General features: G+C 51.9%; 1 protein-coding gene and 2 long non-coding RNA genes across 10 annotated transcripts; 1 reads left to right on the forward strand and 2 right to left on the reverse strand.

Annotated features, from left to right (window-relative positions):
• The first annotated feature begins 14,731 nt into the window (after positions 1 to 14,731).
• MBP (myelin basic protein) lies at positions 14,732 to 119,792 on the forward strand. 4 transcript variants are annotated; one of them, XM_061399496.1, is made up of 10 exons: positions 15,031 to 15,227; positions 38,760 to 38,833; positions 58,355 to 58,442; positions 87,110 to 87,540; positions 93,910 to 93,987; positions 108,577 to 108,684; positions 109,626 to 109,661; positions 110,035 to 110,067; positions 113,767 to 113,886; positions 118,434 to 119,792. In XM_061399496.1, exons 2-10 carry the CDS (start codon positions 38,783 to 38,785, stop codon positions 118,476 to 118,478), a joined length of 990 nt encoding a protein of 329 aa, XP_061255480.1. In that variant the 5' UTR covers positions 15,031 to 15,227; positions 38,760 to 38,782; the 3' UTR covers positions 118,479 to 119,792. The 4 variants fall into 4 exon arrangements, with proteins under 4 accessions (XP_061255482.1, XP_061255480.1, XP_061255481.1 ...); XM_061399498.1 differs by lacking the exon at positions 93,910 to 93,987 and having other exon boundaries at positions 14,732 to 15,227; XM_061399497.1 differs by lacking the exon at positions 110,035 to 110,067.
• On the reverse strand, positions 25,602 to 29,376 carry LOC133237447 (uncharacterized). The gene is made up of 2 exons (XR_009733193.1): positions 28,869 to 29,376; positions 25,602 to 26,495 (listed from the first exon to the last, which is right to left on the reverse strand). It is a non-coding gene; the product is annotated as an uncharacterized LOC133237447 (long non-coding RNA).
• Positions 36,543 to 49,462, reverse strand: LOC133237444 (uncharacterized). 5 transcript variants are annotated; one of them, XR_009733188.1, is made up of 4 exons: positions 48,347 to 49,461; positions 41,612 to 45,422; positions 37,631 to 37,806; positions 36,543 to 36,633 (listed from the first exon to the last, which is right to left on the reverse strand). It is a non-coding gene; the product is annotated as an uncharacterized LOC133237444 (long non-coding RNA). The 5 variants fall into 5 exon arrangements; XR_009733185.1 differs by lacking the exon at positions 36,543 to 36,633 and having other exon boundaries at positions 36,640 to 37,806; positions 48,347 to 48,614; positions 49,026 to 49,462; XR_009733186.1 differs by lacking the exon at positions 36,543 to 36,633 and having other exon boundaries at positions 36,640 to 37,806; positions 41,612 to 41,750; positions 45,251 to 45,422; positions 48,347 to 49,456.
• Positions 119,793 to 125,124: the final 5,332 nt, after the last annotated feature.

Raw genomic sequence — 125,124 nt, forward strand, 5'->3', positions numbered from 1 at the left:
TGACACAGGCAGATGGATTCTGACACAGGCACCTTGGCAAGATTTATCAATATAATGTAGGTACTGATAGTCTGTGGGCTTCCCTTGTGGCTCAGCAGTAAAGAATCCACCTGCAGTGCAGGAGACGCAGGTTCGATCCCTGAGTAGGGAAGATTCCCCTGGAGGAGGGCATGGCAACCCACTCCAGTATTCTAGCCTGGAAAATCCCATACACAGAGGAGCCTGGCTCACTACAGTCCATGGGGTTGCAAAGAAGCAGACACAACTGAAGTGACTGAGCACACATACACACACGCACACACTGTTGGTCAGCAAACCGGCCTGGGACACAGAGATCAGGGAGAGCCCAGGAAGAGGCGGGTGACCCAGGCCGTGGCAGCAGGTGTAAAGAGCAAGCAACTTACAAGGCTGGTCTCTACGCCCGCCCTGTGGAGTCTCCAAGTTCATCCAGAGGCCTCAGGGGGTCCGGGCCTGGGCTCAGTGTGAGTGATCTCAACCCCACATCACTCTCCATGGCTGCCTCCCTGAATGTGGTCCCCTGGGTGGGCCCTGAGGCCAGAACCCGCTCCTGGGAGACAGGGGAAGGGTGAGGAGGCTGAGGAGCCTGGGATCGCCGGGGACGGCTGGCGGGTCGGCCTGCAGTCACAGCCTCTCTGTGACGTGATGACCTCTTCCGCACACGCCCCCGACCCGGCAGCCACCCCACGGACCCATTTCCACATGTGCTAGGGATCTGGGGGTAAGGTATTCTGGCACGACTTGTTATGAAAGATTGGAAATAACCTACATGCCTCTCACTCACTATGGGACTGATAAATAAATCATGCCACGTTGAAGGATATGGCAACCCACTCCAGTGTTCTTGCTGGGGAAATCCCACAGACAGAGGAGCCTGGCAGGCTACTGTCCAAGGGGTTGCAAAGAGTCAGATACCACTGAGGGACTAACACTTTCCCTTCTCTTTCCCAAAAGAAAATGTTATGCGGGTGTTGTGAAAGGAGCACTAATATATTGCTAAGTCTGTGGAGCAGCTTCTACACTTTATATTATGGAGACAAGCTTTGCATAAGGTGTTCAGGAGGGGCGAATGTATTTATATATGCTACCTATACACGGTGTCATGCATATAAACAGTGCACACAGAAGCACACACACAGTCACGGTGTATGTACTTCTGGAAGGATATGCCCCGGGGGACTCAAGGCTGAGAATGGACGATGAGAAACGGTGCTTCAGCATCTGCGCGCCCGTGAGCACCAGGCTCTGGGCAGCCACACACTTTGCTGACATCCTCTTCTGGGTCTTATATCCTACGACTCAGACCAGATTTCAGGCAGCCTTTCCAAATGATGAGTTGTCACAGAGTACTTTAAACAACGTCACAACTTTTTGAATATTATATACAATCTCCCTGAGTGACTACAAGGATCACATCTGTAACTTTTACATTAATTTTTTTCAATTGCTCGTGTTACTTTCATCTCCCCTCCGTATAAACACATAAATCATTGACACAGGGAAAGTCAGTTTTTTCACTGTTTGGCTTTCAATTGTCGATAGACTAAATGACCATGGTAATATCTTAGTTTATTTCTCATAATAATAGGGCAGAACCTCAAAAAGATTACAACCGCTAAACATGATCTCATGCGTTGTAAATTAAACTTAAAGATTCAGAACTCTTTTATGATCACTCAGTGTGAGTGATCTCAACCCCACGTCACTCTCCAAGGCTGCATTCCTGAACGTGGTCCCCTGGGTGGGCCCTGAGGCCAGAACCCACTTCCGGGGGACAGGGGAGGGGTGAGGAGGCTGAGGAGCCTGGGATCGCCTGGGGTGGCTAGGGGGTTGGCCTGCAGTCACAGCCTCTCCGTGATGTGATGACCTCTTCCACACACACCCCTGACCCGGCAGCCACCCCACGGACCCATTTCCACGTGTGCCAGGGACCCAGGGGTAGGGTATTCTGGCACTTGTTTCTGTGAAACAAGAAACCTGTTTCTTGTGAAAATCCAACTTTTCATGATTTTTCTGTATTACAGATTTAGTACTGTGGGCAACACATTCTCACAAATCACTTTCCAAATATAAATCTACTAAAATTTAACTCAAATATGTTGTATTATCTCATTCAAAAAACATTAACTGAGTGCTTGCAAAATGCTACATGAAATTAATATTCTTTATCTACTCTCTCAAAAGTGACAATGTAGAAAGAGAAATATCAATCAATAAATAAGACTAACAAAAAATTCCAAATAATAGTGCAACCTTATACTGGTCCTGGTAATGTAAATACTTTCCCACTCTTTGTTTTTTTATTTCCCTACTTCACATGCAATGGTTCTCCCGGCATTTTCTGACTACTTAAGGATTGCCGGGTGCAGAAAGCCATTCAAATCAGCTCAAGTAAAACAGGATTTTCTGAGCAAACATAAAATAATCACCTAGAAACAAAGTCTGTAATACAGCTGGACACTTGGGAGATGGACATGTCTTTTAAACAAATCTCTCTTTTCTTTCACTCTGCATCAGGCAGCCTGGGATGACCAAGGTGTCCAGAAGGGTTATTCCAGAAATTGATATTTATGTCAATTGTTCATATAAATATTTAAAAGGTACTACATATTTCCTATAAATATGAACTCATACTTCCTCACTTGTAACTTTTCAGTAGCCAGTGGTTATCCTCTGAGTGTGAACCTCAGAATCCTAAATTTTAATGACCTTCCTGTCTTCACCTACCTGTCTTTATTCCACGACATTCCCCGTCCCCCCACTCCATACCCTGCCCCTTGATTCCCAGAAATTTCTCATCCTGTAGTTATTCTTTGAACTGTTATCACTTTAACATCATATGAATTATACTGAAATACTTTTTCTTTCATATTTTTAAAAACACTTGCAGTCACGTCTGTGTGACGGGAAGGTCAGGAGAACGAGGCACCAGAAGCCTGCCTCCTGCCTCCACACGCACCAACTTTCTCCATCCTCGTGAAATCAGATCAGGGAAGATCTCACACCCAGTCATTTAAAATGAAAGTAGTTGATAAAGTTACCATTTCATTTACCTCTCCCAGCAGTATTTGCATTTGATCATGAATCAGAGCTTTAAAATAAAGTTAAAACGTTAGACTGTTAGCATTGCCATCATCAGCCAGGAGAAAATTGATATTATTGGAAAGGCAGGAGAGGACCCCTCAGTGCCTCCTAGTTCAGACCATATTCTGCCTTCATAAAAGGCTGACCTTGGCTGCACTCTGATTGTCAAGAAAGTATATATCACACAGATGAATAAACTGAATTTCTCATAAAGCTGGCTATTATTGCATCTGCCAAGACAGGACTTCAGAGCTACTTATCAATACACATTTCAAGTGAATTTCCACAGTAGGCCAGCGATGATTCAATAATTTTTGTTGAACAGCGTTTGAAATTTTGCTCTTATCTATATTTTTTATAATAGTCAACAGAGAACAAATTGCATGCCTCTGAGAAAAGAATAATCTGGCATTTTAAAGAAGTTCCGGGGTGCACATTAGAACAAAAACCCACCCTGCTCCAGTTTGTCAGGCACACACAGCTCTGAGGCAACCTCAAGTACTTTATCATCCAGCTTTTCCAAATGCTATATTTTAAAAGCATCCAGATGTCTATCCTAAAGGCAATTATTTCCTTAAAGTTCATAGAGCATCAGAGACAAAGGAAAAATACATTTTAACGTTTGCATATTTGTCCCCCGGCAATAGAAGTTAAACATTAAATTCAACTACGACTCTAAAAGCAGTAGGGAAAAAGGGACCGTGGGTAACTTTAGTCAAAAACTTCAGAAAATCTGCCACTCAAGAAAGCCTGGACAAATTCTCACATTTTCTTCTGAGACATAGTCAATGCCTCCCTAGGGATCAACAGATTGCTCCTTACCTAAGCTAGAGTGTCCAGGTTTTCCATCAAACCCTAACCTAGGTGTCTGCATGATTAATATCTTCAATCAGTTGACTTTACGGAGATTACCCTTGTTGATATGGGTGGACCTCATCCAGTCATTTAGGAGCCTTCAGATCAAAAACTGAGGTTTATTGGAGAAAAAGGAATTTTGTCTCCAGACCATCAGCTTTTGCCTGCTGGCCTGGAGACTTACCAGTGCCCACAGTCTTGTGACCCAGTCCTTGAAAGAAATCTCTTTATAGGTGACTGATCGATCCATCCACAGATAAATATCGCCATCTGTTATTGATTAGGTTTCTCTGGAGAACCCTGACTAATACACTTTCCCATGCTATTTTGTTGTTCAGTCGCTCATTAGTGTCTGACTCTTTGAGACCCCATGGACGGGAGCACACCAGACTTCCCTGTTCTTCACCATCTCCCAGAGTTTGCTCAAACTCCTATCCACTGAGTCGGTGATGCCATCCAACCATCTCATCCTCTGTCATCCCCTTCTCTTCCTGCCTTCAATCTTTCCCAGCATCAGGGTCTTTTTCAATGAGTCAGCTCTTCGCACCAGGTGGACAAAGTATTGCAGCTTCAGCTTCAACATCAGTCCTTCCAAAGAGTATTTGGGATTGATTTCCTTTAAGAGTGACTGGTTTGATCTCCTTACAATCCAAGGGACTCTCAAGAGTTTTCTCCAACACCACAGTTGAAAAGCATCAATTCTTCAGTACTTAGTCTTCTTTATAGTCCAACTCTCACATCCATACATGACTACCAGAAAGCATAGCTTTGACTATGCAGACATTTGCCAATAAAGTAATGTCTCTGCATTTTAATATGCTGTCTAGGTTGGTCATGGATTTTCTTCTAAGGAGCAAGGGTCTTTTAATTTTATGGCTGCAGTCACCATCTACAGTGATTTTGGAACCAAAGAAAATAAAGTTTGTCCATGTTTTCATTGTTTCCCCATCTATTTGCCATGAAGTGATGGAACCAGATGCCATGATCTTAGTTTTTTGAATGTTGAGTTTTAAGCCAACTTTTTCACTCTCCTCTTTGACTTTCATCAAGAGGCTCTTTAGTTCCTCTTCACTTTCTGCCATAAGAGTGGTGTCATCTGCATATCTGAGGTTTTTGATATTTCTGCCAGCAATCTTGATTCCAGCTTGTGTTTCATCCAGCCTGGCATTTCTCATGATGTACTCTGCATATAAGTTAAATAAGCAGGGTGACAGTATACAGCCTTGACATACTCCTTTCCCAACTTGGAACCAGTCCGTTGCTCCATGTCCGGTTCTAATTGTTGCTTCTTGACCTTGAAGTGAAAATATCTTCTGCCATATCAATAAACAAGAAATGTCACAGCCATAAGCTATTTCTCTCCTCCAAACATGACTGTGGGCTCCCAAAAATGCAATCCAGAGGATGCCGCTAACCCCCACAGTGATCGCTGAGGAGCTGGGGGAATGCAGATCACTACATCTGACAGTTCTCAAGCTGAGCAAGGAGATAGGATTGGTCCCAGATAGCTGCTGTCTACTGGGGTCGCACAGAGTCGGACATGACTGAAGTGACTTAGCAGCAGTAGCAGCTGAGGTGCATTTGAAAATAGCGAATTCAGTGAGCCCAGAGGCTTGCATCTTCCCATGCACAAAATGCTAAATTCCTTAATTTGGTATCCAATCTTTGATGTTCAGACTGCCTGCTCCCTTTGCTGCAAACTTGCATATAGCCTGACTCCCTCTCCTGCCTCCTTGGAGCAGTTTTCTCAGGGCTACTGAGACACTGTCTCCCGGGCTCAGAGTCCTAAATATTCCCACCAAATAAAGTAACTCTCCACTTTCAGGTTGTAACTATACTTTTTAGCAGACACCAACTAGCGTCACAAACTTTAAGAGGTGGCAGAGTTGAAAGCCAGAAGGAACCCTCATTCAGTAAATTCTCCTGGATTCCACTTATCTTGCACAACTGAGCCAGAAGCTCCAAATACAAAATCTTTTCCCCGTAACTGGTGGGGAGGCGCGTGTTTTACAAAACATGCCCAGAAGCAGTGGTTTTCCCTGGAGGCTGATGGGGTACCTAACGTGTCTCATAAGCCCTAGGCCCTAGTCACTTGGTCTCTGAAGACTGAGGTCGTAGGAACACTAGACCCTGGGTCCAGGGAGACTCATAAATGTGCGGAGGAGGAGGGACCAACAGGAGGGGTCGGGGCCTCGTTTTTCATCAGGGCTTTACCTGCCAGGACCCCAGAGCTGTCAGGGGCGGGTGCCCGGGAGTCATGGGGCCAAACTCCCTCCTGATCGCAGAGAGGCAGCTCTGAGTGGTGGGTGAGGTGAGATCTTCATTCCCTGCCCGGGAATTGAACCTGGGAAGCCTGGGTGAAAGCCAAGATTCTGACCTCCAGACCAGCAAGGGCTAGAGGCTAGCTTGCCCCCAGTGACAAATGCAAATTTCATGGAGGCAAAAGCTGTAAATGCAGGTACAGTTTATTGTTAGAGACCCAGCCTAACAACAAGCAGAAGCGCACACAGTTTGTTTAGATGAGACAGCAGCAAGGCTGAGATGACACTCGGAGAGGAAGGGCGTGGGCGTCCTCCCCAGCGCGGAGGAGAGCAGAGAAGAGGCGGTTATGTCATTTATATTCATCAGTTCTTCCAGGTCTTTGTTGACCTTTTGCCAATTATTTGGTTTCTTTTTCCACACCTGACCTAACCTGGAACCCTCCCCAACATGTGTGCACACCTTTTTTCAAAGATGGGTTCTAGCCCAGAGGCCTGTAGGATCAAGTATGGAGTGCTGTCCCTTCATTTTGACTCCTACGGAGCCTTCCTGTGCATGTGAAATGTCTCTGCTGCCCCAACGATGGGAGATACAGGACCTCCTGATCCTTTTCTCAAAGTTTAGCCTCTCTCTGTTCCTACCACATTGTTGTTCAGTCGCTCAGTCATGTCTGACTCTAACCCCGTGGACTGCAGCACGCCAGGCTTCCCTGTCCTTCACCATCTCCCAGAGCTTGCTCAAATTCATGTCCATTGAGTCGGTGATGCCATCCAGCATCTCATCCTCTGTCGTCCCCTTCTCCTCCTGCCTCCAATCCTTCCCAGCATCCTACCACTGTTATCTTCAAAGTGTCCTCAGGAGACAAAGTGTGGCTATTTACCCCGTTCCTGTTGTCACTTCCTTTTCAATGAGCAGACAGGAGGCTGGTTGTAAATACCTATCCTGGAGCTCACCTAGCCCAGGAAATGCAAACAGGAAACAGGAGGAAATGCAAACAGGAGGCTGGCTGTAACTGTCAAGCCTGAAGCCCATCTTTTCTTGCCCCAGGAGCTGTAAGCAGGAGGTCAGCTGTGAACACCTGGCCTGCGTCTGTCTCTGGCCTCACTCCTGCCTGCGCCTCACTGCACGTTCCTGGTCCGCTGCTCTATTTCTGAAAAACTGAAAGTTGCTCAGTCGTGTCTGACTCTCTGTGACCCCACGGACTATACAGCCATGGAATTTCCAGGACTGTGTTGCCTTTCCCTTCGCCAGGGGATCTTCCCAACCCAGGGATCGAACCCAGGTCTCCCACATTGCAGGCGGATTCTTTACCAGCTGAGCCACAGGGAAGCCCTTCTTAAAAAGGACTGCCAAATTTTATAGGCTTTGGGTCCCATCAAACTTGGGGACACCCTTGTGCCCATAAGCACAAAAGAAAGTTAAAGAGTAGATGTTAATTTTAAAAGTTTACTGTCTTTGGTTGGTGGTGGTTTAGTCGATCAGTCGTGTCCGACTCTGCGACCCTGTGAACTGTAGCCCACCAGGTTCCTCTGTCTATGGGATTTCCTGGGGAGCAATATTGGAATGGGTTGCCATTTCTTCCTCCAAAGGATCTTCCCAACCCAGAGATCAAATCTGCATCTCCTGCTTTGCAGGCAGTCTCCTGAATTACAAGCGGATCCTTTACCAATTGAATAACCAGGGAAGCCAAGAAACACTGTCAAATGTGAACATAGGTAACAAGGGATCCTTCTTTCTGGACGATTCCAACCAGTGTTCAAGTATGCTGTCCATTCTCTCATCCTAAAATATGACCCTTTCTTTCTTCCCCTTTACACAAACTCCCAGAGGGAGTGCCAGCCCCCACTGTGGGGGGCTCTCAGCACTGGGTTTGGGGAAGGTGCAGCGACCCTCTCCCTGCCCTAAAGGCCTATCCCCTGGGCAGCCCCCCGCCACCCCTTCTGCAGAGTCCCCTCCCAGACATCCTTCCCGCCCCTGGCCGATCCCTGCTCTGCCTGGTCTTCGTCCTGGTGGGATGAGTCCTCAGATCCTTTGTTCTCCAGCTTATTCCTACCCCAAGTGACCTCAGTCAGCCAGTCTCTAGATTCATGAGGCACCCACAGAAGAGACAACCCCCCCCAAACCATATGTCCCACCCTGACCACTGACTCAAACACAAGCACCTACATCTGCTTGGACACCTAAGAAGCACGACCAAAAGACAGTATCTGACCTCCCCCTAGTCAGGGCGACATCACCCTTCCAGCTGCTCAGACCAGTCATCCTGGCCCTCCTGTTACACAAGGCCACGTGCCCCCCACACACAGTGAGGCCAGACAAACCAAAACATTGGAGTTTGGAGTGGAGAGAGGTTTACTGCAGGGTCATGCATGGGTGCATGGCTGGCACAAGCCCTAAAGAGCCTACAGCTCCCCCAAAGGCTTTCAGCAAAGCATTTTTAAAAGCCAGTAAAGTGTGTGTGCGTGGAGGGGGGTGGTGGTGGTGTGGTCGCAGGGTTTGTGATCAGATGGGCGCAAACCTCTGCTTGGCTGATGGTGAGGGAGCAGGGTGGGGTCACAGGGGTTGAGCTCAGTCCTCAGGCTCCTGGAGGCCTGGGGCTGTGTGCTCACTGTCATTGAGCAGTTACAATCTCCCGTTTGGTGGGGGGTTTTCACGTCTGGGAAACCACTCAGGAGATGTGCATCAGATCAGATCAGATCAGTCGCTCAGTCGTGTCCGACTCTTTCCAACCCCGTGAATTGCAGCACGCCAGGCCTCCCTGTCCAACACCAACTCCCGGAGTTCACTGAGACTCACGTCCATTGAGTCAGTGATGCCATCCAGCCATCTCATCCTCTGTCGTCCCCTTCTCCTCTTGCCCCCAACCCCTCCCAGCATCACAGTCTTTTCCAATGAGTCAACTCTTCGCATGAGGTGGCCAGTGTACTGGAGTTTTAGCTTTAGCATCATTCCTTCCAAAGAAAGCCCAGGGCTGATCTCCTTCAGAATGGACTGGTTGGATCTCCTTGCAGTCCAAGGGACTCTCAAGAGTCTTCTCCAACACCACAGTTCAAAAGCATCAATTCTTTGGCGCTCAGCCTTCTTCACAGTCCAACTCTCACATCCATACATGACCACAGGAAAAACCATAGCCTTGACTAGATGGACCTTTGTTGGCAAAGTAATGTCTCTGCTTTTGAATATGCCATCTAGGTTGGTCATAACTTTCCTTCCAAGGAGTAAGCGTCTTTTAATTTCATGGCTGCAGTCACCATCTGCAGTGATTTTGGAGCCCAGAAAAATAAAGTCTGACACTGTTTCCACTGTTTCCCCATCTATTATCGTCCCTCGGAGAGGAGCTGAGCAGAGGCCGCGGGGGAGGGTCTGACCCCAGAAGGCCCACCGGGTCTTGCTCCTCCCTTGCCCTCATCCCACCGCCTCTCAGCCTGTCCCTGCTCTGCCTGAAGGAACACCCTGCACCCAGCATCTCTCAGTGCCGGCCAGTCTCCACCCCGGACCACTGCACTGGTTTCTAACTGGCTTCCTGCTTCTGCTTCTCCCCACTCCAGTCTCCCTCCAGACGTCATCTCCCAGAGTGGCCGCAGTAGATGGAAAGGCCCTTGTGTGCCTGCCCCCTACCCCCTGCCCGATTCGAATCTCTAACCTATTCTCACGGTCCCCCGATTCTCCTCCCTCCAGCACAGTGGCTCCAATGGTTCTCTGAACACGCAGGCGTCCGGCCACCCCAGGGCCTTTGCACTTGCCTCTGAGTGTCCTGAAAGGCACGACCCCTCCCCCGAGATGGGCACAGCGGCTCCTTTCCTTCCATGTTGAACTGCACGCCTTCCCCTCCAACACTTGCTGCCCTGGTCCCCGCCTCCCCACCCTGTCACCCCTTATCCCCACTTCCTGTGTCCTTCTCTGCCTGCTCCCACTGGCTGTTATTAACTGACACAGAGACAAGGCCTTATCTCCAGGCAGACCTCCCTCCTGCAGTCTTTCTATCTGGCTCCCCACCCATCCTGTCACGCACACAGCAGTGGACGACGGGCACCAAGGAGACGAGTCCTTGCAGGGGGATTGGGGTGGGGGGGAGGTGGCACTGTGCAGGGGATCCCAGAGCTTCACTGAGTCCCCACAGCCAGCAGCTGAAGCAGGGAGGGTGAGGGGGGAGGAGGCAGCCTGCGGAGGCTGTGCCCAGGAGCTGGAGAACGTGGCTGTTATCTGGGCCGCCCAGACCCCTGCGTGCAGCCTGACCTCCCTGCTGTCCCCATCAGATGTGCACATCATCTGCCGTCCCTCATCTTGGTCAGCATCCACAAGCCACCCTGCCAGAGGTCTGAGTGTCCCCGGGAGCCCTCCCTCTTCCTCAGTGCCCCTCCCTGCCTTACCCGTCCAATGGACTGCCTGCCCTCTGCGGTCAGCAAAGAGGGAAGCAGGTGGGGTCTGCAACTTCCGAATTCTGACTCCAGCCCTTTCGACAAAGGCAGCAAGTATTAATCAGGGGCCCACCAGCCGGGCACCCCTCCGAGTACTTGACGGGCAGGCAGTCATTCATCATAACAGGGGTGCAGGTCAGGTGCCCCGCTTCCTCCACTCCAGCTGGTGCCTCGGGCCGCCCCAGACCCTGGGGGCCGCGGGGATCGAGGTCTCATCTCAGAGCTGCCATGAGGACCGGGGCTAAGGCAGGAGTTCCCTGCGTGTCGCTCGGCTGCAGGCGAGGCGGGCACCAGGACAACGGCCTCGCCGCCCCGCCCCCAGCGCCGCCCCGCCCCCCAGCGCGGGCCCCGCTGGACCCGCCTCGGCTCCGGCGGCAGTCTGCATTGTCCCCTCGGGCTCTGGGCGGCTCTGTCCCTGCCACATGTGGCACACGTGCGTGCTCGGCACACGCTGCCCCATCCTGGCTCCTCCGTCTTCACCCCCTCTGTCAGGCCAAGCCCTACAGCCACCAGGCCGCTCCCTTCAGAAAGCCCCCCAGACCCCCACCGCCCGCCTCCTCTGGGGTGGCTGCCCTCCTCCGGCGCTCAGCCCCTCTGATCTCCTCCTTTGTCTGGCTTTAAGGACACAGTTGATTTAAGTGCATCGTAAATAGTCCTGAAAACGTAAAAGCAAATGAAGGGGTGAAATGCTCGATCCATAACTGTTGCTCAGTGAGACGCTGGCCTTCCTGGAGAAGGAGCCCGTGCTCATCTCCTAGGGGCGAAGTAAGCTGCAGGCTGCCCGGTGGCCCCCACCCCTCACCCCTCATCACCCCCAGCCCCGCCTTCTGTCATTCTGACCAGCCTTCCAGGCACCACCGAGGCACCCGACTTCCCGACCCAGGGGAGCAAGGCCACAGTGTCTCTGTGCTCCCCGATTCGGGGTCAGGAGTTTGGGGAGCACACGGGGAGGATGGCTGTTTCCTGCTTCATGAGGCCTGGGAGCTCGGCTAGGGGGACCCAGAGGCCAAGGGGACCCAGGCTGGTTCCCTGCTGAAGGCGCTGGCGTGTCCCTGGGCCGCGCTTGCAGGGCAGGGGCTGGGTTCCGAGAACGCTGGCCCGGGAGAGGGATGCACACGGGCTCAGCATTGCTGGGACCTCACCCCAGAGGTGCAGAGCCTGACGCCTAGGGCAGGACATCACAGGGGCGCACCAGGGTCAAGGGCAGGGACACGCATCCCTTCTTCTCCATGGCACTGGCAACAAAGTCACAATGGAAGGAGAACGTGGGTTTTGTGGGTTTGCAATGGCTGGGGGCCATCTGTGGAAAATACACCTGCCACTCACACAGCGGATGAAGCATCTCCCTGTCAGTGCGCATGCGCCCAAGAGCTCACCATGGTGTTGAAAACACGCCATTCAAGGTTGAGATCTCACCGGAGAACAGAAACTCCAGAAGCAATTAGAGTGGGAGGATGATACTTATTGTGTGTGTACACATTTCCTTCAAAAATACGCTGAATCCAGAATATCCTTCTGTAGTTCAAGAGTGACTGGGTCTTATGGAAAGCAGTTTGCTTTTATTTTTATTAATAAAATTGAGCTATACTTAAAGAAAAATGCTAGATACATATGTATATGTATATATATATATACACACACACTTTTTGTATAAATACAAAATCAACAAACTGATGGTAGAAAAAGGCATGAAAAAACATTTTTTGTTGTTTTTTTCCCACACAACCAAAGTTGTACAAATCTCCTTGCCTTTTTTTTCTTGGATAAAAAGAAGTGAAGTGACAGGTGGCTTGTGTGTGTTTGTGTTGTGTGTGTGCATGTAGTCAAGAGATCTCTCTCGAATGTTTTCCTTGTTTTTTTTTTTTATCTTGTGTTTCCCTGCCCCAATCAAGAATGTTTTCCTTGTTTACATAACTTTTTATGTTACACGTTGTGGAATTCATGCACCTAATTTTCTGGCACTCACAGCTACAGTGGAGTCTGTTCAGTTATTAACTGGAACTTACGGCAGAACCATCAAGCCTCAACAGTGTACAAGTAGATTATCTACTTTGTGGGTATCGTCAGCAACTATTCATTACAAACCAGAGATGAAAGTGATTCTAGGTCTAAGCAAAAATATAATTCCAAAGATGTATCTGTTGATGAAGGGATTTTTATTTTTTTTAAACTCATGCAGTCTGGTCTGCCGGACAGTATTTAATTTCCTGACTTCCTTCAGTTTGGGTAATTTGGAGATTTAACTGGACTGAATAAAAATGTACTGTGTGTACCATGCAGGAAACTTTGTGCTCCCTGCTCCAACATGAAGTGCAGAAGGCTCCTTCCTCTCATCATATGAAGAGCAGTGGGAGATAAGGGGAGCGGTCGTATAACTTGCTCAGAAATATCCGAGACAGTGAGGTTTGGATAGTTCATCTTTTACCTGTCAAAAGACCCATTTCAATTTTATTGAAACGAATAACATAAACCCCTGTCACTGTGCTCACAGACGCAAGACCATCTTCATGTGAAGTGTGACCCCACAGCCCCAAGGGGGAGCGCCCCCCTCTGCCTCCTTCACGCTGGTTCCTCCCACCAGCACAAGGGGCCCTCCAAACACCCATTCATCACTTTATGGTGTTCCTTGCTCCCTCACGTACACTGTCCTTGAAGTTCCCATGAATCAGGGGGCATTACATCCCCAAATACATGCATGGTGGGATTTTATAAACACTATAAGGACAGTTTTAACTGGAACTTGGCAGGTCTGCCATTTGCAGAGATGGCTGTTGGCATCTGTGAAGTTTCTACAAGCAGGAAGCAGGGCAAACATTGCTGTCTCCCTGTGGCCTGGGCTCCCCGGTATTCAGCCTTCACTGACCTCTGCAGGTCAGAAGGCTGTCCTCCTATTTCCTGGTCACCCCAGGAAGACATCTGGGGGAAGAAGATGAGATGTGGTTTATGATGCTAAAGTGAAAGTCACTCAGTCATGTCCAACTCTTTGCAACCCCATCGACTGTAGCCCAGCCAGGCTCCTCTGTCCGTGGGATTTCCCAGGCAAGAATAGTGGAGTGGGTGGCCATTCCCTTCTCCAGGGGATCTTCCAGACCCAGGGATTGAACCCGGGTCTCCTGCATTGCAGGTGGATTTTTCACTATCTGAGCCACCTAAAACTGTCTCCCACATGGAACCCAGTATATATGGGGGGGGGGGGCAGTTTAAGAGTGACTGGAGTCAGGGACCTGGGAATCAGGGAGCTTCTGGGGTCAGTCAGTGCCCTGAGCGTCCTTGGATTCCTCCGGCTCCCCTACCCGCACCCAGCCACCCTCTACTGCAAGGAGGGAAGGCCCCACGGAAAACCGGGAAACAGGCAAACTTCGCCTTCTGATCGGCCAGCGTTGCTGCTCAGCTGTCTTCCTGACCTCCCCTCTCCAACTCCAGAAACCCCCAGACGAATCTTTTTCGAGGAAAGAAGCAAACATTTCTGCGGTGGTGGACACAGTTCTGTTGGCATCACCAGCACTGGGACGTGGTTCCCAGATTCCCGGCTTGTGAGGGCTGGCTGGGACAAGGGGCCCTGAAGCCACACTGGGAGGTGGCTCTCCTGGCGCGCGGCCGGCCCAGGGGACCCGGGCTGAGCCTCGCCAGGGGTCAGACTTCCGCTCCCTGGGGTAAACAGGGAGGGTCCCCGCCGGCTCCCACAAAGCATCAGATCAGACCCCCGACCCGTAATCTAAGTCGTGAGGACTCCAGCATCTCCGCCAGCGTCTCCCCCCACGCCTCCTACTTTTCCACCATCAGGAGGTTGAGAATCCGGGTTGAGGGTGAGGGGAAGGGCCATCTGACTGTGTGCAGGTGACTGATGTCCAAAGGACAGTCTTCCTTCGGACCAAGAGCGTGACACTGACCACAAGCCAACAGATGCTCAGGCCGCAGACCCCAGGGCGCGCCCTCCCACTGTGGCGCCGCTCTCCAGCGGAGCACCATTCTGTACGCTGGATGCACGAGGACCCCCGGGAGCTCTCAAGGGGCCAGTCTTGCGGCGGCCCCGAACCCCGAGCCGGTGCAGCGGAGTCAGCCGGGCGGCCGCGCTTGGCCCCTCGCCGCCAGCGGAATGGGGCGTGGAGCAGATGCTATCGCAGGTCCCTCCCCGCGCTCGGGCGGGGTGGTTCGGCGGCTCAGCCGGGAGCGGAGGCTCTAGAGCCGCAGTTCAGCCCGGGCCGGAGTCCGCGCCGCACAGGGCAGCCCCACGCGGGGCCCGCGTGCGCCCGGAGCCCGCGAGGCGGAGCCGCGGGGAGGTGGTCGGCGCGCGGGCGGCAGGTGGGAGGCCCGGCTCCCGTCGGCAGTGTTTACCTGGCTCGCAGGAAGCCCGGGAGGCGGGGGAGGAGCGGCGGGCGCGCCCGGCCCTCGGAGCAGCAGCCAGACTGCGCCGCCGCGCCAGCAAGGACGAGTCTGCGGCCCCGGAGACCGCGGCCCCGACCCCGAAGGCGGCGCCGGAGCCCCGGGACCCCGCGCGCTTGGGGCCCGGGCGGCGGGAGGCGGCCCGGACCCCGCGGTGCCCTCAGCCTGGAGAGACGATCGCCGCGCGGTGGGTGACCTCGCCGAGGGCAGGTGGGTGCCTTTGTCTGCGCCCTCGGAGCGGGGACGCGGGGACGGGGCGCGGGGCTCCATCGGGCGGCAGCGCAGGTGGCGGCAGGTGGCACCCGGGTGGCCACTCTGCGAGGGGTGGGCGCGGGTGTAGACGCCGATCCGGAGCGGCGGGGCTGTCCCCGACGGGTGTCCAGGTGTGGGCAAGGCCGGGTCGGGGGCCGGGGTCGCGGGCAGAGCGTAGGAGGCGCTCGGGGTGGAGTTTTGGGTGGGAGGTGGCAAAGGTCAAGGAGGCCACCCTGGGCGGTGCGGGACCGCTGCCTGGGCAAGCTTTAGGGCAGGCCGGGGTCCCCGCCGCTTAACGTGCTCCGTAAGGATACGTCTGGAGCTTACCCCCGACTCCTGCCTGCCCCCTCCCCCAGCCCGAGCGAAAACCAGTTTCCCTTTGAGCGCCGAGGGCGGCGACAGGCAACGCTCCGGGCTTCCGCCTTCCGGAGGCCTGGCCTGGCTCCGCCGCGCCGCAGCGTCCACCTGCTCCCACCTGCGCGCCTGGCGCCCGGGTGTGAAGCCCCTCTGGGCCCGGGGACTGGCTGGCGTCCCGAGGGTACCGCGTGCTCTGCACGATTCCCGGGCACCCGGTGGCTCTGGCTCCTCTGGACTGCTGGGGGCACTGTCTCGTTTCTCCCAGGGTCTCCTTTCTCCTCTCCTTTCGGAAGGCAGAGGTGGGTTTGGAGAAGCCTTAGAGTTTCTCTGGGGATCTCAGTAGGACTCTGGCAGGAAACAAGCGCCTTTGGGTTCCTGGTTCTCTGTTTTCCAGTCGCGACAAGGTGAGGGAACCCATACCCTGACTTCACTTAACCTCTGCGGCACGGCTGGAGTGTGGGCAGTCGCAGACCCGGTTGGGGGCGCTGGCTGTTCTGACAGGGACTCCACACCTGGCCTGGAGAGATTCTCAGAGGGCGCTTTAGCGTGTGTCCTATTTAAGACCTGTGGCTTTTGGACAAGACCCCCAGCTCAGGGAAACGGTTTGCAGAGTGTGGCCCAGGGGTCTGGGACACCCCGTGTCGGGCTCCGTCCTGCCCCCGGCTCCCTGGCAGAGTCACACCGGAGTGCTGGGGGCCTTCATGGACGTGGGGAGCTGAGTGGGGTGCAGACCCAGCCGGAGCCAGGCCGGAGCAGCCCTTCAGGAAGGGATGGTCAGCACTGGGACGCAGTCTCACAGCTGTTTCTCCCAGTTGAGGGGAGGAGCCGTCAGTCAGTCCTCCTATTTTTTTTTTTTTTCCAAATGGGATAAACCAAAACCTGAAAGGAGGGAATCCAGTTAAATATTATGTAAAATGGTGGCTGATAGTAGCTCCCAATGGTTTAACTGTTCCGAAATGACTACCTTTACTAACTCAGGGTTAAACAAAAGCTCTTTGGTTCAAATTCACTTTAAAAACTTTCCAAAGTATCCCATTTCTGCCCAAAGACAAGAACACTTTGAGTCACTTGTGCTGTGATTTGGTGTTGAACCGCTCCAGCCTGGTTTGGGTCGGGAATGGCTCTGGCCACTTGCCCTGAGCAAAGGCATCTGTGAATGTGGAAAAGGGCAGAGACCAAGCTTTCTGGCAATTCTTCTTTTTCCTCCTGAATTTTTGAACATTAATGGGAGGTTATGTTGTTTGACTTTCAGTTTCTCTCTCGAGTCTTTAAAAATCTTACACTGGATCACAGCTGTCCCTGGGCCTTTTCTCCCCAGGTATCCAGGTAGCGTTTCTGACCACTTCCCAGTGGCCAGGCTGTCTTCTGAGAGCCGCATATCATTGCATTAACAGGTGTGATACCCTGGGATGCCCTCATTTGATGTAATTACCCTATTAGAACCCTCATTGTCACTGAGTAGGAAACCAAGGCACAGAGACACCCGGGGGTGCCCAGGGCTCAGTTCCAGAAATCTGCCACCAGCCCCTGTTGCTGCCCTGCAGGGTGAAGAGGGCAACTTGCAACACCCACCGAGCTGCCTTCCTCTTTTCTGGCTTCCCTGGTGGCTCAGAGGTTAAAGCATCTGCCTGCAATGCAGGAGACCTGGGTTCGATCCCTGGGTCGGGAAGATTCCCCTGGAGAAGGAAATGGCAACCCACTCCAGTATTCTTGCCTGGAGAATCCCATGGATGGAGGAGCCTGGTGGGCTGCAGTCCACAGGGTCGCAAAGAGTCAGACACGACTGAGTGACTTCACTTCACTTTACTTCTCTGTCTTTAAAGTTCCACCGCTAAAGGGTGGCTACACCCAGCAAAACGTGCTTCCTCTTCAGGGTGGTGGGACTGGAAGGCTGCTGTCACATCTCTGTTAGTCATCTTCTCCCTAACTTCCTCAGTAAAGTTGTCAATAAAGAGGGAAAGACAGTTCTCTAATGCCTCAGCACAGTTTTTAGTAAGTCGTCACTAAGCAGTGCATCGCTTCCACTGGTCCTTTAGAGCCACCGAAGGAAGCTTAAGTCAGCCTGAGCTTGGGGGCCCCAGGAGGTGGGTTTAATCAACAGTAAGTGTACAGTAATTTAACCAATAGTAATTATAATGATGCTGAAGCTCCAGTATTTTGGTCATCTGATGAGAAGAGGCGACTCACTGGAAAAGACCCTGATGCTGGGAAAGACTGAGGGTAGGAGGAGAAGGGGACAAGAGGATGAGATGGCTGGATGGAATCATTGACTTAATGGACAGGAGTTTGAGTAAGCTCCAGGAGATGGTGAAGGACAGGGAAGCCTGGCGTGCTGCAGTCCATGGGGTCGTGAAGAGTTGGACACAACTGAGCAGTTATACACGGGGAGACCCTGCTGGTCTCACGCCACAGAGATGCGCAGTGAGCGCAGTTCAAATGTCCTCCTAAACGTGTGGCCTCAGGCTTCAGCCAGAGAAACGGAACCAGCAGAGACACACACGTGTGACTTAACGTGAAGAACCGGGGCCAGAGAGGCCTGCAGGCTGCAGGCTGGAGCTCTCGGGCGCGAGCTGAGGCTGTCTCCGGAGAAAGAGCCGCCCTCACTTTACAGCCGGGAAGAGATAACCAGCAATGCATACTATGAAGCTTTTAGCAGTGTCTGAGAGTCAATAACTGTTAAAAATTCATAAATATGGATCGGAACTCTGTGAGCATCACTGAGTAAGTGTGAGGCTCTATTATAATAATAATAAAAAAGATGGATGCCTGGAGAGTGAGGATAGACAGACTCGGGTGAAGTATCTGGAATGTACCAAACATTCTAAGACTCAGCAACATAAAACAAACCACCCAAGAGGAGAAGTAACTGAGCAGGCTGGCCCAGAAGAGAAAGCCCAGGGAGGCTAGGAAAATGGGAAGGGATGTTTAACCCACCAGTTCTCAGAAGCAGAAATCACATCAATGGGATAACTTTTCATACCCATCTGTAAAGATCTTACCATCTATGCCAAGTATTGAGGAAGACAAGAAGAACTGAGAACTCCCATGGTGGTGAGGAGGAGTATAAACAAAAGCAGACACTTTAGACAAGAGCCCAGAAAAGCTGAAGACAGACGTTCCTGTGACCCGGTGCTTTTAGTTCTAAGTGCATCCTCTAGGGAGAACCTGGGCTCAGCCACAGGGCACACACAAAGGTTACTCCCAGAAGCAATTTTTTAAAATATATATTTATTTACTTTTATTTATTTGGCTGTGCTGTCTTAGTTGTGACCGGTGGGACTTTTAGCCGTGGCATGTGGGGTCTAGTTCCCTGATCAGGAATCGAACCTGGGCCTCCTGCGTTGGAAGTGCAGAGTCTCAGCCACTGGACTGCCAGCAAAGTCCCCTGGAAGCACTTTTAAAAACTTTGTATTTTGAGATTGTTGTAGATTCACATGCAACTGTGAGAAATAATAGAGCTCCACATATGCTTATAACATCTTGCAAAACTGTAGAAGATATTGTAACCAGGAAATTAACATCGGTACGACTGATCAGAGGGGTTGAGATGTCGGATTTCACCAGGTGACATGTTCCCATGCGTCTGTGTGTGGTTCTGTGTAATTCTATCACACGTGGATCATCGCGTGGCCACCCACGCAGGTGGGACCTCTCCATCACGAGGTCTGCAGGCTGCCCGCTGTGGCCACAGCCAACTTCCCCCTCCTGCAGCCTGTGTCCTTTGCAACCTCTGCTTTGTTCCCCATTTTCTGTAATTCGTCATTTTGACAATGCTGTTTAGGCAGAATCATACAATATGCCCCCTTCTTTTTCACTGGCTTTTTTCACTAAGCGCAGTTCTCTTGAGATGTCTCCAAGTCATTCAGTGTCTGGACAGCTCGTTCTTTTTTTATCACTGAGTAGCATTCTGTGGAATGGATGCCCCCCACCCCCTGCTCCTCTAGTTTTTTGGTTTTAACCGTCCACCCTTCGAGGGTTTCCAGCTTGTGACTATTTGAGGGCACCTGCTATGACGTACAGGTTTTTGTGAGAACACGGTTTTTGGTTTTTGCTTCTCTGGGATAAATGCCATTGCTGAGTCATACATCGAACGCATGTTCCAGTTCACAAGACCCTGCGCTCTCTTTTCCCAGAAAGTCTGCAGTGTTTACATCCCACCGGCCAGGTGACTGCAGTCTGCGTCTCCATCACAGACAGCAATGCCCGTCTTTCCACGAGCGTGTCTGCCATCTGCACATCCTCCCAGGGAGCAGCCTGGTCTTGCCTTTGCCCGCCTTCTGATTGGCTTGTTTGGTCTCGCTAGTTCCTTGTAGATACGCTCTGGAGACAGGGCTGGTGGTTTGCAGTTCCTCAGTCAGCGTAGCTTGTCTTCAGCCTAACCGCGGGTGCTTTTGCAAGGAGAAACTTTTTCATTTTGATGAGATCCATTCGTTGATTTTTTTTCTTTGTGTCTTGTGCAGAATTTCAGGCTACTGAGACCCACTGAATTGAAATCTGCATTGCTTATTTATTTAGTTTTGGCTGTGATGGTTCTTTGTTGCTGCAAGATCTTCCTCTAGCTATAGTGAGCGGGGCCTACTCTCTTAAACGCAGGGTGCAGGCTTCTCGCTTTGAGGGTTTCTCTTGTTGTGGAGCACCGGCTCTAGAGCACAGGCTCAGTAGCTGTGTTACACAGCTTAGTGTAAGCCTAAGTTACACAACTCAGGCTTATTCGCTCCGCATGTGGAATCTTCTTGGACCAGGGATCAAACACATGTCCCCTGCTTTGGCAGGCAGATTCTTAACCACTGGACCACCAGGGAAGTCTAATTTTTTTTCTTTTATGGATTGTGATTTGGGTGAACCTTTTGCCTAGATTTTCTCCTGGCTTCTTTTTGTCCTGCAAGTTTTATACTTACAGTTTGCACTGAAGTCAGTTGTCCATTTCCAGTTAGTTTTGTCTGATGAGTGAGGTTTAGGTGGAGGGTTTTGGTTTTGGTTGGTTTTTGTTCCTACATAGGAATGCCACCTTCCCCAATACTATTTGTTGAAAAGATGATCCTTCCTCCACAGACTTGGTTTTCCATCTTCGTCATAAATTGTGTCCACATTTTTGTGTGGGTCTATCTCTGGGCTCCCTGCTCTGTTCCCGTGATCGAGATGTCTGTCCGGCCACCCGGATCACACTGTATTGCTTACCAGGGCTGAAGGGTGACCCTGACCATCAGGTAGCCTGAGCCCTCTCACTTCCTTCTTATTTATCAGAATCCTGTTAGCTGGGCTGGCTCCTGTACCATTCTGCACATTTTAGAGTAAGCTTTATCGTGTCTACAAAACTCCTGCTGGAATATTTAGTGTCTGTGTGTGTGTGTGTGTGCCTAGTCGTATCAAACTCTTTGTTACCCTATGGACTATAGCCCGTCAGACTCCTCTGTTCATGGCATTTCCCAGGCAAGGATACTGGAGTGGGTTGCCATTTCCTTCTCCAGGGGATCTTCCCAACCCAGGGATCGAACCCACGTCTTCTGCATTGACGGGTGGATTCTTTACTATCTGAGCCATCAGGGAAGCCCCTGCTGTTTCATATGTGTGTGTGTGTGTGTATATATATGTGTGTGTGTATATATATACTTTTATGACGTATATAAAAACCACTGAGTGTTAATTGCTCAGTCGTGTCCGACTCTTTGCGACCCCATGAACTGTAATTCTGCAGTCTCCTCTGTCCCTGAGATTCTCCAGGCAAGAATACTGCAGTGGGTTGCCACGCCCTTCTCCAGGGGATCTTCCCGACCCAGAGGTTGAACCTGGGTCTCCTGCATGGCGGACAGATTCTTTACCGTCTGAGCCACCAGGGAAGCCCAAAAACCACTAAGAAGCCTAACTAATCTTCCCCGCCACCCAGACAGACTTACTATTTTTCTTTCTCTTTTTATAGTTTTCAGTCTTGTTTTTTTGTTTTAATTGAAGTATAGTTGATTTACAGTGTTCTGTTCATTTCCGGCGTACTGCAAAGCAATTTACCTATATTCTGTTCCATGTTCTTTTCCATTATAGTCTATCACAGAATATTGAATGTCGTTCCTGGTGCTACACAGTAGGACCTCTTTTATCTGTTTTATATACAGCAGTTTGTATCTGCTAATCCCAGGCTCCTAGTTTATTTCCCCACTCCCTTCCCCCTTGGGAACCGTGAGTTTGTTTTCTGTGTCTGTGAGTCTGTTCCTAGACAGACTTATTTTCTGAAAGGACACAGGAAAATGAAGTGATGGTGTCCAGACATGCTCCGTCAGCATCCTGGGGTCAGACCATCCCCCAGCAGGTGGGGGCCCTCCTGCCCCCTAGGCCCCCGATGGGGAGCTGGGTGTAGTCTGTGGCTTATCGCTGTCCCTCAGCGATGCTCTGAATGAGTGGGGTCGTCCTCTCATCACAGGCGAGGAGACACGAATTCTCGGGGGTCAGCAGACCCGGGAGGTCCTGTGACGCCCAGGGCATCCTCTGCTTTGTCTGGTGACCGTGTGACAGCCAGCGACACTGCGCTGTGCTCCTGAGGGCTTGGGAACACGTTCCCAAACCCAGGCGTCCCTACACCCGCGTCTGACCATGTAGACCCCAGTCACTGTCCCCAGGGTGGGAGGGACGGTGGGCCACCTCCTGGCCCCTGCCAGCCCCAGGCCCCAGCTCCATGCTGCTCATGAGAGCTGGGACCAACCAGAAACCAGGGGCTGCTGTTTTAAAAGGGCCCCACTTTTGAAGGAAAGAGTCGGTATGAAAACATGCAAGAGCAGCGTCTCTCTCAGCGGGGACGTGACGCCCACATCAGAACCGCTGCCGGTTTTGAAAAGGGATCAGTGGCTGAGAGCTGGCGACAAGGGGGTGCCACCCTCCAGGGTGCGAGGCGGCGTCTCTGAGGCCCGAAGCCACAGCCTTTCACAGGAAACGAGCTTCTGCTCAGAGCCCCAGCCGTTGTTCTTGGGGAGTGACGCTTCTCTGGGGTGCTGTGAATTTCAAGACCCAGGACACAGGAGCCGTTCAGCGTGTTCTAGCGAACACGCTGGATTTTAGCTGTGCTGATGCTAACTACGTGGTAACTGGGCTTGGATTTGGTTTATACCTCCAAGGTGTTAAAAATCTAGAAAACAGTGAGTGGTGGTGATGCTTCTTCTGAAAGCTGAGTTGATGTGGTGGCTTATTGCATCAGGTTTTGCTTTGATCGGTGGCCGACATTCATTGCGGACCACCCCGCAGGCAGCTCTGAGGGACACTCTGGGATGCCAGGTCCCGCCCCAGGCCCTGCAGATGATGGCTGGGCGCCGAGGTCCCAGCTGCTGGGAGCCCCTCGGCCAGCAGCCCCCCAGCTGGAATGAGAGTTCTTGTGTGTGGCGGTCAAAAAGGCAGGCAGAGCCGCTAGGTGACATGCCCCGCTGTCATGGGGTTTTCTGAAATGTTTATTTCAGAGCATGACTCCTGCAGTCAATTTCCTCTTGTTTCATGGGACGAGGGGGTTGGGAGGTGGAAGCTGTCAAGGGTTTGAGTTGTCAGAGTGTGAGGAGCCTGGTGGCCCCATCCTCGAGGTTTTCAGTCAAGAACGGGCTCCCGCTGGCCCCCCTCGCCACTAACAACTGCGCCCACAAGTGTGGGCCCTGCCTTTGGGGTGTGTCAGTGGCAGAGGGTCTCCCCCAGACACATCCGGCACCCTCTGCTGCAGTTTGCAGCCCCGCCCGGCAGGAGCAAAGAGCCAGGGGCAGAGACAGCTCCTCCAGCAAAGAAGCCAGAACCACAGCCTCCCCCCAGCAGCCGCCAGCCTCCCCAGAGACAGAGGACCTCCCCCCAGAGTCTGATCAGAAACCTGCCAGAGCCCGCGGAGATGGCGGGCGGGGGCTGAGAGCGCCCCAGCAGAGTACCTGCAGCGGCTGGAGTGGGACCCCAAGTCTCCTCGGGGGCTGTGGACAAGGATGATGCCCAACGACCACCCCCGACCTGGCAGCCACCTGCCTGCATGTCGGCCAGAGTGCTCATTAAATGCAGAGTCCTAGGCCCTGGTGCCTGGACACCACCTCAAGTCTTGGGGTCTCGGCCCAGGAACGTGTGTTTCTAGTGGTCATGAGGCCCACTGCTCAGTGAGAGGCAGAAACGGGTGAGGAGGGCCCCAGGTGCATCTCGGTGACACAGGCTCGCCTGAACACACCTGCACGAGGCCCCGCTCATCTACTTCGGCCCGATCGAGAAATTCTATTTCCTGGTAAATGACTTTCTGTTCAAAGAATGATTCATGGAAAATCACATCCTATACTGGCAGTGTGTTCTTGTGCATATCGTTTATTTTTGATACTCTCTCCATTCAGGGGGTGACTTTCTCTTCCGTGCCTCTGAGCGCTGGCGTATCTGACAAGGAATATTTATGGATATTCATCCTCTCCATCCGGTTTCTTGGAGAGTTGGAACCTAACATTTTTGCTAAACTTGCTCTGAGACAAAAGCTCCAGAGCTGCATTGCAGGCACCCAGATGAGGCAGCTGCACAGTTTAAATTCCCTGATTCTCCAGGACACTCAGAGGCCACACCATGCCTTTCCAGAGGCCCTGCATGAAAGAGACGTGGCTCTGGCCCTGAAGACTGAATTGTAGTGTGTCATCAGGGAGCTTGGGGTCCTCAGATAGGTTCCCCAAGGCACTACGTTTGCTGAGCACCTCGCAAGATTCCTGACGGGGGGCTGTGCCAGCAGAGGGCAGGGACTCAACGGCCGCTTCTGACCCTCCTAGCAGCCCTGCACCCCCCTGCCTGCAGCCTGGCTGGGGGTGAGTTAGGGTGAGGGCTGGGGTGAGGATCTGCGGCTTCTTCAGGGCTCTTTCCAGGATGCCCACCTGCCCTGGACGGCTGTTCACAGCAGCAGCTCCGTCCCCTGGTTCTGATTTCCCAGAAAGCACTTACTTTCTGGGAAAATTAGAAGAAGTTTTTCTCATCTCCCGTCGTCCGCATGGAGGTCAGGGTAGTGTCTGCTGCATCTCCGATTGGCTGGTTCCACTAACCCTGATCATCACCATCCAGCTGACACCCAGGAGAGTCTGAATTCTTCACAAGTCACCTGCAGTCCTTTGGCCACCTGATGCAGAGAGCTGACTCACTGGAAAAGGCCCTGATGCTGGGAAAGATTGAGGGCAGGAGGAGAAGGGGGCGAGAGAGGATGAGATGGTTCGATGGCATCACCAACTCGATAGACGAGCTTGAGCAAACTCCCGGAGACAGTGAAGGGCAGGAAGCCTTGCGTGCTGCAGTCTACAGGGTTGCAGGGAGTTGGACACAATTTAACGACTGAACAACAGCAGCAACAACCACTGTCCAAGTCTATTCTTTACCAGCCAGGATGCGGGGCATGGTTTATTCAGCTCACTGTGTTGCCTTAAAAGACCACATCAAGCAGGAACTTAGACACAAATGATTCTCGTGTTTTAACGGCTAGGTTTCTCTGAGTGTGGTGGGGGTCAGGGTGTGCTTCCGTTGTTTTTATTCGGATCCTTATGGATATCTGAAAACAAAATAACCCTGGGCTGACGAGCTAAGACCAGGGGTTTACAAGGTGGGTCCCATCTGGCACCGTCTTCCTGGAAACAGAGGATAAATTATATTTCAGACTCGAGCCCAAAGCATCACTGGTTTTGAAGGATCATTTATACGGCTGTAGGGAAGATGCTGTCTGTTTTAAGAGGCAGATGATGATTACTTTATTATGTCATTATCTCTGTATGTCAAGACTCATTTTTGAAGCGAGAAGGATTTGAACCAGGTATTAGAAGCTAGCCTTGTTGATTTCAGACGGTGTTTGGAAATTGTTATGTGAAAAGAAAAAGGACATAGCAGTACTGACTTGGAAGACAGCCTTTCTGAAAGGGCAGTGAAGTGTCATGTTAAAGCCACATTAAGTAACAGTCCTAGCAGTAAAATACGTGTATTTATATGGAAATTTTTACATAGGATTAGCAACACCAAAATAAAGTGTGTGATGGGAACTTCAAGCAGATTTTAATGTGAAGGTAGATGAAAACCCGTACAAATATTTATACTCGTTTTTAGTAAAACCTCATTCGTTCATGAAGACAGGAAAGGCCCCAGGTGCCGTTTTTGTGGGCTTATGTGGCAGAATCACCTCAGAGCCTGAAATCTCTGAGACTTGACTTCATTGCTTTCACAACATCTGGGCTTCCCAGGTGACTCAGTGGTAGAGCATCCACCTGCCAATGCAGGAGACGCAGGAGATGCAGGAGATGCAGGTTCGATCCTCCGGTCAGGAAGATCCCCTGGAGAAGGGAGTGGTAGCCCACTCCAGTATTCTTGCCTGGAGAATCCCATAGACAGGGGAGCATGGAGGGCTATAGTCTATGGGGTTGCAAAGAGTTGGACACGGGTTAGCATACATACGGGCTTCCCTGGTGGCTCAGCTGGTAAAGAATCCGCCTGCAATGCTGGAGACCTGGGTTTGATCCCGGGGTTGGGAGAGCCCTTGGAGAAAGGAAAGGCTGCCCACTCCAGTATTCTGGCTTGGAGAATTCCATGGACTGTATAGTTCATGGGGTTGCAAAGAGTCAGACACGACTGAGCACCTTTCACTTCACTAGCATACATACACACGCACACACAACATGTGTTGAAGAAGACTTTGACAAATGTACCCTGAACTCAATGCCACGTGTGTTCCTGGCTTTTTCTGCCTGGAGCCACCCTCGGTGACTGTGAGGTCTGTGATCTGTCGGAGCTCTGACGGGTGACGGTCCCAAACCCCGCTGCTTCACCATCCGTTTCTCAGGTTAGCCTGCCCATTATGGAGTTTTCTGCAGGCAGCTCATGTGGGTTTCACGACTAATTACAGACGTTCCGGGGTGCGTGATGCAGAACCTGGGAGACAGGTGTGAAAACACAGAGAGGAAGGAGACGGGGGGGGTGTCATTCACCCCTCACAGCAGGTGAACCCGGACCCAAATGGGTGCCGTGGGCTCCGTGAGAGAGAGACCACCAGGCTGAGGTCTCTGCACTGCGTAGGCCTGGCTGCCTGTTGAGACCCCGTGTGTGTAGCCTGTCTGCACAACTAACCAGGCTGGTAACCAGGTAACCAGGCTGGTAACCAGGTAACCAGGCTGGAAACCAGTAACTGAAAGGCCAGGCACTGCACCAGATGCAGTGTGGACTGCCCTGGGTTCAGCGGTTTCTAGTCCAGCCTTAAGTCACCACTCCCATTAGAGTGCGGTTCACAGTTAGCCCTTTGGAAAGGTGACTGGCGGCCAGGAGACACTCAGGTGACAGAGCTTGTCTTGTCTCGTTTGGACCCGGCCCCCAGCTTCGGGTCTGCGTGACCGACATGGTGCAGCAGCTTCGCTCAAACCGTGTCTGGAAAGGCTCAGTTTTCAAAGCTCCCGGGGTTACTGGCCAGACGTGTGGTGCCACCCCAGCGGAAGTCAGTGCAACCCCCGCCCCCCACCCCGCCCCCTCGCTTCCCCAGGACAGCAGAGCAGGTGACCTGTCCAGGGCTGCCCGCTGCTGGTGGTGGAGGGGACTGGACTCATGCTGCCTGCCCCGCACGCCCCACTTCAGTCACCCTCCTGAGCCTTTAGGTGAGTCCTGAACTGTCTTTGGACGTTACTCCCTTTTTACCCCCTCTCGGCATCAAAACCCATGCTTTGTGGGGAGTGTGAGTGATTAAGACCCTCTAGCACAGTGTCGGTGTGGCCACAGTTGGTCGGATAAACACAGTATTGTAAGTGCTCTCTGCCAAGATGTTTTCAGTTTTCATTTATTTTCTATAAAAGGCTTCTGAATAATCGTAATCGTGATGGAGAAATAAAACCATAAGGCCTCCACCTTGTGGTGATAAAACATCCTTCTTAAAAGAAATGGCAACCCACTCCAGTGTTCTTGCCTGGAAAATCCCATGGACAGAGGAGCCTGGTGGGCCACAGTCCATAGGACCGTAAAGAGTCGGACACGACTGAGCACACACACACACACACACACACACACACACTCTGAAAGGATACCGATCCTTTTAGGCCTTAAAGATGACACTTGGAAACTAAAAAGCAGGCAGAGCCAGTTGAAAATTTCAGGTTCAAACGACAAGCTTATTGGCAGCCTCATATTCGTCACGTCTGTTGTGCTCTGTAGATACTTGTTATTTATTCATTTACATAAGTCAATACAATTTTCCAATAACAGAATTTTTAAAAAAAGATTCACTTGTGGGCTTCCCTGGTGGCTCAGTGACTGAGAATCTGCCTGCCAGTGCGGGAGACACATCTTCCCTCGTCCGGGAAGATCCCACATGCAGCGGGGCAACCATGCCCGGCGCCACAGCTGCTGAGCCAAGCTCTCGAGCCCTGAGCACATGCTCTGCAGCCAGAGAGGCCGCTGCACCGAGAAGCCCGAGCTCCGCAGTGAAGAGCAGGCCCCCCTCGCCAAAACTAGAGCAAGCCCACACTCAGCGACAAAGGCCCAGTGCAACCGAAAATAAATAATTTTAAAAAAAGATTCACTTGTAGGATATATTCCTCTAATGCTCCACCGTTCACTGCTCTCTGCAGCGGGGAGTGACGTCGTGGGGAACAATGGTCAAGGCTCCACCCAGGTTGCTGTTAATGAGTTTTGAGCTGTCAGAACGTACATTAAAACATGAAATGAAAAAAAGGCTGCGCCTCTAACCCCCAGGCAGCTCTGATCCATAATAAACCCGAGACTGCGCGCATCGAGGGTCCTTTTCCTGCAGAAATTCAGCACCCTGCCCTAGTCACCGGGTCAGCCTTGAACCTGTGACTGTGAACCTGTGTCATCAGGACTTTCCAAACCTCGTGAGTCTCATCGTCTGTGAAAGGAGGAGTGTTGAAACAGCACCCACCTCCGCCTGGATGGGAGCAGGTTGGGAGGATGGACGTCTGGAGAGGTCCCTTCCACCCGGCATGCGGGCAGCACCATCACACTGGCCACCCTCTGGGCCTCCTGCCTTGGTCGAGCCCTGTCTGCTGAGTCCTGATCTCCTGGGATGACTTTCTCCTTTTGCTTTATCTGTACCAGCCGCCGGCTCATGTCCCTCACCCTCTGCAGTCCCGCACGCCCCAGTGACCACATGGAGCCCTGACATCAGCTCTGAGCCCTGTGCCTGTGGGGCTGTGATGGGGTGATGATCACACCTGCCTTCTTTTCCCCACTCAGCATCTGGAAGCTTGATGGGGTGATGATCACACCTGCCTTCTTTTCCCCACTCAGCATGTGGAAGCTCACCTGGGAAGAAGGTGCCAGGTGGGAGACTGACCCTCTCCCTGGAAGCGCCGTGGGGCTGCTGGTCTGAAGCTGGAGCGGTGAGATCGGCAGTCCAGGATTCACGTGTCCTCTGTGTTTTCAGGAAGATGAGGACTCGGGCTGTAGGTCTTTTGACTGCAGACCTCACGCCAACCTGGGCCTGAGCAACATGTTCCTTCCCCACACACAGTTATCAGGAGCCATCACGTCTGACGCCAGAGAACATGAGTTGTTCTGGAGGTGGATTAAATACACAAGTTCCTTCCCCATGCAGTTATTAGGAGCCGTCACGTTTGACGCCAGGGAACATGTGAGTTGTTCTGGAGGTGGATTAAATACACGAGTTCGACACGCCTCCTGCCCTTTGACCGCTGGCTCTGACCTTGTGTGAGGCCCATGAAGTCCATGTTTCCTCTGTCTCCAGTGCCCATGTCCTGGTTATGGGCACACCGGTACCTGGGAGAGCAGCACACATGTGACCCCCACTGCACTTGGCTAGTAAAATATTAACTGGTCATTTCACAACCCTCCTGGAGTAAACATGTGCACTCCAGGACCAAAGCCTCAGAGCAAGCGGCAGAGAGCCTACAAGAAGGGGTACCCCAGGGACTTGAGCTCTGGGACTGTTTTTCTGGAAGCCCCACCTGCTGGCCTCCAGGTGGGCCGCCTGAGCACAGCATGGGCAGGGGGGTCAGCGGGGCCCGGCCTGCATGCCACAGGACGGGGCTGTTTGTAGACGCCCCACCTGCTGCGAGAGGTGTGTGTCCTGATGTGTCTGAGTCCACTTCCCACCCATCAGAGAGCCTGTGACTGTGAGCTTGGCGGGCCGGGGACCCAGCAGCCCAGCTTCCTGGGAGGGGCTGTTTTCACACAGAATTTCCTGTCTTCCCATTGTTGTTGTTCAGTCACCAAGTCATGTCCAACTCTTTGTGACCCCATGGACTGCAGCACGCCAGGCTTCCCTGTCCTTCACCAACTCCTGGAGCTTGCTCAGAGTCATGTCCATTGAGTCAATGATGCCATCCAACCATGTCATCTTCGGTCGCCCCCTTCTTCTGCCCTCAGTCTTTCCCAGCATCAGGGTCTTTTCCAACAAGTTGGCTCTTCACATCATGTGGCCAAAGTATTGTCTCCCTGTGAGAACTATGAAAAGCTAAACATGTTGGCTAATCATATACGTGTGAATATATTTACAAGGCTTTCTAAAAGTCATCCTAACTTAAGCATTAATGAATTACTGTTTGGTTTGCTGCTTTTTTCCTTCAGGGAAATGCTTTGTTGTCACTGAGAAAGGTGATGTTATGGTAGCACCTGGAGCCGGGGACTCCAGGACATCACCTGCGTCCTGTTCTGGTGATGACTTTCCTGCAGAGTCAACTGATAACCCGGGACCAGGCAAAAGGAACCACAGTCAGACTCCACAGCTCTGCCCTTTTGTGGTTCTGTGATTCCTTTTTTTTTTAATGGTTTTTGAGAACTTTCAGGCATTGTTCGTCCCTGGTGTAAATCTCATAAGCCTGGAGAAGATAGAGAGTTAGTTGCTCAGTCATGGCCAACTCCTTGCAACACCATAGACTGTAGCCCACCAGGCTCCTCTGTCCATGGGATTTCCCAGGCAAGAATGCTGGAGTGGTTTGCCACTTCCTTCTCCAGGGGATCTTCCCGACCCAGGGATTGAACCTGGGTCTTCTGCATTGCAGGCAGATTCTTTACCATCTCTGGGACTGTGATCAGTAGTTGTGGATATTATGTGATAACCCAGCACAAAGTGTCCCATCCCGTCAAATCTAGAAGCTGGTTTCTTCTGACACTTCCTATGCGAGACCACAGGTGGTCTCATGCTGGAAGCTTGAGGGTGTGAGGGAGTTTGGGGGGAGCCCGAGGGTCTCAGAGTTCAGCATCATGCGTTCCTGGGCATCCCGCCCCGGTTCCCATCCTAAAATGGGCTTTCGTTTTGTCTCGTTCACAGGAGTGTGTGGGGGTTTACTTGGGATGGTTGTTCTGGTGATGGTGGTAACTGTTTACTGTGTTCTGAGCACAAGGTATTACAGGAATGTTTTTGACCTGGGAAATAAAAATGATTGTCTGCAGAAAGCAGGCATGAGCCCTGGAGTCCTGGTGGAGGGAGGAAGCAGAGGGATGCGGGTGGGAGGGCAGGAGGAGGACAGACCCCAGCGGGGTAGAAGTCCTCAGTTCATCTCACTCTTCTCTGTTAGGCCCTTTGATTTTCTATGTGAGCTCCGTGCTCTTTCACACTTGCTCTCTGGGTTTTCCTTTAAAGGTCAAAGGAGCAGGCCTACTGTCTGTTGTTCAGACTCTTTGCAGCCTCCGCCCACCTCTTAGGGGGTTGGGATCTGTGTGGTCTGTCAAGGTCCACACCCCAAGACAGGCTGTGCCCAGCACAGAAGGGCGGCTGGGAGCAAGCCAGCAGCTGCCGCCTGTGGGGTGCCAGGCGGGTGCAGGGGGTGTGGGAGGCAGAAGGCCCACCTTCAGCTCTGCAGCGCGTTCACCCCGCCTCGCATCAGCGGCTCCCAGAAAGGAAATGCAGTGCCCCTTGGGCACCTCGAAGCCCCTTCAGCGTGTAGTTCACAGGAACTAGGGGCTGCAAGTCATCTGGATCAGCTCAGAGGTTAGGCACACAGTGTGACAGTAGTGAGAGCAGTAAAGTTATCACTTTACATAAGCCTGAAAGCCTAATAAGGAGCTGAGGCTCTGATACTTTGGCCATCTGATGCGAAGAGCCAACTCACTGGGAAAGACCCTGATGCTGGGAAAGATTGAAAGTAAGGAGGAGAAGGGGGCGACACAGGATGAGATGGTTGGATGGCATCATTGACTCAGTGGACATGAATTTGAGCAAACTCCGGGAGATAGTGGAGGACAGAGAAGCCTGGCGTGCTACAGTCCACGTGGTCACAGAGAGTCAGACACAACTGAGCAACCGAACAGCAACAGCAAAAATGCTAGGACTCCATTAAGGGTTAATACCAAAGTATGTGGAATTTTGAAAACGTTGCTTTAATGATGTTGAAAAGCAGAGAGAGCAGAAGTTAGCCCCCTGGTGGGGTTTTAATCCTGCTGCCAAAGCCCATGTTAATCCTCTCCCGGCTGGGACAGCTGTATGCGGATTCCAGTGGGTAGATGTTAAAACCCTGACTGTGGATTCAGTGCTTCTGCGGTTTCACACCTGACCCATGTCTGTGATCCCAGGTGACCTCAGCCTCTGGGTCCTTTGCAGCCCCTCCCTGCAGACGACATCCTACTGTTGCTTATACCGTCAGTATTCACACGTATGCGAGTGCAAACAGGACAGAGAAAAGCTGTGAATACTCTGAGCTAGTGTACGTGAAAAATTGCACCCAAGTCAGAAAGACAAATGGCCTTTGGCTGTCTCCTGATTATGAGGCAATGTATTCATTGAACATCTTTATTACAAGGAAGTTGAACTTTGACAGTTAAAATATCTGCAGATGATTGGCCCTTCGGGGTCATAATTAACTCCTTATTTGTCTCATTCTGCTGTCGCCATCTTATGTAACATACAAGCCATTCTCTAAGGGAGGGGGAGGGGTGGTTATGTTGTCAATGGACTGTCAGGGGCCCAGGGAATTGGAGTCTGTTACCTTATTGAATCCTCTACAGATGCACTGCAGGTATTATGATCTGCTTTGACAGATGAGAAATCGGGAGCTCAGAGAACCAAATTTCTAAGTTCTGCAGTAAATAGGAATTGGCGGGCGTGGAATTAAAACCCAAATAATTCTTCGCACATACTTTTCACCAGCTGTTGTTGCAAGATATTAGGCAGGAAATTAGAAAGATGCTGTCATTTTCCTCATTAAGCTTGAGGATCCACGTACAGGCGTTCATGAGGACCGCGAACTGGTGTGTAATTCAGCCGTTTTCTCAAGGTGACTTATTAGGGCAAAGGCTTCTCTTTATCATGTTGATGAGCAATCTAGAAATGGATGAACACTTTGGACTGAGGCCTCGTCTCTCCCTCAGTGAAACTATGGAGACGATGATCTCATGACAATCCCATCACCTGTGAAAATGCACTCAGAGCTACTTTAGAAACAACCAGCTCAGCCTTTGGGTGTTCTGCAGCCTCCCCCGAGTTTCAGTCTCCCCTGCTTCTCTCTTCTTGCCGCCCCGCCCCATCACCCCCCAGTCTGGTCTGGACTGTGTCCCGTGCAGGGCTGTCTGTGATGGAGAAGGTCAGGGTTAGGACCGAGCAGGAGCATCGCTTCTGGGTTCCTGAGCTTCTAACCCCTTTCTCTCCCCTGACCTCAGAGTTTCAGCGTGGATATCCACACGTGCGAGAGCCCATGTCAAGTGCTCTGCAGAAGGTATGCGATCGTAGACAGCTAGACGGCTGGAAGATGTTTTCTCAACCGGTCAACACCCACCCTGGGGAGTCATGCCACCACTCCCACCACAACGACACAAGCATTCATGGTCATGAAAACATTATGGAAATTCTCAGTCATCCCAGTGGCTGCTTAGAAATCTCACGTGGGCCTGAATTTGCACCTAAGGAGTACGGGCAGCCGCTGTCACCTGGAGTCCGCCCTGCTCCCAGCACTGACCCTCCTCTTCCCCTCCCACCGTGTTCCTTTCATATTATTTCACAAAAAGCTTCCTAATAACCCAGTGATGCTTCCGGCCTGAGTTCCAAGGGCATTCTGCATGAATTTTCCTCTTTCTCTCTGTTTGATTAATTGCAAAAATGGAATGGAATAGAGATGACCTCACACGTCCAGCTCTTCCGCCTGCAGATGGCTCTTTGCAGCGCGTTACGGAGACCAGCTGTGGGGTGCCTCCATAAGCCCGCCTCCTTCTGTCCCCAGCAGGTGGGGCCCAGTCACCTGGAGTCAGGTCCACAAGCCGCCGTCGGGGCTGCGCCGCACGCCTCACGTCCCGATGGCCCCGCTGATGAGGGACCCTGAGCTAAGAATGGTCACATGGCTTTTCCTGTCTTTCTTTTCCTGCCAGTGTGAATTGTGCATTTAAGGCTAGAATCTGCCTATTGGAAATGATGCATAAATGCTCTTTCTGTTCATCTGAGACTGAGGGAGAAGTCTGTACACACTCAGAAGTCTGACCTGGAATGTTTGTTTCTTTCTATTCTGTGCCCAGTAGTCTTGAGTTTTAAAAGTACTGATTAATGTATTTCGCAGACAGTCCTCCCAAGGACAACCTAAAGTTATGCTCCAAGGGGTGATGAAGCTCTGGTCAGAACACACGGCCTGGAGGAAGCTTCCCGTCAGCAAGGGGCAGTACGGGCGTCTCATGCTTGGATCAGCTGTGCTTCAGAGCGTTTGGCCCAAAAACAGCTCCTCTGTGTCCACAGGCAATGCTTCCCCCCCGCCCCCGGATACTGACACGTCGCACAGTATCCTGTTAGGTTAAATCCTGAGGTTTGTGTTCTGGAAGGAGGGGACAGGGAGTCAGGATTTGCCTAAAGCTGCAGGGGAGGTGACTGAGGAGGCGAGGGAAAGACAGAGGCCGGAGGAGGTGCTGCCAGGGGAGAACGTGGATGCCAATGGGCGGTTCTCTGCGCCAGGGCGGGGAACCCCAAAGTCCAGGCTGCCAACTGGAGAAGAAGTTAACTATTTTGCCTGTGATTAGTTTCAAATACAACTCTGTTCTTTCTTTATTTTGGAAATAACTATTTGTATGTAATTGAAAAAGGTTTTATATTTATATTTTATCACTTTTATATTTGTAGAAATTGAATAGTTGCAAATATATAACAATTTAGATATAGTTAGATATAATTGAAGTATAGTTGTTTACACAATTTAGATATAGTTAGATATAATTGAAGTATAGTTGTTTACAATGTTTTAGTTTCAGGTATACAGCACAATGATTCAGATATATAGATATAGACAGATTCCTTTTCAGATTCTTTTTTCTTGTAGGTTATTACAGAATTTTGAGGGCACTCCCTGGCAGCCTCTGCACTTTCACTATTGAGGGCCCAGGCGCCACACCTGGTCGGGGAACAAAGATCCCACAAGCTGCATGATGTAGCCAAAAGATATATATTGAATAAAGTTATCCGTGCTATACAACAGGCCCTTGCCCTCTGTCTACTTTGTATGTGGCAGTGAGTATCTGTTAATGTCAGCCTCCTAACTTATCCATCTCCCATCAAATACACCAGCTGTTATTTGTTAAACAGAGAAATGGATGCGCAGATGTTCGATGCATGGTATTTTGTGTATTACATGTACCATGCTGGTTATCGATACTCACGACCCTGCGTGGCAGCACGAAGAGCTGGAAGTTCAGAATGACCCCAGCTCTACTCCTGGGGTTCAGACCGTCATCCTGCACACAGAACACACAGTCCTGCGCTCCAACTGCAGTTCAGGCCCCAAGGAGGCAAAGGCGAGTCCCCTCCTTCCTGCTTGTGCCCATCTCAGCAAGCAAACTACCGTGTGTGCCTCAGACCCCATTTCCCCAGTGAGACGACCCCCATAGTGGCTTTTTGGGGGTGATCCATGTAAGTGAATTGGGAAGGTGGACAATAGAATACTGAAATTATCTGCAAAGGTCAACTTGCATTTTTAAAAACATCCATTTTATTTATTTTTTAAAAGCATCATTTTTTAAACTTAAAAATACTTCATTGCTAAAAAATGCCAACCATCATCTGACAATGCAGAGTTTCCACAAACCTTCAATTTATAAAAAATGCAGCAGCCACAAAGAGCAATAAAGCAAAGCTCAATAAAGCGAGGTCCGCCTGTCTCCATTACAGTGCTCTTAACTGTAGCCACCAGGTAAACACACACATTTAAAGCACATTTCCACGCGTATGTTTTTATACGTGACGCATTCGTGTGGTTCCTCTAAGTCAGCAGTGTTTTTATCGCCACTAGAGCCCTGGCTTTGATTTACCAGAGCAGGCTGTCCCCACTTGGATCTACGTCATTTGAAGTTCAGCACTTAATCTGAAATTCAGATCTTGAAAGATCTGCCCTGGGTTCCACCTAAAAAATATGAAGACAGGAAGGGTTTCCACTCTGCAGGGACTTGGCTGCCTGTGCTGACCCCGGCGACCACCCACTGCTCCCCATACACAGGAGGCGACACTGTCAGACGCTGCTGCCCCCTTTCTCACCAGTCAACCTGGGGAAAAGCATCCAACAGCCTTCACAGTCACCGAGGAGACACCCAGTGATGCGGGAGGCTTTGGGGAAGTTCAGATACTGACACTGACACGCTTCTCTAAAGAGTGTCTTTGCAGGAACGAAACTTGCCTTTCATTGGGTGTATGAAATATTTTAGAAACCCTCCCCATGTTTAGAGGACAGTTCATTTTGTTGCTTTTCAAGGAGCACTGTTCCTTGTTCAGCTGGAAGCTGGTCCTCACGTGTTCTTTGAATCATCACACGATGAGGGTGACAGAGGATGAGATGGTTGGATGGCATCACTGACACAATGGACATGAGTTTGAGCAAACGCCTGCTCAAAAGTTTGAGATGGTGAGGGACAGGGAAGCCTGGTGGGCTGCAGTCCATGGGGTCCCAAAGGGTCAGACACAACTTAGCGACTGAACAAAGCAACATGATGATTGAACTTTGCAATGGTCAACACTGGTCACCTGAGCCAGGTGACAGGTCTAAGGTGATGGTGCAAGTGGTCCTCGTGGTTCCTGCAGGTCCAGGGATGCGAGCAGGATGAGGGACCTGTGTGGAATGAGTTTTGCTGAATTCTTCAGTTGAGTACCTTTCTGGGGGAGAAAAACAGTACATTTGCTGCAAAAGTCTGGGCAAGAAAATACAAATGAGGCACATGCGCTTTTTTTTTTTTTTTTAATACAACTTTATCTTCCAAGTTTCAAGGCAAGTGTTTGCTTTTGCAGCACAGGGATTGGTGGGTGAGGTCTGTGTGCGTTCTTTTCATGTTCCAAAGCTGTGACCTTCATTTCATGTTGTTTCTGGTTGATGTTGATTTGATGAATCGTGTCGCCTCTGAATGTGGACTGTTGGGTTTCAAGGTTGAAACTCAATGTCTTTGAGATCCTAGATGATTCAACCAAGCCCCCATCAATCAGATTTCTAAATGAAGAAGTCATTATTTGTAGAAAACCTAAGATTCCCTCTCCTTTCTGTACTTTGATGTATTTTAACCTCCACATTTTCTAAAGGAAAATTCAAGAACCAGACAAAGAAATATCATTGGAGTTTGATACCAAGAACTGCCTGAGCGAGCATCGAAGCTCATTCAGGTATCTAATTTGAGTACTAATTTTACCACTGGCCAGCTAGGGGGATATAGGAAAGCTACACTCTCCAGGGTTTTTTGTATACTTATTTCATTTTGGTTTTTGGTTAACTCAGGACCTTAGAAGGAAAACCAACCATAGCAGCTAACAACCTTTCAAGTCTCTTGCTGCTTATAAAGCATTCTCAGGAACAATAAGCAGAAACCCACCAGACTTGGAGAAGATATGATTTATCTGAAATTTTTACAATATATGTGTTAGGTGCTTTTGGTTTGGAATCTGTGGTGGCTCCATTTTAGGTGGTCTGTAGTGGTGAAGAGAAGTACATGGGGGGCAGACAGCTGTGGGGGTCCTGAACAAAGGGGGCTTTGCAAGGCTTGGATCAGGGGCTAGTGGAGATGCCCCTGTCTGGGTACCAAACAAGCACAGGAAATCAAGGAAAGGATGACCCAGGTTTTGCTGCTAGGCTTCATGACTGTCTCCATCAGCCTTCCTTGCTCACCTGCGTGTCCTGGCAGCCCTCTCACAGAGCCCCTGTACACAGGTTTGCAGAGACCCCTGTCAGATAGGGTAGAGCCAAGACTTTCTGGTCCAGGTATCCTTTCAGAGAAAACTCAGCTGCCTGCCAGCTCTTCCTGTGCTGTATTTTTGTGCTGCTTCATTTGAGGTTGCAAGTACCTGGAAAAGAAAAGCAGATGTTTTTCAAGAATGTTTATGAAACTTCTGTTTTTAAGGTGCACATTAACGGGACCCAAACTCTTGCATTTGCAGCTTGCTTCTTGAAATTATGTACATGTCCTCTAGAATTTGCTTGGGCAAATCTTTATCCATGGGCATTGGAAACCCCTTGGTTTCTGCACTGAAGCCGTTCCAGTTTTGTCAATGGCACCCCACTCCAGTACTCTTGCCTGGAAAATCCCATGGATGGAGGAGCCTGGTGGGCTGCAGTCCATAGGGTCGCTAGGAGTCGGACACGACTGAGCGACTTTACTTTCACTTTTCACTTTCATGCATTGGAGAAGGAAATGGCAACCCACTCCAGTGTTCTTGCCTGGAGAATCCCAGGGATAGGGGAGCCTGGTGGGCTGCCGTCTATGGGGTCGCACAGGGTCAGACACGACTGAAGCAACAGCAGCAGCAGTATCTTCCTGCAAATTCTGCAGATCCTTGGGGTGCTTGTCTGATAAGTGGCCCTTGGTCGGGTCTGCTGTTTCCAGGCTCGCAGGATTCTCAAAGCCGCAAGCATCCTATGGGTGTCTGTGGAGCGTCCGCAGCTCCTCCCCACGTCTGTCCGTCTCCTTACATCATCGGGCGTGAAGTGTGACTCTGTTGGTCTGGACTTGCACACGGTCTGTGAGCGCACTAGAGATGGGCTGATCTTCCTGGACAAGGAAACTTGCTGAACCGTGCGTTGTCCCTACACAGAATCTGGGTCTGGATTTTTGCCAGGGATTAGAAGACAGCAATGCTCTCTCGGAGACTTCAGGTGCCCCTTGAGTTTGGGGGCTTTCGTTTTCTCTCTTCAGAAACAGATGTCGCATTCGGAACGGGATTGTTGTTCTGATTGAAAAACCATGTTGGAAACTCTGAAAGTACCAGTTCCAAGGCTAACGGCCTCTCTTTTCTTTCAGCATCTGAAGACTCGAGGCTCAGGATGGGGAACCATGCAGGGAAGCGGGACTTCGGTGCCGAGAAGGGCAATAAGGTAAGGAGTGAGCCACTCCCAATCCTTCAGGTGCTCATACGCCCTGTGGCCGCCAGGGTTTTCCCCTAAAGCCACTGGCTTGTTACCCTCCTTCCCTGGAAACTTCTAGGTCTGAGAATGCTAGTCCTGCACACAGACCAAGACCCGAATTCCTGGGCCAGGACGCCAGGCCCACTGCGGTCTCACTGTGGCTGGTCGTCCGGTGGCACCTGCCCCCACGTCCCTTTCCACACTGTTGTTTAGGGTGTTTGGAAGATGCAGGAGAACAAACAGGAAAAAATGCAAGTAAAAACCGTTGGAATCCCTCCAGCGACTCAGAATGAATCCTCTGTGGATTTTTAGGCTCAGATTTCCCGTTCTCCACCTCATTCCACAGGCATTGGTTTCCCTGTGTGGTCCCCAGAGTGACTGAGCCCCTCAAACCGATGACCCATCACCAGGGCACCTCTATCCACTGAGGAACCATTTCAGAGTATGAGGAAATAGTCCTGATGTGTGTGTGCTTCCCCCTCCTTTGTAGGAGGGAAAGGTTAATTCTCCCATGTCTTTGGTCCTTTAACTCAAGACTAGGGACAGTTCACAGAACGCCATGATGCTGAGGATGGACCCGCATGCGCACAGAAGCGCTTCATAAACGTCCACTGGATTGAGTTACGTCATGCTGCAACCCCCAGCCCTCTTTGCCAAGGGTGTGTAGTCAGGTTTCACTTAAGAATAATGAACTTTCTGCCATGGTTGCTTCTCTGATCTATATTTGGACTCAAACATTTCTGTATCAGCCGAGTGGGTAATTTTCCATAATTTGCGTCCATGCCATGCCGTCTCTGGGGTCGCACAGAGTCGGACACGACTGAAGCGACTTAGCAGCAGTAGCAGCAGCATGCATGTAAATACGTGATTACATAACTATTTTTGTTCATATTTTATAAAGTGTTTCAAACACTTGAGAGAAAACATTGCTTTATCTAAAACAATGTCATGGTGTTTCTTTCTAATGATTTCAGGCCCAAGGCAACTAGAAGGGGTTTATGTTTCTACAGTGTTGTTGGTTTGGGATTCTCCCCTCCCTGCTGAAAGCAGGACCCGTGTTCTCAGTGTGTAAACGGTCGGAGTGGATACCGACTGGGGACTCCTGGTATTTCGTGTAACTCGCGCGAGAACTGCCTTACTGATGCTCTCCCTGTGAAGATGTGGTGACTCTGAATGTTCAGTTACTGTGAAGATGGGTCTGGGCGGTGTCTGCCCCAGGAGCACAGAGGCCCCGCTGAGAGTGAAAGTGGAAAAGCAGCTCTTCTCAAGAGAGCCCCATCCTGTTAACACCTGGTATTTTAAGGCTCAGAGCAACTGATTTGCAAGTCTGCTTCTAAAAACCTCTGTGGCTTGCAGTTCCTTTCCTGTTGTTGGACATTGTAAAACACCAAAACATCCTTCTCATTGGTTTAATTTTTACCAAAGTCAGATTTCTGACCAACAGGAGAGCCCAAACTTAGGCTTTTGTTATCTGAAAGCTAAATTTTAACATTCTGATAATTTAAAAAAAAAAAAAATTCAGTCGTTTTAGACCAATGGCTTCTATGGGACGCTGTTACATGGAACAGTCCTCTTCTTTGCTGTTGTTCAGTCGCTAAGTCAGGTTGGACTCTTTGCGACCCCACAGACTGCAGCACACCAGTCTTCCCTGTCCTTCACCATCTCCCAGAGCTTACTCAAACTCATGTCCATTGAGTCGGTGATGCCATCCAACCATTTCATCCTCTGTCGTCCCCTTCTCCTCCTGCCTTCACTCTTTCCCAGCATCGGGGTCTTTTCCAACGAATTGGCTCTTTGCATCAGGTGGCCAAAATGTTGGGAGCTTTAACATCATTCCTTCCAGTGAGTATTCAGGACTGATTTCCTTTGGAATGGACTGGTTGGATCTCCTTGCTGTCCAAGGGACTCTAAGAGTCTTCTCCGACACCACAGTTCGAAAACATCAATTCTTTGGTGCTCAGCTTTCTTTATGGTCCAGCTCTCACATCTGTACATGACTCTTCTTTTAATTTTTTGTAACTTGATAGAAAATGTCTGAAGCCTTTTAGGGAGTGGTCTGTGCTGTTACTTAGCATTTCAGCTTAGAACAGAAAAGATTACACGTGCTCATGCCCTGCTGTTTACCATCCTGCATGTTTCTGCAGTCATTCTGGGAGGCTTTCTTTTCACTTACAAGACAATGGACCGATGAGAGCTTGTCCTGGGAGCAGTTGTTGACCCGTTAGCAGGCAGGGGGCTGCAAGGAGAGTCAGCCCATGCATCCTCCCAGCTCTGGCTTCTTTGCCGCCCCCTCTCCCCACCGCGTCGCCTCCACCATCAGCCCCACGTCCACAGGCCCCCGCAGGCTGCCTTCGTGGCCTGCAGGCCTGTGCTGGGCACGGGAGGCAGGGGCTCCGTGTGGCGACCCCGTCCCATACCAGGCACCCACCGCCACCCCCGGGGGCTCCCTGCCAGGAGCACGCAACCTCTGCCCCCAGGCTCCTCCCCGTGGCACCCCACTCTTGGCTCACTGGCTCCTCTCTCCTGATGAAGCTGCACCAGGATGCAGGGAGGAGCTCATGAGGGAAGGGGCTCCGGCCTTTCTCTCCCTGTTCCAGCCTCACGTGTCCGCGTGTGGCAGGCTCCCCTCCAGCAGCGAGGTGGCTGTGAGCACCCTCCTGGCCCGTCAGGAGCAGAGTGAGGCTGGCGGGGGGAGACCCGTCCTCCAGGGGGACCAGAGGCCTTCAGGCAGGAAGGCCACCTACTCACCTTGGGGTCCTTGTTTTCCTGCATGTCCTGCGGGACTTGGTTTCCAGAAAGCCCCCTTCGCTAACTCATCGGCTCTTTCTCGGGCGGAGCGTATTTACAAGGTCGTTTGGCAGAACTGGGGAAGTACTCAGCCGGTGACCTGTCCCCGGGGACACACAGTTCTCAGCGGCCCTGCCTGCAGAGACTCCAGGAGGAAAAACCAGTTCCTCAAGCTAAAAATAGCACCATCTACCCCTTGGGAAGGCTGGGCCGGGCAGCCCGGGGCCCCTCTGGGCCCTGGGGAACGGGCGCAATCAGAGCCAGCCCGCTTGACCCTCTGCAGAGCCCACTGGTGCTCAGGTCCGGGCTAGTCCCTGAGGCTGCTCTGCCATCCCATCCAGGGTTGCTCTGACCGCAGGCAGTCTCTCCCCCGTGGGTCTTAAGCTTTGTTTAACTTTCTTTTTGGAATTAACCCCAGTCCACGTGGGGATCAACTTGAAGAAGGAGCTCTAAGATCTCATTATGTCTTTTTCTCATATGAAGCTAGTGAGGCTGTTCTCTAGTTTACGAGCATTGTTGTTCTTCAGTTGCTAAGTCGTGTCCAGCTCTTGTGACCCCATGGAATGCAGCCTGCCAGGTTCCTCTGTTCATGGGATTTCCCAGGCAAGAATACTGCAGTGGGTTGCCATTTCCTCCTCCAGGGGATCTTCCCAACCCAGGGATCAAACCTGAGTCTCCTGAGTTGGCAGGTGGATTCTTTACCCCTGAGCCACCAGGGAGGCCCAGTTAGAAGCATTATAACCAGGAAATGTGAGAAATAAAGAGCACTTTATCTGGCATTCCCACACATTTTCCAAAATGATGAAATCAATTGTTGATCCATTCCAACTCTGGAAAATCTAACAATAATAATTTTGAAAGCCTGCTCTTCACCTGTGGGACCTCCTTACTATTCCTGGCAGTGGTATCTGGCACACAAAAGTTCCCCAAAGGTGCCCAGCCATGTTTCTGGATTTTTCCATTTAATCAACTTAAGAAAAAAGATACCATGCTGAGAAACAAGGTCGAGAGCAATTGCGGAATTCAGATGCCTGTCGGAATTTTACAGCAGGGAGTAACTGGTTAGTCTGTTTTGTGTTTCCAGTTAAACTGATTAGCTCTTTGAGCTGTTCCTCCAAGCCCAGAGCATGCTGGCCGCCCCTCCAGGGATAATCATAGCCCTGGGGAAGCCATTCGGTATTTAATCACCAAACCCCACTGTCTGATGAGCCCCTGGGATGCTGTGCCAGCACCACTCTGAGAAGTGAGAGGTGGAGTTTGCAAATACATACAGGAGCACCAAGCAGCTCAGCCCTCCCCACCGCGGAGATGAAAATGTAGATTTGCCAGGAAAATACCTTTCCTGCAAACCGGCTGACATCCGCGCTGTGGGACGGGCTTCTGCCCCTGGGGGTTTGTGCCTCAGTGTATTCCTCTACAGAACCGTGATCCAGCATCATCTTGCCCCAAGTGTGGGGTGCCGTCAGTGGTCTCTCTGATGCAGGAGGCCCCGTACTTGCCAACCTGGCCTCCAGAGGAAGAAGCTTTCTACTTGAAGCTGTCACTTGCTGCTGGGTCCCTGCCGTCCTTTCTCCACCCACACGGAAACTAAGAGCCCTGAGGCTCCGCTCGAGGATGTGTGTGTCCTTGCCCCTCCCGGTGCTGCTCTTGGGGGGATCCAGTGCTCCTCCCGCCCACACTGCCAGCTCCAGACCGACACTGTTCACCTGAGGGTCCCATCCCCAGGGCAGGATATCCTCCCCGCCGCCTGCCCCGAAGACAGCACAAGTGGGGCCTTTAAACCCCAAAGCCAGGGTGCTTTATCCCCACGTCAGGCTTCCTCCTGTGGTTCCTCCTGAACCGACCACCGTCGCCATGACTACTGCACAGCACAGGAAGCGGGTTTGCTAAGACTGTCTTCTATCTGGTCGGGTCGCCCAGACCCACATGATAGGCTGCCGTGCCTTTGAGCAGGGAGTCATTGCTCTGTGTTGGCGACTGTCAGACCCGTATTCGGGTAATTCTATTGTCTTAGGTGAGAATTGAATAATTATTTTTGGAAATCTCAAGTAGTTACTAAGCTAAATAAGAGATGTTTTAAAATTTAGAGGGCAGAAAAATAGAAAGTATTTCCCTGAAGACATTCACCAGTCTAGTCTGATACTCAGATATGTGGAAACACCTGGTCAGCGTCTAGTAAAGCCTTAGACTGTGAGATGCGGGCACAGTTGCACTCGAATCTGTCTTCAACAGTCCCAGAGTCCTTCGTCTGTCTGTCTGTCTCCCTCTGTCTCCATTGGTATGCCCATCTGTGTCACACACACACGTGCACCTATCAAGAATCCCCCTTCACCTCAACGGTGGAGCATTAAACCACCTTCCAGGCTTTCCTGGTGGCTCACATGGTTAAGAGTCTGCCAGCAATGCGGGAGACCCAGGTTCAATCTCTGGATTGGAAGGATCCCCTGGAGAAGAGAGTGGCTATCCACTCCAGTATTCCTGCCTGGAGAATCCCATGGAGAGAGGAGCCTGGCGGGCTACAGTCCATGGGGTTGCAAAGAGTCAGACATGACTGAGCGACCAACACTTCACTTCACAAACCACCTCCCGGTGGGCAGACAGCGCGCTGTCCAGTAGCTGCCTCGCGTTGGTTCCTCGCTGTGCAGACCTGCAGGAGCTGCTGCCCTGCACCCCAGCCACCCGGCAGGCAGTCACGTGACACGCAGGCTGAGAAGCACATGAAATGTGGTTGGTACAACCCAAGAACCAAATCTTTAATGTTACTGATGTTGAAAGGACTTAGATTTTAAGATCCGCATGTCTCAAGGGGCAGTGTGGTCCCACTGTGCTTGACACACCTACCCTTAGTTCCAGCGTCCCCAGAACCTGGCAGACTCACATCAGCTCCTTCTTGTCAATGACAAACACCAGGGCCTCTCTCAAAGTCATACGATTTCATACAGCAGTGAATATGGAGTTCAGAAGGTAAAGTCCTCTGAAAACACACCCTCATAAGTACCAACAGCTGCAGAGGTCAGCGCCGTGAGCTCCAGCCGCGGACCTCGGCCGTGAGGGTTCCCCGTTCCCGCCCAAGGGGGCCGCCTGCTGCAGGACTGGGAGTCACACATGGCAAACAGCATCCATGAGTCTAACTGCTTCTGCGTTTCCTGCACTTCCTGTAGAAGCCTGACCGCCTGACTTGCTTGGTGCTAGAACTTCAGTGAGCTCTTGAAAAGAGAAATAAAATCATGTAGAAAACGCGCCCTTTCAAGGAGGCCTTCCAAAATCTGTAAGTGATCAATAGTCTCTGATTCAAGTCGTGGAGAAATCAGCATGGGATCTGTATCTGACTTGAGGAGGGACCACAGGAGTATAAAATGAAAGACCTGGTCCAGGCTAAGCTTGTGAAATCAGCACTGAAGGACCCAGGGCCGCCTCTGAAGGGGGTGTAGGCTCCCAGCTGTCCTCTGGGCCCCGAGGGACAGCGGTGTCCCCGAGGAGGGTGGTGAACGTCACGTTTGAGAGGCAGCCCTTCTCAGCAGCAGGAGAGCACAGCCTTGCCGAGACTTCCTGAGCTCTCACTTAACAGCCGGGCCCCAGACATGCGGGGTCAGCACCCACCTGCTCTCCAAGGGGATTGAAGACAGTCTGTTGTCACAGTCTTGGGTGCCGAGCACAAGCCTATGCTTGATTCTGATTTGTAAGGACTGTGAGGGAGCATTTTGTTGCCTCTGAAAAGCTCAGAACATGTACACCTTTGTCAGTCGAGCAGCCATGGGCCTCACAAACAGACCTGAGTGAGGAGTGAGACACGGGTGTCATTAGCAAGCAAACCGCCCCCTCAACAGCCCTCATAAAAATAATGAGGCAGTGACGAGGTGGTGCCCCGGGGAGCATAAACCCGAAGGAGGCAGCTTAGCAGCCCTGATTCATGACCCCACCTGGCTGCACTCCACCCTCACTCGGCCCCAGGCCAGCCCCGCCCCTCCCAGGATGGCCTCGTGGACCCCTGCCCAGGGCCCCTCTCATCCTCTGTCGTCCCCTTCTCCTCCTGCCCTCAATCTTTCCCAGAATCAAGGGCTTTTCTAATGAGTCAGCTCTTCGCATGAGGTGGCCAAAGGACTGGAGTTTCAGCTTCAGCGTCAGTCCTTCCAGTGAACACCTAGGACTGATCTCTTTTAGGATAAACTGGTTGGATCTCCTTGCAGTCCAAGGGACTCTCAAGAGTCTTCTCCAACACCACAGTTCAAAAGCATCAATTCTTCTGCGCTCAGCTTTGTTTATAGCCCAACTCTCACATCCATACATGACCACTGGAAAAACCATAGCCTTGACTAGACGGACCTTCTCTGCTCACCTGCTAAGCAAGGGCCCTGAGGGGACCTGAGGCCCCCAGCTGAGGGTTTAGGGCTTAAAACCCCAGGGGCGTGGAGTCCCCTGCAGTGCACATCTTTTGTGTCCTGTCACCCTACCATAGGGCTTATTAGGGTTGAGCAAACTTAGTTTTTATCAGAAACCACGAACAAATTTGCAAAGAGCTGACTTTGGGCCACAAGAGTGGTTCAGTAGAAGTGACACTTTGTCAGACATTTCTGAGATGGATCATAGATTCTGTATTGCACCTCCTCCACCTTGCCCTGCCCTCAACACACACACACACACACACACAGACACACACAGACACACACACGCCTAAATGGAAAAGAAACTGGAAAACTATTAAGAAAAGTGACACATTGAACACCCGTCATTAACTATAAACAACGTGACAATAAACCTGTCCTCTGGATGAAACTACAGCAGAGCAGCCCGCCGTTCAGCCCCAACCCCCCAGCCTGCCATGAGCCTTCTCTTCTCACAGTCAAGTTCTTGGGCCCCCAGCAGCTGATCACACAGGGTCGGGAGCCCAGTGACCTACGACGCACCTGTTGACCGTCTTGTTTACAGCTGGTCTCACAGGCATTCCTTCCGCGTTCCTTCCCTCCCTGTCCTGGCCCCTGACTCCTGTGTTACTGCGTCTGTGACACTGAATCATTTCTGAGAACTGACGGGAGGGGGCGAGGAGGCCAGAGACATTGGCCCGTCATCAGACACGCAGCGCAGAACAAGCTGAGGCAATGCTGACATCAGTGAATCGTTTGTTTTCTTTTAAGTTGGGGAAGTATTTGAGCTCAAGATGGATACACTTGACCTGAAAATCGTGTTCAGGTTTGGTTTGGGGTTTGCATTGGATTGAGAACATAGTTGCAAGCATGGCACTGCAGATAAGATTTCATGAATTGTTAGTGACTTGAATTCAAGCATGAAGAGGGTGGAAGAGTTAGATTTCCCAGGAATGGAGAGTGTACTGAGCACCTCCTTTAGGGGGTCCGGGTGGACCGGCTGGAGAGAGGGCCTGGGTGGTACATGGTTTTAATCCCCAGTCTCTTTAGGGCTCGCCACTTGGGTTGCCCACAGGCAGCTCCCGAGCTGCTGTTTCTGACGACCTGCCAGGTAATTTCAGAAAGGCCACCGTGTTATTTTATCTTTGAGGACAAGTTTATTTCCAACTCTGACAGTGAAAAGTGTGTCATATGAAAAACTCTGCACTTGCTTTGTTATTAAGGAAAAGCTTTTTAAAAAATTAATCAAACACTCTTACAATGTTTTAAATGAAACAAAACCTAAAAATCCAGATTTCAAAGTGATGCTTCCTGTCCTTTTCACTCATGACTAAAGCAATGTGACTTTAAAGCTTAAATTTGAGAGATTTTAGAGACCGGAATACATTAATGAAAATTTATCTTTGTGTGTGTGTGTGTGTGTGTGTGTGTGTGTGTGAGGGTGGGGGACATTTTTTCGTCCACCAGCCTCCAAACTGCAAAATACCCATCGGCAGCTGTGTGAACATCTTCTCAGGCTCAGCCCGAGCTCTGCACTCAGACAAGTCTAACACACGATAGTCCTAATTGAGATTTGATATGCACGTTAACTTAATTTTCATGTGGTTACACAGAAGTGTAGATAAACTTCATTATTGTTTCCGTGACTTTTGATACTTGAAAAACAAAGTCTCTTATTTACTGCATCCTAAATTATGCTGTTGCACACATCATATGTAACCAAATGTAAGTCGTGAGTGAATAAATAAGGCAAGTTGTTAATTACTCTAATTCCCCTTGGAGAGTGAGGGTGGCTGCAGCCCGGGCTATTCACAGATGTGTGTGTTCACTCTTGACCTTCTCCTAGCTGCACTAAATCACAAAAAAACAGCATCTCAGAATTTAAAAATAAAATGTTTTTGAGTGTGTTGGTGAGATAATGCCTCTTTCAGACTCAGTCTGCAGAGTGTCCTTGCCAGCACACCCGGGGCCTGGCCCCCAGCCCCTGTCCCCCCAACCTGCACCCGCCACTCCCCCCACCCTCCGCCCTTGCTGCGGACCCCCTCTTCCAGCTACTCATCGTGTGCCCCTCGAACTGGTGTGCACCCACACCCCTGGGTTCATTCTCTTTCCCTGGCTGGCTCCCCTCCACCCTGCAATGCACACCTTGTGGGAATGAAGACCAGCCCACCTGTGCCCGCACCTCCCGGGCCCCCGGGCACTGGCACAGCCAGCAAGTCAGTGGCGCTTCACCCCAGGGTCGGCTTGGGTGCAGTCTGGTCAGGGGGAGGCATCCAAGCTGACCTTGGTAGTGAACTTCAGACCCTGCAGGGGCCCTTACTTTTGCTGGAAATACCTGAATGTGCATTTGCAGAGAGTGTCAAGCACACGCTCTAGATGGAGCGAGGAACTGATCCCAGTGGTCTTGGTGATCGGCATCTGCCATCTGTGTGTATCAAGTTCTTGAGAGCACTTGGTTTCTTAATCAAGTTCAGGTGACTCATCTTGCTCTTGATCGGGTGGAAACCAGCTTCGGCCTGACTGTTCCTCTGATTCCTGGAGCGAGTCTGAGCAGGTTCTCTGTTTTGGGGATCCGCCTGGGTGATCGTGCATACGGAACTCAGCTAGGAAGAAAAGCACCGCAGAGGCAAGTGGCAATTCCATTTTGCAAAACAAGTGCGTTCCTTTTGAGCAAGGGAACCAGAACACAGGCGCAATCCAAGTTGTCTGTGAAATCTCTCTTCCTTTTGTTTCTCAATCTTATTGCATTAACAGGTACATTAAAGCCTGATTTTTACTTACAAAGATTGTATTTCCACCTTTACTAAAATGTGGGGGAAAAAAACAGAAAATGCATATAGTAAAATCAGTAGTGATGAAGTCATGCAGTGACCGTACTAGCTGAGGGTCAGATTCTGTTACAGTCACGACACATATGGACTATTTCGTGTTCAGGATAATCCAGGAACTACGTGGTGTCATTATGCCCATTTTGTGTGGAAGGAGGAAACAGAGGAGGGAGAGGTGAGGCTTACATTCAGAAAAATAGTTGGAACCTGGTACATCAGCGTGTTTGTCCTTTGAGCGAAGACGCATCTTCCAGTGCTAGCCTTCTGCTTGTCGTCCTGTCTGCATCAAGGAAGCAGTTGAATACCCACGTGCAGGCTCAGAGCAACAAGTTCCAGGACAGTAGGTAGGAGAGGTTTTCGTTCTACAAAACTAAAGGACGTGAATTCACCTTCAGATGAAGAAAGTCAGAATTTTCCATTACCTTATTCTGTTTCCAGTAATGTAGAATATCCGTTTGAGCTAAATGAATGTCCTTCTGTGAATTAGCTTTAAGTGCATTTTAATTAAACTTTCGAGTCACCCAACCATCAAACTCTTTCAGTAAAAGAGCTCCACTAAGACCCACTTCCCTCTCCCCCCACCCCATGCCCTTCCTGTGTCGGCATCCTTCTTATTCTACTTAACCTGCTGATAGAGCAGTGACTTACAGAAATAAACAGCAGGATATTTGCATTCCGAAAATAGATGTTAGAATGTCCAGTTATATAACAGGCCTCGATAGACAGTTTTACTGTGACACTCGTGAAGATTTATGTTGCTCTGACTTCTGAAAGTCAGTGATGAAATAAAGTCCTGAGCTCCTTTCTTCGCGTGGCTTATTTACAGAACACTGCAATCGTAATTATGCTACTAAATGGTCTTCCAGAGATGGTGGCTTTAAAAGTAAGTAGTACAAGGATCATTTCCTAATCCAAGATAATAGGGCCCGCAAGCGCCTCAGACGTGCAGTGCTGAATTCCTTTCAGTGATGCTGGTGTTTCACTTAAACTGCCTGCAAACTAAGCATTTACACTTTCTAAAATATCTCTATTGAGATGTGATGCACATGCCGTACAATTCACCTGTATAATCTGTACAATTCAGTGATTTTTTTAGTTTAGTCGTAGATGCATGGGACTCTCACAGCAGTTGATTTTAGAACCTGTTCATCACCTCAGAAAAGAATTGTACTCTTCAGATGTCACATCCCCCCAGCCTCCTGGCCTTTAGCCGTAAGTGATCGCTGCTTCTAGATTTCTGTACTCTGGACATTCTGTCTGAATGTCTGAATGTAACCATTTAATACGTGGTCTTTTCTCTCTGGCTTCTTTCAGGTAGTATGACATTTTCAATGGTCGTCCATATTGTAGCCTGTGTCATTGTTTTTAAGGTCAAATAATATCTTATGTATGGATATTTCACATTTTGTGTACCCATTCATCCATTGATGGACAGTTGGGTTGTTTCCACGTTTTTGGCTACTATAAATAACAACCACTAAAAACAAAAACTCACAGACAAGTTTTAGTGTGGACATAGGTTTTCTTTTTTCTCATATAGCGTCTTAACTTTTAAAAATCCTAGATTTTTCATATAGTCATATTATCAAAAATTCTTCCTATGTTTTCCAGACAAATCTAGAAAAGGGGCCTTGGATTTGAAGTCTCATCCCATTGAGAGTCGTAATTCTTTTCCTCTGGAGTCCACAGTATTGAGTAGGAAGCATTTTTGTACCTTTAGTCATAAATCTATTCCAGTTAATCACTCTAGCCATCCCCCACCCCCACCCCCCAGCCCCAGGCCACCATCATGTGCTTTCAGTCCCTATGGATTTGTCTATTCTGGACATGTCTTATGTATGTAATCATACAACGTGTGTGTGTGTGTGTGTCTCATGTCTTTCACTGACAATGTTTTCAAGGCTCATCCGTGTTGTAGCACGTGTCAGTACGTCATCCCTTTTTATTACTGAATAATATTCCACTGTAGGAAAATGGCATGTTTTACTTATCCATTCATTGGTTGGTGGACATTTGGGTTGTTCCCACCTGTTGGGATTGTGAATCGTGATGCTGTGAACGTGTGTGTGTGTGTGTTTGCCTGGATATATGTTTTCATTTGTCCTGGGTGTATACAGAGGACGCACGTGCTGAGTCAAATAAGTAACTCTGCTTCTGAGGGGCCAGCCGACTCTCCCACAGCAGCTGCACCATTTTATTACCCGAGTAAGCAGTTTTCATTTTTCTTCCCATTCTTTACTTTGATCCCGTAAGCTTTCAGTGTTTTGCTGGTATCTTCTGTTACTTGTCCAAATCCAGCCAAGAGCAAGAATAAGACTATGATCCTTGTTTATTTTAAGAAATAAACCAAAAATGCTGAGTAATAAGTGCAGAGTAATCAGAAGTATTTTATATACTTCTTAATAGTTTACAAACAGTATACACTTACACATCCATACTCACAGGCACACACACACTCAGACACACACATGTATACAAACACACACATAATTTTTTCTGGTGCTTGTACTTTAGTACTTTAATGGTTTCAAACAAAGTTTATCACCAGACTTAAGTAACAGGAACATATATATGGTGGTGGTTTAGTCGCCAAGTCTAACTCTTTGCACCCCATGGACTGTAGCCCGCCAGGCTCCTCTGTTCATGGGATTCTCCAGGCAAGAACGCTGGAGTGGGTGGCCATTTCCTTCTGCAAGGGATCTTCCCAACCCAGGGATCAAACCCCAGTCTCCTGCATTGCAGATGGATCCTTTACTGACTGAGCCCCCAGGGAAGCCAGAAGGAACACACAGACTTTCTCACCCACAGAAAACACCTGTAGATGCGATCCCCACCCCACCACACTCGGTCCCTGAAGCCCACACCACCCTGGCTGACTGGTCGTCGGCCGGACGGTTTCCTCGCTTCCCTTGCCCTCTCTGCTGGCAGCTGAGGTCTCTGAGAAGTGACTGAGAGCAGATGATGGGAACTGAAGCTAAACACTTATACAGCCAGCCCTACCGGGCCTCAATTTATTCTGAGTGTGAAAGGAATGATTTGCTTCTTGAAACAGAGAGAGAGAGAGTTTCCCTTAGAGAGAGTCTTCAATTTTCCTTGAAAACACAGTGTTTCTGGAGCCTGGGCCTGCCTGGCTAGCACCCTGGCCTCCGCCCCAGGTGCCCGCCCAACCCCCTCCGCAGGTCGCAGCTCCACAGGCTCCTCTCTCCACCAGCAGAGCACCTTCCTGGGAGGATCCTGGGCTGGGGGTGTCCTGGGTGATCCTGGCCAGGTGATCCTGGCCCAGTGGCCAAGCCCACACTGGCTCCTGGGAGTCACGGGCAGCTCAGGGGTGTCAGAGGGTGACCACCCTGGAGAGGGGTGACATTCCAGCTCCGGGGATGTGAGTCAGCCCCTCAGGATTCCCACCAGGGACGCTCTGCCTTCTTTGACCCTGGAGCTGCGTCCACCCTCTGCTCGAGGCCCTGGCTCGATATCCAGGGAGAAAAGAGTGGGAAGAAGGCTCATGTCAGAAAGCGCGTGTGAGATCAGTGACCCCAGCAGAAGACAGTGTGCAAAGATGCTCCCTTGTTGCCATCACTCTTTCTGTCTCTGGGAATTATCACCCCAATGTTATAGGAAGTCTTCTCTACCTTTCCTCTGATGAAACAAGAATATTTTAAAAAGTCCTCAGTTCACAGGAATTTCCTAATCACACAGCTAGAAACCTCTGCATTATGATGTTCCTTCCACACTTGAGCAAATGAAGTAGAGAGAACTTCAATTGTTTTCCAAAGTTACCCATCTTGGGGGTGAGGGGGCTGGATTCAGGTACAAGAAATGGTCCTCAGAGACCCGGTTCTTAGCTTTTGTGCAAATCATGATTTGGTACAATCAAGACCCGACTCATTGGAAAAGACCCTGATGCTGGGAAAGACAAGGTAATAGGAGAAGGGGGTGGTGGAGGGTGAGATGGTTGGATGGCATCACTGACTCAATGGTCATGAATTTGAGCAAGCTCTGGGAGATAGTGGAGGACAGAGGAGCCGGGCGTGCTGCAGTCTATGAGGTCAGAAGGAGTCAGACACGACTTAGTGACCAAACAATAAAAACAACACCCCTTCCATGATGACTAAGGTCAAAGATGTGTGTGGCACCCTGATATTTCTCTGATGAGGGTTATAATGCTGGATGGTGACTGGTACCCAGAGCTCTGTGGGTCCAACCAGGCTATGTTCTGTCAGGCAAGCCTGAGAGGCTGAAACGTGGACGTGGAGTGTGGTGAATGTGCTGCTGCTGAACCTGTAATGAAATCTCTGCCGGCTTTCTTCTTTCTGTTTAAGATGGTGACATCAGTCAAGCCTAAGATACGGAGGCAGCATCATGGGGGCGGGGGAGTGACCAGTGAAACTTACCTTGCTCAACATCCGAGGAACTGAGTGCGGTGGATCACGCCGTACGTTTTTCCTAGGGTATCTCAGAAAAAGTAAGCGTGATGCTCACTCAGCAAGCTGGCTCACCCCACCCAGGACCAGTTTAAATGGGGCTGATCTGATAGGGACTGGCTGGATGGTTCTCTGGTTTTCTTTTTGAGTTTTGTCTACAACATGGGAGCTCCCCACGGAGGCCCATGACTTCACATTCCTCACATTCTCAGCTCCTGCGACGAGATCCTCATGGGAATTGATGAGTGAATGAGAAGAGAATTGAGGAAATAAAACCAGATAAGACTTCCCCTGAATCTAAACCCATGATGCCCACTCAAGTGTCATGGCAGTTCAGGAAATGTCTTTTTTTAAGGTACTGCACACTTCTCAAAACCAGTTCTCACTTCTTTTTTTTTTTTTTTAAGCAATCTATACTGGACCATGTCTCCAAGTCTAACATTTACCTGGTTTTGCAGTTTAGAATGTCACTTTTTAAATGTCTCAACACCTTTCCTCTCCTGATATGTGTTTTCTAGTTTGAATCAGAACTTTTGTAAACTTTTTAACTTTTAAAAAATGTGCCTGTAGTGGGTTTTTTTTTACCCCTCCCCCAGAGCTTTCTTGTTATTTGTCAGAAGTTTCTATAATGATCAGCAACTTATCCTCTGGGTCATTCCTCCTAAAGTTGCCACCCTGAGACTATCAGTCTTATAGAAAGGCTGGACTGACAAAAGGCAGCTTTTCCTCCATAATTGCATGTGTGTGTCAGTAGCTGTACCAAGTAGAAGAAAATCTCTAAAAATGACAGCGATGCACTGAAAGGATGGGGTCTGCTGCCAGGGAATTGGACACGATGTTGGCAGGCACAGCAAACTGCTTCCGTTACGACGAACATTGTGCCAAGACTGCTGAATAATGAATCTCCTTGATGATTATGGGAGTTTTGCTTGTATTTTCCCCTAAAATTCACAGGGGAAAGTAAGTGCATTCTTACACTGTTAGACTGATGGAAGGGAAAACCGCCACAAATATTACAAGGAGTCCTAACAGCTTGACACACACTCAGAGATTTACAGTCACGGACACAATTTAGGAATCAGGACGCACTGGGACAAGGACACTTGGGGTCTCCGTGTCCTGGGCCTGACCCTCTTATAGGTTGAGCCCTTTATCACATTTTATAACTTACAGGAAGCTCTTCTTTATCATGAAAATTTCATCCCATTTGAGGCACATCGCCTTTATTTTCTTTGTGTCATGCATGGACATTTCACTTATTGAAAATGTGTTCTTTATAGGGATGTTTTTTATACTCACGAATAGCAGCAGTATCAGGTCTCAGAAACAAGTTCTTTTCTTTGGACAGAAATTAGTCAGTAAATTTCCCAGGGCAGCATGTACTTTCCACACACCCTCGTGCTCCATGGTGTGGGGGAGAGATGTTTACTCAAGTAGAGGGTTGGTAGGAGAAGGGAGAAGGTGGGGGCGGAGGGGGAGGTGCCTCCCTGGTCCTGCCTGTATCACCGCCGGCGCCGGGGGCTGCACCTGTGGGCGCTCTGATGGAAGGGCGCCCTGTTACCACAGCCCAGAGGCTTCGTGAGGCATGGTGTGAGACACGAAGCATCTCTTCAGCACGATGCCACTCCAGCCTCACCCATGGATGTGAGGAAGCTGTGTGACCATATCATAAGCCTCTATTCACTGAAAGCACAGTAATTTGCCTGAAATATCAAGCTTTTCCTCTGAACCATCCTCCCTGACCCTCAGCACTGTTTTACTGAGTTTTACCGAGAAGGAAAACACTGTCCATTCTAGTTAGAAGACATCATTGATTTTGCAGGAGCATCCTGATTTTAAAACGTGGGGAAAAATATCCACAACGATTTATAGTAACAGCTAAATTGTATTGAATTAACCACTTCTCCAATAAAGCTTATTATTTTGTAGTTAGTGAAGGATATGATATTGCTGGGTTTCCCAGATGGCGCTAGTGGTAAAGAACCCACCAGCCAATGCAGGGAGATTCGAGTTCCAACCCTGGGTGGGGAAGATATCCTGGAGGAGAAATGGCAACCCACCCCAGTATTCTTGCCCAGAGGATCCCATGGACAGAGGAGCCTGGCGGGCTACCGTCCATAGGGTCACAAAGGGGTGGCCATGACTGAGATGACTTAGCACAGCACACACCTGGTATTGGTACCAGCATAGAAGGGACACGTGAAACCAGCACAGGTAACAAGAATTTATAGCTGATGAAAGAATCTATCACAAAATTCTTTCTGTTCCAGGTTTTACTCTCTTCTAAAAATAAATAGGTAGATATGAAAAAATGCGTACTACGTTACCTTTGGCTCCCTCTGCTAAAACAGAACTTAGCCATTTAAAACTAGTCTTCAGTTCAGTTCAGTCACTCAGTCGTGTCCAACTCTTTGTGACCCCATGGATTGCTGCACGCTAGGCTTCCCTGTCCATCACCAACTCCCAGAGCTTGCTCAATCTCATGTCCATCGAGTCAGTGATGTCATCCAACCATCTCATCCTCTGTCCTTGTCCCCTTGTCCTCCTGCCCTCAAGCTACTCTTAAAAAGCATAAAATTGAAGTTTTCTCTCCAGCACTTGTGGGGGACCAGGCACTGTGCTGGGTTTGGGGCTAGAAAGATTTATCAGGCAAGGCCCCATCCTCAAACAGTTTACAGTGTTGGTGCGGAGACAGGGATGGGGCATATTGGTCTACAGTAGAGACCAGCTCAACTCTACAGGATGGGGGGAGGGAGGACACAAGAATGGGACTGGAGGCAGGGAAGCCACTGACGTTGGGTGGAGCTCCGTGAGGGCCTGAACCCCCAGGTCAGGCGGAAGGGATGATCTGAAAGATAGCAATGCGAAGTGTGCATGGAGCCCAGAGAGTGAAGCAGCAGGGAGGGGAGCTCAGCGAGGCAGGCTGCCCATGGTCTGGCCAGAAGCCAAGTTAGGCACTGTCTTTAAAAGATTACAGTTTGACTCATTCAGCCTCCAGAAATGTGTCTTGTGCAACGTTGAGCAAGCAAGCAAGGATTAAGGCAGCGTCAGTCATAACAGGTCACAGGGTCACGGGCAGGAGCCTTGTCACCTGGGGAGAGTGACGCTGTGATGCGGGGCTGGGTCCCCGCTGACCAGGACAGCATGTCCTCAGGGACGCCCTCTCCAGGACTCCCGGTTCAGTGACAGAGCAAGAAGCAGAGCCATATCCAGAGTGTGGCAGCATTTACATAAACACAAAAAGGAGGAGGAAGGGAGTGAACTTGGGCAATGGCTGCAATGAGCCCAGGCTGTTTTGAGGAAGACAGAGGCTAGAAGCTCACCCGCAGGCAGGGTGGCAGCTGGGTGGTGCCCAGGGAGCCTACCCATCTCCCCGTGACCTTTTCAGTGCCTTTTGAATTTGATGTCAAGCACAGGCATTTCATAGGAAAATAATTAAATACCATAACATTGATTTAAAATAGGAACTGAACCACATCTATTTTGTGCACTTAAATTTTTAAATTCAAAAAGCACCCTGGAAAAAAAAAATTGACATAAACAAGAAAAAAGACAAGGGGTCCCCCCACATCCAAAAAAGAGCACAATGGTCTCCATAAAAGAGCAGAGGGAGTGGGGGAAGGGAGGGAAGAAATTCCAACTCTGAGGGTGCAGGTTCCCAGAGGAGACAGGATGGAGACCCAGCCAGTCCAGCCCCTCCCCTCAGAGGTCCAGGTGGGTCGAGGACATTAGTATCAGTCATGCACCCTAGAAGGGGCTCTCCCCCAGGGCTGCTGCTGTTATCCAGTCGTTCAGTCATGTCTAACTCTTTGCAACCCCATGGACTTCAGCACGCTAGGTCTCCCTGTCCATCACCAACTCCCGGAGTTTACCCAAACCCATGTCCATTGAGTCAGTGATGCCATCCAACCATCTCATCCTATGTTGTTCCCTTCTCCTCCTGCCTTCAATCTTTCCCAGCATCAGGGTCTTTTCTAATGAGTCAGTTCTTCACATCAGTTGGCCAAAGTATTGGAGCTTTAGCTTCAGCATCAGTCCTTCCAATGAATATTCAGGACTGATCTCCTTTAGGACAGACTGGTTGGATCTCCTTGCAGTCCAAGGAAATCTCAAGAGTCTTCTCCAACATCACAGTTCAAAAGCATCAATTCTTTGGCACTCAGCTTTCTTTATAGTCCAACTCTCACATCCATACATGTCTATTGGAAAAACCACAGCTTTGACTAGACAGACCTTTGTTGGCAAAGTAATGTCTCTGCTTTTTAATATGCTGCCTAGGTTGGTCCTAACTGTTCTTCCAAGGAGCAAGATTCTTTTAATTTCATGGCTGCAGTCATCATCTGCAGTGATTTTGGAGCCCCCAAAATAAAGTCTGTCACTGTTTCCATTGTTTCCCCATATATTTGCCATGAAGTGATGGGACCAGATGCCATGATCTTCGTTTTCTGAATGTTGAGTTTTAAGCCAGCCTATTCACTCTCCTCTTTCACTTTCATCAAGAGGTGCTTTAGTTCCTCTTCACTTTCTTCCATTAGAGTGGTATCATGTGCATATTTAAGGTTCTCGATATCTCTCCCAGCAATCTTGATTCCAGCTTGTGACTCATCCAGCCCAGCCTTTCTCATGATGTGCTCTGCATGTAAGTTAAACCCTGATGTACTCCTTTCCCAGTTTTGAACCAGTCAGTAGCTCCACGTCCTGTTCTCTCCCAGGGCTACCACTGGGAGAAAGTTAGAACCCAAGGGAATCAGTTTTGGTATCAATTCCATCCCATGCTTTCAGCTCACAGTCCAAAACAGGGACCAAGTAGCCACATTCCTGAGATACATGGGATGATGTCTAGCATGTTTAATGTAATCATTTCAGTGTCTTCTGTATGGAAATACATCCTCTGGATGCTTGCTTGCTCAGGCAGAGAAAACAAAGCAGAATTCCACATCCTGTACAGAAATCCACACCCTGAACTGAAATTCCACCTCAGACCTTGAGGATGGATGTGAGAATTTGTTAATCAGCTCCAAAATGTGTCAGGAGGAAAACATATTAGACTATTTTAAGAGTTTATGTTGTGTTTTTTTTTTTTCCACCCCCCAGGACAGTGAAACTAACAGAGGAGAACATGAAAAGAAGAGAAACACTCGTGACCTTTCCCGGGAGATCTCAGAAGACAGTGATGTGTTTGGTACGTAACGTGAAAATGAGAAGATGTGATTTCCTATGGTGATCCTGGGAAAACACATTCTCATTGGGAGAAGGTGTAACTTTTTAATTACATGAGTGAACTGTGAGTCCGTTCTCATTGTTAGAAGAGCAGGCTGTGCAGAAACCTAGAGGCTAAGTTCCCTCCACCCGCCTCCTGAGAACACCCTTGCATCCTCCGCCCCCATATGAGACTGCCCTGGCCACCCGCAGTACCCGTCTCCATCTTGCTTGTGCTCTTGGTTGGGTTTCTCGTGCTGTTTTGTGCCCACAGACACCAGAAATCTCCCAGGTTTCCCCTTGCTATACGGTGTTTCTCCGATCATTTATTTGATCAGTTGGGTGTGGACATTAGAAGTGGTAACAGTGCACATAAGAAATATCTAATGAGGAAGGGCAGTGGTCCCAGGGCCTGGACACGCTGGTGTTTATTTAACTACCGACAGTGACTCAGGAGGTGTTGGGAAATATGTTTTCTGTAAAAGTTTACTTACTCGTCGCCCTAGAGACGGAGGTTGCCTCTCACCCCAGGAGTGAACGGGCGTGTTCCCACCGATTTCTGTACGTTCACTCTTGGGTCCCCTCCGCCGCATGATGGTGGCCCTGGTGGCTCGCCCAGGGCCACAGGCCAAGCTGGGACTTGAGCAGACCTGCCCTAAGTGTCGCTCCTTGCTCCACGTGTTTGTATTCCTAGAGGCCGGCTCCTGGTAGCTCGCTTATCAAAACGGAGGGCTGTTCTCTGGCTGCTAAGACACACCTTAGCCTCTGTCAGCCCTGCCTGCAGGTCTGACGGTCACAGAATGAGGCCTCCCCACAGGGTCTGGCTGGGTCTCTGCTTATTTCCAAAAAAGAGTCTCTTCACACTTCACTTATCAGGCAGGAAAATCCACCCCAATTTTTTGTTTTTGTTTTTTTTTTTAATTTTGTTCCCAATTTATCTGCTGTTTTTATTTTTTTTTTATGTATTTTATTTTATTTTTTAACTTTACAATATTGTATTGGTTTTGCCATATATCAACATGAATCTGCCACAGGTATACACGTGTTCCCCGTCCTGAACCCTCCTCCCTCCTCCCTCCCCGTACCATCCCTCTGGGTCGTCCCAGTGCACCAGCCCCAAGCATCCAGTATCGTGCATCGAACCTGGACTGGCGACTCATTTCATATATGATATTATACATATTTCAATGCCATTCTCCCAAATCATCCCACCCTCTCCCTCTCCCACAGAGTCCAAAAGACTGTTCCATACATCAGTGTCTCTTTTGCTGTCTCGTACACAGGGTTATTGTTACCATCTTTCTAAATACTGTTTTTAAAAAATCCTTTCCTTTTCTATAATCTCATCCTTGTTGAGCGGTACACAAGAAGGCTGGAACTAGACAGACTACCACTGCCCACTTTCTCAGTATCTTAAGCTTCCATAAAAATCAACCCAAAGGCCCAGAGATGAAGCCCTGAGGATTAGTGTAGTGGAGTCAAGATAGGCAGGCGGGATAGGAGCCATTGCTGTGTGCTGATTTCCTTGCGGGTTTTCTTGGGGCCTGAACAGCCCGGCGCCTCTTGGTGGTGGGGTTTACACTCCATGGAGGCAAAGGAAAGGGGAGAGAGGGCAGCCTGCCTGGAGAGCAGCCTGCGTGCCTTAGGGTCTAGAGGGGGGGGCACAGTCTGTGAGTCTGTACAGAGCCTGAGTGTCAGTGACTTAAACACTAAAGCTGCCTGTAATCCTCTAGATTAAAAGGTGTCTTTAGTCTTCTATTCCAACCGCATATGTGTATAAACACATAAAAGAAGGTGACAAAACAGAAGTGTCCAATTTTAGGTTCTACATACAAAGAAGAGCGGGCTTTTAGAGTTGTTTTGGCTAAGCTCACTTAGTTTTAAAGTAAGCATCATCTTTATCATTATTCTGCAGGTTAATTGCTTTTAGGATTATTCATAACAACATCAGCCTTCTCTTTTGCTATCAGCATGCCCACACACAGTTTTATTGATATATACATGTGTATAATATCTGTATGACATGAAAAAAATCTATTATAAGCCTTTTCCTTAAGTTACAAATGTGGTATAATTCCTGAAGTACTTTGAAAGGAAGCCCTCTTTAACCTTCTCAGATCCATCTGCAATTTGGAGAGTTTTTTGTTATCTAGAGTTGAATGTGAAAACCAATGAAAGTGCAAACATCCCAGTCCAAAGCTAGATTTGCTTTTTACTGGGAAGAGTCGTGCCATCAGCCAGCTTCTGCCTGTCTTGTGGACTGTGCGCTCCCGGTGCCTTGAACAGTAAGACCAGCTCAAATATCGCTGGTCTGAGGTTCTGCTCACAGCCAGGCTCTCAGCCCATCGGGGTGACTGGGGAGCAGTGCCCTGCTTGTCAGCCTCAGGGCAAGAGCTGCTGTTACCGCTGGGTCACAGCAGGGGGGAAGTGTGGCCGCGGATGGGGTGGCCCGGGACGGGGCCCCTCCCAGGCCCCCCTGCCTGGTGCTCTGCTCTCCTGAGTCACGCAGATGTGGGCCCTGCAGGGCTGTCAGATGTCTGCTTTTGAACTTCATATAATCTCCCGAGCCTAATGCCTTCCTGGGGGCCAAAGACACCCAGTCTAAAGTGAAGACGGGTAAAAAGGCTGAAATAATCTTGGCTATCAGTCTTGACTATCTACTCTTGAGGGATGTATATATGAATTCTTGTCAAATTCTGAAGTGTATACAAATGTCACTCCAATGAAATCAGCAACTGGGTCTTTCCCTGACCAGACAGAAACTCCCTAAACACAAGAAGAAACTCTGCTCCCATGATGGTCCATGAGCCACAAGTCACCAGCAGCCACTTAACCATGCTCCTCAGGCTCCTGGACATCATTTTGTCCACGTGTCAGAGAACTCAGGGATGGGTGAGAGGTGCGGGGAGGCCATCAGCCTTTTCCTAACCCAAGTCTGCGGAATGCATATCCTCAGGGTCCCAGCGGAGGTCAAGACAGCTCTGTGAGAGTCCTACTTAGAGGCCCGACGGAGAGTTTAGAGCCTCTGACCGGCACTGACCCCGCACATGTGCTGAGTGCCAGGCTCACATGCCTGAAGCCATGAGTTGCGCAACTCAAACCAGAGGGACTTCCTCCATCTCTGGGGAGCACCTGCAGACTTTATTGGGCTCAGGCATGTCGGACTCTGCAACCCCATGGACTGTAGCCCGCCAGGCTCCTCTGTCCATGGGATTCTCCAGGCAAAAATACCGGAGGGGGTTGCTACGCCCTCTCCAGGGGATCTTCCAACCCAGGGATCGAACCTGGGTCTCCTGCATTTACCACTGTGCCACCTGGGAAGCTCCAGACTTACTTAGCAGTTATATTTACTTTTTCATTTCCTGGGAAATTTTTACTGAATGATTTAGATCTAAGTTAATAACTCATTGGCACGCTCTTGGAAATCTTTCTGTAATTTGTCTTTGGGCCACAGGTGGAAACACTTGGGACTGTTTTGCCTGGTCACTCAAAGAGGAAGAAACAGTTTAGGACTCAGTCACACCCTATGAGAACCATGAGCTGCCTGGGTTTTGGGGAACCAGGGTGTTCTGTGGTGGGACAGTTACTGGGCTTTTTTTGAACCTCACACCCACACACTTGGCACAAACTAGCCTTGTGGTTGGAAATCCTGGCAGGAAGAAAGGTAGACACTCACCCCAACCCCTCCCCCAGAGCTCACTAGTCAGGGGACTAAAGCAGGGCAGGTGGTTCAGCCCATGCGGGCAGAAGACTCAGGTCTCCCTGACGATGCCCAAAGGACAGAAGTCTCCAAGAGAGGGCAGCCCTGCTCTTTCCAGAGCTACCGTGGTCCCTTCCAGACATGCCGCTCATCTCCGAAGTCAGAGCAGACGGAGTCCTGTCACCCTGGATGGACGCTAGTGCAGCTCACAGGGTCACGGGATCCTGAGAACGTGGCCGCACCACGTTAGGTCAGATAATGGACATAGAATTGTCCAGGTTCAATGTCCAGGAGGAAAGTACTCACATTAGAAACATTTGAGTATATGTATATAAGTATAGGGACTTCCCTGGTAGCTCAGCTGGCAAAGAATCGCCTGCAATGCAGGAGACAGAGGTTTGTTCCCTGGGTCAGGAAGATCTTCTGGAGGAGGGCATGACAACCCACTCCAGTACTCTTGCCTGGAGAATCCCATGGACAGAGGAACCTGGCGGGCTACAGTCCATGGGGTCATAAAGAGTCGGTCATGACTAAGCGACTAAGCACAGCACAGCACATATAAGTATAAAGTTATAAAGCATATAAAGTATGTATTACTAATAAATATATTTTTTAAGTGGCATGCATGCATACTAAGTTGCTTCTGTTGTGTCCAGCTCTCTGTGACCCCATGGACTATAGCCCACCAGGCTCCTCTGTCCATGGGATTCTCCAGGCAAGAATACTGAAGTGGATTGTCCTCCTCCAGGGGATCTTCCTGACCCAGGGATTGAACCCACATCTCTCACGTCTCCTGCACTGGCAGGCGGGTTCTTTATCACTATTTTAAGTGGGTAGAAGAATATATACATACATATGTGTGTGTGTATATATATGCATATATATGTGTTTTTATTTTACAAGGCCAGAGTTAATTTACTCTGAGAAAACACACAAAGAAATGAAACATTAAAAAAAAAACAGGTGCAGATGAAGTAAGGCCCCATGTACATTTGCTGACTGTGCAGCAGTTGCTGCAGTTGAATTTGACATTTAACCTGGAGCTTCCCAGCTGCCTGATGGAAGTGAGACCTCATCAGCTTCTCCATGAACAGGGCAGGTGGCATCGACTCCCCCTCCCCACCTTTTAGCGTGTGGTCTGGGGCAATGTCCATCCTCATCTGTCTGTGTGTCGGCCTCCTCGCCAGCACGTGGAGGTGACAACAGAACCACTGTGAGTGACTATCGAGCGGACACCTGGGGGCTTGCAGGCGCCCCACCCCTGTCTGCCGCAGTGACAGCTGCTGTTTTCAGACAGACGTCTGCGTGTGCTCCTCGAAGGAAGCAGAGCTGTAGTTAGCACACTGCGCGGGTGTTTTCCTGTTTAAATTGTTATCACAGGCGATCACGTGGCAGTCAGTGACCTCAAGGTATTTTTATGGCGTGTTGGTGATTTGTTTCATATGCAAATAGTGATCAACTGGATAATGAGTTTCCTTGAGGCTCGAGGTGCCCTTGGTGCCAGAGCCCACGGCAAGTGGAAACAGACTCCCAACTGGATGGGGAGGACCTGTGAGCTCTGTGTGGCCTGAGATAACGCCCGGCCAAGTTTGGAAGGTACTCTGCCACAGACAGATATTGCCCTGAGAATCTTCATGTAGCATTAAAAAGAAAAAAAAAAAGTTGCTTTTTTTTTTTTTTTTTTAATTTCCAAGAACCTTCCACAAGGAAATCTTTTTGAGATGCTATTGAAGTGATATTTAATATGCTATGATGATCAGATTGAGTTACAAAATCCATAAGCAGCAGTCATTACTGATCTAAAATTCTATCTCAGTTCAGTAACAGCCGAAGATGAGGGAGCCACTCTGTCCTGCCTGGCAGACGCAGCTCAGTGCATCCCAGATAGAATCCAAGTCCTTCAGAAACGATCACTGCACAACCTCTTCCCCGGAATATTTGAGGGCAGCCTTAATGAGCTGCTGATTATGAACCGGCTGCTGCCTGAAGCAGACAAGCGATAGAATCAGTATCCTGTGAGTGCAGCTCCTGGGTGGATAAAAACCATGGAGTAAAAGTCACAAGTGGAGAACTTGAAGGGATGTTAGAAATCATCCTGTCCATCCGCTCACTGTGTCCATGAGAGTCTTGACTGCCAGGACAGGGAAGACAGAGGTGGAGGGAGACACAGGATGGCAGCCCTGGGACCCGCCCTGCTCTGAGCCCCACCAGGAGAACAGGGGCTTGTCCAGGATGGTCCTTAGGGAAAGAGGCAGCGCTCATTTGACAAATTTGTTAGAGCAGTGAAACATCGTAGGGTTTCACTTCTCTGTGTATTTGACTGAATAAGATGATACCTTGTGTCTTTAAAGTACTCAGTTGTGTTCAACTCTTTGCAACCCCACGGACTGTCACCTGCCAGGCTCCTCTGGCCATGGGATTCTCCAGGCAAGAATACTGGAGTGGGTTGCCATGCCCTCCTTCAAGGAATCTTCCTAACCCAGGGATCAAATCAGGGTCTCCTGCATTGCCAGGTGGATTCTCTACCACTGAGCCACCTGTGAAGCCTGGTCTTTAAAGTACTAGTTTCTCCTTGTAGTTCCCAGACAGTCCTCTGGGGGCACTCTCCCCATTCTCAGTTGTATTTATTTCTTGCTGAAGCCCCCCATTGGAAAAGACCTTGATGCTGGGAAAGATTGAAGGCGGGAGGAGAAGGGGACAACAGAGGATGAGATGGTTGTGTGGCATCACTGATGCGATGGACATGAGTTTGAGTAAACTCTGGGAGTTGGTGATGGACAGGGAGGCCTGGCGTGCTGCGGTCCTTGGGGTCGCAACGAGTCAGACGTGACTGAGTGACTGAACTGAACTGAGCTGAGGCCCACAGCTCCCAGAGGTGCTCGGGTGACGCCCTCAGGGTGAGCGTAGGTTTGTTTTGTGCCTGTGAGGTGTCAGGTGTGCTCCACCACCTCCACCATGAGCTGCTGGACCGATGTCCTGGCCTCTGGGATCATCTTATTTCTTGAGTGAGGCTGTATCACCTAGCAGCTGGGAGTGTGGAGCAGACCTCTGGGTGGGAGGCTCAGCCTCTGTGGGCTCCAGTTCCCGTGTGGAAGGGGCTCCCAGCACCGCAGAGCTCCAGGCTGTCGTGGGGGGTCATCGGAGTTAAACAGTCCATAAGAGGCCAGGCTGGTCCCCAGGGCAGGTGCTGAGCCAGGCAGGCGGTGGCCCTCAGCTCATCCATCCAAGCGGCCTGCCTGAAGCCCCCATGACCTTTAACTAGTCCATATACAAATGTGGTATTCAATCACATGTACAGTATTTAAATTAAATGGGCGTGGCTGTGAGTCGGCCCCCTCTTCTGGGTTTTCTGCTCTGAGCCTCATTTTCCTAAAGATGAAGTAGATCATCAGAGGAAAACAGCAGAAGAGAAAGGGGCGTCTAGCGATAACTCCAGGCATGGACGGAGGAGCCTGGTAGGCTGCAGTCCATGGGGTCGCTAAGAGTCGGACACGACTGAGAGACTTCACTTTCACTTTTCACTTTCATACATTGGAGAAGGAAATGGCAACCCACTCCAGTGTTCTTGCCTGGAGAATCCCAGAGACGGGGGAGCCTGGTGGGCTGCCATCTATGGGGTCGCACAGAGTCGGACACGACTGAAGCAGCAGCGATAACTCACCAACGTCTCCAGGAGTCTGAGCACCGGCTCGCTCCTTTGTCCCTTTCCTGCGGGGACAGGGTGGGCAGCGTTGCTGGTGTGTTCTCTGCCGAGAGCGCTGGTCTCCAGCCTCCAGCATCCGCATAAGCTCGCCTTACTTACTCACTGTGCTGGGTGCTAAGTCACTCGGTCGTGTCTGACTCTTTGCAACCCTATGGACTGTAACCCACCAGGCTCCTCCTCCATGGGATTCTCCAGGCAAGAATACTGGAGTGGATTTCCATGCCCTCCTCCAGGGGATCTTCCGTACCCAGAGATCGAAGCTGAGTCTCTTGTGTCTCCTGCATTGACGGCAGGTTCTTTACCACTAGCGCCACCTGGGAAGCACTTACTGGCTGGCTTGGGACCTGTCAGGGCACATGGTCCAGGCCACCAGCACGGCTCACCTGGATGCCTCCAAGAACCCAGCCTCCATCCTCAGCGTTCCCCTCTGCCCTCATCACCCCTGCTCGCAGGTCCCCCAGCCTCCCCACACCCCTGGAGCCCTGCAGGCCGGCACTCCCTGCCCCGCCCCAACCTGCTCCTGGCTCCTGGAGCTCAGGGCCTTTGCCCTGGCAGCCCTTCCCCAGGCCTCCACACCCAGGTGACCAGCCCCCTCAGAAGAGAGCGGCGCAGGGACGGGGGGCTATGCCAGCCCTGAAACAAGCCCTCAGCCTTCAGAGCTCAGTGTCACGACTTGAGCTGTGTGACACCCCACCGAGGGTAGGCTCCCTGTCCTCAGGGACTCTGGGGCGGTGGACGGCTTCTACCCAAAGGCTGTGACGTGGGGACACGTCCCTTAGGGGACAGTGTCCTTCGCGTGCACTGAGGGTCCGTGGGCCCGCTCTGGCTGCAGCCCTCCAGTGGGGGTCGGCATATCGTGTGTCGTCTGCCTCCCACAGCCCGACCCGCGGCCCTCAGAGGAGCTCGGTCACCCGGTGGATAACGGAAGGGTGGTAGGACCTGGGACCCCGCCCCCCGCCCCTCCTCTCTCTAAGACACCATTGCAAACTGCGGCTTTTCACCAAGGATGCCGCAGCCAGTGTGACCACCCACCTGAGCCCTTTACTCCTGAGGCGTTCTGCCCCTGGGCAGCGGCTGAGCAAGCAGCTCGGGAGGTGGGCCTGGACGTGGGCGGGGCCGGGGGACCTGGACGTGGGCGGGGCCGGGGGACCTGGACGTGGGAGGAGCCAGGGGGCCTGGATGTGGGAGGAGCCAGGGGCCTAGACGTGGGAAGGGCCGCGGGGGCCTGGACGTGGCGGGGCCGGGGGACCTGGATGTGGGCGGGGCCGTGGGTCCTGCACGTGGGAGGGGCCGGGGGGCAGGTGACTGCCTGTTTGCTGGGATGTCTGAGCACACCCGCTGGGGACCCGCAGTGCCAAGACCCCGTGAGGACTGTGGTCCAGGCAGAAGTGAGGCCCCCGTTCCGCGCGGCGAGCTTTCCGGGCCTCGACTCGCACTGGTGGTCAGACGGGCAGAGGCCCGCGGTCGGCTGCCTGGGCGCTCCCCCGCTCGCCCTGGCTTGTGGAATAGCTTGTTCTGCTCAGAGTCACTTGAGGCCATCAGACTCACAAAAGGACAACGGGACCATTTCCAGAACAAAAAGGGACACAGGCCGCGCCGACACAAATAGCAGCTGTGAGGGCCTGGCAGACGGACGGCCCCGTGTTCAGCCGAGGTCCGGGGCCTCAGAAGCCCCGTGGCCCCCTCGTGGCCCCTTCCCCTCCTCCACACCACTCTTGTGACTGGTGAGCCTGGTGGGTCTAGGGTCCCCACCTTGAAAGCACCCACATTTAGTTTCCATCAGGAAAAGGGACCATGTCCAATCTCCACCTCAACCCGACCAGAACTCCTAACATGGCCTCGGGTGCTGGCATGCAGCTGGAGTGCTCTCACCTCCGATTCACAGGTTAGCCGGAGACCCTTCCCCTCAAGGCCGAGTTACTAGCGGGACAGGGCCAGTTCGCCTCTCTGGGCCAGCTGTCCTCCTCCCGCCAGTTCAGGAGGTGGCCGTGGCCTTGTCTGTTCTTATTCCTTTGGGGGAGGGGGGCCATGTCCTCCAGGATCCTTGACAGGTGGGTCTGCCTTCCCTCGTTTCCACAAAGGCTGTTACGTTCAGTTCAGTTGCTCAGTCCTGTTGGACTCTTTGTGACCCCATGGACTATGGCCCCCAGGCTCCTCTGTCCATGGGATCCTCCATGCAAGAATACTGGGTAGCCATGCCCTTCTCTAGGGGATCTTCCTGAGCCAGGGATGGAACCTGCATCTCTCATGTCTCCTGCACTGGGGAGAAGGGTGGTGGGCGATCTCACGCGCTCTCGAAGGACTGGCTGTTTGGCTCGTGCACAAGCACATTTCCATCTCTGCAAACGTTCAGGAGGAGCATCAGCCTCACTGGCAGACAGCTCCGAGGCTCCTAGACACCAAGGGACCCTGGACTTTTATTTCATATAAGTGAAATGTGATATTTAGGAGATACACACATGTTATCATCTGTAGTTAACTTGCAATCTGGCCCAGCAACTTGAATGTGCAGATCATTAAGTGTTTTCACATTTTGTTAACTGTGTGTATCAATGAAGTGCTGTATGTCCCTGACACGAATGTTAGATCCGTGCACAAGCTGGCCACCGACTCCTGCTTCAACTTTGCTGCTGGATTTTTCAAGCGGTACCTTCCTGCCCCACACACTTTTAGTAACGTTTTCTGTTGCTCCCTCAGAACAAATGTGTGATTGTTTTCAGTCCTTGCAGTTGTTGGGGAACGTGGGTCTCCTGTTTCCACCCACTTGCCATCACTCAAGCAATTTCACTCTTTGTAATTTTTCTAATAGAAAAAGAGATTAAATTCATGAGAGTAATTTTTTAAACTGAAGATGGCCTTGCTACAGAAGAAGGAACATATTGAAAAGTGTGGGATTTGGTGATTGTTTATCCCAGTGATCCTAGTCCTTGTGGGAACACTCTAACCTGCAGAGGTTGGCAGAAGTGACCCCAGAGGTCGGAGGTCAGTGGTCATGGTGCAGGTGCTTCCTGTTAGGAAACCTGTCATTTAAATGTCTCCACAGGGCGACTGTCCTCAAGCCATGCTGCTAGCTTGCTGTAGTCAGATACTGCCAATACTGATCAGTTAATCCCGTGATCAGTGTTGCCTTGTCCGTGGTCTCTGCTGTTTGTGTGGAGGTTGGGGAGGCCAGGCCAGGGCCCTCTGTCTGCCTGCTACTCTCAGAGGCTGCTTTGTCCCCAGCTGTCACCTGTTTCCTCCAGCCATCGCCGAGTTCCTTCTCTAATGAGAAAGAATAAGCAGATTAATTCCTGACACGTGAGCTGATTACTTAGAAAGCAAACCACGATTGTAATTATCAAGAGCCTGTTCATCCACTGATCAATGTATCCAGAGGTATCTTGTTACAAAGGGCATCCTTTAACCTTGGGAGTGCGTGTGAACACCTACACACCTACACACACACACACACACACACACACACACACACACAGAAGAGGACAACAACAACAGCAAAAATACAACCATTATAACCACTGTTGTTAAGAAAACAGACATTTCCATTTCTTCAAAGCATATTTACTTGAAAAAAATTACAACTCTCTTTAATGAATGTTTTTCTTCTCTTCTTTTAGTTTAACTTGATTTTAGCTTTTCAGATCTGATCTTGTCTATTGACACAGCACATAATCCCTGGGTTTCCTAAGGTGTGAATGAGCAAGAACCCCCTCAGTGGGGGTGCTGCAGGCTGCGGGGGGAGGTGAGCATAGCACAGCAGTAGGGAGGCCGCCCCCCACTCCAGGAAGGGTCCCGAGCAGAGGGCTGGCCTCTATGAGGGGCTCCATGAGTCCTGGGGTCTCCCTGAGCCATCCCTGCAGGGTGAGACCAGTGTGGCCATTACCGGGTGTCCCCTCCAAGCAGCCTGGGGCCAGGAGGCCATGCACAGCAGGGGCTGGGGGCTGGATGCTGTGCGCAGAGCCGTCGGGAGCCGGGGGCCGACACTTGGAGCAAAGGCGAGTCTGCACGCAGTTTTCCTTTGGCCTTTGGCTCATCAGCAGTGGGTGGGCGCCAAGTCCTCTGTCCTTGAGGATCAGAGAGGCCAGCCCTGGGGGATGCCACAGGTCCGCAACGAGGCTGCAGAGCTGCCAGCCACAGGCAGGAGCAGCCATGAGGGCAGGGCCGGCCCGGCTCCTTGCACTTGCGTTTCCAGATGTTTCCTGGGTCACAGCCTTTCGCTCTGGGCCACACAGAACCACAGTCCCAGGATCTTGCCTCCCTCTCTGCATCCTCCAGTTGCCCTCTCTGTCGGTTCCCTAGGCATTGCCCCGGGTCAGCAAGGTGCTGGCCCTGCGGCATCCACGGGGCCAAGGGGCAGGCAACTTGTCCTGAGGAGTCAGGGAAGCTCATCAAGGTTAAGAGCCTGAAACACCTCTGTCACCTCGACTTAAAACTGGGCAGCATAGCAGGTGCGGTTGGTGTCTGCTGGTGTCCAGGGAGGGGCCTCACACCCTGGTGGGGTGGGGCTTGCACGGGGAGGGGCCTCACACCCTGGCGGGGTGGGGTTTGCACAGGGAAGGGCCTCACACCCTGGCAGGGTGGGGCTTGCAGGGCCACAAGGGTGGCATGAGGAGCAGCAGAGCCGGGGATTCAGTAGCTTGGACGCGCCTGATGCCAGTGGTGCCAGGCGGTAGCAAGAGTCAGGGTCAGGGAATGTCCAGGGTGGTGACTGGGCAGGGTCCGGACCCGAGAGCCCACAGGAATGGCGCTGGTTGACCTGCGGGATCCTTGGCCCAAAGGTCTGGGCGTGAGAGTAACACACATTAACACAGGGTCTAGACAGATGTGGATGGATCAGCCCCCAGGGGATCTGAGTCCCTCCTCCCTCTGCTCAGGGTCCCCCTGGAAAGCCCTCAGATGAGCTAACACCCCTCACACCACAACACAGGGCAACAGCTCACTGCTTCACCATGTACAGAGCATTCACAGGGATTAAAAGCTTTGTCCCTAGCAGCCACTTTCTAAGGATGACTTTCATGCACTGCATTTAGACATATATAGAGATTCAGGCCAGAAGGGACATTGCCACCTGCTCCAGACCTGCTTGAGCAGTGCTGGCCTGGGTGATCTCAGGTGATGAGCACAGGTGCTGGCCTGGGTGACCACAGGTGAGCGTGGGTGCTGGCCTGGGTGATCACAGGTGAGCACAGGTGCTGGCGTGGGTGATCACAGGTGAGCATGGGTGCTGGCCTGGGTGATCACAGGTGAGCGAGGGTGCTGGCGTGGGTGATCACAGGTGAGCATGGGTGCTGGCCTGGGTGATCACAGGTGAGCATGGGTGCTGGCCTGGGTGATCACAGGTGAGCGAGGGTGCTGGCCTGGGTGATCACAGGTGAGCGAGGGTGCTGGCGTGGGTGATCACAGGTGAGCATGGGTGCTGGCCTGGGTGATCACAGGTGAGCATGGGTGCTGGCCTGGGTGATCACAGGTGAGCGAGGGTGCTGGCCTGGGTGACCACAGGTGAGCATGGGTGCTGGTGTGGGTGACCACAGGTGAGCATGGGTGCTGGCCTGGGTGATCACAGGTGAGCATGGGTGCTGGCCTGGGTGATCACAGGTGAGCTCGGGTGCTGGCCTGGGTGACCACAGGTGAGCATGGGTGCTGGCCTGGGTGATCACAGGTGAGCTCGGGTGCTGGCCTGGGTGACCACAGGTGAGCATGGGTGCTGGCCTGGGTGATCACAGGTGAGCGAGGGTGCTGGCCTGGGTGACCACAGGTGAGCATGGGTGCTGGCCTGGGTGATCACAGGTGAGCATGGGTGCTGGCCTGGGTGATCACAGGTGAGCGCGAGTGCTGGCCTGGGTGATCACAGGTGAGCGCGGGTGCTGGCCTGGGTGATCACAGGTGAGCGAGGGTGCTGGCCTGGGTGACCACAGGTGAGCATGGGTGCTGGCCTGGGTGACCACAGGTGAGCGTGGGTGCTGGCCTGGGTGATCACAGGTGAGCGTGGGTGCTGGCCTGGGTGACCACAGGTGAGCGTGGGTGCTGGCCTGGGTGACCACAGGTGAGCGTGGGTGCTGGCCTGGGTGATCACAGGTGAGCGTGGGTGCTGGCCTGGGTGACCACAGGTGAGCACAGGTGCTGGTGTGGGTGACCATAGGTGAGCGTGGGTGCTGGCCTGGGTGATCACAGGTGAGCACAGATGCTGGCCTGGGTGACCACAGGTGAGCGTGGATGCTGACCTGGGCAACCACAGGTGAGCGTGGATGCTGGCCTGAGTGATCACAGGTGAGCACAGGTGCTGGCCTTGGGTGATCACAGGTGATCGCAGGTACTGGCCTGGGTGATCACAGGTGATGAGGACACTGGGTGATCACAGGTGAGCGAGGGTGCTGGCCTGGGTGATCACAGGTGAGTGCAGGTGCTGGCCTGGGTGATCACAGGTGATCTCGAGTGCTGGCCTGGGTGACCACAGGTGAGCGTGGGTGCTGGCCTGGGTGATCACAGGTGAGCAAGGTAATGACAGCACCTCACTCCGAGGGACCCGCTCCCCCACCTGGCAGGTTGCACTGTTCATTGTTCTTCCAATTCCTCAGAAACCAGGGCCCCTCAAAAGTAATCCAGGACTTGTAACAAATGATGCCAAATTGTATCTGAGATGAAAATGTTAAATGTCACAGTGAGATTTGGGGAGATCAATTTTTCTTCAATTTTGCAGAACTTGGTAATACACCCAGGTGTATGTGTATGAATTTATTTTCATGATATGGAAATGTTGACTTTCTGCATATGGTAATCTCCTTATGGAATTATCAAATTATTCAAAGTTATACCACACAATATAGATTATCATAAGCAGCTGTTTTGCTTAATTTCAGAATTTTCAGAATAAGTGTTTTCAAGTGTCTACCTTTACTGCATGAGTAGACAGGGAATATTTTCTATTTCTTCAGTCAGATACTTGATAAAATGTACATGGTGTCTGATCATGATAAACTGTTTAAAAACAATTTCTGAAAAAGGAGCTAAACAAAGCAAAAAAACCTGAAACTGTTAGCACACCCTTAACTAAAACAATATGCATCTGGGAACAGTTAAAGCGGCAGATAAAGACAGTTTACCTGAGACCATTTTTATAACTGGTATCTTGGAATGTTTCCTTTATTTCCATTTATCTGTTACATCACTTTTCTTCATCTGAAACATCATGTCTTATTTCCTGAGGGGTTTTTTAAAGTATTTCGCTGACCATTTCTTCCCTTGCAGCGTGTTCAAGTTATTTTTATCCTTAAAAAGAGCAGTGGCTGACACTGGCTGGCACCAGACTGGCGCTGGGAGGTGCTGGGAGGCGCCTGTGAAAGGCAGACGTTGTGCGAGGCACTGCCATCTCTGCCGCTAGACGTTTGACACCATTGTTCCCTCGGCTCCCAGGGACCGACAGGGCAGTGGGACAGATCTGTGCCCAAGAGGAGACCTCGGCATCGTGCTCTCAGTTACTGAAACGCCCGAGAGCAAACCTATCAATTGTTTTTTGCAGAGTGAGCTGTGGACGATGCCGGCCCCCTAGGCTCCTAGAGGCCAGTCACTGGACCCTGCGGGTGGTCCTTCCGTTTCTAAAGCCAGCAACATGCTCCCCATCCTTCCTGTACCTGGATCTCTCTCCCTGGCCTCAGTCTCTGTCCCCAGATGAAGAAGACTCTGCCTTCCAAAGGCTCCTGTGGTTAGTGAAATAGTCCCAGAGAACCTCTGCTTTGCCATAGATACACCTTGTCATGTTCATGGGTTCCACACACTCGGAGAGGAGGGATTATACAAGGGGTGAAGATTGGGACCCATTCTTAGCATTCTGCCCACACAGGCATGAAATGAATATCGGATGGGTGGGTTGATAGATGTGTGGATGTGTGGATGGATGGACGGACGGATGGATGTGTGGATGGATGGATGGATGATGAGTGGATGGATGGATGGATGATGGATGGATGGATGGGTGGATGAGTGGATGGATAGATAGATGGATGGAGGGGTGGATGTCTGGATGGATGGGTGGGTGGATGTGTGGATGAGTGGATGGATGGATTGATGGATAGATAGATGGATGGATGGATGTGTGGATGTATGGATGGATAGATAGATGGATGGATGTGTGGATGGATGGGTGGGTGGATGAGTGGATGGATGGATTGATGGATAGATAGATGGATGGATGGATGGATGTGTGGATGAGTGGATGGATGGATTGATGGATGGATAGATGGATGGATGGATGGATGGATGGATGTGTGGATAAGTGGATGGATGGATTGATGGATGGATAGATGGATGGATGTGTGGATGAGTGGATGGATGGATTGATGGATGGATAGATGGATAGATGGATGGATGTGTGGATGGATGGATGAGTGGATGTATGGATGGTTGGATGTGTGGATGGGTGGTTGGGTAGGTGGATGGATGGGTGGATGGAAAACTATGGGTTTTTACACAAAGTATTCCCAAGCTAGTTTTGCAACATAAAAATAATAATAACAGTAACAAAATGCCCTGGCATTAACAACATGTTGTTTTATGCTCCTCGCATGTTGTCAGAACAATGACATGAGGGGCACCACATATTTGTTCAGTGTTGTCCCTGCTGACAGGGTCGTGGTGCCCGTGGTGTCACCTTCTCAGGGGTCCTGCAGCCTCTGGCGCCTGTGCAGGGTCACCGTGAGACCCCCAGAGGCTGCACAAGGAATGGAACCCTGTGAACATCGGGCCCTTCGGAATCTCACTGTCTTGACAGCAGCTGGGTTTGGGGAGCAGGGAATGCGGTAGAGGCTTGGGGAGGAGCCTGCCCACCCCCCTTCTTCTCCGGCTCTGCGTGGGGCTCCCTCGCCTGTGACCCCATCCCCGCCGTGGGAGGGTTCCAGGGGCCAGCTATTTAGAGTAAATAAAAACTGTATGTTCTGTGTCCACAAAGGAGGCATTCGTGTGACGTGGGTGGGCTGATAAGATGCGTTTGTGGCAGAGTTGTCAAGAAACCTCTGCGGGCGGCCGCGTGCCTCTCATAGAAGCAGAGTCTGCCCCTGCACGGCCACGGCCGTAACCATGGGCCTTCTTGTTCCTCCGCCCTCCCTGGTGACCCCGAGCGCCGAGTGCCAGGGACAGAAGTATTCCACAAACAAGGAGAGTCCTCTTCGCCCTGGCCCACACTAGCAAATTCCAGGCTCCTCAGGCCCCGCCAGCCCCACTGCAGGAATGGCCTGGTCCCATCAGAAACACGCAGGTGCCCGGGCCCTCCTGCTCGCGTGGGCAGCCGGCCACACTTGGCCGCTGCCCGTGAGGAGCGGCTCCCCCCTGCCCTTCATCCCTCTGGACCACGCACTTGTCCCCGTCATTTTCACCTGAGGTTCTGTCCAAGGCCTCGTTCTCATAGCCTGGTTTGTGGCTGTCGGTTTAAGGAAGCCCCTGGCAGGACAGGAATTGAGCGCCTGGGCTGAGCTCCAGTCCAGCCCGGCAGTCTCTCGGGCAGAGCCCACGGGCCGCTCTGTGAGGCCAGCACCTGGGGGCCCATCTCAGGGAGGAAGGGCGGCATCTGTGTTTAACCCAAGCCCAGCAGGCCCCACGCCTGGTGGCCAGGGCGGTGCCTCCACTCCCACCAGGATGGAGAGGGGCTGGCAACCCACAGGCGGGGTGGGCAGGATGCTTTCTTGTGTGGACGATCCCGTGAGATGAGACGAGATGTTCTTCTGTTGGATCACGTGTATCAGCAGGCCCGATGTTAGCCCCACTCAGAGCAAGGTGACCTGGACATTTGAGCAGTTTCACACCATCAACCATCATCTGGCCAGGGCCCAGGTCCACCAGACGAAACCACGTCTGCCTCCCTTACAGTCACTTCCCTGGACTCTGTTGTGGGGGGACAGATGCCTGCGGAAGGAGGCTGGGGTTCTGAGTGGTCCCTGCTGAGCCGGGAGAGGGGTGGGTCGGGAGGTGGGACTGCTTATCCACAAAGCTCTGCAGTGGGACTCCTGCAACAGCATGTCCAACCCATCCTCCCACCACAGAAGCCAGTGGAGAATCAAAATTTATAAAGATCACTTGAAGAAGTCATGTTGTCCATCAGTTTCGATTTCTGAGCTTCTGCTTGCTTTTTTATGGGCTGTGGGAAACCTAATCACCTTCTCTTGGTTTTTGAGGATCTAATATCTCTTCTAGCTTAGATCTAATATCTAAGCTAGTGGAGGTGATGGAATTCCAGTTGAAATCATCATTCTGAAACTTGATGCTGTGAAAGTGCTGCACTCAATATGCCAGCAAATTTGGAAAACTCAGCAGTGGCCACAGGACTGGAAAAGGACAGTTTTCATTCCAATGCCAAAGATAGGCAATGCCAAAGAATGCTCAAACTACTCACAATTGCACTCATCTCACACGCTAGTAAAGTAATGCTCAAAATTCTCCAAGCCAGGCTTCAGCAATACATGAACCGTGAACTTCCAGATGTTCAAGCTGGTTTTAGAAAAGGCAGAGGAACCAGAAATCAAATTGCCAACATCTGCTGGGTCATCGAAAAAGCAACAGAGTTCCAGAAAAACGTCTATTTCTGCTTTATTGACTATGCCAAAGCCTTTGACTGTGTGGATCACAATAAACTGTGGAAAATTCTGAAAGAGATGGGAATATCAGACCACCTGACCTGCCTCTTGAGAAACCTATATGCAGGTCAGGAAGCAACAGTTAGAACTGGACATGGAACAACAGACTGGTTCCAAATAGGAAAAGGAGTACGTCAAGGCTGTATATTGTCACCCTACTTACTTAACTTCTATGCAGAGTACATCATGAGAAACTCTGGGCTGGAAGAAGCACAAGCTGGAATCAAGATTGCCGGGAGAAATATCCATAACCTCAGATATGCAGATGACACCACCCTTATGGCAGAAAGTGAAGCAGAACTAAAGAGCCTCTTGATGAAAGTTAAAGAGGAGAGTGAAAAAGTTGGGTTAAAGCTCAACATTCAGAAAATGAAGATCATGGCATCTGGTCCCATCACTTCATGGGAAATAGATGGGGAAACAGTGTCAGACTTTATTTTGGGGGGCTCCAAAATCACTGCAGATGGTGATTGCAGCCATGAAATTGAAAGACGCTTACTCCTTGGCAGGAAAGTTATGACCAACCTAGATAGCATATTGAAAAGCAGAGACATTACTTTGCCAACAAAGGTCCATCTAGTCAAGGCTATGGTTTTTCCAGTGGTCATGTGTGGATGTGAGAGTTGGACTGTGAAGAAAGCTGAGTGCCGAAGAATTGATGCTTTTGAACTGTGGTGTTGGAGAAGACTCTTGAGAGTCCCTTGGACTGCAAGGAGATCCAACCGGTCCATTCTGAAGGAGATCAGCCCTGGGATTTCTTTGGAAGAAATGATGCTAAAGTACTGAAACTCCAGTACTTTGGCCACCTCATGCGAAGGGTTGACTCATTGGAAAAGACTCTGATGCTGGGAGGGATTGGGGGCAGGAGGAGAAGGGGACGACAGAGGATGAGATGGCTGGATGACATCACTAACTCGATGGACATGAGTCTGAATGAACTCCGGGAGTTGGTGATGGACAGGGAGGCCTGGCGTGCTGCGATTCATGGAGTCGCAAAGAGTCGGACACGACTGAGCAACTGAACTGACTGACTGAACATCTTCTGCAGTGGGCTGGAGTGTTGGATAACTTGTTGGGTTCCTCACCGTCTCTGTCTCCCTTAAGGTTTTCTTGGCTCTCAAGAACAGCCTATGACCTCAGGTGGCCCGCCCGCCCCACCCCCGCCTTCTGATCCATGTTGCCAACCCTGAAGGACCTGGCCTAGGGGTCACACGTTCGGCAGGTCACTGTCCCAGTGTGAGACGACCTGGAACTGCGATCTTTGTGCTAACCTGCATTGTACAGGGGTGTCAATGGTGTCAATAATCTTTAAGAGAATATTTAATGGAGGAAATATGGAGGAAAAGTGTAAGTTGTAAAGCATGAGTGTAAAAACAGCAAGTGGAAGACCAGGTCCCTAAAGATTCCCTGCGCTTTTGTGGATTCTGCAATGACGGCTGCTGTCATCTGCTCCACGCTGGTCCTCTTAGAGAAAAACAAAGGATTCGTATAAACAGTTATGACAGCAGCACCTTGTGGTTCACTGGGGCCCGTGGACTTATTTCTGGAGAACGCTTCCTAACACGACTGTGAGCTAGGAGACCAGGGGGCGAATCAGTACAGGAGAAAACCGCTGCGCGCCAGGCCAGGGGCCTCCAGCCGCTCTGAAGCCCTCCTTCGTGCATTTAGAGGAAAGTGCCCCAGAGCCCCGTGCCCACCCCGGCCCAGAAGGGGAGGGCCCCGTTCCACGCAGGGTCACTGTGTGATCCGTCTCCAGGTGGTTTCTGCCTTGGGTACCACGGACATTACAGCAGGGTGGGGATGGGAGGGCGGGGTCCCCGTGACCTCAGTGGGCCTCCTAAGCGTTGCCTGAGCTCCTGGGAACCCTGGTGCCAGCAGCTCGAATGTGAACTGTGTGGACCTCAACAGCTCCTGAGACATGGTCTGCACTCGCCTGCATTCAGGCCCCATGAGAGACACCAGGGAGCCACTGGGGAGGCAGACCCCCCAGGGAGAAAGGGCAGACGGTGGAGACCCACGGTTCTGAGCCAGAGAGACCTGTGCTGGGGCACACGCCGAGCAAGGCAATTCAGTTGTGACTTTGGTTTGGGGATTTTTTTTTCCTGTAATTTAACAGGTGACCCCATGGACTGTAGCCGGCCAGGCTCCTCTGTCCATGGGATTCTCCAGACAAGAATACTGGAGTGGGTTGCCATGCCCTCCTCCAGGGGATCTTCCTGACTCAGGGATCAAACCTTGGTCTTCTGCAATACAGGCAGACTTTTTTTCCCTTCTTTTTCTTTCTTTCTTTCTTTTCTTTTCTTTTTTTTTTTTTTCACTATCTGAGCCATCAGGGAAGCCCTAGAATAAGAAAGTAAAATTACAGATTACAGTTTGGGCTGTAAACTTAATTAGATATGCCACCCAAAGCTACTATTTTGAAAACCAAGGTAAAAATGTAGGTACAACCAGTGAGTCTGAGCCCTCAAAATGAAGGAACAAATTTTATTTTCTGAGGGATGTCATATGGGGAGCAAGCACATGTATATTATATGTACCAGAAGCTCCTCTGGGAAGCTGCTGGAGGTCAGTGGCAAAATGAGGACTGTGGGTTCAGAGTGGCGTTCAGGGCTTGGGCCTCCTGCCCGGCAGGAGGGAGGGTTGTTGGGACTCTGGGGCTTCCCGGCGTGTCTGGGCCCTGCCCAGAAGACCTCGGTGAAGGGACGTGTGGACAGATGCAGGCTCTCGGCAGGAGGGTCAGAAAGTGACTACTAGCCTCCCTCGGTGAAGGACGTGTGGACAGACGCAGGCTCTCGGCAGGAGGGTCAGAAAGTGACTACTAGCCTCCCTCGGTGAAGGGGCATGTGGACAGACTCAGGCTCTCGGCAGGAGGGTCAGAAAGTGACCTGAGTGCATCCCTTTTATTCTGAGATGATGCCTTCTTGTTCTTTTCTTGTACTTTCCCAAATTCCCTTTCTTCCTTTTGTGTAGGCTAGTACATGGTAATTTCTTGTTTTCTCTTAATGTCTTGTTCAGTCACTAAGTTACGTCTGACTCTTTGAGACCCTGTGGACTGCACCATGCCAGGCTTCTCTGTCTATCTCCTGGAGCTTGCTCAAACTCACATCCATGGAGTCAGTGATGCCATCCAACCATCTCATCCTCTGTCGTCCCCTTCTCTTCCTACCTTCGATCTTTCCCAGCATCAGGGTCTTTTCCAATGACTCAGTTCTTCGCATCAGGTAACCAAAGTATTGTAGCTCCAGCTTCAGCAATAGTCCTTCCAATGAATATTCAGAGTTGATTTCCTTTAGGATGGACTGGTTGGATCTCCTTGCTGTCCAAGGGACTCTCAAGAGTCTTCTCTGGCAGCACAGTTTGAAAGCATCAATTTCTTGATGCTCAGCCTTCTTTATGATCCAACTCTCAGAGCCATGCATGACTACTGGAAAGACCATAGATTTGACTAGACGGATCTTTGTGTCTTAGCAAAGATGAAAGCTTCCCAGACTTCTGGAAATGCCAGTCTAAAGACCTCACTCCTCATTTTTACTATTTGACTGCTCCATGAAGCCTGGGAACCTCCCTTTAAATGAGGGTGATGCGCATGAATGAGCCAGCAATGATGTGTGGTGGGCTAAGCCTCTACCATGCAGTTTTAAAGTGTATTCTTGGCAAAACTTCTAATTAGCTGAGTGATGATCATTTTTATTGTCTCTAGCTTCATTAAAGATCTGGTCAGCTGTGAATATGAAATTTTATTAAACTTCCCTGATGAAATTATAGTTGCATGATCCCTTAGGCCTTATGTTTCAAGCTATCTAATCACAGGAATTTTAAAAAGTTAATTATAGTGAGAAGAAGCCCACCGTGACTTATATCTTGTCAATAGAAGGTTTTCATTTTGTTGTTAAATTTAATAGATGGACTCGCCTTCACAGAGGGGGGTTCTATATGTGTGTTATTCTGGTGGGAGGAGGGATACAGTCCTGCTCTGACAAACAGCATGTACTTTCTACTGTGTGAACCTGAGCTGTTGATGTTGTGCAGTCACTAAGTCGTGCCCGACTCCTTGCAACCCCGTGGACTGCAGCACTCCAGGGTTCCCTATCTGTCACTGTCTCCCGAAGCTTCCTCACACTCATGTCCATTGGGTCGGTGATACCCTCCAACCATCTCACCCTCTGTGGCATTTGAAGATACAGGAAAACTCAGAGGTGAAGCTGCAGCCGTCCTCACGCTGGCCTCTCCTGGACTCAGGAAGCTGTAAGCGGCTCCCAGTGGGGTGGAACAGAGCGGCCACCACGTCGGCCCAAAGCTGGGAAAAGCCGTGAGTCCCAGCCAGACCAGCGCTCTCCCCACAGAGGAGGAAGGTGCAGCCTTCCCTAAGAGCCCAGAGGGTGGGAAACAACGGCGCGTCAAGGGCGCTGGGTCTCAAGGTCGGCAGCATCTCCTACACTGCCCTTCCCTGGCAGTGACTGGGCATGGGGGCGCGGGTGAACAGTGATGTCACTGGACGTGTGTAGTGCTGGGTTAAAGGGTCAGCCTGGTTATTTGGAGAAGGAATAGCTCACTGGCCACTCCTCCCCAGCCAGTCAAAAAAAGAGCAGAATTGGGGGCCACCCTGTGCATTCTGGAGAAGGCAGTGGCACCCCACTCCAGTACTCTTGCCTGGAAAATCCCATGGACGGAGGAGCCTCATAGGCTGCAGTCCATGAGGTCACTAAGAGTCAGACAAGACTGAGCAACTTCACTTTGACTTTTCACTTTCATGCATTGGAGACGGAAATGGCAACCCACTCCAGTATTCTTGCCTGGAGAATCCCAGGGACGGGGGAGCCTGGTGGGCTGCCATCTGTGGGGTTGCACAGAGTCGGACACGACTGAAGCGACTTAGCAGCAGCAGCAGCAGCTGCGCATTCTGCCTCTGGGTCTGGGGTGTGGCTTGGCATCTGTATTGCTTCTTGTATGTTCACACACACACACTCACATATATGGTTTTGATGCAAGTCGGTGATGGAGTATAATTTCCAAGAATGTGGTGGAAAACAGCATAAGGTATACAATCTAGGTAAAGACAGTCATTTAAATACAGAACAGCACTCACTGAATCATCACAGTTTGTTTGAGACCATCATGTATGAATGTGTGATGTTTGTCGTTTTCTGGTTACAGTGAGACAATGGGTATAAGTAGCAGTTTATAAACAAGCAGGGCTCAGAGCTTCCGCGTGATCGCAGGGTGACGTGTCCGCAGCCAGAGCTGCAATGTGATTTTCAGGATCCCTCAACTCAGCCTTTCTGAGTGTTCAACAGGCATTAGCACATTCTGCCAAGGACAGCTGGTGTAGTAAATTGTGAGCAGATGGTTATGCGTGCCTGTGGGGTGGGCAGGACGGGGTGTAGGGGGAGGCAAGGCAGCCGCTCCCACCCTGCAGAGCTCTGGGGGACCCAGGGCCCTGTTGCTCGCAGAGGAGGCCCTGGCTGGGCTCTGGGAAGCCCTCCCATCTCTCCCAGTCAGTGCCTCTGTTACACAGAAATGTCTCAGCCATCGGTCATCTGCAGTTAATGTCACCCTGAGAGGCAAAACCTAGGGTCAGGTAAAGGCAGTGGGGGCCCGCATGGAGTACCCAGAACTGGGGGTGGCCTGCAGCTGGGGCCTCAGAGTAAGCATCACCTCCTACGTGGAGCCCTGCTTCACTTGCTCTGCCTCGGTTTGCTCACCTGAGCAAGTGGACTTGTAAATGACCTGCTCCGTATGGCTGCTGGTCACACTTATAAAACTTCCAGCGAGAGCTCAGCTTTCCCTCCTGGACCATCACCAGGCGCTGCATCTATGGAAGGGGTGGCCCAGGCAGACCCCCAACATGCCCAGTCCCACGTGTGCCACTACAGGAGCCTCTAGGTGCCAGAGACAAGCGTGCGGCCCCACCTCCCTATTCATGACCACAGACACCGCCGGAGGCTTGGGGCCCTCATCTGGTGGGCAGGGGGTCAAGGTCAGCCTCTGGAGACCCTCCTGGCGACACCTTGCAGGTCCTGACCCTGCACACGGGGCAGCCTGTGCTTCCTGCGCCGGCCCCTGCACACGGGGCAGCCTGTGCTTCCTGCACCATCCCCTGCACACGGGGCAGCCTGTGCTTCCTGCACCATCCCCTGCACACGGGGCAGCCTGTGCTTCCTGCGCCGGCCCCTGCACACGGGGCAGCCTGTGCTTCCTGCGCCGGCCCCTGCACACGGGGCAGCCTGTGCTTCCTGCGCCGTCCACATGGTCTGGTTTGCTGCAGACAGTGCAGAGCACAGGTGGATGAAACGACCTGGGGGATGAGCCCTGCTTGACAGCCACGCTCCATGTGAGTGACTCACCCAGCACCTGCGCTCGGCTTTGCACTTGGAGAAAGGCAAGGCAGGGATGCTAAGGGCTTTATCCGGAACCTCAGAGCCGTGCTGAGGGGTTTCTCTGAACCTCCACAAATTGCCAGAAAGAATTCAGTTGTGCAGGTGAATTCATTTCTAAGCCAGAGCTCTCTAGACCCTGGCATCCAGCCTTTTGGGATGGAAGGAAATTCTCTGTTAAAAATGGTGGAACAGCTGGGAACTAAGTCCTTCCAGCCGAGAAGAGAGAGCAGAATCTGGGTTCTGTTGCTTGCTGGTGGAGTCCGGCCTGGGAGACAGCACTTCCAGGTTCAGTACCTCGTGCCACCCCAGTGACCTGAGGGGACAGGTCTGGCAGGGTCCCTGCCTTTAGGGACGGCACTGCCAGCTGGGAACAATTTAGGTGGACCTGAGGCAGTCCCTCTGTGAGGCTGACCACGTAGAAGCTGCATCGAGAGAAGCTCGGTCCAACTGCCTGGAGCAGACCTCCCAGTGGGTGGGGGCTGGGGGGTAGGTGTCAAGGTCAGGGGGTACAGGGGGCGGAGGCCAAGCACACGGAGCCGGGCACACCGCAGGGCCTGGGGGAGAACTAAGAGGCCGGAGCAGCCCGTCATGGAGGGCAGGGGAGGATGCTCCCGAGGGCCGAGGCAGGGTTGGTCCTGGGAACCATCAAGGTCACAGTCAAGGTCATGGTCACGCCAGAGCTGAGCGCCCAGGAGCTCCCGTTCCATGAGCTGCAGGGCCCAGCAGGGCCATGAGCAAACTCGGCTCGGGTAAGTAAAGGAAGAGGTGATGTGGTCAGGGGCGTCTGGAGTAACCCGGGAGAAACTGCAGACTCCAACCCCAGCCTGCTGGTGGCGGGGGGTGGGGGAGGGGAGGGGCAGGGTGCCAAGGACCCACAGGCCAGGTGGTCACAGCGAGACCCTGGGCTGGAGCCTCCCCGGGGCGTGTGACACTGGTGAGTTGCTCCAGTCATCACTGCCCCGGTGTCACCATCCTGGTCTGCAGGGCAGGGGGTCTCTGTGCCCCAGAAACCACCTTCCAACTTACTAGGTCCTCAGCTTCTCAGAGACACTTGTGATTTTAACACCGCCACCCTCAAAAGTGCACTTCCCTAAGTTTCCTGGGGTGGGTTTACCCATTAGACCGAGGTGTGACTTTTTTAAGACGTTTTCTTCCAATTTCCTGTAGAATCTAAACAGTAACTGAGAGAGGATTATAAATGTCTGTTGGGGTCCTGCCAGATCTGAGCCACTCACGTTGTGCACCAGAGTTCTGCTCCAGAATTACCATCTAAATAAGAACTCTGCCTCTTTGATGAAAGCTGTTATGAATTGACAAATTAACACTGCACTTGTCCTTACTGAAAATGCTGCAGATCCACAGATTTTAGCTTCTCCTTGGGCTCCTTGCATCCCGGGAGAAGCAACTTCCAGGACACAAACGCCCTTCTCTGTGCCTCACAAATAACCATATTCAGGGACACAAAGGCTGACTGTTGTAAAAATATTAGTATTCAGATGCGCTTGTGTTTCGTTAATGCATTTAACCACGTACAATATAGCGATTGTTTCCCGTTCACATTTGCATTAATTTATATTAGCCACAGAATCTAAAGCACAGCGAGAAAAGCAGACCCTTTCTGTTGCAACCTATAAATTAGCTCTGCGTCCCTGTAAAAATCTACAGCCTGGTGCCGGCCACAGCATTCTTCAGGGTGCTGTCTCAGGACGGTGCGAGGTAGTGAGGGCCTGATATGTGATAAATATGAGTGGTTTCGTGTGGTTCATTTAATCAGTGTCAGAAACGATGTGCCACGCTCTAAGTGATGGGTTTGTAAGGCTTGTAGCGTGGCTGGCATAAGGCACAGTTGACACCTGCGTGCACCCTCTTAGGAGCAGGAGAGAGACCCCAGGACCCCGCGGCCTGGCTGTTTGCCTGGTAGTTGGTGTCCAACAGACATTTATGATGTCCGTACTCCGCTTTGGGAGCATAGGTCAATATATTGACTGCACAATGAATGTCACCCAGGGACAGTCTCTTGAGCTCTCTGATTTTGTTAAAGGAGTGTGCACCCTTCAGTTTTTGTAATTTATATTGTGGAAGTAGGTGCTGTAGATGTAAAGCCTCCCCTGAACACGTGTGATGAAAGGAGAGGCCCTCCATGCGCCCATCACCCAGATTGGCCGACCCTTCCTGACACCCCCGGACACGACCTTGGCCCTGCCTTGACTTAGCCCCTCCTACCTGTGTTCACCCGCACCTGTGCTCAGGCTGAGTCTTCTTCTCCCTTGAGGTCTGGTCCTGCCCACACCCTGTTCCTTGACTGTCTCTGGGCACTTTCTGGAAAAAAAGAAAAAAAAAAAATCCCTTCACCTCAACCCCTGAAGCCTGCACAGACTGGCCGGCCTGTCTCTTGAAGTGCATCCTCCCTTCAGCCCATCCCCCCACCATCCCCCTTTACCTCCCCCGCCGGCCCCCTCCCCACCCCCCCACCGCATCCTGCCCCGCCATCACCCCTTCCCGCCCCCACTGGCTCCCCGTCTCCCTCAGGCCTCACACCTGCCCCCTGGGGCTCCAAGCCTCCCTGCTCCCAAGTAAACACACCAAGCTCCTTCCCTAGGACTGTCTCCCGGGCATCCTTCCCTGCAGAAGCATGTTGCCCCCACCCCCCTGTCCCCGAGCGGCCCACACTCTCACACTGTCCCCCCAGTAGGTTGTCCTGACGCCCGTGTCCCGCTTCCTTTCGTGTTGTCACTCGACGTGACTTCACACAGTCTGTGTCCTATGGCAGCCACAGCAAATGACCGCAAACAGGACTTGAAACAGCGGGGAACTCTCCTCTCCCGGCTCTGGAGGCCAGAAACCTGCACCAGGTGTGGGCGGGGCGGCACTCTCCCTGGTATCTCTGGGGAGGGGCTGCCCTGAGCCTCCCACATCCCTGCGTCCTGGAGACCCTGAGTTGTGGACACACCAGGCCACGGTCTGCTTCCACACCACATGGCCTCTCCTCTGTGCGTCTGCATCCAGATGCCCTCTGCTCACAGGGACACCAGTCACTGGGTCAGGGCCCACCCTACACTAGTGTGACCCCGTCTTGACCTGATGACATCTGCCAAGACCAGAGGTCCAGAGAAGTTCACATCCATGGGTGCTGGGGGTTAGGATGTGGACACACCATCTAGAGGACACCATTCAACTCATATTACTCATTTTCATCTCTGTTCATGAGACAAGCACCACATTTTTGTTGAACTAGTGCAGGACATTACGTTTGCCAGGTACTCGGTAAGGCTGGGTGGATGGATGGATGTGTAGATAAGTGGATGGGTGGGTAGATGGATGGATGTGTAGATAAGTGGATGGATGTGTAGATAAGTGGATGGGTGGGTAGATAAGTGGATGGATGGATGGATAAGTGGATGAGTGGGTGGGTGGATGCTGTTGGTAAATGTCAGTGAATAGATTGCTGGGCAGTTAGATGGATGGATGCTGTTACAGGAAAGTGTGAGTATACCCACAATTTTTGTCGATGCGTAATAAACTTTGGAGAGGAATGCTCAATTATACCCATCTTTGTAATTGAGAGCAAGATGAGGTCCTGCCATTCTTAAGAGAAATGCTGTGTATTTTTGTGAAAAGCTAAGGGAGAGTGGTGTGCAACATGAGACACCCCCTTCCCACTCAAGTTTTCTGATTGTCACTGCTTGCAGAGGAGAAGCCCAACCAAAATGTCCTGAATAAGCAGTTCTGTCCTGCAAGAGGCCTCTTGTGGACTCTGGGAAGTAAAGAATTCTAAACACCCCGTTTCTTTAAGGCATGAATTGCAAAAGACGTGGGAGGTTCCATTTTTACTGAGAACACTAAAAATACCTTTTGCCAAATACATGCTTCCAACACGCTTGGCTTGGGCACCAGTGGCCTTTTAGGTGATAAATGTGCCATCAAGGTGCCCAGAACCCTGGAGCCTCCCAAGGAAGGAGTGGCAGCACCCAGGGGCGATGTTGTGCATGGCTGTGTTTGCTCTGGGAGGCCTGGTGCCCAGTCCGGAGCCCCTGAGACGATCCCCAGGGCCCCTGAGATACAGAGCCGCCACCAAGAGAGAGGCTCGGGCCGGGCGGGTCCTCCCCAGGGCAGTCAGGGGCCACACAGGGCTGCATGGCGCCCACACCCTCCGTGGATTCTGTAGGAGACGGCCAGTTCGCCAACCGGGAAGAAAGCGGCATTGTCCGTGGCCCGCTCTGCACAGCCGGGTTCACATCTCGCTGTTGTTTGCAGGAGCGGCAGATGTGGTCCCGAACAATGGGGCCCCCTCGCAGGACACGGCGGTGACAGACTCCAAGCGCACAGCGGACCCGAAGAATGCCTGGCCCGAGGCCAGCCCAGCTGACCCGGGGGGCCGCCCCCACCTGGTCCGCCTCTTTTCCCGAGATGCCCCGGGCCGGGAGGACAACACCTTCAAAGACCGGCCCTCGGAATCAGACGAGCTCCAGACCATCCAGGAAGACAGTGCGGCCGCTCCCGGGGCGGTGGACGCAATGGCGGCCCAGAAGAGACCCTCCCAGAGATCCAAGTACCTGGCCTCGGCGAGCACCATGGACCACGCCAGGCACGGCTTCCTCCCCAGACACAGAGACACGGGCATCCTCGACTCCCTCGGCCGCTTCTTTGGCTCGGACAGGGGTGCGCCCAAGCGGGGCTCAGGCAAGGTGAGCTCCGAGGAGTAGAGGCGCACGACATGGGCGTCCCCGGGGGAGTGAGTGGGGCGGGAAGGGGACCCGCGGGTGGACTCAGCCCCGAGAGGAGGCGCAGCGTCTTGCTGGAGATGCTTAGGAGCCCCTGGGTCTCGGCTTTTGAAGTTCCCACCCTCCTCCCCCCGCTGACCAGGGATGCAGTCGGAACGCGGTTCAGGGTGGAGAACATTCTGAGTTCGCATCTCGGGTGGCGTGGGTGTGGGCGCCGCAGAAAGGGAGCCCTGTGCTGGGGCCTCCTGTGTCTCGTGCTTGGGGGCTTGAGTGCTGGTTCCGCTTCTGCTCCCGCGCTCCGGGGTCAACACTGGGCTAAGCCCATTTGTTCTTGGACTCAGTGCCGCTAGCCTTGAGTTGCCTTGTAACAATACTGCAATTGAGGACTTTGGGACAAATTTAAATTCGCCTTGAGCAGACGTTGTCTTTTGTCTGAGTCGCAGAGGGGAATAAATGAAGTGTGTCTGTGAGTCAAAACTGTATGATTTTGTTACTCTGTTCGTTTGAATATAGAATTTGCGCTTTCATTATTTAAATGTTCTGTAGAGAAAAATGTATCACAAGAGAAAACTGCTCCTATTGTGGTCCAGGTTGTAGCAGTGGCTACTGGACTTGATGGTGAATAGATCTTTCATGGTTGACGTTTCATTGAAAAGCTAATCCCCAAGTGACAATCAGATAGCAAATACACAGCCTGCGTGGCACCTGATTTTTAGAGCGTTGGACAGCTGGGGGATTTTGGAAAGAGTGAGGCTTTCCATAAAAGCCCCTGGTTTATTGGGGGTGCTCACAAAACTCCTAAGATGCCCTTTGCTTCTGGCTGTGTCCTGTGCTTATCCTGAAAGGCCCAGGGAGGCACGAGGCTTCTGAGCCGAGTGTGGGCAGAGGCCCTTGATGTCCTGGTCTCATCCTCAATGCTGGGGCCCTGGGAGCGCGGGAATTTCTCAGATTTGCTTTAGTCTCTAGCTACAGTTCTTAAAATGACTGACAATCCTGATGTTGTTAAAGATAAAACAGATGTCAGCTGCGCCTGTGTGGTGTCAAGGTGCACTGAGGTTTTCGGGCACCTGCTTGGAGCTGAGGTCTGTCGTGTGGCCTTCTAGTGAATAACTCAGTGTACCTTCCGGGCTTCTAGAGTTTGTTTCCTGACGGTTTCCTTCTGCGTCCTGTACTTTGGGGCAGTCGTACCCCACCCCTTAAAAGTGGGTCAGCTGACCCATTTCTAATGCTAGTTTCAATCCGAGATGCTATCAAGCCACACCGGACCCTGGCTGCCTAACCCAGTCTTGCAAAGCACCTCACATGCCTGTAGTGTCACCAGTTTCGAAACCTTAAATATGCTGCTTAACCCAAAGCAAAAATACAGGTGCGGAGACTAAACAGCTGGAGAGCATCTGTTATAAAACAAGCTTCGTTTCAGTGGTGACAGGTTAAGCTAAAATCAGACTGTGAAAGCATTTATGTCAGTTGTTGTGACCTTATCTCAAATTGACTGTATTATACATACAGGTTTTTCTTCCTTTGTGTAAAAGTTCAACATTGATTGCATAAAGTCTCATATTCCTCAACATTTTCAAAGAAAAGATGCCTCAGAAGTAGACATCCATGTTGCAAACTAGCCTTGCTAGATTATCAAGAATCTAGATTAAAACATTTTCACAGGATTTAAAAAATAAAAACAATGTTGAAATAGTTGATTTAGTACTTTTAAAAGTATCAATTCTGTTCACGCCTGGGTCTTGAATAAAGAAGATTTTTAAATGAACAGCTTTGCCCTTTGATGCCAATGAAATCCATTAGAATTTTAATGTGAAATCATATCTGTGATTGCTTATTACAAACACTGGCCAGGGTACATTCCTGTCTTTGCTGAAAATATGCAGTGGGGCTTCCTGGAAATACTTTTCAGCTCACCTGTTTTCCTGTGGATGTTTTGTTCACTTTTAAACACTGGAGGTATGAGCATAATACACTCTATACCCAATGACACACTTGCAATGGCTAGAAGTCTGCAGTTTTTTATTGGTGTGGGTTTGTTTCTTGGTTCTGATTTTATTTTTGCTTTGCTCTGTTGATAAACCAGGAGAGGCCTCATCTTATTAGATGCTAGAAAGGTCTTTTGGACTGAAGCATGTGAAGCTGAATGGAGCCCTTGGCTCCTGGAAAAGGGGCTGTTTGTCACCTGCCCCCCTCCTCCGAGGACACGTTGGGGGCCCCGGGGTGAGCAGCGCCCCCAGTCCTGGGAGTGCACCAACACACCCACCCTTTGTGCGGCCAGGAGTTGGCATTCAGGGAAAGCACACACAAATTCCTTGAGGAGGCATATTCTTTTGAGAGCCTTAAATGAAAAGTGCATTCATGGAGACTACTCGCCTTTGTTTTGGGAGGAAAGAAAGACGGAGTTGTCGCGTTTAAGGAGCAGGTTTCCAAGTCCCTGGACAGTGGGGCCCTGTGAGGGCCAGCACTGTATCCTCAGGCTTCACCCCAGAATCTTGACCCCTTAGCTTGGAGAGTAACCAAGGTGGCCACAGTGACCTGGGCAGCCCCCTAGAGGGACTCGAGGAGAAGGCCTGTGTCGCCTTCCTCCACGAGAGCCCGCCCTCTTGCAGGCTTAGGTCCTAGCCATTATGCCTGTTTCCCATTATGCCTGCTGACTTTGCGGTCAGAGCCGCGTCTGTGGACCGCTGGTCTCAGCACCCATGGCAGTCCGTGTCCAGCCTCCCTTCGCTGCCCCTGGTCTTGACTGTGGGGGGTGAGAACCTTTGCTGCCGATTAGCGCCCTGGGGACAAGCAGTCTTGGAAATTAGTCATAGTGTTCTGTTCCCTGCCTTTTCCCCACTGCATTTTAACTTCACTCACATTCTAGTTGTACAGTAACTGCTAACTCCTCATTGTTAACAGGGTACCCTAATGCTGGAGATGTGTTCTGTAACCCCCGGGGAGGGTGACATTGGAGGGTGATGTGAAGGACACGGCAGGAAGGGTCTGGGTAAGGTGCCCTCTCCATGGAGTCTGGCCCCGGGCTTGGGGCCAGTAGAGCTGCACTCACTTACCTCTGCTGGGAGTGAGTCCGCTCACAACACACAACCCAGGAATCTCAGTGTCACCCACCCAGCCACGCAGCACATGAGTTTGCCAAGAGATTTGGCCAGAGACCTTTCTAGAGAAAAATCTCTTTATGCTGGGTGTACTTGTTTTCACACCCAAAGAAACACTTGCTGAGATTTACTACAGGAATCCCTTTTGAAGTATTAATGTCATTCTTCTGATCGATTATGGATCAGCTATTGATTGGCTCCCAGTACTTCGCCGTGTCCTCCTGCGGCCTCCACACCCTCAGCGCTCCGGGCGAGAGGTCGGTCAGAATGTGACGCCCCTGTGTGGGCGGCAATGTGCTGGTCCTCCGAGCGAAACGTTTGTAAATTGTGTTGATGTATTTAATGCTGATTGCCTTCTGCTGTCTGTATTCCAATTTGATTTTGTGATGACCTTTTACTTTTTATATATCTCTCCCTTTTTAATGCATTTATTAAACATTTTAACACACTAATTCATTGCACGTGAGTTTTTTAAGTTGTCTTTTTTGACGTCCCTCCCTTACTAAACACATGTGTGACTGGCTTCCTGACAGCAGCTGAACAACAGGTGAGTCTGGCGCCTGCGCACCCGCTCTGTGCTCCGCTTTCAAGCATCAGCTTTACACACAGAGCTTTCTGTTCTCTGATCCTTCTGTGAGGACAGTTCTCACTCTGCCTGATTGTTAGTATTTCTTGAAAATGCTGTCCTGCACACGTCGGGGGAGTGTCTCTACCCTCCTGTGTGTCTGGGACACGGAACCCACAACAGCACTTATTGAGTGATTGAGCACAGAAAGACTGCCCCCAGCTGGACTCCCCGGAGGGTGCAGACCAGGCGGTCAGATCAACACTGGAGAATCTGAGGTCGGAGTGTGAGGCAGACAGTGACTATGCGAGGTGGAGTGCAAGCTGGGAGCCTTGGTAAGCCGGAAATAAACACGTGTGCTGTGCTAGGGCGCTTTAGTCATGTCCGACTCGTTTTACGACCCCATGGACTGTAGCCCGCCAGGCTCCTCTGTCTGTAGAATTCTCCAGGCACGAATACTGGAGTGGGTTGCCATTTCCTCCTCCAGGGGATCCTCCTGACCCAGGGATCAAACCTGAGTCTCCTGGATTGCAGGCAGATTCTTTACTGAATGAGCCACAGGAAAGCCCCAGAAATAAGCATAAAGATATGGAATTAATTTTGATTTATCTTCCATTCATCTGTACCCATACCCTGCCACCAGACCCTCTTCTTAATTCATCTCCTGTTAAACTCACTTCCACTTTCTGGTGTTGATTTCCATCATCATTGACTTTCCTTTTGGCAAAAGGAATGGCCGATTCTTACTGGTTGACAGAGAGCTCCGCTTGATATCTGAGAGACTATCTCATCATGAGGGAAAAAAACACACCCTCAGTCTCTCGTGCAAATCACCAAGGTGCGGAGTCAGCATCCCAGAACTGGAGAAGCCTCTTGTCACACTCTGGTTAATAGGTTATCTTCGAGTTTTTCCGTCACAGACATCACAACACTCTTACGTGCCCAGAAATCATCCTGCTTCATTGGAAGCAGTAAAAGGCGGGCAGGGGTGACACATGACGCCTTCCTGCCTCTTCTCCTCCCACCTGGGCTGGCTCCCCCACTTCTTCTGCCAGAGATAACCTTCCCTTGACCCTGAGCATATCTGGACGGGAGGCAGAGAACCCGCCTCAACTACATCGTCCCTCCTGCTGCTGCGGGAGGGGGGGGTCGCCCAGGGGGCCGCCCCATCTCAGCGCCTCGGGCCAGCGTCCCAGGCTCTGTGACCAACACTCAGGAGGCCAGGGATGGCAGTGGTGGGCGCTTACCGCCAGCCCCCAGAGCTGCCTGAAAGTGCTGCAGAGACGACATCGTCATGGAGAAGGGACGCAGTGTGAAATAGAGGACCAGAAAGTTTTCTTTGTCTGTGGACCAGGTGCCAGCGTGGACTGGCCCACAGGCCGTTTTTGAGGGTTTTCACCCTCGGTGGGAGCAGCCAGGCCTCTTAGAGGCAGAGAATCCTCAAGCTTGTCCACCGAGACATGCTGCTAAATAAATACTCCGTGTCTTACTCGTTTAAGTACCCAACGCCCAGTGCTTCTTGCTGGCACAGAGCATGCCTCTCACATGTGCAGAAAACTGAACATGAGCTACCCAGCCAAGCACAGGCTCACCACAGACTTGCCTCCGGGAATTCTGTTCACTTTGCAATAATATTTCTAGAACACCATAATGCTTCCCCATATCACAACTACTGCTTATTTCCATGCATAACCAGCTATTCACGTCATTTTTAAAAATCCATTTCATCTGTCGTCAGTTTAAGACCTCTCTTGACATCTACTACACTGCCTTCATCTCTTGACCTCTGTAAGGCGTCCGCTGTCTCTGTTTCTCTCTCTCACCATTTTGTCATCGCCATCAGAGGCCCTTCCTGCAGGCCCCTGTCCTTAGTCCTGTAATAATATTCTCTACCACATCCCTCAAAGTTGCTCGATTTGGCAACTGTCTCATAGGTAATAGAACAGGAAAAATGCACTCAGAGCAAATACTATTGAGGAAGATTTATAATAAAGTTTACATTCATTCATAACTCACGAAGGACTATTAAGTCCCTATTAATATTAGACTCCTAAATGTCACCAACAGCAGAGAAGAATATGCAAGTGGTCTGCCGGAGGGACACTCCGTTGCCCTTACAATGACCTCCGTTTACTCCAGGGCAAACCGAGAGAGTCCAGCATAACAGATGTCACGGTGACCCCCACAGAGTGGGAAAGACGTGTCTGTCCCGTGCAGAAGCTAACACACTCAACTCTGAAAGGAAAAGAATAATAAAATAAAATGCCTCGGCGTGTCAAATCCACTCCACTACAGACTTGGAAAGGCCCTTTCAGCTCTTCACGTGGAGCTGTCTTGGACCCACATGTCTGGTGCCGGCAGTGTGTTTAAGAGAAGGTGGCCACAAAGCCAGCTACGGCCCCGGCGCAGGCGCTAGGGCAGGACGCTCCCCCGAGCCTCCCTCTCGTCCCATCTCTCTGTGGTCCTCTCAGGGGCTGCCCCCTTCTGTCTTCTCGCTCCGTGTGTCCCCTGACACCCAGCCCCCAGCTGGTCCACTGCCCACCCTCTTGCCAGGCCACATCCTCCCATCCTCACCCCGCCAGCCCTCCTCCCCACCCGGGGTCCGCCGGAGGACGTGGGGCCAGCCCGGGTGCCCGCGCGGACTCAGGCGCCACTCTGTCCCTCTGGCAGGTCCCGTGGCTCAAGCAGAGCAAGAGCCCCCTGGGCCCCCATGCCCGCAGCCCGCCCGGGCTGTGCAACATGTACCAGGTAAGACGGCTCCTCCTCGCGGCCGCGGCCACATGGCGTCGGGGCTGTCTCGCTCCCGCCCCAGGAGCCTTGGAGAGGCAGCTTGTCTCCCCTGCAGGGCAGCTCCTGGGGAGGTGCGCCAAAGGAAAACGCAGAGACCGAGAGGAGGGGCCTCAGGAGGGAAACAGGGCCTCGATTCTGGGTTGGGGGGCCCTGCAGGGCCGCGGGTGGGGTGAGGGCAGGGAGATGCCCGCGGCAGGCCTGGCCCACCCTGAGGCGGCCTTTAAGAACCAGCACCTAACAGACTCTGCGTGCCCGCCAAATGCCAGGTGGATGAGCCCTTCCAGGCGCGAGCCCAGTGAGCATCCTTAGGAGGAGGAGCCTGTGGTCAGTCCTCCAGAGTCTCAGCTGACTCTCAGAGCGCAGGATGGGGGGCACAGGGACCTTGGGGTGACCCCGGGGAGGTGCAGGGTGCCGTCCGGCTGAGACTCCGCTCTCAGGCCCGTGGGTCCCAGCGGGCACCGTGTCCCGGTGCCGGGCTCTCCACCCTGGGACGACACAGGAGGAGGACACCTGGTGCTGGAACAGGGCGTGGGAGGGCCCCGGGTGGGGGCTCAGGGACCCTCACTGTGCATCTTCCTCCACAGACGCACGGGGGAGGAGCAGGAGCGGGAAGGAGGCGGGTGGGAGGGGTGCCCACATCTGCTGAGACGCCAGAGCCAGGAAGACAGGTTGTCACCCTGTGTGATGGTGGGGCCACAGACCCCAGACCTGGCAAGCCCCAGAGAAGGAGCAGGCGTGCCTGACAGGCGGCTCCGGAAAGCCGGTCCTGGAAGGTGGGCAGGGTGGCCGCGGAGGCCAGGGACAGGGGGCTCAGAGGCGCTGGGCCCTGGGCAGACACCGGGCTGCAGGCTATGTGGGAGGCACTGTCGTCAAGCCCCCGGAGGTTAATGGAACCTCCACTCCAGGCTGCAGGGGGTCGGAGGGGTGCCGCCCCCAGAGAGAAGGGAACCGTGTTTCAGGCGTGGTCACCATGCACACTGCACAGAGAACCCCCCTCGCCTCGGTGGCTCCTCAAAGCAACACCCCCATCCCCAGGAAGGCGGTGTGGGCCCAACCCCCTGGAGGCACATGTTCTCTGCAGCCCTTGGGCCTCAGGTGGTTCAGACTCAGCCAGGAGGAAGCCGGGGCTGGCCCTAAATGCCTTCCTGGGGCAAGGGTGTGGGGGCTGAGGTACACAGTCACCCTGTGGCAGGAATGTGGGGGTCAGACAAGGACCCCCTTGCGCCCTAAGCCCTGAAGCCATCTGGAGCCCCGCCCTTGCCTCCGTGGGTCACATCACCATAAGAAAGCAGACACACTCCACCGCCGACAGGCAGAGACTTTGCCAGAAATCCCAGACTCAGCACAGAATGTGGGGGGCGAGAGGCCAGCGCTTCGGTGTTCAGGGGATAAATAGAAACCTTCAACAGAGTGCTTGGTTTTTCTCTTTTGCTGGAACAAAGGCAGCAGGCCTGCCCTCCACATCTTCATGATGGATGTGCTCTGCCCACGTGTACAAGTGGGCGGGCACGCACGCTCTCACACCTGCAGGGCTGTCACCCCCGGCTCTGCAGACACAGCCTGGGGCCGGGCGCCAGGCCTCCAGTGACAGGCCTCTGTCTTTGCGATCTCTTCACTATGTGTCCCCCCGGCACGTCAAATTCTTCACTATTTCAGGAAAGAGATTAGATCAAATTTTAAAAAACCCAAAGGTTTATTGACTTTTCTTTATTCCCTTAAAAAACAATATAGCAACTACTTTCTGGACTAAAAAAAAAAAAAAAGAGGTTATGTTTATTGGAGAGGAAAAGGCACCAGCCATGGGAAAGGGCTGAAGCGCCTGGTGGCACTAAATGGTTTTCAGATACAAGAAAGGGCCGTGAAAGAAGCTTGGAGGAGACAGAGCTGCCCGCTGGAGCCACGCTGGGAACCGTGGTGCCAGGCCCAACAGCTCAGCACCGAAACCTCCCCCATCCTCCCCCCGAGGCTCAGAAACTCAGCTGGTGAGTGATGTCAGGCTGACATCCTACACCCAGACCTTCCGGAACATTCCATCTTCTGTCTGTCTCTCTGCACAAACTCTGCAGGAAGGGTGAGAAAGCCCCACTGGCTGTTTGTCAAGAAACAAGCAGGCTCAGCGCCTTGGAGGCCCTTCCAGAATGGGGCTCCCACGAGGAGCCCTTCGATTCCAGGAGACGCATCACTACTTAGTTCCACCCCAGCCTGACTCGAGGGCTGACCTGAAGGTGGCAGGGAGCCCATGTCCACGCAGGAGATGACGTTGGAGGACCCAGGATGAATCGGAAAAGCAGAGGCTCCAAGGGAGGAACAAGGAGCAGATGCACATACAGCGGGGAAGACGGCTCCGTGGGGGATACGGGGCCTCCTCCTCCCGGCTCCCCATCGGGTCTCCCGGGCCCACACAGCCGGGCCTCCGAAAGCCGCATCATCCAGAGGTCATGTGGACTAAGGAGGCGGAAAGGTGCCCGGAGCGGGCAGCAGGGAGCCGTGCCTGGCTGGGCCCCGTCCCACCTGCACCTGTACCTCTGGGCCTGGAGACGCAGGCAGAGCCAGGGACGCCCTGCTCCCATGCCTGGCAGCTGCTCTTACCGCCTTCCTTAAGCCCCTGCCTGCCCCTCGCAGCCCCTGGGGACCCGGTCCTCATGAGCCTGCAGAGGCCACCGTGGGGCCACCCGCCTGACGGGTAGAGGAGCACCCAGAGGTCTGTCCAGAGCCGCCCTCCCCGCTCTGAACCTGCACCAACCGTCCCAGGGGCTGGGGCTCGCTGCGTTGGGCTCCTGGCGCCTGGAGAAGCGCGGAGTGTGCGTGCGTGGAAGCACGTGCTGAGGGTCTGCTCTCTCCCTCCACCTGCGGTGTCTGCGCTGAGCCTCCCTCCCCAGCCACTGGCAGCGACGTCAGAAACAACCGTCTGTCCTGCCGACGCCCCGGGACCCCAGGCTGATGGAGGGAAACGGGAGCACCACCCTGTGCCGGTAAACCAGGCATCACGGGTGCAGCAGACACCCCCACCCCGCCCCCGGGGCCCCACAGCCCAGCTCTGGCTGCAGCCCCTGCGCTCCTGCCCTCAGGCCTCAGCGTCTCAACCGGAGAGTCAGAGTTGGGGACTGCGAGCGTCTCTGTGGGGTCGGACCCATGGCCATTTCCTCCTGTCTCAGGGCCCTTTCGCAACCACGTGAACAGCAGAGCCCCCTCCAGCCCCAAGGCAGATGCTCGGGAGCTATTCCGCATGCCTGAGGCGTATACGACCTTGTTCTGCTCGGGGGACAGACCTCCGTCTGTCAGCCCCCAGCCCCAGGCATTGGGCTCACACGGAAAGCCTTCCAGACACTTCCCTCGTACTCTGTCTCCAGGTTTTCTGAATCGATTTCTTCCTCATTTCCAAGAAAATGGCTCGGACCAGAGTTGGGTAGTCTTGACAGGCCCTGACAGTCTGGCTGTGGGGACCCAGAGCAGATCAGGCTCCCTGGGGGCCATGCTGATGTGGGGCAGGCCGTCTGGGTCTCCGGGGACTGGCCTCTCAAGGGTTCGGGCCGGGGTCGTGCCTGGGGTCTATTCTGCCCTCCCCACCCAGAGGGGCTACCTCACAGCACAGCCGCCCAGGGGCCCGTGGCCTTCAGTTGCAGGAAAGCCCATTGCAACTTGGCTTTTCCTCCCAAAAATAAGCCTTCCAGACTCTGCATCCCTCACACCGCCCGCTGCCACTCTGCGTAAGGAGACAAGTGAGTTCTAAGCCAAGGAAATGTGCCCTGGGAGACTGGTTTGTGCAGCTACCAAGGCGTTAGCTGGATGTTTACGCTGGGAAGTCATGTGCATACTATAGACACACTGAGGTCTTCCAAAATGGGAGCAAAGAAAAAAGTCGGAGCAGTTAATGCCAACTTCCAGCCCTGCCTCCTGCAAACAGGAGACAAGGAAGCTTGCATGCCCACGTTCAGAAGCGTCGCTTTCAGCACCAGCCCGCCACCCTGTTTGAGAAGCAGCGCTGAGCCCCTCCTCTGGGGACCGTGAGCCCGGGCGTCTGGCCATGAGCTCCCCAGCGCTGCCCGAGACGGGAATGAGGTCTGGCTCCCAGGACAGTGACGGTGGCCCGGGTATGGCAGAGGGACCCTCCTGGAGGCTCCTGGGCAGGAGGGCCCCGGGCAGCTGCACATCAGGCGGTATGAGACGGTGGAGCTACGGGTAGAAATCACAACTGTGGGCAACGTCCTCGTGGACCTGACGGCAGCTCCCAGCTCTGGCCGGGACCCCCTACACGGCCTCCTCCTCCCCCTGCTGGTCCACTCCCCAGGGTGAGAGCTGAGGCCAGCCTTGAAGGCCTCCACCTGAGGCTAAGCCCCTACCAGAAGCCAGGCAGCCACTGCGTGTTCACAGAACCAACGGACACATAGGCTGTGACGTGTGACACCGACTTCCCTCCAGGGTGACCTCACACCCACAGCCTGGAGATTTAGTTCCCTCCTTGCCCGGAGGCCTCTAATCCAGTCCCTGCATGGCCATCGATGGAGGCAAAGAATTGATCCAGAAGAGGCCGGGGGCTTTGATTCGCTCGTTTCAGGCGAAACATCGCAGAGGGAAACAGGCTGATGTGCCCTCCCCCACCCCACCCCCCACTGCCTTCAGCTTCACAACTTGCTGAGAGTAGAAACTCCAGCTTGGAAGCCAGGCCCTCCTATCTCGGCCCAAGCGACAGTCCCTCTGGGCAGAATATGAGACAGCTCCCCACAAACACAGACCACCCGCTGGCCTTCCCACTTGCTAACGGCCAGGAAAAACATGTCATGGGCCACCTAAAATCTCCACCTAAACGAAAGCTCTGCCTGTGCTCCTCCTGTAACTGAGAAAAGCCCACTGCTGACACAGCAAGGCTTTCTCTAAAGAAAGAGAGTCCACTGCTTTAATTAAACTCCGTCGAGTTGATGATTCAGGAGCAAACATATTCTTAAACTTGCTGAGGGTGAAAACTCAAGGGAGGACTGCAAGGATCATTCAGACTAACAAGAATTCTCTCCCCAGATTGCACAATCGAAATGCAGCGACCTTGCCAGAAAGCATCTAACGCTCTCCCCCGAGGCGAACCGGGGGGCTGGTTGACCAGAAGTGGAGCAATTGCTTCCTCTGAAAAACTTACATAAACAAGATCAGCCTCATTGTCTAGTGGTTTCTGGGAATGGCCAGAGCATCGCAGGGTCAGGGTGTTGGAGCAAAAACACGCCGTGGTCATTGGGGCCAGCTCTGAAAGGGGGCGCACTGCAGCTCCGACAGTTTCCAGCAGATGTGTTATCTCTTCTGCAGGCCTGTGATCTTCAGTTCACATGCTCTAGGAGATAATATTTTACCAGCAGCTAGCTCAGAGCCAGATGCCACAGGAGCACATAACTGCCATGACCCTGCCTTCCAAGGACGGGCCGAAAGACGGGACGGCCATGGGTTAGAGTCTTTCAGCACAAGATGTTCACAACACTGCTTTTTCGGAAAGTCCTTGAGGAGGACTTCCTTAAGTCCTCAACTCCCTGTAGTCACCAAAACGAGATTTCTGGGGGAGTTCCGTAAACTGTCCAAAGAAGCGCAAGGCAAGAGGAAAAGGGCAGGAAAAGAAGAGCCATTCCATCGTGACTACATTTCCTGGTTCTCAAATATAAAGACGACAATGTGGAGGAAGCACTTTTGGCTTTCTTAACACTTTCCCAAGACGCAACTCTCTCACTGCTCCCAAGTCTCACTCTGTTGTTCTGCCTTATCGTCGGCAGTTCAGGAAGACACCCACACTGTTGGAGCCCGTGGCTCCGAGCAGATGAAAGAGATGACCCGCTGGATCTGGGCTTCCTAGGGTGCCACAAAGCCAAAGGCTTTTATTGTGGAAAAATCAAAATGCAAATTGCAGCTTGAAAACAGCAAAAGGCAAATTCCTTCACTCTCTGGACCACTGGTGGAACCATCTATGAAGGTGTGTATTCTTACCGCCGCTCTGTGAGTGCAAGCGGAATTCTACCGCATTCAACCTGTAAACTGAAACACCAAGGTGTGTGTGTGTGTGTTGCACGGCTGCTTCGTTGGGTGCTTTTCACCCCCTCACACAACCCCTTCGAGTAGCCACGTCCACACTTGTAAAACAAGGTGAAAACAACCATGCGTCCACCCCATAAAACACGGAGGAACGGCTTTCCTTGCTCCTCTTTTATATCAGCCTGGGGACACAGAGGGCTGCATGCACAGCTAGAACTCACAGGATCGACTTGACTAAGAAAGTGCCAGAAAGAAAAGGGTCCTGCTTTTAGCCTCTGGACGACCATCTGGACGCGGCCGAGGCTGATCCACAGAGAGGTCATGTTGGGCTGCGTCCTTCTGACACAGCGCTTCCACCTGTCCCTGAGCGAGGCGGGCTGCAGGACGCGGGCCTCGGTCACCTCAAGGTCCCCATCACAGGGTTAGCTGCTTGCTGACGGGCCAGACCCGGGGCAGCTCTGAGGCACCCATCACAACAGACCCGCAGGTGGTGGGTGAGGCACCCTGGCATGAGGGCACCCACACTCGTGACCTCCATGAAAATGCTCGATTTCAAGTTTTAAAAAGGGCAACCGTTTCCAAACAGCAGCTCCACAAAGAGCTCACGTCCCTCCCCACAACGCGGAAAAGATGGAGCAGGTGTCAGCGACGCTCGTCACCCACGCACGTTGTGACTGAAGGACCGAGTTCCCCACCGCCAGCGCACAGTGACACAGAGTGCAAGAGCAGGAGCCCGAGTGCCTCTCGCTACCGCCTGTGACCTGAGGGAAGCCGGCGCTCTGTGAGGGCCAGAAACGTGCTCCCCGTAACACACCGCAGGGCAGAGCCTTGCGCTCCGAAGTACCAGGTAGAGCGCGGGTCCTCTAGAGGCCCGTCTCTCCTGTGTGACATCTCCAAGCCGTGAGTCTGCATCTGGGCAGTCCTCAGATGCCTGTCTGCCTGGCGTTTACCACTACTCTCCAGGCCCCTCCTCGGCACCCACCCAGTGAGTGTCATCCATCCGGAGAAAAGGCCAGCAAACTGAAGCCTGGGCAGAGAGAGGGGAGGGAGCCAGGCTCTAGGGTCCAACTGTCCTCAGGATTGACTGGTGTGACTGCGTCTAGGGTGCAGAGCTCAAGCAGGGTGGATGCAGAGGGGAGACATGTCCCAGACCCAGGATTCACTCAAATTTCCGCCACTGGCATTCTAATGGTGGATCCAGGTTGTTGTTCTTGCTGTTCAGTCATTCAGTCGTGTCCAACTCTTTGTGACCCCATGGACTGCAGCACGCCAGGCTTCCCTGTCCTTCACCGTCTCCTGGAATTTGTTCAAACTCATATACACTGAGTTGATGATGCCATCCAACCATCTCATTCTCTGTCGTCCCCTTCTCCTCCTGCCCTCAATCTTTCCCAGCATCAGGGTCTTTTCCAGTGAGTCAGCTCTTTGCATCAGGTGGCCAAAATACTGGAGCTTCAGCTTTAGCATCAGTCCTTCCAATGAGTATTCAGGGTTGATTTCTTTTAGAATTGACTGGTTTGGTCTCCTTGACGTCCAAGGGACTCTCAAGAGTCTTCTTCAGCACCACAATTTGAAAGAATCAATTCCTCAGGAAAGATTTTAAATTCTTCTTGCAGAAAAGAACTAAATCAAGCTCTAGGACTCTATTTTCCCCTGAGCACAAACCCCAGACACAGTGGGTGTTCATTTTTCCAAGCTGCAGCATTTTCTTCTGAGGGAACAATTCCATCCCTTCGTCTCTAATCAAATCCAAATGCAAATGATGACGCAGACAAATGCCTCGACCCTATTTTCATAAAATAGCCGTCAGAGTCGAGGGAATGAATCTTTACCCAATCGGATGACCATTGATCTTCACTGTGTCGGGCGAAAACTAATCTCCTGTTATTACTTCCAAGTTTGAGCAAATTGGAAAATAGTTAAAAATCCTTCATGGTGTCTGGAGATGGGACTGGCACGCCAAGTGCACGAGCTCCCCCTGCTGGTGAAGCACACGTTATCACAAGTGGGGGGGAAATTAATCATAATTTTTCAAACAGGCTCAGGGAAAAAGCAATTTATGTCAAACATTAATGACCGGTTGTCCTTTACCCCATGGCTTTCCTTCCACAGTATTTAGATTTTTAGCATAACGTTATTTTATTTGCCACCAGGAAGTTGTTGTTTTAATTGTTACGTCAAGAAAGAGTGACACGTCAGGGGCCTGTAACCCTCCGCGTGCTTGATCACGTGCCAAGGCCCTGCACGACTCACATCTTGCCCTGTACAGAAGGCCAGGTCTGCCTGTGGTTCACCAGCATGTGAACAAAGCACAGCCCCAAGGGGCAGGGTTTCTTCTACAAACTTCTCTACTTTATTTGAAATCCCTGTGTAATAAGTACTATTTTTCTGAACTGAAGCTTTCGTTTTTAAAGAACTGGACTAATTTTCTAACTTCGCTTCCCAAATATTCAGCTCTATGTACTTTGGAGAGAATGTGTGGACATCCTAACCTCACGTATAGAGCAGTGTGGTGTGGGGTGGGGGTCCCCACCTCCGGCCCTTTTTCCTTTTCTGATCTCTCAGGGTCGGGGGTGACTGCCGCTTGCCCCTCCCCACCTCCTCCGCCCTGGCCCGGCTCTTATTTTACAGCAGGACCGCCCTTCAAGTTCCTTCTTTGCCTTTCCATCGCCTGCAAACTGATCAGGATCAGTTCAGTTCAGTCACTCAGTCGTGTCCGACTCTTTTCAAGCCCATGGACTGCAGCAGGCCACGCCTCCCTGTCTATCATCGACTTCCAGAGTTTACTCAAACCCATGTCCATTGAGTCAGTGATGCCATGCAACCATCTCACCCTCTGTCGTCCCCTTCTCCTCCCGCCTTCGATCTTTCCCAGCATCGGGGTCTTTTCCAAGGAGTTAGCTCTTCGCATCAGGAAGCAGGATAGATGCAGACAAAGTGATGCCAGTCCTGGCAAATAATTCAAAGTGTGAGCGGCTCTGGCTTTTCTGTGCTTTCTGAGCAGAGAGGAGGAGCGTTCACCCCTCGGGGAGTGACTAACCAGTCCTGAGTCAGGAGCCAAGTCCAGGGCTCTCCTGAGGGGGAAACGTGTGCGTCACAAGCTCGGAGGCAGAGGCTGGGGTCCCCAGGGTGGGGGCAGAGATGGGGTCAGGGGACCGCCTGAGGATGTGGGGGCGTCAGCAGCCAGGCCGCACCCCCACATCCCTGAGCGGCTGTGAGGCTGCGGGGCCCCCTGGGCACCCGGACGGCCCTGCCATCTACCCTCCTCCCCGGCTTCCCCTCCCCTCCTCCCCGGCCTCCCATCCCCCTGCAGGACAGAACAGACCCCCTTGTTTACAGCGAGGCATGAGGAAAGCAGTATCTGCTCCCCGCAAATTGTGAAATGTAACAAGCCAAACCACGCTGCCTTTAAAGCACGCCTCCAGGACCGCCAGGGGCTCCTGCCCTGCCTGGGTGACAAGGGCTGGCACTGCTCTGACCGTGCACTGACCGCCGATGGCACAGACCACCGGTGGCCTGGCCGGAACCTCCCCGCCCGGCGCCCCCGGGCTGGATGTGAGCCCCTTTCCCCAGTACCGTCGGGCCCTCAGTGCAGCCGCGGGGTCTCGGCTGTCCAGCTCACGCAGAGTCAGGGATGCACTTCAGGACGCGGGGGAAGCAGGCTGGGCTGCACCCTCAGAGCCGCCGGCACTGCAGGGCCTGAGCCCAGCCAGGGTGGGAATAACCGTGTGTCCGTCAGGGGGGCGATGAGTGAACAGAACGCGGTTTACATGGGCCCCAGGGATGGCATTTGAGCAGGAAGGAAGTTCGGACGCAAGCTGTGCATGGCAGAAAGGAGCCAGTCCCCAAAAAACAAGCACTGCGTGATCCCACTGGTCAGGGGTCCCTGACGTGGCCAATCACAGGGGGCATAGGGTGGGGCTTTCCAGGAGGCCAGGACCAGTGATGGGACCCAGTATCTGCTGGGTGCAGTGTTGGTTTGGGAAGATGGGAAAGGTCTGGAGCTGGATGCTCTGATGGACACACAACATCATAAATGTACTTAATGACACCAAAATGTGCTATTAAAAATGGCAAAATGGTAGGTTTCATGTTAGGTCAGTTCAGTTCAGTTGCTCAGTCGTGTCCAACTCTTTGCGACCCCATGAACCGCAGCATGTCAGGCCTCCCTGTCCATCACCAACTCCTGGAGTCCACCCAAACCCATGTCCATTGATTTGGTGATGCCATCCAACCATCTCATCCTCTGTCGTCCCCTTCTCCTCCTGCCCTCAATCTTTCCCAGCATCAGGGTCTTTTCAAATGAGTCAGCTCTTCACATCAGGTGGCCAAAGTACTGGAGTTTCAGCTTCAACATATCAGTCCTTCCAATGAACACCCAGGACTGATCTCCTCTAGGATGGACTGGTTGGATCTCCTTGCAGTCCAAGGGACTCTCAAGAGTCTTCTCCAACACCACAGTTCAAAAGCATCAATTCTTCGGTGCTCAGCTTTCTTTATAGTCCAGCTCTCACATTCATACATGACCACTGGAAAAACCATAGCCTTGACTAGATGGACCTTTGTTGGCAAAGTAATGTCTCTGCTTTTTAATATGCTATCTAGGTTGGTCATAACTTTCCTTCCAAGGAGCAAGCGTCTTTTAATTTCATGGCTGCAATCACCATCTGCAGTGATTTTGGAGCCCAGAAAAATAAAGTCTCTCACTGTTTCCATTGTTTCCCCATCTATTTTCCATGAAGTGGCGGGACCACACACAGTGAGACTGGCTTGTGTATGGTGTGCAGGTCTGTGAATTCTCACACGCACATGGCTGCCACCACCATAGGGACGCATCGCCCCCAAACCTCCCTTCCAGTTCACACCACACCCTCCCTCCCCACCCCAACCTCTGCCAAGCCCTGCTCCCGTCCCTCTCCCCGTAGTGCAGTCTTTTGACGACTATCATGTGTGTGTGAGATCACACAGTATGAAGCCTTTTGGAGCATCTTCTTTCACCGAGCCCAGTGCCTTGGAGATGCCTCTGAGTTGTCAAGTGTATGAAAGTCTGCTCCTTCCTACTGCTGTGCAGTGCGGCGTCACATGGACACACTATAGTCTGTTTATCACTTCACTCAGTGAGGGACATTTGCCTCATTTACAGAGCTAGTGATTATGAATTGAGCTGCTATAAACATTCATGGCCGAGTTTTGTGTGATTGTAAGTTGTAAGATTTAAATTACTTGCATCAAAAGAGCAGAGATGAATACATTAATTATAAAAATCACTTCCAAAAACATGTAATTTTTCTTTTATCATTCAAAGCAGGAAGTGGGATTGCTGAGTCATATGGTAAGTGCATGGTTAACTTTATTAGAGACTCAAACTGTGTTACAGAGTGAGGATACCATTTTGCATTCCCACCAGCAATGCGTGTGAGGTCCAGTTGCTTCACATCCTAGCCAACACCTAGTATTGTCAGTATTCTTTACTGCAGCCATTCTAATAGGGGAAAGTGGTGTCTCTGGGTGGCTTTGACTTACGTCTCACTAATGGCTAATGATGCTGGGCATCTCTTCATGTGCTTGCTTGCCTTCTGCTCATCGTTTGCAATGACGTGTTTAGTCACCTATTTTGTCCAATTTTTAAACTTGGTTGATTGTTTTTTTTACCATTGATTGTTTAGAGTTCTTTACATATTGTGGTTTCACGTCCCACATCATATATGTGATTGCAAATGTTTTCTCAGTATGTAGCTTCTTTCCATTCTCTTAAAAGTGACCTTTGCAAAAGTTGTAAATATTGATTGGGTCCAATTTATCAGTTTTGTTTCTTTTATGGATCACGCTTTCAGTGTCAGGTCAGTAAACTTACTGACTACCCTCATGGCACGGAGGTCTTCTTCTCCTAGGTACTCATTATAAAAATCACCAAAATACACGCTCTGTTTCTTTCAGCATTAGAAGCTGATGTGTGTGGTTTAGGCGTGAAACATTGTTATTGTCCACACAACACTTCATTAACTACATCACAGCATGAATAAGTTTAATAATATCAGATCTGCATGATACTCCTGAACATTTATTTAAAACCTTTTCATAAAGTTTAAGAAACTTTCTTAGTTTAGTCACAGAATGGGCCAATCGAAGTACACAATGTTTCTGGGACGAAAATTCCAACACATCCTGCAGAAAAATGGTGTATAAACACCAAAGTAAGCATGCATTCATTAGCTCAGTCATGTCCAACTCTCTGCAACAGCATGGACTAAAGCCCACCAGGTTCCTCTGTCCATGGAATTCTCCAGGCAAGAATACTGGAGTGGACTGCCATTTCTTACCCCAAAATAAGCATTAGTTGTGCAAAAATCTGAGCTGTTTTCATTATTTGGGGCCATTAAGGTGCTATTTCGGAGAAGGCAATGGCACCCCACTCCAGTACTCTTGCCTGGAAAATCCCATGGACTGAGGAGCCTGGTAGGCTGCAGTCCATGGGGTCGCTAAGAGTCGGACACGACTGAGAGACTTCACTTTCACTTTTCACTTTCATGCATTGGAGAAGAAAATGGCAACCCACTCCAGTGTTCTTGCCTGGAGAATCCCAGGGACGGGTGAGCATGGTGGGCTGACGTCTATGGGGTCGCACAGAGTCAGACACGACTGAAGTGACTTAGCAGTAGCAGCAAGGTGCTATTTAACAAATAACTTCACTTGCCAGATACACTGGATATTTAGACACAAAGATATTTTTGTGTCTAAACACAAAAGATACTTTTCTTGACGTGAGTAACTTAAGGAAGATCCCCTGGAGGAGGGCACAGCAATCTACCCCAGTACTCTTGCCTAGAGAATCTCATGAACAGAGGGCCCTGGCGGGCTACAGTCCACAGGGTCACAGAGAGTCGGACACGACTGAAGTGACTCAGAACATATGCACAAGTAACTTAAACAGTTTCCTAGCTCATCTGTTTTCTTTTTTACTTCTTGGTTTCACATTTTCCTTCGCTGGAGAAGAATGTGTAGGGTTGGCCTGCAGTGACGGAATCTGATTGGCCCTGGGTGACAGACAACACAACCCAGGGAGAAGCAGATTATTTGGCAGCACCCACAGAGAGGATGAGTTAGAGTCAGGAGGGCGAAGTGTTTCAGCACTTCCTGAAATGCTCCAGCTCGCCCCTGTGGCCAGCGTCTTCAACTCAAATGTCCACTGCATCGGCCTCCACCCACGCCATCATGCCCATGTGCTTGAGTGCTGAGTTGCTCAGTCATGTCCAGCTCTCTGCAACCCCATGGACTGTAGCCTGTCAGGCTCCTCCTCTGTCCATGGGATTCTCCAGGCAAGGATACTGGAGTGGGTTGCCATTTCCTTCTCCAGGGGAACTTCCCGACCCAGGGATCAAACCTGAGTCCCTTACATCTTCTGCACTGGCAGGCAGGTTCTTCACCATGAGCACCACCTGGAATAACACAAATCCCTGGGCTTCCTGCGCGGGGAACCTGAATACCATGAAGTTCCGGCCCCATGCGGGGAGGGAGGCTCAGCACTGACCCCCAGGCCTGGCTCCATCCTCCGAGGGAGGCTGTGACTGAGCTGCACGGGAAACAGGTCACTTGCTGAGCCTGCCCGAGAGAAACTGAGAACTGCAGCCGGCAGAACGCATGGCCGGGGCATCGGGGAGGTGGGGTCTGGGCACAGTGGGGAGAGGCAGGGGGAGCAGGGAGCTTGGGCCCCTGCAGGACCCGCAGAAGGAGGGACTTAGAACCTGAGGGGCCAGCAGGGCGCAGAGTCACAGAAGGAGGACTGGAGGGCCTGTGGACACCTCGTTCAAAAGACAGAGAGGGACTGGACAGCTCAAAGCCAAGACAAGTTCTCAGAAAGTGGAGAAAACTTGGATGTGCTGTGTGGTGTAAGCTCTCAGCTGCTCCTCCTGCTCCCCGGGCTGCAGAGAAGGGTCCAGTTTGTGAGCAGACGCAGGGGCTGGCCGGGGGGTGGAGGGGGGAGTGGACAGGAGGCACAGAGCATCCTCTCTTTGCAAATGAATCTGGGCGGAAAAGTGCAGGGCCCCGGCAGGGCTGCCCCAGTCTCGGCTTTGCTGTCAATGTGGGGCAGAGACAAATGCAGGGACTATTTTAAAGAAAAGCCTATAAGGGTTGTGAACAGACCCAAAGGGGGAAATAGGGCAGAGAGAGAGCCCAGGATGACTGCAGGGCTTCCGACCTGGTGGATGGGGTGGGAGGACATCTGCAGAGAGTCATAGACACTGATGGTGACGCGTGTGGGAACACGCCCCTGTAACTAGTGCCAGTGACGCCAATGACAATCCAGACAGGAGCACGAGTCCCAGCAGCAACACTGAGCCCAGTAAACGCACTGAACTCCCGAGAAGCACACTCTAGACTTGCTGACAACAGCACCTTGTGAGCAAGAAGGGTCCTTCTGAACCACGCCCCGAGCTGGGGATGGAGGAGGCGTTCGCGAGGCTGCGGCTCACTGTCCCGGTGGCTTGCAGGAGGTCCCCGTGAAGATCTCCTCTGACCTTCCAGACGTCTCCCCCTGTCTCTCAGGATGGACACCACGCGGCCAGAACCACCCACTATGGCTCCCTGCCCCAGAAGGCACAGCACGGCCGGCCCCAAGACGAAAACCCCGTAGTGCACTTCTTCAAGAACATCGTGAGTGTTGGCGTGGGGGTGGGGAGTGGAGGGGTGCAGGGCGAGGGTGGGGGAGCGGAGGGGTGAGGGGTGCCTGGCCATGCCCCCACCCAGGAGAGCCTAAGTGTGTCCCCAGGTGACACAGCTCTAATCCAGGGGGGAGAGATCTGAGTATATCCCCAGGTGACTCTAAGCTCTGATCCACAAGGGGTCTGAGCACATCCCCAGGTGACAGCTCTAATCTATGGGGAGGGGGTCTGAGAATATCCCAATGGGACACAGCTATAACCCTCTGGAGGGTGGTAGATTGGCTCACCAGTTGTAACAAATGACCACACAGAAGGCAGGGGGTGGGCTGTGCAGAGGATGGTAGGTCATGACAATGCTCTGCAATTATTGTGCAATTTTTCTAGAAACCTAGAACTGGCTCTAAAAAAAAATAAAGTCTTAAAAACAAGCAAAAGCACAGGCTCTAGTTATAGACCTCCTTTTTCAGGATGATGAGGGCTTTAGGGACCACACACCTGAGGGCTCTCCTTCTGAGGCTCCTCGTATTTGGGGCCCTTGACTGCCGACCCCAGAGAGGTCTCTGTGACACTCGCCCTCTCCGTCAAGGGCTCGCCTCGCAGAGTGCAGAGCCCTGGGCGTGTTTCACATCCTCCCAAACACTTTCAGAGTGTTCTGGACTATCTGGGTGCCGCTGGGTGCTTTCAGATCCTCAAATCCTGTGTTTCTCCCTCACCTGGGACAGAACAGGGTCGCAGGGCAGAGATCGAGTAGGTGGTTTCTCATACCATTGGTGCCAGACCCTCCCAGCAAGCAGCTCCATCTAGCTGGGAACTGGACACGAGCTGGGTGAATACAGGGGTGACAGGTGACCACAGGAGGCCCTCTCGAGGCGGTCAGGGCCGCTGTGAAGGAGGCACCACGCCCCAGCTCACCATTCTGCTGTGTCTTTGCAGGTGACACCCCGCACACCTCCTCCATCGCAAGGAAAGGTAAGGGCTCTGAAGGCACTGAGCCGCCATCGCTTCACCCGCCTGGGACCCCTGAATGGGCCAGACAGCAGGCTGGACTCAGCGCTCCCTCATTTCCCCCCAAGATGTTTGCCACGTGGAACCCACGTAGAACTAGAACGGGCTGAGAAACGCTTGTCCCAGGCAGATAGCACTCCCCTCCCCTCCCTGCCTGGATCGGAAGTCCTCCTTCGGGGCGGCTCCGGGCAGCTGTGGCCACGCGCAGGGATGCGCCGAGTCTGACAAAACCGATTTCCTGCCTCAGCTCAGTGCTGTTCTGTGTCTCCTGCTGGATGAAAGAGCGCCGTGCCTGCACTGATCCCTGTGTCACTTTCTCTTTCTCTTCCTCACGCAGGGGCGAGGACTGTCCCTCAGCAGATTTAGCTGGGTAGGTGCCGCGCGCCCCGCCCTCCCCTCCCCTCCCCTCCCCTCCCCTGTCCTCTCCGGCCCGGAGGCTCGCACGTCCACGTTCCTTCCATCCTCCCGGCTTGTGCCCTGCTGCTTCCCCCACAGCAGGCCCTTCCTCCTAGCTCCAGCGCTCCTGTTTCCTCGCCCCGGGGCCCACGCACCGAGGGGCTCCTAGGAGACTCTGCTGGACTCTCCCCAGGAAAGGAGGACCCCCGTCTTTGAGAAAGTTCCTGACTTCCTTCCAAAACAGCGGAGGAGGAAGTCCAGTCCCTGCAGTCGGCCTGCGCACCTGTCCAAAGAGCTAACCCCACCCCGCCAGATGTTGACATTCTGTTGAGAAACGGTGATTCTGCTAACAACACAAAAGGATGCTGAGTTCAGTCACTCAGTTTATAACAACCTAAGTGATCCAAAAGATTTTGGTTTGGGTTTTGATTTAGTAATAACTAAAGCTTAGATACCAAGCCATCCAGAAAAACCTTTTTAGGAATTTCTGAGAACTAAGTGTCCATGAAAATCTTAAAGGGCTGACTTGTTCAGCTTCTAGTAAAATTTGGTGTCTACACCAACTTCTAATGCTGATCTGTATTTTAACTAAATTACCTTCTAGTAAAGGCTTCCCTGGTGGCTCACTGGTAAAGAACCTGGCTGCCAGTGCAGGAGCCATAGGAGACTGAGGTTGGATCCCTGGGTCTGGAATATCCCCTGGGGGAGGGTGTGGCAACCCACTCCAGTATTCTTGCCTGGAGAACCCCATGGACAGAGGAGCCTGGTGGGCTACCATCCATGGGGTCTCAGAGAGTTGGACACGACTAAGCAACCAAACAGCAGTATTTACCAGTAAATATTAGATACAGTCTTGATCAAATTTCCAGAATAGAGGCCCACTAACCTCTAGGCCAGGAACTGTGTCTGTCTTGGAGACAGAAACACATTCTCCAGCGTCCTTGGAGACACAAGATCTCTCTAGCGCAGAGCCTGCATCTCACTGATGCACAGTCAGTAGGCAACATAGAAATCAATGCATGAATTTAGAGAGAAAGAAAGAAGAAAGGGAAGAGGGAGGAAGAAAGAAGGAAGGAAGGAAAGAGAAAAGGGAAGAGCGGGGAGGAGGGCGGGGAAGGAAGGAGGAGGGACTGCTTCACATTGATGTTTGGCAGAAACCAACACAATACTGTAAAGCAATTATCCTTCAATAAAAAGTAAGTACATTTTTAAAAAAGAAGGAAGGAGGGAGGGAGGCATCCACCCTCAGAGAAAAGGCAGAGGAAGCTTCTGGGAACCGCTCCAACACGTGATTACTGCAGAGTGAACTGAGAGGTTGCTGGGACATTCATACAGATACACGTGAGCCTTTTTCTGATCTGATGAATTTGCAAAGAGTGCCGATGATGTAGAGAACTGACGCGGGCCAGCGGCCAAAGCCAATTAATGACGGACTTCTTGTGCCAGCAGGAGAAAAAGGTGACACTGAAGAATGAAACCCACTTCTGACTCAGATATCCTACTTCATTAACTACTCGACCTGCCTCTTAACTTTCTAGGCGTGGTGGACCAGGGCAGAGCCGCTGACGACTGAGAGTGATGGGGGGGTGGGGAGACCTTTTTTCTTCCCGTCGTTTAAGGCCCCTCCAACCCAGCAGCTAATAGAATGCCTTTGCATGCCTCTCCATGTCTCCATTTTTGTTCCCACTAACCCGTTAATTTTCTCTTTTTTCCAAAGCAAAATTCTGCTCTGTGTTCCGTGAGCCGGTCTGTTGGTTTCCGAGATCCGCATGACTGTCTTCATTTGGAGATCCTGAAATTTTCACTAGTTTTCTAAACTACGTTGTATGTTTTTCTGGCAAATTCTAGGTTGTCCAAAGATAAAAGTGACCAAAAATTTGAAAGGAGAAAAATTAAGCAGATTATCAATCTGAAAACCAATCCTTGAATTTTATTCTCAGAAGCATTTTATTCTGGAGAAAATCAACAGAGTCAGAGCATGACAGGCTCGCGTGGGACAGCACAGCTTTCTCCCTTGCTGGTCTATCCTTCAGTGCAGCTCTCTTTAACTGTCCTTGGCCCCTGCGACCGTGACCAAGGGAGTGTGTCCGTGGAAACTGTGGGATGCGAGGGCAGCAGTAGGCGCCCCTCGTGCGTAGTCCCCGAGACTCAACGCACTTGACACCCCTTGAAACCAGATTTTCACGTGAAAGTGGATGCCTCGTTCTGAGTGGCCAGCATCTATTCCCAGCATCTGTTTCTGGCTGAAAGTGAAGGAACCTGCAGAAGTAGCGCTGGGGTGGGGTGGGGGGAGGGTGGGGGCCTAGACAGGTGGCCCTGGTCCAGCTTCAGTCCAAACATGAGGGAGCTGGCCTGCAAGATCTGTGAAGCTCCTGGAGCCCACCTCCAGCACCCCTGAACCAGAGGGATGGACTCCACGCTTCCCGAGCTCCCTCCAGCCCCACAACACCGTCCTGACACCGAAAAGGACCACAGGCTAAGGCCAAGGGCTCTAGAGCTCGATCAGAGACAGTTTTACTTCATTTGTAGAATTCTCAGGAGAGGCCCAGGCAGAAAGAGTCCCGCTTCTTGTTGGCAAAATGTGAAGTGAGATCCCAGAGCCTGTCCGTTGCATGAGATCCGTGCAAGGGACATGCACCCCAAGGCGCTAACTTTCATCATGTCTGAGCCCCAGAGTCCCCCTTCCTTCTCGTGCTCACAGTGCAAGGTCCCTTTGAAACTAGAGCTTATATGAATGCAAACTGGCCCCAGAGACACACGCCTTTACATTTCAGTAACTGTGTGTCGTTGCTACCTGCGGGAAGCCAGCTTTCTCCATCCTCCCTGAAGTGAGAGGGGTCCCCCCAGAGAAGCTGGAGGCAGAGGTGGGGGCTCCTCAGGCAGCCCCCTCAGCAAGCTTCAGAGTTCAGAGCAACAAGCTCCAGTCTCAGAGCAGGTTGTCCATCATCTCCATGTTACAGAAGAGGAAACTGAAGCTCAGAGAGCTTCCGACAGTTGCCCAAGGTCACACAGCCAGGGAGCGGGTTTGCTGAGACCCACCCCGGTTGCCGGTCCTGGGATGGTGCCCAGGTGCACAGCTGGGGGACACGGCTTCCCAGCCCACTTCCCCCCCCCCCTCTATGATCACCAACTCACAGCCCAGAGCCCCTGGAAGAATCCTGGTCCATCCACACTCAGGGCACCCACAGCGCAGCCAGGGGAGCTGGTTCTGGCCTGCAAGAGGCCTCTCCAAGCTGGAGAGTTAGGAATTGTGTCTTTGCCCTTTAAAAACAGATGAGCCCCCAATTCCCCAAGTGTGAAGTCTGCTGAGCCCTGGGGGAGCTGGCGTGAAGGGTCTGTGCCAACGGCCAGAACAGCCTGGGGCTGGGCGTTGTCTCCTGGGCTCCCGTCAGGGGCGCAGCCTCACCCACCCTTCTCCAGCACAGTCCAGGCACCCCTTCCCCCAATGTGTGCAGACAAAGACTCTGGAGAGTGTGTGTGACTCTGGCTGATCCACCCTGGGACCCGCTCAGCCAGGAGAAGGGCAGATACTGCCACGGGGAAGGTCCCACCCCACGCCGGAGGTGCTGGGTGCCCAGTGTGTGGCCACGCGGCTGCTGAGGCCAGATGGATGTGGACCAGGGTGGGGCCGCGGGCCGTAGGCACAGACCGCGAGCCTCACCCTCTCTTGCAGGGGGCTGAGGGCCAGAAGCCAGGATTCGGCTATGGAGGCAGAGCGTCTGACTACAAATCGGCTCACAAGGGACTCAAGGGGCACGATGCCCAGGGCACGCTTTCCAAAATCTTCAAGCTGGTAACGTACCTTCTCCACATGGGAGGCGCTGGGAGGGGCCCGGGGACAAGTCTGGGTCGGTCTGGGGAAGCCAGTCTCCAGACCCTCCACCCGCTGCTTCTCAGGAGTTGCTCCTGCACATCCCAGCCCTTCGAGGCGGGCGTTTCTGCAGAGCTCACTTGAGCAGGTGCTGCACCAGGTGCCAGGCCAGGGTTCCTCGGGGAGCTTGAGGACAAGAGGGGTCGTGCTGGACCCCGAGAGGTTCAGGGGCCTGGAGGGCACCAACCCGTCTGGAAGGTCAGGTGGCCTCCCGGCTGGGGCAGCAGCACCTTGGTCCCTGAGGGCGATGAGAGGGACCTGGGGACCTCAGGCATCTGTCTTGCTGATTCACACTGGAGCCACACGCCCAGGTCCCCCGGCCTCCCTGAGGCTTCGTCTCTCCTCTGTGAGACGGGGGGATGTGTGGGGAGCTGCTCTGACAGGAGGGGTACCATGCCACCTGCCCGGCTCCCTGCCCAGACCCCCTCGAAACAGCTGGCATCGCCAGTGACACGTCAGCCCTGCTCAGAAACCTGAGATCTCAGTAGGGGCTCTGATGGGGGACAAGGCATAGCCCCCCCAGGCCTGAGCCGGATGGAGGAGGGAAGGGAAGGTTATGGACTCAGGAGGGGCAGACCCCAGGCAGTAACCCCTCACACCAGGCCCCTCAGACTCCTTCCTTCCAAAGCTGCAAGCAGGCAGAGCTGTCCTGGGGTGAGAGGGGTGGGTGCCCAGGTCCAGAGGCCAAGCTTACCTGTGAGGAGATGGAACACCCTGGAGACAGAGGCCCTAGAGCCAGGACGCCCAAGGGCTGGTCCAGGCTCTAGTCTCCTGAGACAGAGCAGACGTGGCTGCCCCAGTGGGCAGGGCCCAGATGCCCGGACAGGCCTCGAGAAGGTGGAAAAGGGCAGCAAGCTTAGAGCTGGAGGGGCTCGGGAGCTGAGATGAGCCTGTGGAGCCACAGCAAGCCTCTTGAGCAGCTGGGACCATTTCCACAAAGATTCGAGGCTTGCGGGGGTGCCTTTCATCCCTGATAATGGAACAACATTTGCACGGCAGCCTGGCAGGAAGGAACAAACGTCACCAAATCTCGGTCCCACTGGTTTTCTCATTAGAGCATCAGCCCAGCCACCACTTTCACTGACTCTTAACCCAAATGAGGCCATGACTTATCTGCTGCCGTCCAGCTACAACTGCAGTCCTGACTCTTACAAGGGTCCAGTCAACTCCCCTTCCAGCTGAAAGAAGTGTCATGAGGAAGACAGACACCAGCGAGGAAAGACAGAGGCCATGTGCTACAGCAGGAGCAGCGTGTACGGACGTGGCGCTCACGGTGCCCCCAGGGCCACGGGACCGTCCTGCAGCCTCGGGCATCGTGGTGCTGGCATCGCTGCCATGCTCTCACCCCATGTGGCAGCTTCTTCTGCCCGTGCCCCAGGCCAGCAGCCCCCCGGGGGAGACCTTCGTTTCCACGGACTCCTGTCCCAGGTGTCTGTGGTCTCGGATGAGATCAGGAGTGTCTCCCGAGGCTCACCTGCTGGCTTACGGCAGGTCACAGTGTGATTTCACCCGAGAAGGTCCTGCGGTCTGTGGCGAGGCTGTGTCACCAGGAGACCAACAGCCCTATGCGCCCCGTCCAAGGGCTCAGTCCCCACCAGCAAAGCGTGATGGCTCCTCAACCCCAATCACCTCTGACCTGCAGAAGTGTGCTTCCTGCTGAGCTCGTTGAAACGTCGAGATTTTACAATTTACGGTGAAATGGTTTGGTCAGGAACACAGAGACTCGTGGGTTAGTCACCTCACTGTAATTCTGCATCAAGTCCCGTGTGTGTGTGGCACGTCCAGTGGTCACGATACACAGACGGCCAGGACAGACACAGCGACCTAGGCTCTGAAAGGTGCTGGACTCTGAAGGGTGATGAGAAGCAGGACTCAGCTTTGAGGAGACTCAGTCTCTTCAGGAAGACATTTAAATACATGAAGTGAGTGGTGAGTGACCCATTGCTAAGCTGGCTGGTGTCAGATTCAATGTGGGTAGGACTCAGTCTTCAAAATGTTGATCCTGAGGCAAATCTGATAAGGAGATAAATACTATCTCAAATGTCCAAGAAACAGAGAGCCTTACAATATTCGTGTCTTGATTCTGAAATGAGACAGCGATGACACATATCCTGGCGGGGCTCTGGGTCTAAATCCAGAGCTGCAGTGTTTCTATCAGGTCACCTGCAGTGTCCAGACCATTTCTGAGTCCCCAAGACTTCCAGACCAGAGCGACCAAGGGCAAAACCCAGATGTCTGCAGGTGGGACGATGTCCGTCCTCATCAGAGTTTCTAACACCAGCTCCCCTCTGCTGGCTGACTTTGGGGAAAAGACTCAACCTCTCTGAGGAGCTTCGGCTCCTTCAACTAGCAAACAGGGATGCTAAGAACACCCACCCCCCTAGGCTGGCTTGCTTGTTCACAAGATGAAACAGATGTCAGAGATTTAGATCACAGTAGATAATAAATTGTAGGCACAGTAATCAAAAAGAAAAGCCATAAATCTGCCGTCTTTTATTCAAAAGTTGCCCTCAGTGGTGTCTCACGTAAGCTGTTCAGCAAACAGCGTAGGAGGGGGACTAAGCCGTCTCAGCGCAGAGGTGCTTGGTCAGATGGAGCATCGATCTGCTCTTGTGCATGACTAAATCCCACTTTCCAGGAGACCCTAAGGTTAATCTCTCTGAAATTCAGGACAAGGAGGGGCCAGTGCTGCCTGGCTCAGGGCTACTCCAGGAGCGGCTCTGAGGACCAAGTACCCAAAGCCCAGCCAGACTTACCTGGGACTAGACCTAGGTCCCTGCTGAAGGGCTTGGCCCTGAGGCTGGGGAACAAAGCCCCTTTCCTGCAGGAGGAGTTATCTCTGAATGATGCCCGACACCTCCAGAGGCTAGAATTCCACAGACTTCCCCACACGTGAAAATAAAATGCCTCTAGTGAATCAGCAATGGAGGAATGTTTTGGGGGGAAAGCAAAATTGCAAGAAATCAGAGCCATCATCTTTCTGTGGACCAAGTTAGCTATAAGACCTGGGGCCTTGTGCTTCCATTGCCTAATCTCTGGGTCATGTGGGTGACGCAAGACGTGGATGAGGCCCGTCTGTCATCGGATCAATAGCATATTTCATGTTCATCTTTCTTTCCGGGGGCTCACAGTCTCAAGGGGATCTTTAAGAGATCAAGTTTTCATTCATAACCTACGAGAAAAGGAAAAACCAACAAGAGACTAAAATTTGAATGAGAATTCAAATACAAAAAAAAAAAAAGCACCTTCCTCCAAGTTCATCTAAGTGACAGCTGGGGTGACACTTGCCTTCTCGAGCCAATGCCTGGACAAGCTCCCTCGTCTCCATCATCCCCACCCACTGTCTCCGCCTCCAACACTGCCAGCTCTTCTGCAAATTGTATTTGTCCAGAAAACATGTCAACTCTTTGTTTTTTGAAGACCCTGAGGTCAGAGTTTGTAGACGGCTCATCTGGGAGGCTGGTTTCCTTGGTGATGCAGGAGAGGGCTCGCAGGTGGGGCAGAGGCTGCTCCCTGGTGAACCGAGTGGGTCTGCGCTCTCGGCATCTCAGCCTCACGCAGATGAGCCCATCCCAGGCATCGTTCATGGACCACTTCCCGTGGTCCCTGGGAATCTCTAGTCTAGATGTCAGGGGAGTGTGTAATTTCCTTGGTTCTGTCTCCTCACAACAAAAATTTTAAGCTATGGACATTAAAGCCTTCGGAGCATCACAGCTCTCAGACAGTGTTACAGTGCCATGTTACAGCTCAGTTTTATTTAGAAAGTAAAGGAAAATACATCCTCGAGGTGTGAGGGCATGCCGACCCAGAAGATGCGAAGAGAAGAGAGAGCGCGCGTGCACTGGAGAGAGACCCCTGGCCCTTTGGCTCCTCTTCTTATATGTCTTTTCCTCCCCCCGGGGCCTGCTCTGTAAACTGGGCCAGCCAGGAGTGCTGTTTGTTTTTCCTGAGGTCCTCACTCCGGTCCTCAGACCTTCCTTTGTTCTATTTCTGCGGGCTTTTCCCTTCCTTGTCTTTTAGCCACTGCCATCTGGACTCCTTTTTCCTATTCTAACTACCTAATGTTCCCCCCTCAAGAGATGGGAGGCCAAATTCTTTGGCAATGGGGGGTTGAGGTCTTTCTGGCTACTTCCTGCTGAGCAGGGACAGCAGGGTAATTGGGCCTCCCATCTCTTGAGGGGGGAATGTTAGGAGAAAACAAGCCCTCCTTTGAGACATAACAATGTATCAGTTGAGTTTTTCACCCCCAGAAACGCATGGTTCCCAGAGCAGCATCCACACGCGCTGTCCTGTTTGCCCTGTGGTGCTTGGATGTGCAGTGAGATAAAGGATGCTGTGAGCCGCGGACTTAGAGACCAGCCCCATGCAGCTTCATTCCTAGAGACAGACCCCGAGGAGAGAGGCCCTGCACCTGGTGACCACTGACCACAGGGCCCTGGCTCTCCCAACTCTCTCTTTCTTTTTCTCAGGGAGGACGAGACAGCCGTTCTGGGTCCCCGATGGCAAGACGCTGAAGCCCAGCTCCTCTCCCAGAACCCCGTCCCCAGCTTCTTAATACAACCGCCTCAACGCTAACCATTGTCTAAATTCCCAAGTGCAGCAGGCATCCCCCCACCCTGCCCACATGCGCGTCCTGCAGGCTCCTGGCCAGCGGCTCAATGGAGAAGACGGTGCAGCTGTCAGCTCACCCTTGAAGATCAGCGAGGTCCCTGAGGGTCCAGGGTGGGCGACCCTCCACGCCCACCTTCTGCCCTGGGACGGCCTTGGACGCGGCCCTGGGGACCCTGCCGCCGGGCCCCCATGCAGAGTGTGGAGACCGGCCTGTGGCTCTGAGCTTCCTTTGGTTTCTTTCCCGCCTCCTCTCACCTCTTAAAGCACTTCCTTTCCTAACCGATCACAGTGGAGCGGCTTCGCGGCGGGAGCTTTGGTACGTGGCAGGCGGGCGGGCAGCTGGGAGTGTCCCGTGTGGTGGCCGCGGCTCACACCCCGGAGGAGCCGGATCGGCGCGTGCGGAGAAGGGACGCGGGGCGGACTCGGCCGGGCCTCGGGGGGTCCCGCGACGGCGCAGGCGCGCGGGGACCGCAGCTGCCCCCGCGACGACCTACTTTCTACGGAGCCCGGCCGGAGGGCGGAGGCGGCGCAGCTCAGAGCGGTGGCAGGACGTTCCGGGAGCCTCGCGGTGGCCGTGGCCATCGCGAGCGCGAAGGTGACAGGTGGCGTGCTCGGCACGCCGGTGCGCACAGCGAACACTAACCCTTGGGGAGAGATAACCACCCCACCTGCTTCCTCCCAGAAACCCACTGACCAGCACACTCGCTTTTCCCGAATCGCTGCCGGACTGGGTGCCGGCCCCAGTGAGGACGGGGAGGGGTCCTCTATCCCACTCTTTTCTAACCCCAGCTGACATCTCCCGTGCTTCCCCCATAACCTACTGATTCCCACCTTTTGATTTCAGCATCTCTTCCACCAGACCCCCACGAAGTCCCCACACTGGCGTCACAACCCCCCTTAGGATGAAAATGAGGAATAGTCAACGTAACGCCCAAACGTGGCTCTTTAATCCCCTTCTAATTCTGAATATTTCGCGTGGGTTTACTATAATGTCTATTAATACATAGCCTCAATGATGAGAGGATAAGAAAAAAAAAGAAAATTTCAGAAACAAAATCTCCAAATTGCTCGACACACACACTGCGTCATTGAGCTGGTTGTGACTGAGTGACCTCCATTCGTGGCCACACCCAACAGTGAGAGCTGTGACCACGGGTCTCAAGGAAAGTATGCACTGTTCTTGAGTATTGAAATAAAGTAATACACTTTTAATGATATCTGCATGGCTTGTCTTCTGTGACTTTTATTCTGGTCTGCAGAACATGAGTGTGTGTGCTGACCCTATGGACCACAAGGCTCCTCTGTCCATGGCATTCTCCAGGCAAGAATACTGGAGTGGGTTGTCATTTCCTTCTTCAGGGGATCTTCCAGACCCAGGGATTGAACCTGTGTCTCTTAGGTCTCCTGCACTGGCAGGCAGGTTTTTTACAGGTAGCCACTGGGAAGCCCGAGGTCTGCATCACCCCAAAGCTGCAGGAAAGTTCGTTTCCAGGCGGAGCTCTGAGTGGGGGGTGTGCTAGACCCCCAGCCACACACACCTCCATCTCTGCGTGCTCACCTGCAGACCGTCCCACCGAGTCCAGAGGTGCCAGGAGGGTCTATCTGATGAAGGAAGCCTCTTCCCACCAGCACAGAACAGCACGGTGATCACGCTTTTTCAGATACCCCGTCGATCCGCCCAGCCGCCTCTGCACCACGTGGTCCAGACCGAGAACCGTCTGTGGGCTCCTGTCTGCCCCCCTCCCCAGGCAGAGGATGGTCCAGGGGCCCCAGCACCAACCCCTGGGAGAGCAGGCCAGGCCAGAGGTCAGGAGCAGGTCAGAGGTTAGCGGCGAGGATGTCGGTTTATAAAACCAGTGTGGGCTGTGAGCTGGGTTTGGGGTTTGTGAGGAGAGAAGATGGGCCTGAGAAAAACACTGAAATAGGTGGTGGAGGGGAAGCCTCTGAAAACAAGAGCGCCAAGCCTTCCACGAGCCCTGGATGCTGTGTTGAGGCTGTGGTAATACGACAGCCAGGACTGAGGGGCTGAAACAATGCACGTTTTACGTTCTTAGACTTTAGAGGCTGGACGCTCATGGCCAAGGCGCCAGCAAAGGGTTTCTGGGGAGGCCCCTCTCCTTGGCTGCACACACTGCCTGCTCTCCAGGGCACACGACACACTGTGGTGTCTCTCCTTCCTTGTAAGGGCTCCAGTCTCACCTTCACGACTGCATTTAAGCTGTACTCAGCTCCTGGAAGTCCCATCACATCAGCAGTTAACACTCCAGCAAATGGATCTGGGGCACCAGGCAGCCCACAGCAGGGGTGTGTTTCTCCTGCAATAACAAAGGTTTCCTAGACACGCCCCCCCCCCCCCCGCTCAGTTGTCAAGAGTTTAATTAAATTGCAGAGCTGAGGAGAAGGGGGTGCCGCTTCAGGGTGAAGAGGCAGCCGGGCAGGAGGCCTGGGTGCCTGCACTGGGTCTGCCACACGGAGGTCTTAGTCTTCACACTTCGGGCAACGCTGGAAAGCCGTCTCTGGGGAAGAGTCTAGGAGGACTTCTTTGTTCTACTCTTGCAACTTTGCTAAAAGTTTGAAATTGCTTCAAAGAGTTTACACAGAAAGCATCAAGAGTTCAGATTACTAAACTTGAGAAAGATAATTCAAAGCGAGCCTAGAAAAAGTGCGTGGTGAGGAGTATCTTGGGGAAGACAGCCAGCTGTTGTCCATCCTTCTCCAGGACGATGGAGGAGCTAGCTGAGGGCACTCTAAGAAGAGCTATTTTGTGTTAATTTATAAGAATTTCTTCCCCTGAAGCTGGTTACCAGGGTAACCTACAATTACTTTATTCTGATGCTAAAATAGTGTCATAAAACCATCTCTCTTGCTTGAGTAAGGATTTAAAAATCAGGGAAATATCTGTGTATCAGCAGAAAGGAGAGTGTGGGGCCATGGGTGTGAGCATAGAAACTGCCGTTTCTCCATTTTTCCTTAGAGACTAAAGGGATTTAACACTTTCACCGTACTTGTTGTTTTAGTCGCTCTGTCGTGTCTGACTCTTTGCGACCCCATGGACTGCAGCCCATCAGGCTCCTCTGTCCATAGTATTCCCAGGCAAGAATACTGCAGTGGGTTGCTATTTCCTTCTTGAGGGGATCTTCCTGGCCCAGGGATTGAACTCATCTCTCTTGTTTTTCAGGCAGATTCTTTACCACTTAGCCATCTGGGAGGCTCCTTTAAAGTTACATGACAATAAAGTCTCCTCAGTGATAGAAATAACATGGATGATGCAGAATAAATTAATCACTGGCATTTGTAAAAAATACTTCTATTCATATGGTGGTGGTTTAGCTGCTAAGTCGTGTCCACATCTTTGCGACCCCATGGGCTGCAGCACGCCAGGCTTCCCTGTCCTTCACCATCTCCTGGAGTTTGCTCAAACTCATGTCCATTGAGTCAGTGATGCCATCCAACGATCTCAACCTCTGTCGTCCTCTTCTCCTTCTGCCCTCGATCTTTCCTAGCGTCGGAGTCTTTCCCAGTGATTCGGCTTTTTGCATCAGGTAGCCAAAGTACTGGAGCTTCAGGATCAGTCCTTCCAATGAATAGTCAGGGTTGATTTCCTTAAAGATTGACTGGTTTGATCTCCTTGATGATGTCCAAGGGACTCTCTTCTCCAGCACCACAATTTTAAAGCATCAACTCTAAGATGCTCGTTCTTTACAGTCCAACTCTCATGTTTTCCAGGTCTGCCCATGCACAAGATGCGTTGTAAACTCACGCCCTTAACTGTGTTTAAATATCAGCAATCTTACATCATCAGAAAGCCAAACATTCTGGAAAAATGCAGCTGGGCCATTTTAAGTAGCTGAGGCAATCCATGGTAGAGGCAGCAGATGAGCCATAATCTAGTCATTTCTAGAGAACAGCACCCTCTCCCCACCTGCCGTACTTTAAACACCAAAAGAACAATATTCCTCCTACAGACAAGGAGGAACAGCAGATTCCTTACCATTCTCTCTGAGCAAAGCCCAGGAGAAAATAAAAACCACTTTAGTTTTCAGTCAGAAAAATTGCATGAAGTGCCCACCGTGTTCTAGGAGTAAGGTGAACAAAGAAAAAAGTTATCTGAGATGCATCTTTAAAAGGGACCAGATGTTGTAATATCAACTAACTCCATCGGTATTTCTGGGAAAACCCTATGTCCTACATGTCTACATGAATAGAGAAGTTGATATTATGATTGATTTTAAGTTACCTTCAAATACCTTACAAATAAGGGAAAAAGTGGAAAATACCCTCAAGGATGGGAAACAAGATGTCCTCAGACTGTTTGAGCCCCATGGATCTGAATTCATTGCAAATTCAGCATCTGAAAATGTTACCTAGAGAAAACGTCTACCTTTAAATGCTTATAACTCACCCCAAACCCAAATAAGTAAATATATAGGAGTTCTAAGATAATACAAAACTAACTTTGTTATTCTTAAAGCCAGCACAGTGACTTTTGGAATAACTATGCATTCCTAACACAAAATTGTATTAAATAAATGTCATCCAATGCAGAAATAGACCATGGGACAATTCTGAAGATTGAAAAGAAGGACTCTCCTGTAAATTAAAAACAATTAATTTTAAAAATGTCCTTTAGTGGTAAATCAAGAATGAATCACTGTCACTTTAGAAATTTGCAAAATGGATTATAAATCTTAACACAAAAGCCTTCATGCTGTGAAGCACAAGATTAAATAAAATATTATATGATCACTGCCTATTGTTCCTGTCACTCTTTATTTTTTCACGCTTTAAGTATTTTATTAGTCCTCCATACAAAAGTCTGCCGCACCCCTCCATGTAAGTGAGGGGCAGTGGGTATGAAGGGAATGGGGTCAGCTGAGACAGAGGGTGAGCTCAGGTGGGACAAATGTGGCAGGTTTAGGGGCCTCATCCAGGAAAGGCTTCAGGAGGCTGAGGCAGGGCTCTCCCTTCAGCAAGGTGTTCGCCTCCACTGTTATAAACAGTGAGATGGTTTAAAAATGCTGCTTTTCAGGAGTATTCGGTAGAGACATAGAGGCTCCAAATGTGTACCAAGGCACTTTTGAAATTCCTTTCTAAAAACTCCAAAATGCCTACATTACATGAGTAGAGACTGGGTGGCAAAAAGAGTGGTCTAAAAGTAGCAGTTACGTAATTTTATCTTAGCCTTACTGTATACAACAGATTTTAGAAAAAGAACAAATTAGTAACAGTTGGATTAACTGTGGTGGCGGGGTGGAGGGCGGGGAGCAGGGAAGAGAGGGCACAGTACTGACTTCGAAATAATCATCTGAAAAAATTAGGTAAAAAGCAGGTATAAAATATTGTTTAAAATAACCAGAAGGCAGTTCTATACGTATCTTATATGTGCATGTGTGTGCAGTCACTTGTGTCTGACTCTCTGCGACTCCATAGACTGCAGACCGCCAGGTTCCTCTGTCCACGGGTTTCTCCAGGCAAGAACACTGGAACAAGCGGTTGCCATGCCCTCCTCTGGGGAGCTTCCTGACCCAGGGACACAACCCGTGTCTCCTGCACCTTCTGCCTTGGCAGATGGATTCTTTATCGCTGAGCCACGGGGGAAGCCCCAAGTCATACATTTTCTTAAGATCATGTTATTTACATAAATTGGAGTGATGATCTTCTACAGAATGTGTTTCTTTGTGAGGTATGAATGTCTTCTGCAAAAAGGAAAATCCACAGGAAGCAGTGAAGCCCACCTCCTTTTTAGAATCTCACCCTGTTCTACCGTGTGGCCCTCCTGCCCACGAATACTGGTGCGACTGTAACACTCAGGCTCACATTTCCTTACAAACGGTTACGGGCGGGCGTACAAACCACTGTTGTGAAGAGACTGTCATGAAGAGACACTCGCTGGTTAAAGGCTGAGATTGGATGAAATGGAAATCCAAGGGAAGACAGGAACTGTGTCAGGCCGCGTTTGTCTCGTTCTGCCAGTGACTCGAGGTCAGAGCTCGAGGAGCTCCTTTCCGCTGGACCGACAGCCCAAGCTCCCTCCATGCCCAATCCTCTGACCACAGGCCTGTCCGAGCTGCCAAGTCCTTGAGGGGCCGAGGGAAGCTTGTGGGGAGGGGCGCTGGAAAAGATGCTCTGTTTTCACCTGCTGCCCTTTGTGCAGACATGCCCGCCACATACCCTGATGAGAAGGAGTCTGCCCCCCACGCAGGAAACCCGGCTCCGGCCCAAGCCCTGGGTCGGGAAGACCCCCCTGGAGGAGGGCACAGCAGCCGCCTGCAGCATTCCTGCTAGAGAACTCCACGGACAGAGGCCACAGTCCATCGGGTCACAAAGGGTTGGACACCACTGAGCACTAACCCTTCCCCTCTCTACACCCTCCAGCTTCCCGACCCCAGCACCCGGGAACTACACCCAGCTCCCGGGGCAGCTTCTGAGGGAAGGGGACTCATCCTGCAGTGGCCCAGAGCTGCCCAGCTCCTTTACCACGGGACACAGCTACAGGCGGTCGTGGCCTCTCTACAGGCACCTAAGTGACCAGGGTGGCGTTTGTTATGG

This window comes from Bos javanicus, chromosome 24, assembly GCF_032452875.1.
Source record: "Bos javanicus breed banteng chromosome 24, ARS-OSU_banteng_1.0, whole genome shotgun sequence".
NCBI lineage: Eukaryota > Metazoa > Chordata > Mammalia > Artiodactyla > Bovidae > Bos > Bos javanicus.

Excerpts from the sequence above, each read along its gene's own strand:
- MBP (XM_061399498.1), top strand. The coding sequence starts at position 14,747 with ATGCTATCGCAGGTCCCTCCCCGCGCTCGGGCGGGGTGGTTCGGCGGC. Across the intron at positions 108,685-109,625 it reads TGCACTTCTTCAAGAACATC|GTGACACCCCGCACACCTCC; the intron begins GTGAGTGTTGGC and ends GTGTCTTTGCAG. Across the intron at positions 110,068-113,766 it reads CCCTCAGCAGATTTAGCTGG|GGGGCTGAGGGCCAGAAGCC; the intron begins GTAGGTGCCGCG and ends CCTCTCTTGCAG.